This window comes from Delphinapterus leucas, chromosome 11 (assembly GCF_059928025.1).
Source record: "Delphinapterus leucas isolate spDelLeu-1000000601 "Yukka" chromosome 11, BTC_Dleu_Yukka2, whole genome shotgun sequence".
Classification (NCBI taxonomy): domain Eukaryota; kingdom Metazoa; phylum Chordata; class Mammalia; order Artiodactyla; family Monodontidae; genus Delphinapterus; species Delphinapterus leucas.
In genome coordinates, this window is record NC_143139.1 from 5,047,920 (window position 1) to 5,166,628 (window position 118,709).

Here is a 118,709-nt window from a genome sequence, read left to right on the forward strand (position 1 = left end):
AAGATAAAAATCATTTGATCGTCTCAATAGATGCAAAAAAGGCATACATGTCAAGCCCACAGCTAACATTATATTCAATGGTGAAAAGCTGAAAGCTCTTCCTCTAAGACCACGAACAAGACAAGGATGCCTGCTCTTGCCACCTTTATTTAACATAGCACTGGAAGTCCTGGCCAGAGCAATTAGGCAGGAAAAAAAATAAGGTGTCCAAATAAGAAAAAAAAAAGTAAAATTGTCTCTATTTGCAGATGACATAGTATTATATGTTAAAAAACTGTAGAGTCCACCAAAAAAGTTAGAACCAAGAGACAAATTTGGTAAAGGTGCAGGATACAAAATGAATATAAAAATCATTTGTATTTCTACACACTAACAACAAACTATCAGGAAGAGAAATTAAGCAAAGAATCCCATTTACAATTACATCAAAAAGAATAAAATATCTAGGAATAAATTTAACCAAGAAGGTGAAGGATCTCTACACTGAAAACTCTAAGACACTGATGCAAGAAACTGAAGAAGATACAAATAAATAAACAGATATTCTGTGCTCAAGGATTGGAAGAATTAATATTATTAAAATTCCATACTACCCAAAGCAGTCTACAGATTCAATGTAGTCTTCTGTCAAGATTCCAACAGCATTTTTCTCAGAAATAGAAAAAATAATTTTAAAATTTGTATTGAACCACAAAAGTCTCTGAATAGCAAAAGCAATCTTGAGAAAGAATAAGACTGGAGGCATCACAGTTCTTGATCAAACTACATTACAAAGCCATAGTACTCAGAAGAGTATAGTATTGGCATAAAATAGTGAAACAGAATAGAGAGCCCAGAAATAGATCCACACACAAATGGTCAATTAATTTATGACAAATGAGCCAAGGATATATAATGGGGAAAGGACAGGCTCTTCAATAAATGGTGTTGGAAAAACTGGACAGTCATAAGCAAAAGAATAAAACTGAACCTTCATCTTAAACCACTCACAAAATTCAACTCAAAATGTATTAAAGACTTGAATGTTAAGGCCTGAAACCATAAAACTCCTAGAAGAAAACGTATGGCATAAGCTCCTTGACATTGGCCTTGGCAATGATTTTTTGGATTTGACACTAAAAGAAAGGCAACAAAAGCAAAAATAAACAAGTGGGACTATTCCAAACTAAAGAGCTTCTGCATAGCAAAGGAAACCATCAACAAAATGAAAATGCAACCTATGTATGGAATGGGAGAAAATATTTGCAAATCATGTATCTGATAAGGGGTTAATATCCAAAATATATAAGGAACTCATACAACTCAATAACAAAAACAAACAAACAAAGAAACAACTCAATTAAAAAATTGGCAGAGGAACTGAATAGGCATTTTTCCAAAGACATACCAATAGGTACATGAAAAGATGCTCAATATCACTAATAATCAGGGAAATGCAAATCAAAAGTGCAATGAGATATCACTTCACACCTGTTAGAATGGCTACTATCAAAAAGACAAGAGACAACAAGTGTTGACAAAGATGTGTAGAAAAGGGAAGCCTTGTGCACGGTTGGTGAGAATGTAAACAGGTGCAGTCACTGTGGAAAACAGTCTGGAGGTTCCTCAAAAATTATTCAAACAGTTCATGACCAGGGAAATCAAAATGGCCAACAAACATGCTATGCTACACAACATCACCAGTGACAACAGAAATGCAAAACCAAATGGCACTATTTCTTACTGGAATGGCAAAAATTAAAATTGCTGGAAGTTCTTGCCTGGTTTCTACAAGGATATGGAGGAAAAAAGGAGTGTTCATATGCTCTCAGTGGGAGGGTTATTTGGGACAAACACTTTGGAGTTAAATTTGGAACTAACAAATTCGAAGTTGTTAATACTCTAGAATCCACCAATTCCACTCACAGAGACACACCCTGGAGAAGCTAATGTGCATGCACAATGCAAAGCGTCTCACTGTCCATCAAGAGGAGAATAAACAAATAAACAAACTGGGCCGTAAGCATATAATTCAGAGTACTCAAAAGTAGTATATAGCAGCTAAAATGAATGAAGTGGCCCTATCTGTATCAGTATGGTTAAATCTCAAAAGCATGATATGGGGTTTAACAAAAGCAAGTTGTTGAGTGACATGCAGGAGATAATGCTTTCAGTATGACACCGTCGGCACATCTCAATACGACATGTTTTATGGCTACACTATATAGACATGGATGTACACTATACAGATATGCACTGAAACTATAAATAAACCCAGGAGAATGAAGAACATCAAAGTTAAGACGGCAATCACTACTGAGGAAAGACTGATACATTGGTAGCAGAAATATTCCCACATTTCCTCCCCACCCTGTGTCCATGCTTTTTGCTATGGGACTTTAGTAGCACTTCTCATCAAAACAGGGAGCCTATTACCTCACTCCTAGAATATGCGATGGCTTTGGGGCTTGCTTTAACCAACGGAATGTGGTATACAAGTGATGTGTGTCAGTTCTGAGTCTAGGCCTCAGAGGCATCGCACGATCCCTCTGTCTTTTCCGAACTACTGACGCACGTGAGCAAGTTGGGGCCAGCCTCCTGCAGGAGGAGACCCAGTGAAGGACAGTCCAGGTGTCCCAGCTGAGGTCAGCCTATTCCAGCCTACAGCCAGCTGACCTCCAACCACCTGAGAGAGACAAGCCAAGATCATCAGAGCCACCCACCTGACCTACTGAAGCGGATCTGAAGACTGAGCCCAGGTAAGACCAGAGCAGCCGAGGTGACCAAGGAGTCATGAGGAGTAACAGGGCTTATTGTTTCGGCCACTAAGTTTCCAGGTGGTTTGTTACTGAGAAATAGCTGACCTAGGAGGAGCACAGAATGCAGGAGGGGCAAAAGGGACAAGGGTTCAACTGTGTCTTTGATGTTTTACGTCTTAAGAGAGACCCGAAGCCAACACAGCAAAATGTTAAGATTGCATATAGGTAGTAGAGAAATGAGGATTTGTTATCTAATTCTCCTAGCTTCTCTGTATGTGTGAAGTATTTCACAATAAAAGAAAATTTACACAGAAGAGTAAATGTCCAATGTGCTACACCAGACAAGGTGGCCTAGAGGGTTTTAGAAAAGAACAAAGAGATGAACTTGCCCTCTTGCCCCCTCCCTACTTCACCGTCACCACACGCAGAGCCGAGGGAGTGGACCAGGGATTTCTGAGTTCACATTCTCTTCTCTCATCCCCGGGACGTCTTCCCTAACCGTCCTGGAACTGAATCCTTTGCCAGTATTTAATCCTCTGGCCTCAGTGAGTCATCTGCACAAGAGCACACAGCTGATCAGCTCACGGACAGGAGATCCTCAGGGACGAACCAGGGAAGAAAGCATCACAGGGGCAAATTCTATGCTCCTGCTCCGGTGGCAGCGGACTTTAAACCTCCGAACTACTTCCTACTATCGTTACGTCCAAAATCCAGATTCACCCGATAAAAATGTGAGCGTCCTTCCTGCTCCATCAAATACAGGGTCAGTCGCCTACCCTGTGACTTCCTCCTGACACTCTCACCTGCCCCCCCCCCGCCCTTTGAATTTGTTGCCACTCCTGGCACAGGTGGCGTTGTGTGTCTGCCAGGAGATCTGCGCTTGCCCATCGAGAGGGACGAAAGCTCCAGGGGATACGCACTCCATGCCAGAGAGAGAAAGGGCCAGGCCGTCTGCTCCCAAGGGGCTCAACAGCCCTCTCGGCCCAACGCATTGCTCGTGTTTCTGTTTTGACGTCCACAGCCAACTATGTGCATCGCACTCTGCACTGACTGTGTACCTTCCTGTGTGCGGACTGGTCCTGCGAGTTACCCTGAGTTCTCGTCCTAACTCAACTGGGCTGCACGCTGCCTCAGGACACAGTGAGGTAAGTGACTTCGTGTCCCTACAATCCAGTGAAAGGAAAGAAGGAAAAGAGGAGAAAGGTCAGACAGGAAGGAAGAAAGGAAGGAAGGATAATAGCAGCACATATTTATAGAATGATTATACGCCAGGTCGTGTGCGCTTTCTTCTTTAATCCTCCCACCTACTAAGTGAGGTAGATACTATTATTAATGCTTCCTAGCTTACAGCTGAGGAAACACGCTTCCGAGGGTAGCTAATACGCCTGGGGACAAGCCATAGCAAGTAAATCAGGGAGGCAGTCTTTGAGGCAGACTTGTTTAACTGGGTTCCCATCTCTGATGTCGGACTGTCACGCTGAGAGTTTTGAGCACAGAGGAGCAGATAACAAGGAACCAGGACCTCACCATAAAGAAAGAAAAGGAAAGAAGGAGAGAAAGCAGAAGAGAGCACAGAGGGAGGGAGAGACCCACTAACACAGGTGTCACACCGAAACTGCACGGTTTCTGCTGCATCCCTCGACATCTCCAGAAAGGATCTGCGTGCTTCTTGGGTACTGTGTTCTGGGTTTCATTCTCTATGTGCCAAAGGCATCCACAGAGAGCTCGTCATGCTCTCCTGCCTGCGAGAGAACACAGGCAGACAGTCGACTCTGGTGCTGTGGACCCTGAGTTAGCAAATCCTGCAAGCCTCTCATCACATTTTCATTGCCAGTCAATACATAACCTTTCTTATGTGTGTTCCTTTCTAGAGACTCCTTATTTAATACAGGTTGTTGACTCATTAACATTGAACCCACGACCAGCCGTGCCGCAACTGATGCCTAAGTGGACAGAGCTCACGTAACACCTGTATTTCTCCATAAGGCACAGCACACCTCCCTTGCACTTACGAACCCCAGATAGCCTTTCAGCACTACACTTGGGGGGCATTTTAAACAGCAAAATCACCAAGAAAAAGCACAAAAATGTAAAAAATGTGGCAGGAAATAGACCTTGAAAAGGACACTTGTTTATGTTAGTGGAGCTGAGACCGGAAGGTGGAGGGTCACCCTTCTTCTCTCAGCTGGGAGTGTGTGTGTGTCCGGCAACTCAGTTTTCCGCTGCTCTGTGCATGTGCACAAATGATGCCCAAGACGGTGCCAAAGGGCCCCCCTTTCATCCTGAGGGTCGGTTACAATATCCACGCAACTTGGAGGTGATGAGACTATTGCTTTTGTAAATGCTTTATTATTTTGGAGCTACAAATACATTTTAGCAAGCAGGAGAATTTGCAAACGTAGAGGCCACGATGAGTGAGGATTCACTGCATGTAGCATGAAGTTGAGCCAGTTCTCAGACTCGGACACGGGAGGAACTCTGCTTCTTCTGGGAAGACAGGAAAAGCAGCAGTAGTAGTAACTGTAGCTGTGCATATGGAACAGGACCTCACGTGTTAGTCCTGCAGGGAACCTCAGGAGGCTACCCATCCATTCCCGGGCTTTAGTTGGGATTTTGTTCTGGTCGTGAGAGACTGTCAGCATCACAGGCCACAGAAAAGTCTAAATCTTCTTACTTTAATCAAATAGCTCCTCAAGTCCATCTCCTTTGTACAGCTTTCTAGAGGCTGCATCTTGCTCAGCTCTGTGCCTTCGTGTACAGAAGAAACTCGGCAAACACTTGCTGTGTATTGAACGGGACTCAGGTCAATCTGCCGCTACGTGGTCCTTACCCCACCCTCCCTTTGTAACATATTCTCATGTAAACATTTCCTTCTAAAGCTGTGTTTCCCACCTTGAGGTTTCTGGAATTTGTGGTCCTTAGAGTTGTCTTAAATATGTCACTGAGCTATTGAAAAAAAATATTTCCAAAAATACATTTCACTAGGACAAGACTTCACAGGTTAACATAAAATGGCAAGGTTTTGTTTTTGATTTTTGTGAACCTGCCTGGAACTATAGAGTGATAATTTTTTTTTTTTTTTGTAATTCATCAGTATTTTATTTATTTATTTTACTTTTGGCTATGTTGGGTCTTCATTGCTGCGCGCGGGCTTTCTCTAGTTGCGGCGAGAGGGGGCTACTCTTCGTTGCGGTGCGTGGGTTTCTCATTACGGTGGCTCCTCTTTTTGCAGCACGGGCTCTAGGAGCACGGGCTTCAGTAGTTGTGGCACGCAGGCTCAGTAGTTGTGGCACACGGGCTCTAGAGCGCAGGCTCAGTAGTTACGGTGCACGGGCTTAGTTGCTCCGCGGCATGTGGGATCTTCCTGGACCAGGGCTCAAATCCGTGTCCCCTGCATTGGCAGGTGGATTCTTAACCTCTGCGCCACCAGGGGAGCCCCTGTACAGTGATAATCCTACGCCATGATACCGTCTGTCTCTCAGCTCCACAGACATGTCTTTGATGAGTGAAAAACAGGTAACTGCTCAAATTGTTTGCTAAGGGAAAGTTTTCAGAACATTTCAGGGAAATATGGGGGGAGATAATGGAAAGGTTCTTTGATGGTTCAAGGATAGAAAACCATCCATCTAAATGGTTCTGAACTCATGGAACTTTTTGTAAATAGGTGTTATAAAATATTGTTTATTATTTCTAAATAATGATAAGGATTTTTACACTGCCCTGACTTCTTTTAGGCAAAGCAGTCCAATTTCACCTAAATGGGAAAACTAAGTAACAGAAGCAAACTCCTTCACCTAGAAGCTGGAGAACAGGCCTGAGGAGCCACTCTTTCAACTTTCTTCGTTCTTTCAACACGGCTCTGCTGATTCTCCCGAAGGCCTCTTGAACAGGAATCTTTCCGTGAATTCACCTTTCCTTTGTGGAACATTTTTTCTTCTTGTGAGAATCAGCCAGGATCCAACTGCAGTGACACAGACAGCATGTACTGTGCCAGTAAGAGATCTGCCAGCACCCAGGCAACCTAAGTTGTGTTTCTCTTGAAATTCCTTTTCATGCATTTCTTCCATTCCCATTGCAATGTCATTCCGAGGAACAGCTGGTGCCACCCTTCCCCATCGAGGCAAGGTTACAGCCTCGCTGGGTTTCGTGCTTTGAGAACAGAAATGGGGGCAGGGGAGGAAAGGGCAGTAGGGACTGGAGACCTCAGGCTCAGTGCCTGCCTCATTTCCAAAGTGTGTTTTTAAAGCCTTGAGGACCTTGTTGTCTGTCGCAGGAATGCTTAACTGTTTGTACAAATAGAGAACCTGACGCTCAGTGAGACAGTCTTCACCAATGTCTGCACGAAGGCCTGGGCCCTGCCTGGTATCCGCAGAAGGCTCTTGCGATCAGCTTCTTCACCATCCGGGCTGTGTATCCCGCCTCCTTTATCTACTCCTGCTCGCATCTGGACCCGACACCGAGGATGCCCCTTCTCTTCTCAGCCGGCCAAGCCATCTTCTTCACATTATTCTTGGAATGTCTGAGACCACTCCCATCCAAGAAGGCTTCTAGAACACTCAGGGAAATAGTCTTAATCTCATCCTTCTCAGTCCAAATACAAAACTACAGACTTCATCTAAAATCTTTACCATTTAGTATTTTAAAGTATGTAAATTATGTATTTGTTATCGGCTTAGTGTTTGGTGTGTCTTCATAAAAATTGTATATAACACCATAGCTTGATTTTTTCCAGTCTTACCACTTCTGTATATTTCACAATACAGCACCATGTGAAAAACAGATACCTAATACATTTATTTTGATTTCATAGGCCAAATGGTACCTTTAAATTGCCCTGCTGTGAAAGCTGCCACTTAATACCTAATAAAACCTAATAAAACAGACTTGAGGTGACAAAGGAAGAGCTGGGTAGCAGCTCTCACCCACCTTTTGTGAATGAAGCTTTATCCCTGCACCTGACTGCACCCTTCAAGCTGTTGGCTTTATACTTAGTTACAGGAATTCTGTGAAAACATTCTCCTCTTTTTGAATGCCTTTTATTCATTTACTAAAAATTTTTTTTTAATTTAATTTTACTGAAGTATCGTTGATTTACAATGTTGTGTTAGTTTCTGGTGTACAGCAAAGTGATTCAGATACATACTTTTTCAGATCCTTTTCCATTATAGTTTATTACAAGATATTGACTATAGTCCCCTGTACTGTGGGTAACCGGACCTTGTTATCTATTTTATATTATATATAGTAGTTTGTATCTGCTAATCCCAAACTCCTAATTTATTGAACAGGCATAAACTGAACATCTTTTGATCATACTACACCCACTTCAACTTGACCTGGCATAGTACAAACCCTGACAGTCTCTGACCCTGGTCTTGCACAGCCCAGTTTTCTGTCTGTCTACCTGGCTTTGCATTAGAAGCAGTTGCAATGGTAGCATTCATGCTCAGAAGACAATTTCTTGCTCCGAGGACAGAGCACCTACCTTGTTCTTGGTGGGATCACCAGGCTCTTTGGAAAAGGATGTGGAAAGTGTTAGTGAGTAATGGACCCAGTCTGGAGTGGTGCTCTCCTTAGGGTTGTTACTGGACAGTTGTTTCCTTGAGTAGAAAATCAAGACACAGTCTATGAGAAAGTTTTTTCTGTGCCAAAGGAGTTTCCGTAAGTTATTACATTTAGGCATACTAATAGAGTGCTTTTTGTTTCTTGGAATCAAGACAGACCATCTTATGATGATGTCAGACGTCCTCCAGTTCAGTCTGCTGGCCAGTTACAATCTGCATACAATTTGGATTGGATGAAACTATTGCTTTTGTGGATGCCTTTATTCGTTGTAGTCACTACTTATAGCAAATATGTTCTAGATGGGATAGGGAGCATCTGAGAATGTAGTTCTACAAGGAAAGACAGTGGAAAAGGTGGCAAAACAGCAGAGACAGAAACGGGGACACAGTTATCGGCCAAGTAACGCAGGAAGCCAAAGGATTAAGGAAGCTGAGAGCGCAGTAAGCAGAAATAAAGATGCTCCCCACTGTCTGATCATCACCATGTTGACTCAGTGTCACTAAAACACTGCCAGTTGCTGCTTTAGACCAACTTCCACCAGGCCTGCACATAGGCACACTACTTACCCAGTCCACGAAACGTTATTAATAGACAAGGGCAAGGTCACAAAGGGAAGATGAGACAGGGGTAAAGAATCCAAAGTCCTTTTTTGACTCTTATAAAATCTTAGAAAGAGTACCTTAAAAGCAAGTTTTTGAAAGGGAGGGATTTAAAACAGTCACATTTGTCTCATACACTTCTATAAAAAGATTATCACAGGAAATCCATACTTGCAATGTATATTTCACTGCTTTGTAATTTTTTAATTTAATTGGAAAATAAGGTAGAGGGAAGGTTTTATTTGTATTGTTAATTAAGCCTTGTACCTGGAATGATTCAAATCTTTTGGAAAAGTCAAATATCTCCATGAAATTGTAGCGAATAGTCTCCTACACCTAGTATCTGTGTGTGACACATAGGAAGTTTTGACTCACGAATATTCACAGATAGGACATAATGGTAGGAAAAAAGGACACTTTTTTTTTCATAAAGAGACTTTAAGAATAACTGTATAGAGGAAAGGAACCAAGATGGCGGAGTAGAAGGACATGCGCTCACTCCCTCTTGAGAGAACACCAGAATCACAACGAACTGCTGAACAATCATCGACAGGAAGACACTGGAACTCACCAAAAAAGATACCCCACATCCAAAGACAAAGGAGAAGCCGCAATGAGACCGTAGGAGGGGCGCAATCACAGTAAAATCAAATCCCATAACTGCTGGGTGGGTGACTCACAGACTGGAGAACACTTATGCCACAGAAGTCCACCCACTAGAGTGAAGGTTCTGAGCCCCATGTCAGGCTTCCCAACCTGGGCGTCCGGCAACGGGAAGAGGAATTCCTAGAGAATCAGACTTTGAAGCATAGCGGGAATTGATTGCAGGACGTTGACAGGACTGGGGGAAACAGAGACTCCACTCTTGGAGGGCACACACAAAGTAGTATGTGCATCGGGACCCAGGGGAAGGAGCAGTGACCCCAGGGGAGACTGAACCAGACCTACCTGCCAGTGTTGGAGGGTCTCCTGCAGAGGCAGGGGGTGGCTGTCTCTCACCTTGAGGACAAGGACACTGGCAGCAGAAGTTCTGGGAAGTACTCCTTGGCATGAGCCCTCCCAGAGTCTGCCATTAGCCCCAACAAAGAGCCCCGGTAGGCTCCAGTGTTGGGTTGCCTCAGGCCAAACAACCAACAGGGAGGGAACCCAGTCCCACCCATCAACAGTCAAGTGGATTAAAGTTTTACTGAGCTCTGCCCACCAGAGCAACACCCAGCTCTACCCACCACCAGTCCCTCCCATCAAGCCTCTTAGATAGCCTCATCCACCAGAGGGCAGAGAGAAGAAAGAAGAACTACAATCCTGCAGCCTGTGGAACAAAAACCACAGTCACAGAAAGATAGACAAGATGAAAAGGCAGAGGGCTATGTACCAGATGAAGGAACAAGATAAAACCCCAGAAAAACAACTAAATGAAGTGGAGATAGGCAACCTTCCAGAAAAAGAATTCAGAATGATGATAGTGAAGATGATCCAGGACCTCGGAAAAACAATGGAGGCAAAGATTGAGAAGATGCAAGAAATGTTTAGCAAAGACCTAGAAGAATTAAAGAACAAACAAACAGAGATGAACAATACAGTAACTGAAATGAAAACTACACTAGAAGGAATCAATAGCAGATTAACTGAGACAGAAGAGCAGATAAGTGACCTGGAAGACAGTATGGTGGAATCCACTGCTGTGGAAAAGAATAAAGAAGAAAGAATGAAGACAAATGAACACAGCAGAGACCTCTGGGACAACAATAAATGCAACAACATTCGCATTATAGGGGTCCCAGAAGGAGAAGAGAAAGAGAAAGGACCTGAGAAAATCTTTGAAGAGATTATAGTCGAAAACTTCCCTAACATGAGAAAGGAAATAGCCACCCAAGTCCAGGAAGCACAGAGAGTCCCAGAGAGGATAAACCCAAGGAGAAACACGCCAAGACACATAGTAATCAAACTGGCAAAAATTAAAGAAAAATTATTGAAAGCAGCAAGGGAAAAATGACAAATAACACACAAGGGAACTCCCATAAGGTTAACAGCTGATTTCTCAGCAGAAACTCTGCTAGCCTGAAGGGAGTGGCATGATACACTTAAAGAGATGAAAGGGAAGAACCTACAACCAAGATTACTCTACCCGGCAAGGATCTCATTCAGATTTGATGGAGAAATCAAAAGCTTTCCAGACAAGCAAAAGCTAAGAGAATTCAGCACCACCAAACCAGCTCTACAACAAATGCAAAAGGAACTTCTCTAAGTGGGAAACACAAAAGAAGAAAAGGATCTACAAAAACAAACCCAAAACAATTAAGAAAATGGCCATAGGAACATACATATCGATTACCTTAAACATGAATGGATTAAATGCTCCAAGCAAAGACACAGGCTTGCTGAATGGATACAAAAACAAGACCCATCTATATGCTGTCTACAAGAGACCCACTTCAGATCTAGGGACACATACAGACTGAAAGTGAGGGGATGGAAAAAGATATTCCATGCAAATGGAAATCAAAAGAAAGCTGAAGTAGCTATACTCATATCAGATAAAATAGACTTTAAAACAAAGAATGCTACAAGCAACAAGGAAGGACACTACATCATGATCAAGGGATCAATCCAAGAAGAGGATATAACAATTATAAATATATATGCACCCAATATAGGAGCAACTCAATACATAAGGCAACTGCTAACAGCTATAAAAGAGGAAGTCGACAATAACACAATAATAGTGGGGGACTTTAACACCTCACTTACCCCAATGGACAGATCATCCAAAATAAAAATAAATAAGGAAACAGAAGCTTTAAATGACACAATAGACCAGATAGATTTAATTGATATTTATAGGACATTCCATCCAGAAACAGCAGATTACACTTTCTTCTCAAGTGCGCATGGAACTTTCTCCAGGACAGATCACATCTTGGGTCACAAATCAAGGCTCAGTAAATTTAAGAAAATTGAAATCATATCACGCACCTTATCTGACCACAATGCTATGAGATTAGAAATGAATTACAGGGAAAAGAACGTAAAAAAACACAAACACATGGAGGCTAAACAATATGTTACTAAATAACCAAGTGATCACTGAAGAAATCAAAGAGGAAATCAAAAAATACCTAGAGACAAATGACAATGAAAACACGACGATCCAAAACCTATGGGATGCAGCAAAACCAGTTCTAAGAGGGAAGTTTATAGCTATACAAGCCTACCTCAAGAAACAAGAAAAATTTCAAGTAAACAATCAAACCTTACACCTAAAGGAACTAGAGAAAGAACAAACAAAACCCAAAGTCAGCAGGAGGAGAGAAGTCATAAAGATCAGAGCAGAAATAAATGAAATAGAAACAAAGAAAACAATAGCAAAGATCAATAAAACTAAAAGCTGGTTCTTTGAGAAGATAAACAAAACTGATAAACCATTACCAGACTCATCAAGAAAAAGAGGGAGAGGACTCAAATCAGTAAAATTAGAAATGAAAGAGGAGAAGTTACAACAGACAGCGCAGACATACAAAGCATCCTAAGAGACTACTGCAAGCAACTCTATGCCAATAAAATGGACAACCTGGAAGAAATGGACAAGTTCTTAGAAAGGTATCACCTTCCAAGACTGAACCAGGAAGAAAGAGAAAATACGAACAGACCAATCACAAGTAATGAAATTGAAACTGTGATTAAAAATCTTCCAACAAACAAAAGTCCAGGACCAGATGGCTTCACAGGTGAATTCTATCACACATTTAGAGAAGCGCTAACACCCATCCTTCTCAAACTCTTCCAAAAAATTGCAAAGGAACACTCCCAAACTCATTCTATGAGGCCACCATCACGCTGATACCAAAACCAGACAAAGATACTACAAAAAGGAAAATGACAGACCAATATCACTGATGAATATAGACACAAAAATCCTCAAGAAAATACTAGCAAATAGAATCCAACACATTAAAAGGATCATACACCATGATCAAGTGGGATTTATCCCAGGGATGCAAGGATTCTTCAATATACACAAATCAATCAATGTGATACACCATATTAACAAACTGAAGAATAAAAACCATACGATCATCGCAATAGATGCAGAAAAAGCTTTTGACAAAATTCAACACCGATTTATGATAAAAACTCTCCAGGAAGTGGGCATAGAGGGAACCTTCCTCACATAATAAAGGCCATATATGATAAACCCACGGGAAACATCATTCTCAATGGTGAAAAACTGAAAGCATTTCCTCTAACATCAGGAACAAGACAAGGATGCTCACTCTCACCACTATTATTCAACATAGTTTTGGAAGTCCTAGCCACGGCAATCAGAGAAAAAAAAGAAATAAAAGGAATGCAAATTGGAAAAGAAGAAGTAAAACTGTCACTGTTTGCAGATGACATACTATACACAGAGGATCCTAAAAATGCCACCAGAAAACTACTAGAGCTAATCAATGAATTTGGTAAAGCTGCAGGATACAAAATTATTGCACAGAAATCTCTTGCATTCCTATACACTAATGATGAAAAATCTGAAAGAGAAATTATGGAAACACTCCCATTTACCACGGCAATAAAAAGAATAAAATACCTAGGAATAAACCTACCTAGGGAAACAAAAGACCTGTATGCAGAAAACTATAAGACACTGATGAAAGAAATTAAAGATGATACCAACAGATGGAGAGATATACCATGTTCTTGGATTGGAAGAATCAACATTGTGAAAATGACTATACTACCCAAAGCAACCTACAGATTCAATGCAATCCCCATCAAATTACCAATGGCATTTTTTACAGAACTAGAACAAAAAACCTTAAAATTTGTATGGAGACACAAAAGATCCCGAATAGCCAAAGCAGTCTTGAGGGAAAAAAATGGAGCTGGAGGAATCAGACTCCCTGACTTCAGACTATACTACAAAGCTACAGCAATCAAGACAATATGGTACTGGCACAAAAACAGAAACATAGATCAATGGAACAAGACAGAAAGCCCAGAGATAAAACCACACACCTATGGTCAACTAATCTATGACAAAGGAGGCAAAGATACACAATGGAGAAAAGACAGACAGTGTCTTCAATAAGTGGTGCTGGGAAAACTGGACAGCTACATGTAAAAGAATGAAATTAGAACACTCCCTAACACCATACACAAAAATAAACTCAAAATGGATTAGAGACCTAAATGTAAGACCATACAGTATAAAACTCTTAGGGGAAAACATAGAACACTCTTTGACATAAATCACAGCAAGATCTTTTTTGATCCACTTCCTAGAGTAATGGAAATAAAAACAAAAATAAACAAATGGGACCTAATGAAACTTCAAAGCTTTTGCACAGCAAAGGAAACCATAAACAAGATGAAAAGATAACCCTCAGAATGGGAGAAAATACTCGCAAACAAATCAATGGACAAAGGATTAATCTCTAAAAAATATAAACAGCGCATGCAGCTCAATATTAAGGAAACAAACAACCCAATCCCAAAATGGGCAGAAGACCTAAATAGACATTTCTCCAAAGAAGACTTACAGATGGACAAGAATCACATGAACAGCTGCTCAACATCACTCATTATTAGAGAAATGTAAATCAAAACTATAATGAGGTATCATCTCACACTAGTTAGAATGGGCATCATCAAAAATTCTACAAACAACAAATGCTGGAGAGGGTGTGGAGAAAAGGGAACCCTCTTGCACTGTTGGTGGGAATGTAAATTGATACAGCCACTATGGAGAACAGAATGGAGGTTCCTTAAAAAACTAAAAATAGAATTACCATATGATCCAGCAATCCCATTACTGGCCTTACTGGGCATATACCCAGAGAAAACCATAATTCAAAAAGACACATGCACCCCAATGTTCATTGCAGCATTATTTACAATAGCCAGGTCATGGAAGCAACCTAAATGCCCATCGACAGACAAATGGATAAAGAAGTTGTGGTACATATATACAATGGAATATTATGCGGCCATAAAAAAGAACGAAATTGAGTCATTTGTTGAGACGTGGATGGATCTAGAGACTGTCATACAGAGTGAAGTCAGAAAGAGAAAAACAAATATCGTATATTAACGCATGTAAGTGGAACCTAAAAAAATGGTACAGATGAACCGGTTTGCAAGGCAGATTTTGAGACACAGATGTAGAGAACAAACGTATGGACACCAAGGGGGTAAAACCACGGTGGGGTGGGGATGGGGGTGTGCTGAATCAGGCGATTGGGATTGACATGTATACACTGATGTGTATACAACTGATGACTAATAAGAACCTGCAGTATAAAAAGCAAACAAACAAACAAAACAACTAATACTAAACTTTCTTTGGGTTATTTGTATGGAAATATGTTAATATAGATGTTTCAGACATTACATGAAATTTCTAAAAATCTTATATGTTCTGGTATAATGTTGTAAGTCATAATTCTAGTTATTACTTTAAAATGTGTATCTCAAATAACTAAATTTCCTTGTCAAATGCATTATAATGAACTTTCATCAAATCTTTAACCGTGGTCATTTTTAAGTCTTTGGTCATTTACAGACAGTTCTGGGTGCACTCTGATGCTTTTGCAAATACGTTCCTATAAAAGGGTTTCATCTTCAGGGAATTCATGGAAAAGGCTCTGACAAGCACAGGTTTCTGGTAACTGACTATACTGCTGAACTGAATGAATAAGCATGTTCAGAACTCTAATGGAAAACTGATGAATTCATAAAAGTGCTAACAAAAGATCAAGATGAAAAAAAAAATCAATTACATGGGACTAGTGAACTGATGGGGATGATTATAATTTTTGTGACCTTCTGTATGAAGAAAGAAAAAAAAAATCCCACAAGGACTCAGAGGCAAAAAATATACAAATCAATTTTCACTGCAGAGTAAAGGAGCTGTTACAGTGGAGGATTCCTGGACTGAATGTCACTATTATGACATGGTGTGAGTGTGTTTCGTGTTTGGTAATTGCAGTCATTGTTGCTTTTGTTGTGGTCATCCATTTAAAATGCTTGGTGTCAGTTTATCTCTTGTAAAAATAAAATACAGTGTGTGTGTGTGTGTGTGTGTGTGTGTGTGTGTGTGAAAAAAGAAAAGAATAACTGTATAAGTAAGGGGCTGAGTACTAGTCTGTACGGCATGTGGATTTTGGAACGTTTAACAGATGTTTATCATGATTTGATTCGTGGCTTGGGTGGCAAGTCCTCTTTCTGGGCATCTTTTGCTTGACAGAATCCCAGCACATCTCAAGTTCCTGGATAGTTTACGCATCCTCTTCTGCTAGATACCAATCTAGGGGGTTTAGTGCTTGGATGTCAGGGTGAGTGTTGACGATACTCGGAAGATCTGGGGAAGCATGTTACTAAGCTGGTAAAACATTTCTTCAGAAATGCTCTGTTAAGAGGTAAGAAAAAAAACAGTTTGCACTTGTTAAGTCATCACTGATTTAAAAAAATGTTTAAGTATTTTAAAACATGGAAGTAATGGCAATAGTTCTAGACATGGAGTGTAATATGTGAACACTATCTTTCAGAGCTGATTTAACTGCACAGCTGTGGGCAGGGCTATTTCTCTGGATCCAGCCTCTGAGAACCTATGCTATTTCTGTCAAATAATAAGTCTGATTACCAGAAAAACCCCTAGATAACTGTAGTGCATTCAGTGATAAGTTTTGCTAAATTTTACATAGAACACGGAATCATCCTCTGCTCATGTCCTTCTTTATGAATCGATGTAACATAAATGTGGGGCGGGGCAGGAAAGATGAGTTACATTCAGCTTTGGGGTTTAATCAAAGATCCCCTGAGTGGCAGATACTAACATCTTTGACAGTAAACTAAGTGCCTTGATGGCATGCAAACACTTCTCCCCTTAAAACACAGAAAGCTGCTAGCATTTTCTTATGCTATTTTGAGTTTACGGCAGTGTGCCTAGCTATGTCTGCGAGGAATATCACAACAGAGACTGAACTGGGGTGAGAGCTATCCAGATAACACACCTGTGGTACCAGAAATTGCACTGTCCTAGAAATTCCTCCGTCCCATGAAGCCATTTCCATCATGAAACCTAAAATAGAACAACAGACTTTGCTGAATTATTAGTTCTGGTCTTCAAGCCTACCAGTCCTCTATTGAAAATAAACTGAATTTTCATCGTGGAGCTGCACGTCTTGACTTTTTAGGTAGCTACTTGCCTGTAGGAAAGGTTAAGCCTGAAGGCCAGATAAACTTCTGCAATCCTTATTTCTCCAGGCCAGAGAGGTTTCACATAGTTCCGTCAAAATACTTGTAATGATCATTTCTTAAGTCCTATTTTGCCTCCACACAATGAAGCCAAAACAGGTTATTAAAGATTAATTAAACACGTGGTTCTATTTTCTTTTCAAGAAAATAAAAGGTAACAGAGAGTAAGCTCCATCAATGTCCAAATAGTCTCACATTTCAAGAGGTCTGGAGGGAGTTCCCTGGTGGCCTAGTGGTTAGGATTACAGGCTTTCACTCCTGTGACCCGGGTTCAATCCCTGGTCAGGGAACTGAGATCCTGCAGGCCATGTGACACGGCCCAAAAAAAGAGGGCTGGAGATTTTATTTTTCGATTGGAGAAAGGTAGATAAAAAAGCCGCTATGAAATATGTGCTTGTTAAACCATTTAACTGAGGCACCAGATGACAGGGGTAACTGCTACAATTCTTTCTCCTGGTTTGCTCTACTTTCAATATTTTCAAGGAAGAAATATAGGTCGTTGTTGTTAAATATAAGGTTGTGTTTACCTTTGACACACTTAAACACAAGTTCTGCTCTCCTTAAGCACCACGGTATAGTCATTTCCTAAAAACAGAAACAAAACAAATGTTTTTAACTGAACTTTGTAAAAAAGAAAAAAATATATATACGGTCAGATCTTAATTTATCTATAATGTTGACCATCCACTTACAGGCAACCATTAGCTAATTTCAGCTAGATTTCCTCTGGTTTTTAGGCATGTAACCTGTTCCAGCTGTTAGACTATACTTGTGGAATGCAAACTAACTGAATTAGCCTAGTCAGTATAATTTTAAAAATGAACATTCCCTTAAAACTCTCTACATAATTAACTCTAAAGACAAGTATATGTGACATAGGAACTCCACCTACTTCTCTCAATATGTTAGCATGAATAATTCTATTAAATTGTACAATATTTGAATAAGCAATGCATCAAAATGTTTTCCTTGGGGCTTCCCTGGTGGCGCAGTGGTTAAGAATCTGCCTGTCAATGCAGGGGACACGGATTCTATCCCTGGTCTGGGAAGATCCAACATGCCACAGAGCAACTAAGCCCGTGTGCCGCAACTACTGAGACTGTGCTCTTGAGCTCATGAGCCACAACTACTGAGCCCGCGAGTCACAACTACTGAAGCCCACGCGCCTAGAGCCCGTGCTCCGCAACGAGAAGCCACCTCAGTGAGAAGCCCTCGTACCGCAACGAAGACCAGCCTCCGCTCACCGCAACTAGAGAAAGCCCGCACGCAGCAATGAAGACCCAATGCAGCCAAAAATAAATAAATAAATTTAAATTTAAAAAAAATGTTTTCTGTGTATAACATGTTATTACAAAGTACCAGAAACAAACAAGCGCCCTATCCCAGCCACCTAACAAACCAATGAGCTCTTTTTTGGACGCTCCTTCCTAACCCTTGGCCACGTGAACACGTGCGTGCCGCGAACCAACCAACCCACACATTTATACTTTTCTGTGGTCGTGATCAGTGATTGTGCCATTTTAAATTCTACTTCTTTTCACTATTATCGAATTACTTTGCCATGCTGCAAGTCTTTGTAACTGTAACAATAAAATATGTTTATTAATTCATTATGGTGATCCTTCAGGATCTTTTTTACACTCTTGAAAATCACTGAGGACCGCACTGAGCTTTTGTCCATGTGGATTATGTCTCCTGATATTTATTGCATTAAAAATTAAAACTGAGAAAATTTTAATTTCATTTAAAAACGATAAACCCACCATACGTCAATGTAACGTATTTTTAAAAAATGTAAAGTTACTATATTTTCCAAAACAAAAAAAATCTGAGTGAGAAGAAGGGCAATGCCTTACATATCTACAAATCTCATTAATGCCTGGCCTCACGGAAGACATCTGGACTCTCACATCTGCCTCTGCATCAATCTGCTGTGTGATCATACAGCCTCGGGAAGAACTCAGTGACGCTCATGCAAGAATGAGAATGCAAAAGGCACAGAGTGTCTTAGTATTATCATGAAAATATTTTTAGTTTTGCTGACCCCCAGAAGGGGCTAGCATCCTGGGGGTATCTTCAGAACACAATTTAAAAACTGCTGTTTTATTGAGTTAATGCATCATAATTTATTTAAAATGGCCTCTTATAACTCAATTTCCCCTTTTTGTTAATAACACTGCAGTGGACATATTTATGTATATGACGCATGTGTGTATCTACATCTATAGATGTCTTGTTTTTTGAATAATTTCCTGGGATACTTACTCCTATAGATTAGTGAAATAAAATTCAAGTTTTTCCCTAAAAGGTAATATCAATTTACATTAGCCATTAGCAATGTATGCATCATCCAATTTCATCATATTGTCCACCAGCATTTGGACACTTAAATATTATTTAAAAGATTATTTAACATACTTACTAATTTAATAGATCCAAAACAGTATCACCCTGATGGCTTTTTAAAAATAGGATTTATGTTTTGAAACAGTTTTAGGTTGACAGAAAAATTATGAAAATGGTACAGAGAATTGCCATACACTCCCACACTCAGTTTCCCCTGTTAACATCTTATATTAGTAGAGCACTAGAAGTGAGGCTGTCCACGTACCTATCAAGAATAAAGGGAACATACGACACAAATGAACTTATCTACAAAACAAAAACAGACTAACAGACATAGAGAACAGACTTGTGGTTGCCAAGGGGGAGTGGGTCGGGGGAAGGAAGGATTGGGAGTTTGGGATTAGCAGATGCAAACGATTACATATAGGATGGATAAACAACAAGGTCCTACTGTTTAGCACAGGGAACCATATCCAATATCCTGTGATAAGCCATAATGGGAAAGAATATGAAAAAAATGTAAATATATGTATAACAGTCACTTTGCTATATAACAGAAATTAAACACAACACTGTAAATCAACTATACTTCAATAAAATTTTTTAAAAAGGAATAAAGAAACCAGACTACATCAAACAATGGCAGAAAAATCCTTTAGCAATTCTAATCTACTTTGGGTTTTCAGCAATATGTACACCTAAAGCAATAGCAGACTACAACAACTGAATTTTTTTCTACATTGTAAAATCACAATTATGAAGTTATAGGAATTCGGGTGATGACACTTCGGTGAAATAACCAACACACACACAGACACAGAAACAGAAAGTCCTATTTTTAACAATTGACAGGAGAAAATTATTAAGGAGAACCTAGAAGTTCATTTTGGAAATGTTTCCCCACCAAATAAGGGCTTTAGCCCGTATCATTTAAGGAGCCAGATGAATCAGAGGCTGTTAGAAAGCAGCAGCTAGAATCTGATCTTGCAAGTACCCCATGTACTTTTATTGAACTTAATCATAACTGTCAAATTGCCACGATGTCACTAAAGGATTTCTATTTGCAGTCAGTTAAAAATAAAACCCCAAATACATTTTTATTCTTTCTACTGGGTGAACTATTCTCTTTGTAAATGCAGTACTATAAACAAATTACTTAAAAACCAGAAAAAAAACCTGAACTACTATTGACACCTTATTATTAACTCAAATCAGCCATTTCTTCTGCCTAGAATGCCCTCCCCATTCTTCCCATCTGTTGAAACCTGCTCTTCCCTCCCTAACCGTCCTCTCCTTCATGAAGTACTTCCCAGTTCCCCAGCTACAAATGGTGTCTCTGAACTCCCAGAGTACTTTGTTTTTGTTTTATCTCCATGATCACATTTTACTCTGTCTTTTTTTTTCCGGGGGGGGGGGCGCGGTGGTAGAGGAACAGGTAGGGAGATGGGATCTATGTCTTCTTTATTAAGGTGTGTGCTCTCTAAGGGCAGGAATCACTTTTTATTTACCTTTATTACCTTTATGATGATGCCTCCTGCAACACTGAGCATACAGATGCTCGGGCATACAGGTTGAGTGAGTGAACCATTTATTATCCATGGAAATTTAAAAAGAAAGTGACTTCCTCTGTAGCTAGAATTAGGCTTTGAGAGGAAACTACTTTGTTTTCTTTTTCTTTTTGGCTGTGCCTCGCGGCATGCGGGATCTTACTTCCCCGACCAGGGATCAAACCCGGGCCCTCAGCAGGAAAGTGCAGAGTCCTAACCACTGAACTGCAGGGAATTCCCAGGAAACTACTTTTTTGTGTCCAAGATACTTTTAAGATTGATAAATAAAAGGGGTCTAGTTGCCAAAAGGGCTAAAAAGTAAAGAATCCTCTTTTCCAAGACTCTGGACGCTTATAAAAATGACTAGTAGAATTGCCTGATGTTTAAATTAAGTTTATAATACGTCTTAGCTTCAAAGTTCAGGAAGAATATTTCCTTGTAACTGACAAGGCTGTTATAAGAGAGCCACGGTGCCTTACGGGAGTACACATATGCATGGAGTGACAAGTTTTTGTCTTTTGTCTTATTTCTGCCTAGTTTAAAAAAATGTACAGAGGGAGCAAGGTGACTAAGAAATACCTACCTGCGGCTAAGAGGAAATGCTGATAGCTCTGAAAACTACAATAATAATGTCTTACATTTACACAGAACTTTACAATATACATAATTTGTATCTCACAAAAAACAACTTTTATAAACTAAAAAGGACACTGAGAAAGGTAGAGTGAACCACTCAAGGTCATGTGACAGTCTGAGACCTGCATTTTTTCATTTTCTTAACAGTATCTTTTGATGAGAAAGGTTTTAAATTTTAATGAAGTACAATTTATTAAGCTTTTCTTTTATGGTTTATGTTTTTTTGGTGTCTTAACAAATCTCTGCTTAATCTGATACCAGGATTTTCTTTTGTGTTTTCCTCTAGAGGTTTTACACTGTTAGCTTTTTTGGCTTAGGTCTATGATCCATTTTAAGTTAATTTTTATGTATGATTGTGAGGTAAAGCTCAAGGTTTGTTTTGTTGTTGTTGTTGTTGTTTTCCTGTATAAATACCCAATTTTTCCAACACCACTGGTTGGAAACATTACACTTTCTCACACTGAACTGCCTTGGTATCTCTGCTGTAAATCAAATGACCATATATGCACGGATTTATTTCTGGATTCTTTATTCTGTTCCTTTGATCCACAGTCTATTCTTTTGCCAATGTCACACTGCACTGGTTATTGTAGCTTGCTAAGCTTGTAAGCCTAGAAATCAATTGCTGTAAGTTCCCCAACTTTGTTCTTTTTCAAAATTGTTTTGACTGTTTTAGGTCCTGTGTATTTCATATAAATTTTAGAATTAGCTTTATCTCCAAAATCACCTTATAAGGATTTTGACTGGGATTTAAATCTATAGATCAGTTTGAAGATAACAGTACTGAGTCTTCCAACCAATGAACATAGTATATCTATTTATTTAGGTCTTTTAAATTTCTTTCAGTAACTAAAAACTCAATTTTGTAGTTGCTAGGTCGTTTTTCACAGCATCTTTTTACTTGAAGGCATTTTAAGCTTGTCTTCAAGCTCTTTAAACACAGTAATCAACTATTTTATGGTCCGTGTCTCACAATTCCAGTGCCTCAAAAGTCTTTGTGCATCTGTTTTTAGGTTTCGTTGTTTCTGCTGGTTTTCATTAGTGGTGTTTTATTTACTTACCCTTCACTTGCATTAAACATTTTATTGAAGGATCGTATGTGGGAATAAGTGCTAAAGTATAACTGAGTATTTGCATCACTTTAAAGTGCTACTCTAAGACATAACATTTTTTCGAAATACCACGGAAATAATCAGAATCAAGGAATTATTACTATTCATACTATTATAATAAAGCACTTGTTTTTACGTATAAAAAAGCATTATCTGACAGTAGCTTGTCTTATCTGTAATTTATTGTCATCTACGATTAGCCTTTGAAACATCTCGGGCTAAGGCCAAGGCTAAGCACTACTTACATGAGGACAGCCATTGTGCAGTGTGAGCACAGAGCTTCCGAAGGGCCAGCCTTCAACATCAACATACAGAATACATATGATCCCACTGTATTAAAGTCAGGATCATGATGGAAATGATCAAAGACTGAAGCACAAGTTAGAACAGGGATAGTTCTAGTGGTTTGACCAAAAGTAGATGGAGAAAATCAAGTCCCTTCACTGCCCCACTTCTCCAAAGATCATCCCCTTTTATCCCTCAATAGCTTGCTTTCTTGCTTTTGGTATGTGTGGTTAATAGCGTGGTCTAGAGCAAATATCTATGAGCCAAATTAATACGAACTCTTCAGAATGATGTGAATTAACGCAAAGTTTCATCAGTGCTATATAGAGAACACACCAAAATACCAGCTCCGGGCAGGATCCCAGGATACCTTCGAAGCGACAGACAATTTAATTTTCACATGATATGAACACTCTCACATTCTGTTTACCTTCGCTTAGCGCTACTTAGCAGCAGGTGGATCAGAAAGGAAACTAGAAAGCTGCAGGCACCTGCACAAATACACACCCAGGTGGTTTTTAAAACCCCCATTTGCCCACACAGGGGCTCCATCCCAAGCACCCCTGTCATTTGTTCTCTGATCGAAAGCAGTGCCTAAAAAGAACGGCTTTGAGGACTCTAAACCGCAAGCTTTTGAAGTCAACAAGGTCACAAGAAGACACGATTTACTGGGTGTCATCGTGGGATGTGGCCTGTAGTCCTGTAAGGAGCTCTCTTCTGGAAGTAACCCTTAGTATATATTATACAGTAGGCGGCGTCTACAACACAGTGGGTCAGGTAAGCACAGAACGCTTTTGATCATGAGTTCTAACTAACAGCCAAGTGACTAAATCTTAGCGTCACATCTGTGAGAGTACATGTGAAAGAAATCCACTGAAGAAGCTGAACGGATCATGTGAAACACTTCAGACTTTGGAAATGAGGCAGGAAACTGGGCCCGGTGGCTATACTTTAGAGGATAAGTGGGCACGGCACACACAGAGTAAATGCTAAACCTGTGAAACTGAAATGAGGATGCCAGTTCTAATTATGATCGCAGACAATATCTTGTATCTAAAGTTAGTGGCCGCACTTTGACTACCCAACCTGAATCTTCCAACTAGAGTAAGGCTGAACTGCAGAGGTGATTAACTGGTATACGCTTTTAGGTCTTCACGGTGTGTCTTAGACGGTAGATATAAGAATTATTTCCTGGGTTTATGCACCCCTGAGGGAAATTGCAAGACTATCCTTTATCTCAAGCTTGTGCCTCAGAGGTTCCTGAACACTCACGTTAATCGGTTTCATACGCATCATCAGAAGGTGAGCAACAGCAGTCTGGCTTTCTCATTTTTTACATTCAACCATCGCTTTGGGAAACTATTTGACTGGATCTACCAAAGCTAAATGGGTGCCTGGCCTACCGTCTACCAATTCCACCCCTAAGTATGTATCCAACAGAAATGCCAAAACATATGTTCTAGAATGTTCACAGCAACATTCGTCGCAATAATCAAAACCTGGAAACCACCCGAATGTCCACAGATAGTAGAATGACTAAACAACTGTGGTCCAGTCATGCAATGGAACGCTACGTAACGATGAGAATGAGCAATCTACAACCTCAAACAGTACTATGGATAAATTTCACACACACAATGCTGAGTGAAAGAAGCCAGATACGGGAGTACGTACAACAGGATTCCACCCACATAAATTACAAAAACACACCTAACTAACCTATGCTTTTCAAAGTGAAAACAGTGGTTCCCCTTGTGGACGGAGGGAATGTGGGTTAAGCGATGCGACGGGAGCACAGGGCGATGCTGGGGTGCTTGCTGGTGACGTTCTGTTTCATCATCTGGGCGTTGGTGATGTTGGTGTTCAGTTGGCGAAAGTGTGAGCTGTATATTTATGTGTGCTTTTCTTTATGTGTATTATATGCTAATAAAAGGTTAAGAACAACATCTGCATCAACCACAACAATTATAACAACTAAAACCCTTCAGTCCCAAATGATTCAACAAGTTAACAGCACAAACAAAAGGAAAGGTCAGGAACTCAGGATTCGTGACCTGCAGGTTCACTCCCTGTCTATCAGGTTAGACTGAACTCCAGGATGACAGTGTCTTCAGATCACAAAGATCTACAGAGATAAAACTGGTAAGAGCAGGATGTCTTCCTCCTTGCCGATAGATTATTTTTTCCTTTCCTGTTTTTTTAAACTGCAATTCATTTCTACAGCTGTTTTTACCGACGCTGGGACATGGACTGTTTCCGACACTGTCATCATTACCTTGCACACACTGCAATATGGTAACTGAGAGTCTGGCAAGTCTGTTACAGGAAGAAAACAAGAGCCGAAACGCTTTGGGATCCTTGCACGAAAGCTAAGACAAATACTGCCTCTATATCCTGTGCAGTGTTGTCTGAGTTTGTAGGATAAACTTCTTGACCTGAATGGATGTTTAAATACGACCAATGGGAGGATCGTGGCTCAATATACTTTCATGAATTAAAATGGACACTCTGGAAACAGACTTAATGTTCTGCAGCTGGCTGTCCCAATTTAAAACATGTAACCTTTGTGACACTGTGGGAGAGGGCACGCTATAGTATCAGATGTCTGGAAGTAAATCCGAACTTAGTGACTTTTGGAAACACTGTTTTTGAGGTTGTTTCCCACCTACATACAACCATTTTTATAAACTGGTTAACCAGGAGTCCAGCTGCAGGAATGTTCGGATGTTTCCGTGTGGCTGGAATTCATCACAAACTTTCTTTGTCACTCCCCAAAGACTCTTTTATAGATGGACTAGTTAGTGACGCGAACAATGGCTAAAAATTCTTGATGGGACTAAAACTTTATAAAGCTACAGTGGGAAAAATAAAACAAAACAAAACATGTCGGTCAATCTCTCCTAATGCCGTTATTAGGTATGACTGAGGCTGAGAAATTAAAAAGTTTGATGCAGCTTGCATCTGACTGAGCCAGGATTCTTTTAATCAAAACGATAGTGTGTCTGGTAAAAATACAAATGAATTCTAAGTGGGAAACCATTTAAAATCATCCTGTCTTATATGGAATTGATGTGTGTGTTTATGTAGAGTATTGCATTTAAAATGAGGTGTCCTATAACGTGATGAGTCTAACCGGGGACTGACTCACTCTAAAAAGTACAGTATCAGATCTTTTACCCTGCGCTTTACGATACAGTATTTATACACATCTATTATTTTGGTAAACAACTTTTAATAATCGATGATCAAACTTCCTTCCTTTCACAAGCTGTACTCGCCAGTTAGCCATTTTGCTTTTTAAAAAAGTGCCACTCAAAACAAGCAGGCACCATGTTGCTGACATGGGTCCTTCACCACGTTGGCCACTGGCTCTCCCAGAAGGACTTGCCTGCACCCGTTTGTTTTGAGGCTGCTTTGCTCCTCCAGACTATCTGAAGTTGAATTTTTAGTCTCTGTATTATTTCTACAACTTATCCCTTCTAACTGGTTTTTATGTAGGTAAGGGACGAAAGCAGGAGAGAAAGCAAACAGCCGTGGAAAGAGATTTTTAAATTAAAAATGTAAAATAAAGTTCAGTACATCATAAAATGAATGAATGATTATGCCACATTTTGGTCATAGAAGCCAGTACTTGTATTATACCAAGAGCATCCTTGAGACAATGTCAAAATGAGGCTGGCTTCTTCCTATCATCTAGCTTCTCTTTCTATTGCCTATTAATGCGTACTAATTTTAATGTTAGCCGAAGCCAAATACAAATGTGGAGGTGAATCTAAAGCTACTTAAGACAAAAACAGATGAGGAGGGGGAGGATTAGGGGCACATGCCTTATCCAAAGCTAAAAAGAAGTCTGGCTTTCTAGGTTACCTACTATAGGATAATGCTAGAATTCTTTTGAACATATTTGGTTAAGGATTATTCACTGTTTATGTTATATGTCACTCAATTCTATTGATGACATATAGGAGATGCAGATAGGAGATGCAAAGCCTCATTAGTTAAACAGCTTTTAAAATGTAAAGTGGATTATTATTATTATACAATATTTTAACATTTTCAGAAAACGTTGGTATTCTTCTGTCTGCTTACCTCTGACATATCATGCACCAGCAGGAGAGGAATACTTATGGTTGTGATGTCATGGGTGCAGCAAACCTTGAGTATGTTTCGGAGACCCATAATGGCAGGGTCCCGAGCAGTGATGTTTCCCGATTTCACGTTGTCGTCCACACAGAGATGGAAAGCAACATGTATTTCTGAGAGATTAGAATGCCGAGTAATGTAAAATTCTCCTGTGAACAGCAGATACGATCATGACTTTCAAATGCATAAGTCACACTTATCAGTGGGCTTCGTAAACAACTGTAGTGGCAGCCAATGTGCTGAACCAGCAGAGGTGTTATCGGGAACCTGTGTTGGACTCAGGAAGCAAATATAATTAGTGCTCCTTCATTCTTGGAAAGACGGGTGATGAAAAGAGAGGCCAAATTTACCTTAGGTTCCTAAATTGGTATGAAGAGACCACCAAGCTTATTTACTCGTAAGTAGGTCAAACGAGTACTCATCATCGCTATTTTGATGTAAATGCTCAAAACGTCGTACTTAACTCAAACTTAACATGTAAAAACAGGCTACTTGATGACCTGTCTTCCCTGCACCCTGAACCTGCTTCTCTCCATCTCGGTTTATGGGTCCAGTCCCCCTCCCGTTAGCTGCACAGGGCAGAAACCAGGAGTTGCCCTTAATTACTTTCTTTCTCTCACTGCCTCTTCCCCGATCCAATTCACCACCAGCTATTTTCAGTGTATCTGCAACATATACCTCAAATATCTCAAATCTGAGCATTCCATTTTTATTGCCATCACCCTAGTTCATGCTACCATCATTTCACTTAGGTTTCTGTAATAGCCTCTTAATTAACCTCTGTTCCTATTCTTGCCCACCTACAAACCACATCCACATTTGCAGTTAAAACGATTTAAGTATAAATCAGATTATATCACTCTCCCATTTAACATGACTCACACGACACTCAGGAAAAAATCCAAACTCCGTCCTCTTGTCTCACCCTCTGCTCCTGCCTCAGCCACACAGACTCTCCTTAAGATCTTCAGACACACAGGGCTTGTTCCCGATCCAGGGCTGCTCCCCGAGAGAAGCTTTCCCCCCAAGATTCTTGTCGACTGACCGCTTTTCGCCAAGCACACCTCAGAGTGAAGGTCACCTCCTCCCAGAGGTCTTCCTTGACTGACCCATCTGACTGATATAGGATTCCCTCACACCTCACTTATTCTCTTTCACATTGTTCTATGTTCTTCTCAGCACTGAAATTCTTCTGTTATTTGTTTATGAGGTTATTTTAAAGGGACCACTGTTTACACGCCGTGACTGTAGGGATTTTTTTCTCTCTTGTTTAATGTTCTATCTCTGGCACGTGGAACAGCAGGGCCTGGTACATAGAAGGTACTCAGTAAACATCTGTTCACTGAATGGGAAACAAATGTTTTGGACTGAATGCCGGCACAGTGTTTTATCAAACCTTAACATCCAGGCTTTCTACAATCACTCTATTTTCTATGTAGCCATGCTAGCCATTGGCTTTTATATTCTGCAGTTTCTGTCAATATAAATAAATAAAATATATTTAAAAAATGGGTTTTTTTTGCGGTACGTGGGCCTCTCACCGTTGTGGCCTCTCCCGTTGCGGAGCACAGGCTCCGGACGCGCAGGCTCAGCGGCCATGGCTCATGGGCCCAGCCACTCCGCGGCACGTGGGATCTTCCCGGACTGGGGCACAAACCCATTTCCCCTGCATCGGCAGGCGGACTCTCAACCACCACGCCACCAGGTAAGCCCTAAAAAATATGTTTTTATAAACACACCTGACTCACTGGAAAATCTGTTATGTCCTTCTAGGAAAACTCTGCTCTTCTAAGAACTATTCTTCTATCACTAACCGACGTCCTCACAAATTCTGCTCATCCTGGCTTCAAAGTCCTTATCTTAGGATTTTACTTATATTTATTTATAAACATATAGTATTTTTGAAGTATTGAATATACTTTGGCACAATGTTTAACCATTTCCAATTACTAGTGTACATAAGCTGTGCCCATGGATGCCACTGAAAGGCCCCAGGCAAAGGTCTTTTTTTTTTTCTTTAACTTATACAGTAAAAGAACTAGATAAGCAGTAAAAGAGAAAGGCCAGGGACTTCCCTGGTGGTGCAGTGGTTAAGAATCCGCCTGCCAATGCAGGGGACACGGGTTCGAGCCCTGGTCCGGGAAGATCCCACATGCCGCAGAGCAACTAAGCCCGTGTGCCACAACTACTGAGCCTGCGCTCTAGAGCCCGCGAGCCACAACTACTGAGCCCTCTTGCCACAACTACTGAAGCCCACGCGCCTAGAGCCCATGCTCTGCAACAAGAGAAGCCACGGCAATGAGAAGCCCACGCACTGCAACGAAGGGTAGCCCCTGCTCGCCACAACTAGAGAAAGCCCGCGCGCAGCAATGAAGACCCAATGCAGCCAAAAATAAAATAAATATATTAAAAGAAAAAAAGATAAAGGCCAGTGACAGATCTAAACAAACCAGACAAAGGAAAAGTAAAAAAAAAAAATTGTCCGGCGAGGAGTAGTATAGCAATTTCCCTGGCAGGCAATAAAAGACGCAGACTGCTTATCAGAGACCCAGTATATCCAATGAAGCGTGTCACCTCTTGAACTCCTCCTGATGGTTCACACGGTGGTACTCATAGCATTAAACATGGGCTACGGTCCAGGACTGAGGCTGAGGACTGAGTGGACAAGTCAGGTGCTCCTAACCCCCAAACTGGCACTGCTTCGTTTGACCTCAGATAACCTGTCCTGGGCCTCATTTTATCCGTTAGTAAGATGGGGGTCTCGGAGCTGGTAGTAGTAATCAAAATAACATAATATGGTAGAAAAGGGACCAGACTGGGTGTTAAAAAGACCTGGTCTCTAGCATTTATTGGTGGAATGATCTTGGGCAAATCAATACAACTTAACAGATCCTCTGTACTTTGTGAATTAAATGGGGAAAATAATGCCTGACTGCTTTCCTTAGAAAATCGTTTTGAGAATTAGATGATATAAACTACAAATACTTAGATAATGATAAAGCAAACCCACTGGTTAAAAGATACATAAATCAAACTTTTTCTTTGCAACTTCAAAATCTAAAGGCACTTTGTGATTTGGATCTTTCTCACCTCCTGTACACTTCCTGGCCACGCAGCGTCCTTTACCCAAATGGAAATTCAGATGCTATCAGCATAGCTAACTGAATTGTCACTACTTCTTTGCTGAGGAGGACTTCTGACATAGTCTTCTGATTTGCTGGTAATAATGAGATACTAACCTATAGGCTTTTTCCAAAAAGGAGCAAGAAGGAACAGAAATACAGCAGTAAAGAGTTAAGTTTAAAAAAAAGTCAGACGTCGGTACCTCCGGAACAGATAAGATTGGCACATTTTAAGAAAGCCACAAAATATAGATGATTTAAATTATGGATCTACGAAGAGAAATACAATAAATCCTGTCTCAATGGAGGTATTTTTAGATGGAGTGGAGGACAGTTTCCTGTTCCACAAAGTGGAGGAAACAGCATGTGGTGATGTAATCCACCACTAACATTATCCGCGAAGGTGGGCTATCTGAGGTGGGAGCATATTCGGAAGCTGATGGCCACAAGCGAACTGGCCGGGAGACAAAATGAGCACCAGGAATAAACGGAATGTGACGACCTATGTGCAGAAAATCCGGGGAAGGACATGTGAGGAGACAAACTTGGTTGTGTATGAACCTGCAACATTTACTGTTTGGTTTAAAAGACTTTACACTTATAACGTCTACAAATAGGCCTTCCCTGTTATGCCCTGTCATACAAACACTACACTACTAAGGATCATCAGAGTGCATTCAGCCTGGAAGAGGATCAAGAGAGTGAATTTCCAGTTGATAAACAATATAATAATTAATAAAGCAGGAGAATTTACGGGGCAATGGCAATAAGAAAGATGCTAAATCAGATGACCCATGTTCTTTCCACATGTTCAACTGTTCACACCTCTACTTACTATTGTTTATTTCATAGTAGAAATCATTTTTTGGTTCATTTAAGAAACTAAGAAACAACGTATAAAAGAGGACATTTGAAATAGCAAATAACGATTAGACTTATGCAACTGCTTGAGGAATTTTTCTTGTTTGGATCCAGGAAAAGTCAGTGCTACTATAAGAATAAAGATTTAATTGCAGACCATTGTGACAGTGTGTTTATAGATGATAGATACAATGTTCTAAAGTGATACACTGACCAACAAAAATTTTATAAGGTACCCCATAAGCACTTATGTTTCAAATCTATGATTTCAATGTATGTGATTCTAAGAAAATTGCAGTTTAAAGTAAAATAATACTTACCAGGTAGAATGTTTAAATAGTTTCTATCTGCATTCTTAGTCTTATCATCACTTCCTCCATTTCGGTTTCCAGAATCTATTCATAAGGTAGTTATGCAACGGGAAAGAACACAATAACATATGAAAACACATTACTACTATTATTCCCCAAACAACCACAACAACAGCAAAAATTTACTAAGGATCTCTAGGTGCCAGGTGACAGTCAGATACATGCTTTACATGGATGGTCTCATTTAATTCTTACAAAACCCCTCTAACCACAACCCTATGAGGGACTAGTGCTCTCTTCACGTTATACACGAGAAGAGAGGATTAGAGAGGTTAATTCACTTAATGGGGAAGGCACAGGTAAGTGGTGGAACCAGGTCTCGATCCCACATACTCAGATTCCAAAGCCTGTGGTCTGGACCACTTTAGACTTGCCAATCCCCTATTTTTCATCTGGGAGGTTCAGGGCACTAAGCTAACTACACATAAAATGACTTCATTAGACAGTTGTGGGGTGGCCAGCTTTATTTTTAGAATCTGAGTCACTGCTGTTGATATAACTTGTTCAGGACGATCAGCTAATGGTTAGCAGCACCAGGAATCACCTGCTATTCAGCCCATTCCTGAAATTTGTTACTTCTTATCTAACACTGTATACAGTTTCTTTCAAACAGACAGGTGAGATTCTGTTTCAAATGGAATTTTTTTTTTTCAGATATTCAATAGTTCTTCTTCCTTTTTAGAAGGCATGATATTACTTTGAGGGATAAATGTTGGTAAAATAAGATATATCACATTTGATCATTCATTATTATGGTTGAACACAAATTATTTTATACATGTACATATATTTTTAATAGAAGATACATCTGAATTTTATAAGAATTCTATGAGAACTGAAAACTGCAGGATGAATATTAGCATTCAAAGTAGCTATCTTTAAGAGGCTGTATATTTATTCAAATTAAATATAAAACTATATTGAAATGGCCTTCAACATCAGAAAATCACTTGAAAACAGTCAGAACTTCAAATGAGTAAACTGAAAATACCAAGGGAGGCTTATGGTTTCAAACAAGTTCTGAATAAAAGTAACCAAATATTTTTACCCACTGACTACTTTGAGTAACTGATTTACAACATCATACCTTGTAAATGCATATATTTTATAAATAGAGAGAGGGAGAGAGAGGCATAGAGAGAAGGCTCTGTGTTGCCAGAATCCACATGTAATGCAACAGTCTGATTCTCATACAGACCCATGTAATCGATAGGCTTTGAATAAATGTCTGCTCACAGCGCAGAAAACAAAAACGATAAATGAAGACTCTCATTTTGTTCACGTGGAATATGAACAGACAGAATCCCTACTAAGTAAACAAGAAAGAACAGTTTCTAGTCCATCTCCCGTTCCGTGTTTCAATGGTAATACCTTATAATACTAAGAAGATGGCTAAATTTTTTTAATGTATATAAAACATGTACAAAAAATGAAATTGCTTTTGGCTTATCATGAACCACAGAAATATAAAGATGCTGATATAATAGGCACAGTGAGAAAAACAATAGAATGTCTTAGAATAGACAGTACTTGCGTATCAGGATGTAAACGTGTAGAACAAACACGTGGGCATGCTCAGAAAAGGAAAAGATGGAGAAAGTATTTTCGCAAAACTCTTCTATAACAACACGCGGGTTCCTCTAAGAAAGTAGTCTTTTATAAACCTACTTGTTTCACTGACTCACTTAAACCACAAAATAGTTGCTTGAACAAGAACAAAATACTACCATGATGTACACACGTTGCCTTAACCGTATGTGGTTTAAAAACTTCCTCTCATAAACTTTGCGTCCTCCGCCTTCTCCCACACCTGTCATGATCTCAATCTTCATGCTTTTAGTTACTACTAAGAATAATAGTTGAATGTGTCTGATCACATCCTTGCTAGTCTGAATGAGACGGAGGAAGGAGTGGCAGAAGAATAAGAGGACAGACTGTAATTTTCTGAAAGGTCCTTCGTTGGGATACACTGCCACACTGATTTCCTAAGGCTCAGCCTGGCTCTGTTGTACGTGACAGACATTGCCACTACAAAGCCATGGTTACCCGGAGTGGAAATACAAACTGGTGGGGCCGCTGTGGAGGGCAGCTGCTGACACTATCAAAATTACAAATGCACGTGCCCTTTAGCTCAGGAATTTCTCTTCACAAATCTATTCCATAGATATGCTCAGTCACGCATGACAATATATGTGTACGGTTATTCATGCACTATTACTTATAAGAGCAAAACTTGGGAACAGATAAAATGTCTATCAATAGGGAACTGATCACTAGTGGGATATCCTGCAGTGGAACACTATCCAGCAGTGAAAAGCTCCAAGGATGCTCTTTCTGTACAGATACGAAATGATGTCCAAGAAAAACTGTTCAGTGAAAAAAAGCAGAGGACAGAGAAGTGCGCAGAGAAAGTTGCCATTTGTGTGAAAAGGCAAAATACATAAATACACACACACACATAAACACGTCCAGAAGGTACATGTGACACAGCACTGGCTGCCTCTGGAGCAGGAAACTGGATGGCTGGTGGACAGAGATACAAAGACTTTTCACTGTATGCTCTTTTGTACAGTTTGAATTGTGAATCTTCAGATTGTTTTACCTATTTTAGAAATGATTAAAATATAAATAAAACGCTTTTTTTTTTACATCGACTGAATGAACACGAAAACTACCGTGACTGCTAATCACAGCCCTCTAGTTGAGCCTAGAGAGCTGCATTCTAGAATTCTAGCATCAAGAGAATGGGGGGAATTCCTCATGGGATAGAGAACAAAGACATCAAGCAAAGATACAGCAGTCTCTCTCTCTGTTTACTCAAAAATACAAAACATGTGAACCCAAAGTATATAAGGGTTTCTTTGAAACGCTGCAGTTGCAAAACAAACAAATAAGACAGACATCCAAAGTACCAGAAGTAGATTTAAAGGTCTGACCAGCAACCGTTTAAAACCCTGCCGTATTTCATTTCCTGCACAAGACATCAAGTTTCCATAAGAAATAATAAAACACTGAGTATGCACTCAAGCCAGATAGGAGCATGTATTATAATTCTATGCCTGTGACATAATATGAAATGTCAGAAAAATAAGAAAAACACACCCTATGTATATTTTTAAATGAATACTACCCTTATATTTAGGTCCTAACTAAACAGACTTATGGCACCAATATAATTTTTAAAAAGGCTACCTTTTAAACTTTCATTTTTCAATTAAAGATAGCAGAACTACTCCATAATTTGAGTCAGAGTGTTTTCTTTTATGTCTTCCCTAAGGTCTCCTTATGCATAAATAGAAATCTTCTGAAGAAAAATGCCATGAACTTCTTCCATAGCTTTAAAATCACCTTCCAGTAAATTTCCTAAAAGGATGTTCAGATTGTGGATAAATATAGAAAAAGCAGGACATAATTCTAAATGTAGTAATTTTTTAAAAGAACAACCAAAACCAATTCTTGTAACTGACTTCGTGCTACCTAAGTGGATCAAAGATGGAACATATAAAAAGTGTGTATTTTGGGCTATTTACCCTATGATTTCAATGTCCTTTATAGTACTAATTATATCCATTTTAGAGATACAGAACTTGGATCAAAAGATCACCAACTTTCCACTGAGTGCCTACTTCAAGTATAACTATGGAATTGAATTTTAAAAACAGTTTTTCTAAGGATCTTGAACAAAATCACACAAACAAGGAAATTAAGAACAGAATTCAAGCTTCTAAAGACCCTGAATTTTGTTCTTAATTTCTTTCTTGCATCTTCCCACCGATCCAACTTTCTCTACTTCAGATGGCCCATATGCTAGGAGGGTGCTTAGGGACAGAACATCCTGAAAGTGAAATTTTTAAAAATCTGAGTTTCACTGACCGTGTGATTCTTTCAGCTTGCTCCTGCGCTGGGTTCTGGCGTAAAGTACCACCTGCTGGACAACCTCCAGCTGCTCTTCAATTCGGGGAAAATGAAAGTCAGTGCATTCTTGGCAAACTGTGGCGAAATCTAAGGGAGCCAACACAGTTACGAACTTCTAAAGGTGAAGTATCAAGTATTTAGTATTTACTCACAGACAATGAGATCTAGCAGCAAGAGAATACAGCATTCACAAGGACGACTTCTCATACTTGTCCTTTCAATAATTATGTCTTACCAAGTTAGGGGACAACAATTTGGTTTTGATCAGAAACTTAATCTCTCAATCGCCCAGAAGAGTAAACAATTAATAGGCAAGGAAATTTTAATATAAGTCCAAACCTTCTTTAAATAATATATACTTTGATCGTAATCCAGTCCCCAAAAGTGCTAAGAAATATAAGGTTCTTTTATTTATAATAGAAAATAAACTATATTCAAGCTTCTTTTAAAAAGTTATACATTTGAATATACTTTATATATTAAAATTTTTAAAATAATCATAAAAAATTAATTGTACTAAGAGGGAAAGTAGAATTTTACCTAGCATATTTAAGAAATAGGTTATTTAAGAAAAGAAAGAAAAAAAGGATAAATGGATGAACTAAAATTCACTGAGTCAGGATCTGCTCCTTTTTGAAAAATACATTTATATCTTGATTATTCTTTTTGTTATACCTTGAAACAAGGATCCTGTAAGAGTATTATCTACAATGTGATAGAATTTTAAGAAAAATGAAACACCCTGAAGCACCCTAGGCCTGCTAAAGTATGAAACAAACCTCAAATGGCAGTGTCTGGGTATGTGTGCTGTTTGGTCTACTTGAATACCGGGGTGACTCAAGCCTTTTTTAAAGTTTTTCACTAATTCCTTTCTTTTTAGAATGGCATTAAATGGAGAACTTTAATGGCATAAATATGCATAATGTTAACTTACCTCTTTTAATACCACTATATGAATTGATTCGGTTATCCACTAGCAACACCAGGCCACAGAGGGACGTGGAGTAAAGCGACAGTGCTGTCTGGAGTCGGTGGAGCTTCACACCACTTCGGTGGCTCCTCTTGTGCTTACAGAAATCCAGCATATCTGCTCTCAGCAACCTCAGGTTATGCATGGTCTTCAACTGGGCTCCTGGGGGTAGGCAACAAGCCCAGAAAGATACTTAGACAGCTGCAGAAAGCCAGCTGGGCAGGAGGCAAATCTCTGTGGCAAGAATCCAGATACATCTGTGCTATGAATAATTAAAATGGGCCTTTTGCAATTTTCTATTTGAATAACTATTAACATTGCATCTTTCTATTTGCAGAGAAATAATACATGAGCTAAAATAGAAAACTTATAGCCAATAAACTATAGGCTTTCTTGGAGCAGAACACAATTTTTAATAAAAAGAACCTGGGTATATTCTACTCACATGCTAGGGATTTTTCTCTTACAGCATTAAAAAAAGTTTCACAGGTTACAATAAATTGTGACTGCAAAAAATTAATATACTTACCTAAGTGAATGGTAAAACTTTCTTCTAACTTTCTCTGTTCCTCATAAATCCTTCCATTTGCTTCAGCGGATTCTCTGAGCTGACTTGGTTGAACTTTAATTTCCTCACTGAAATTGAAAAAATTATTGATATGCTTTTTTTTCTTTTTTGTATGTTTGTCAAAAACGTTTCCTAAAGGAAAGAAAGCTTTACGGTTAAATGAGATGAAACAGCAGAAAGTAGCACTTAATTTATTCCTAAATTTATCCTTTATCCATGGGGACAAGTGAGATCATTAACACAGGTTGTAAAATTCCTACTTATTCTTTCATTTCTTTGGTTATTTCTTTCAGTAAGTGATGCATATTTTTTTAGTCATTACAATATCAATAATATGTCATCATTTAATATTTCTTAGTAGCCTAAGAGAATGATTAAATGAAGTGACTAACATTAACATGTTTAAAATGACATTTTAATATATCCTGTATCAGCCTTAGGGCTGGCGAAACTAGAAAATAAGTGAAGTGATAGAAACGAAAATTAAAAATTAAAATGTCAAATAATAAAAAAAGATGTAGTTCGTTTTGACGTATTCATATCCTCTCTTTTTTTTGTTGTTTTACCATTTCCTGTTTTTTCACCACCAACAGTCTCCCATTAAAGGACTTCTCTCTTTGCTCTACTCTGCCCTTGCACTGCCGGAAAAGGTTTCCATGGAGGCACCAGAACTGTACAACTGTTCAATTCAAATTTCATGGTGAGCTGAAGATGGTATAAGTCTGAAACAGTCATCCACTCCCCTGACTACATTTTTGGGGTAAATCCAAACAGTCTCATTAGCATCACTGGTTGACTTCATTAGTAAATATGGCAAATTTAAACCCCAAAGTAAATTCATATAAATTTATATTAATAAAATATCCTCATCTTAGGACACAGAAAGCCACAACACAATGATGTTCCCATGCTAATAGCAAGAAAAGCCCAGATAACCTATAAGATCATAACTTTTCTGGAGCTCATCAGAGATTTGAGGTAACAAGGCAACCAAGAAACTAAATTCTAAAGTGTGACATGCTTTAGAAGGAGAGACAGGACACACAGATAGTCTTCAGTTTGGGCAGAGCACAGTAGAAATAGGTTGCTGTAATGTATGTAAGAGGGTAAGAAAAAATCAGCTAAAATTTTAACAAATTCTTGAAGGTCAAGTATGGGCTAGCATGTCCATTTAGAACAGCTATGAACTCCAGGCACCAGGGGACTTTGCATATGCTCTTGCAAACTCTTTCCTGTTGGCCTCCACCAGGCGCTTCCAAGAAAACCTTGGGGGCAGGGCAAGAGAAGAGACAGCCCACTCGGTGGCACGGGCAGATGTGCTAAGAGTGCCCCAAGCCCAAGGCCCAGATCTGCTGGACTTAGGCTAAGACTGAAGCTGGACAAAGACCACAGAGACCCGCCTCCCACCCCCGACCAGGAGCCTGGCATCAAGTAACAACAACGTTAGTCTACTGCTGGCGGGTGGGCAGAGCAACAGCACACACGGGGACCTCCTGCTGTGGCACAGGCCCGCAAAGGCTACTGAAAGCTGAGGGTGGAGCAGGATGACTAGAAGCCAAAGCCCCACTCTCAATACAAAGTGGCAGCAGTGCACTGCTGTAGAAAATGAAGCCCATGGTGGACTGAAGAGCAGAAACCAAACACAGCCCGACTGCTGACTAAATTTCCATAACCTTCACGTTAACGGCCTGCTCATTTCTGGGCATAAGTACTATTGACCCCAGTCTCTTCTTTTCTGATACACACAACAGCCAGCATTCAGTTTAAAAAAGAGAGAGAGAAACAGAGAGGGGGAAAGACCCAAAAAAGCAAGCAAAAATAAATAAATAAATAACCCACTGTCAAGAGAGAAAGCAATCAACAGAAACAGGCTTAGAGATGACCCAGATACTGGGGCTAAAAGAAAGGGACTTTCAAATAACTATGACTAATATGCTGAAAGATTTAGTGTAAAACAACACACAAGGACAGATAAGGAATTTCGGCAAAGAGGGAAGTACTAGAAATAAAACATGTTATCAGATCGATGATCACAGACGTCAATTCCTTTGACAGGCTCATCAGCCGACCCCCCATCATTTTATGATGCCACCATTACCCTGATGTCAAAACCACATGAGGATACTATAAGAAAAACAACGTTACAGACCAACACATATATAGTGGGTGTATTTATTTACTATTTTATAGTGGATATATTTAAATTTACACATAATATATATGAAATAATACATCATGAGTTACACGTATAAGTTGGAACTATAAAATTTCTAGAAGAAAACATAGGAGAAAATCTTTGTGATCTTGAATTAGGCAATAACTGAGATAAGAAACAAACCATTTAAAAATTGATAAATTGCACTTAATTAAAATGAAGAACTTTGCTCTTCAAAAGAAACCATTAAGAAAATGAAACAACAAGCCACAGGGTGAGAGAAAATATTTGTAAAACACATATCTGATGATAGACCTGTATCCAGAATATATAGAGAACTTTCACAACTCAATAATAATGATGGAAAAAAAAAAAAGAAGAGGTATGGATAGAAGATCAGCACGTGAAAAAATGTTCAATGTTAGTAGCCGTCCGGGAAACGCCAAGTAAAACCACAATGAGACACCACTACAGAACCTACTAGAACTGCTAGATATCAACACCAGGTGCTGATGAGGGTGAGGAGCCCCTGGGACCCTCCCACAGTGGTGCTGGGAGTGCAAGATGGTACAGCCACTTTGGAGAAGCAGCTTCTTATAAAATTAAGCACACCATGGATTTTACTTCCCATGATTTCCAGCAATCCCACTCCTAGGTATTTACATAAGAAAATTATAAACATATGTCTATAGAAAGACCAGTATGTGAATGTTTATAGCCGCTTTATTTATAATTGCCGAAATACTTTGAATGTCCACCACTGAGTGAATGGATAAACAAAGAATAACAGAGCAATAAAAAGGGAAGAACCACTCATAAATGCAACGACATGAATGAGTCTCAAAAGCGTTATGTCAAGTGAAGGAAGCAAGACACAAACTGCTACATACAGTTTGATTGCATTTATATGACATTCCGTAAAAATCAAAATTACAGGGACAGAAATCAGAGCAGGTTGCCACAAGCTGGGCAAGGGGAAGGGGGGTTAATATCAAGGTATAGAAAGGAAATGCTATGTCTTGATTGCAGTGATGGTTTCATGACTAATTAAGTTTGTCAAAACTCATCAAAATGTAAACCTAAAACAAGTGACTTTTACTTTATGTAATTTATCCTTCAATAGACCTGACTTTAAACAAAAGGGCAAAAACGGACATATATACACTACCAAATGTAAAACAGATAGCCAGTGGGAAGCAGCTGCATAGCACAGGGAGATCAGCTAGGTGCTCTGTGATCACCTAGAGGGGTGGGGTAGGGAGGGTGGGAGGGAGACACAAGAGGGAGGAGATATGGGGATATATGTGTATGTATAGCTGATTCACTCTGTTATACAGCAGCAACTAACACACCACTGTAAAGCAATTATACTCCAACAAAGATGTTAAAAAAATAAGTAAACAAATAAATAAATTTTTTAAATGGATCAATCTCATACAGGAGTTCTATACATAGTTATGTTGAAAACAGGTTTCTGCTCCCCAAGGAAATCTCTATCAAAAAGGAAAGCAGGCTAACCCAGTCACAGTGAAGTTACTCTTTCCCAGGAATATTTGGTTTTTAAAGCAGCAGCAGCTAGAGGCCAGTATTTACACAAAGGAATTGATCCTATAGAATGAATTTCTGAAACTAGAGTAGCAAAGCAGGAGATAATTTTTGTAGCAAGGGGCTTTCTTAGCGTCCATAGGTTGATGACTTCCTACTTTTCTGACCACAGTATAGAGTACATATTTCACATTGTGGCTCAATGCACACATGAGTAACGTGCTGATATTTTTTTCCCTAGTCTATTCTACTCAGTTCTGTTCCATTCCATTCCATTCCATTTTATTGTCATTTTTAAAAGGCCAATTGGAAAGTAGAGGATCCAGCATGGTCCCTGGCAGACTGCAACCAGCAATTTGAGAAACACCATTGGACCTTATAGTACACAGGTGTTCCCAGCCTGTCTGTCGCCTCACCTGTCCCTTTGTATTGTGTTCAGCACTATTTTCACTTGAAATGAGGGGTATATATATGTTAGTGTCCAGGAGGTTATCCCATTTCTAATTATAAAAAATTGTTTAAATATTTCTAAGGTGTTGGCTTGGGGAAAACAACAACACAAATGACAGATTATAATAAGAGATGATACAGACTGTGTCAGGTAAATAGTTTAATGATAATCCATCCATCTGCCTGGTTTACACCCATCCCATCAATATTTATTTATATGCCTGTGTCAAGACCTAGACACTTGACAAAGACCGGGTATACAGCGGCAGAAGAACAGACATGGTTTTTGTCTTCAAGGCAAGACAGGTGGGGGAGAATGACATTAGACAAATAAAGGGCAATATCTAAATGTTTGTGGCATACACTAGAAGATGCTGGAAATAGGCCTATTATACTGTACTAAATATATTCCCAATCAGATATACTTTAGGATTTGAAAGAAGAAATTCTCAAAGGTGAGTACACAGCCAGGAAAGAACAGGCACTGTCGACCTCTAGGGCAACCCATGAAACACAATGTATTTAGGCCATAAGGCACCACACAAGTTGTGACTTATGGAAAGTCCTCTAGACTGTTTTGGTACCTGGTACATGCTTCTGTTGCTGCACACATCATTCTGTACAGTGCTATCGTATTCACAGGTCAGTGTCTCTAGAATATAAGCTAACATGCGCAGTTATCTTTTTTTTGCTCTTCTGCTTAAAGAGTGCTTGGCATTTAAGGTGCAGTCGACCAGTGTGTATTGCACTGAAAGGAAACCAACTTAAGGAAACAAGAGACAGTGATGGCGGTATTTAGGTATACACACCCACAAGATTTACGGCTAAGTTCTAGCAGGGAAATCACTACTGTAAAACAGCCAGTTACCCGCCCCACCCCACAAATCATCCACATAAAGTCTATAAAATGAAAGGTGTTACAGGAGTATAAATTGTCTTGAATTTTCACCGGCAACTTAAAAATATCTACAACTAAAAAGGTCCAGTTTTACAATAAATACAAACTATTACTGACAATGACCTTCATCTAATAAAAACAACACCCGATTAATACCTGAGAGAGCTGTTTTTGGGGTTTTTTAGGTCTTGATGGAGTTTCATCACCCATTCCTGATACTCTTGCTTTTGAATGGCAGTCGACTGTTTTAATTCATTGGACCATTTATTTTCCAAGTCCTAAAAAGAGACAGTACACTGACTAACTACTTCTTTTACAAAAATAAATAAGTGGAAAATGCAATCCAAAAGTCATTACACTTCACTCACCTGCTGGGATTCGAAATGCTGAGCAGCCAGTGAATTTACATCTTGATCTGTCAGTGATTTTCCCAGTTCCTGCATCACTTTTTCCATTTCAGTGCCTTGTCTGAACCATAAATAAAGCAGATCAGATATATTCATCAAATTTTTAATACAACCACTCTGGATTTATTGAACAACCTCTACAAAGTCAAAAGAAAATTTTTGTTTTCTAGGACTATGTCCAGTTAGGGCAACTATATTACCTGGAAGGCACTTTGAAGCCTTGCCAATGGAGATGTGGAAATAATGATGATAATGTCATATAATATCAACAACGTCATTTGTGCAGCTAAATTGGAATCTAAGTTTAGTGCACAAATGAAAGCATTCAAAATCTAGGTGATCTTTCAACGTCCATGGCTAATATTTAAGAGGCTGCAGATTTACACTAAGAAGATACTCTGCAATTCCAGCTTAAATACATTTTCTTTTTATTTGAACATGAGTTAAAGTGACTTCAACCTTCAAAAGGTACTTTATATTATAACCAGAAGCTGCCAGTTAGGTTCTAAGAATCAAGCTGGTATTAAGTCACAGGGTTCCCTTTTTAGAGGAATATGAAATACATTCTGAAGATACATTTTAGCCTTCTTCATTTATCCAAATAAACATGCAGAAATTAAGAATGGTTTTCTCTACGGGAAAAACTAATCAGTGGTGTTAGAAGTTCAGATAATGGTTATTTACGGGGGAAATGGGTGGTGACTGCCGGATGGGCAGGAGGGAGCCTTCTGTAGGGCTGGAAATCATTTCTTGATCTGGGAGATGAGCACATGGGTGCACTTACTTTGTGAAAATGTACGGAGCTGTATACCTATTGTTTATTGCCTTTTCTGTATGTGTATTATATTTTAGTAAGTTCATTAAAATTATCTTCTAATAAAAATGTATTTTAAAAATTTGTTCTGAAACATATTTCAAACAAACTTGTAAACAACGAAACACAGACATGAACTAAAAGGATTTTACTATCATTCTAGTCAATTTAAGTAAATTGCTCTTAAAAGAGAACTTATACTTATTTATAACAACTGATTAAGATACTTACATGTATATGATAAATGAAACTCATTCATATCTTATACTCCTATACATTTCTATGTATACCTTCTAGTATTAAATATTCAATATCACTTAATTCCTACTTAACTATAAGTGGGCAGGTGACCCCATTAATTTTTTAATAACTACTAGAGGTCAGGTGAAGGATGTGCTTGCAAGTAAGATTGTTATTTAAAACAGAAATAACTACTAAGCATTAATAAATATAAACTTCGATACAAATATATTAATATTTTATATTACACATGTTCCCTCTAGTGGATAAAGAGTATCATTGCCACTTTTAAGTTTCAAAGAAATATCTTGAATCTGATTTGCTAAAAGAAGCAAATTTCCAGTGAGGAAAAAGAAGACCAATAAATAAAAATTCAACAAATAAAATTTCACGAACATCTATTTCACCCTAAATGTTTTAGAAGTGCAAGTAGTTAATGATACAATATATTTTTTCTATGATTAAGAGCAAAGAAAATTTTATTATTTTTCAGATGAAATACTATCTATTGGCTCAGTGTGTCTGGTGGGGTGATTCTGACAACTTGTATATTATCTCGAACAAACTTAGGGAAGAAGATCATTATAACTATTGATGCTATACTGAGAAAAGTTATTTTAAAGATGTAAAATGGAATTAAAACGAAAGGAGAAATGAGAAAAGGTGTCACTTCTGCTCATGAATTAGATAAATGAATTAAGCACCAAAATTGTGGGTGAACTTCCATCAATGAATTCCAACTCACCATTAGTTATACTGTTCACCTTTGCAAAAAATATTACCTACCTTAAAGGGAACATACCTTATTTTTATTTTTTAAGCTACCAGTTTGGACTTGTGAAAAAGAAACTATAAAACTGTTCTTAAAATAAATGTATTCAGATAACGTTTAGACGTTTAGGTGGGAAAAAGCAAAGCCCCATCAAGAAGTCTGGCCAAAGGACATTTCAAAAAATAACGTAAACCAAAACAAACCCCTGATGAAAAACCGTTCCACGACAGAAAATGTATATGAAGTACCAGTAAATGCAGATAATTAGTAAGTTAGTTCAGATTCCCCAAAACTGAAGAGTTTTGGGGAATGAGAATCTTCTTCCATTTTAGAAAAAAAACAATTGTAGAATAATGATGGCCAGAGATGAAATTTTCTGGGAGGTGGAGTGAGCAGGCAGCAAAGTCGACCACAGTTTAGAGCAGCTCACCAGCTGAATGAAAGCAGGAGTGATGGCTACTGACATGAACTACAGAGAGCCAGGCTGGGCATTTTCTAATACACCTAGATGGGCAGAATGAGTGCAGTCCCAGAAAACCTGAGATCCAAGGACAGATTCAGAATGAGATGAAGATTATATTATTTGAAGCCCTGGTAGGAAAAATCAAACAGACGTAGTTCAACAGAAGGTAATTCATTATTGTTAGGTAATTATACCCTTACATATTTAAAAAAATCTAATCTCTATTTCATTCTTAAAGTATGTTCACAATATTATTGTCTACATAATAAAGAACTAGAAGAAAATCAAATTTTTGGCTCAGTAAAATGGGGATGATAACAGTAGGATTGTGCTAAGAGATCAAGTGAGACAGGGCATCGGTTATGGACTGCATGTTTGTATCTCCCCAGAATTCATATGTTGAAACCCTAACCCTCAATGTGATGGTATCCGGAGGTGGGGCCTTTGGGAGGTAAGTAGGTTTAGGTGAGCTCAAGAGGTTGGAGCCATCCTGATGGAATTAGTACCTAGAAGAAGAGGTGATACAGCTGTCTGTCTACGAGCAACACACCAGGAGCCCGCACTGAGGAAACGCCATGTGAGTGACATTAAGAAGGCACGGTCTGCAAGCCAGGCAGCGGGTCCTCAGCAGACACGGAGTCTGCTGGCACCTTGATCTTGGACTACCCAGCCTCCAGACGGTGAGAAATCAATTTCTGTTGTTTAAGCCACCCAGTCTGTGGTATTTTTTTTTCAACAGCAGCCTGAACTAAGACAGCATCCAAAGCACTTTGCACAGTGCCTGGAACAAAGCAGACCTTCAAAAGAGGTGAGCTATTCCTCTTATTAGAACTAAGAATAGATAAGACCACCGTAATTGTTTAGGTAGATCACTGGAGAAGTTCTATAAACCTATGAGGACCTCATCTTCCCAGATGAAATGACAGATTTAAACGCATAAGAAAATTAATTTCTAAGGTTAAAGATTCTTTTTATTCTATTCTTCCATTTTATAACAAAATGAGAACAAGCTGTTCTGCAGCCCATCAACATTTGATGACGTAACATTTAATTATGATAATGCAAGAACTCTGAAATACCTCTCTCGTAATTTTTTCAGCTCCACATCTCTTTCGCCAATCAGTTCTGAGATACTAACAAAGTAATTGTGTTCCAAATTTAGGAGAGTTTCAGAGGCAGGAGAATGGATTAGGTCATGGTACACGTCTGCGAAATCTTCATCCCAGCTGGGCTCCTCGGGTCTTGCATGCTCTAATGTGGTCTACGAGATGAGACAAGAACAGTCTTAAATCCTGATGTAGTATTTTTATTTAACATGCTACTAGAGAAGTGCATATATTATGATTCCATTTCTGTACATCAAAGGACAGAAAGACCCTCCATCTATATATGTGTATATAGGTTACATAGGATTATCTGAATATACAAAAAAAATACAGAAAGATGTCAACTAAGTTGTTAATGTGGGTTACCTGGAGGCAGGGGTAAGGGGAAGGCGTTAATGTGGAGGAAGAGATAGGAAGTGCCCACAATAAAAAAAAAAAAAAATGGTGAGTAGGCTGAGATCCCATTTCTGTGAAACCCAAACACGCTCAAAGGGGCTGTTTTGGCAGAGTGGGACTTCTGAAGACCTTTACTTTGTATTCTAAGGTGCTGCATAACAGAATAACTTGCATATATTAATTATATAATCAGAAGAGGCTTTCCATTATTAAAAATATATTGCTACGAAAGGTTCTGTAGGCTGTATATTTAGAGAATGAGGTTACCTATGCAATAACACTGACCTTGAAAACCCAGTTCATGCACAGGATTTTATATCAAGATGTACATTTGCAATTTTCTTACTCTGAACTTTGCAAGTATTGTTTTCTTTATAAAATATAAGCATGTTTTAAAGTGCATGAAAACAGTAGCTATCAAAATGATAAAGGGGCTGAGTAAACACCAATAAACAAGAAAAAGAGAAACATGCAGAGAGGCAGAATGGAGATACCCCAAGCACACACACAAATCCATCCAGGGGACAGATGCCTGTCCCCAGACGTGCGCCATGCCAGCACATCTGACACACACAGTGCTCTCCAGGGGAGGAAACTGGCATGCTGGGAAGTCCCCTGTCAAAGGTCATACAATTTAAAGGCAAAAGTGGAAATATTTTTTCTATTATTGATCTTTGCAGACAGACATCTATAAAAAAGAATCATCTAAATTCTTCCCTTTTCAAAGTGAAAATGTCAAAAACTGGAATCTATGACAGGACTAAGTAATAATTTACCTTAAATAAAACAAATGGATAAATGACAGAAACAGGTATTTTGAACTGGGTCAACAGGGTAAACTTTTCCCCTTGTTTCCTTTCACTTATACTTCGATTGGCTGCCAGATCAGGAGAGAAGAGTTTCAGAAGACCAGCTGAATCTAGAAGGCGGATTTCATCTACCCCATGCCTCTGAAAACCTGAACCCGCATTCTCATAACTGCTCTACATCTCTAGACCCCGGCACTGCTCTAGAAATTATAACCAGCCCATGTGACTTAAGCCTTGTTCCAAATTCACAGCAGGCTCGGGCTGAAGTTTTGCAGGAAGGAGCCAGGGCCAAATCACAGGGATCTGCCTGGCCCTACGTAACACCAGACATTTGGAAACCCCATGAACCAGGTCTGCTCACTACATAATTTTCAGCATCAATTTAAAACCCAGCCTAGAGTGAGCCTTGTGAATAGGCAGAAGCTACCTACACGAGAAGCACTGAACGGAGTTCTTATTTGACCTAACTCGCGCCATATTCCCTCAGGAGAGGTGACCCTAAAAAGGGGACTGTGACAGCTGAGAGGAATGGGCACTGAGTAAGGGCCTGTGGAGAAACTACTCCACATCCAGGCCCATCTGGACTTCTCTGTCTCCTCCATCACTATACTTTAAAAACAAACAAACAAAATCACAGGAAAAGGGATCAGATTTGCAGTTAACTGAGGCTGGGGATGGGGGAAGGGGAAATTGGACGACTGCAATCAAAAGATGCAAACTTCCAGTTATAATAAGTACTAGGCATGTAATGTACAATGTAATAAATATAATTAACACTGCCTTAGGGTATATATGAAAGTTGTTGAGAGTAAATCCTAAGCGTTCTCCACACAAAAAAAGTATTTCATTTTCTATTTCTTTAATTTTGTATCTATGTGAGAGGACGGATGTTCACTAAGTTCGTGATAATCACTTCGTGATGTGTGTAAATCAAAGCACTATGCCGTATGCCTTAAGCTTACACAATGTCGCACGTCAGCTACATCTCAATAAAGCTGTAAGGAAAGAAATCTTCATCAAAGTTCAGAATATCCTCAAAATTTACAATGTGGTCTATTTTTTTACCTCCGCATAAGCTTTGGCCCATGTACTTGCCAGCTGATGTAAATCTACTTCACCTGACTTCACAGCTTCCAGGGCTGCTTCAGCATCTCTGTCATAATCTTTGAGGGATTCTTCTTCGATAAACTGGCTCAGAGCTTCTTTTAAGTCTGTAACAGGGACAACAAATACCATTGTCAGTACACATAAAGAGGGAACATTTTACCTGGCTAAGCATTCCAATGTCAAACTTTATTTTATCATGCTTAACAGAATGTCTAACTAAAATAGTGTCTTAACAGAATGAGACAATGAGAATACCCTTAACCCTTAAGAGAATGTCTAACTAAAATAAAATCAGCTTAGGGGATCGTTTAACTAATCTCACAATTATTCTTCTTTACAATCACAGGTTATTGAATGGTCAAAATTCTTAACTCTGATACACAACCCTGATACTAATTTAAAATGTTGGGACTTCCCTGGCCGTCCAGTGGTTAAGCCTTCCAATGCAGGGGGTGTGGGTTAATCCCTGGTCGGGGAGCTAAGATCCCACATTACTCACGGCCAAAAAACCAAAACATAAAACAGAAGCAATAATGTAACAAATTCAATAAGACTTTAAAAATGGTCCACATCAAAAAAAAATCTTAAAAAAATTTTTAAATGTTAATTTCTTAAGCCTGGTTCTTTACCTGAAAGTGAGTAGGGAAAAGCACATAAAGACCTCCTACAGATTTAGAGCGGCTAAAGGTTTCTGTATTTAAATGAGTTTCCTATTTAACTTTCAAGGGTATATATTGTTACAGTCTTTGAATCTGAGAGAGAAATTGAGTGATTAGCATATTAAAACTGATTTATTTCAGATGATGTACAATTCCAACTTTAGAGACACTATTCAGAGACTGCTTTGAGGATATGAGAAGACCATAGCTTTCATCTTGGGCACTTGCTCCCTCACTCTCTTAGGTTGCTGGCCCTGGTGGAGGCCAGCTGCAGGTCCTGAGGTGACCCTATGAAGAGGCCCACGTGACAAGGCTTGACAACAACCTCACAAGGGATCTTGGAAACAATCCTCAGTCGGTAGAGCCTTCAGATGAGACTGTAGCCCTGACTGATGGTATGGCTGCAACCCCATGAGAAACCCTGAGTCAGAGGCACCTGGCTAGGTTGCACCTGCATCCCTGAAACGACAGTAACGGTAAGGACAAGATAATACATATTTGTTGCTTTATGTCACTTTAAAAAAAAAAAAAGACTGATTGAAGAGCACTGGCATAGAAACCAGGACACCTGGGTTCTGGTCTTGGCTCTGTCATTATATAACTCTGGACCAGAGGTTCTCAGTCGTTACGATGCATCAGAGTTCCCTGAAGAGCTTACTGGAGCAGACTGCTGCATGCACTCCCAGAGTTCCTGATTCAAAGGGAATTGGGTGGAGCCTGCCCAATAATCCACATTTCTCACAAGTTCTCAAGTGATACTGTAGCTGCTGATCAGGGAACAATTTTTGAGAATCATTGCGTTGGGCAAATAATTTAACCTTTCTAGGTACCAGTTTCCTTATTTGTACAGTGAGATTGTGCTGGAAAGTTTCTACGTTCCCTTGTAACTTCGACCTTCTATGATCCAACATATTCTCAATTAAAACATTTTCCCTCATCTGTAGACAGAACACAGACCTTTTAACATGGTTTAATACACACTTTATTAATGACTTTATGGAATTAATTTAGGTGAGCAAAGATTATTGAAAGACAGGTACCCCTTCTCTCCCATGACATCTCAGGAATTGAGGACCGAATCATTAAAAGGGCAACGCATTTAGCACATAGCTAGTGACAGCTGACACGCCTTATGAATCCATCCAACTACATTAAGAGGTTAAGAGTTCTAATCCAGACTCTGTAATTTTTCATATTTAATTTAAATTTAATTTTTATACTAAAATGCCTAATAAACAATTACAAGGGATACAGAAAAAAACACTCCATAAAACAAAGGTCTGGGGAACCTTTTTATTCTTGAAAGCTTCACATTTTGTGGTTGTTTCCAATGCTTCTTAGGTTTATGTTTTCTAATATGAAACTTCTAATGACAGAGACTATAGGAAAATAACGAAGTGATATTTTAAAAGAAACCAATCCTCACCTTTTTCTATAAAGCACGGTAAACTGTGCAGCAGCATCAGACGGCCATGTAGATGACTGGCATTCTCTTGAACAGGAAATTTGAGAGGCACCCTCAGTTCTAAGCACTGACTTCCCGCTTTGAATTCATACACAAATTCCCTCTCTCTGTTGCAGAACCTTTCTCTGTTTTTCTTCATCTTCTTTGGCAGGATTTCTATAGCACTAACAACAACAAAAAAACCTCAGCGGGTTATAAGTCCATTTAAAAAACCATGATGTGTCATTATTGCTGTTCCGCTTCTAAGATGTTCCCCCACTCAGAGGTTTTATTTGTGTGACTCTGAGCTGATTATTCTATTTCCCTACGTTTATCCCTGCATTTTCATCTTCATGATGAAAACAAAATGCTTCTTTTTTTTAAGGAAAAGGTTCTTCTAAACTTCATTTAAGAAAAAAATTATGCCCACAAAATACTTAGCATTCCTAGGCAGAGTTCTCAGGAACAGGTAAGGATCATGGAGAGAAGAACAGAGAGGATTCTTAGGAACAGACGCATGGTGGGTGGATACAGTTCATGAAACAGCTGGTGAATACAAAGTCAAAGAAACAGATCAGGGACCAACAATTCATCTTGAAGAGCTTAGAGGTGGTGGGTATGAGATCTGATTGGGGGTGGAGAGAAGGGAGATGGTGCTGGAAAGATTTCCATGAAGGAAAAAGATACACAGAAAGTGGAAAGTACAGGACAGCCCACAAGGCAAAGTGGACACTATTCATAAAGAAGAAAATCTAGTCAAAAAGAATACAACTGAAGATTTACTTATTAGCCTCCTAACTGGACTCCTGTCCCCAGGCACTTCCCCATCAAATCAGTTCTCACACTATTCTCTACATTGAAGTCACAGCAATCGTTTTCAAGTGCGTATCTGACCATGTTGCTCATCTGCTTAAAATCTTTCTATGACATTCCTTGTAGGACTCAGGATACAATACAAACTCGTTAGCGGAGCTTACCACGCCCCTGCTTATACCTCCAAACTCTTATTTCAGCACCTGCACCCCGTCCTCTCCAACACACAAATCCAAAAACTTTATTTTCCAGCCATACTAAACTTCTTTCAATACCAAACCTCTCTTTCCACTCCCAACCTTTCTGAATGTTTTTCCTTTGCCTAGCACACGCTTACTGCCCTTCTTTCCTTGGCCACATCTCAGCTGAGCTAGGCCCCAGGAAACCTTTTAACTTGTAGGACTGTCATCAGGCTTAATCATATAATAAATACGGAAGCATCCGACAAACTTAAGATGACCAACAAATGGAAGCTGGTAAAAATAATAAACAATAACAGGAAGCTCTAGAAGAACATATCAATTAAAAAAAAATCAAAGGCTGCTAAATGAGCACACATGATGCAGGCAAAGACAGTAAAAAAACATTTTGCAGGGAATTGAAAATTACGGAAATAGGGGCTCATGGTCTCATCTTGTTTCGAGTCATAATTTTCGGCAAACAAAAACCATCAGCTCTGGTTTCAGTTGGTTCAACCTTTAGCCTTATTGTGTTTCAACAAACTGATACTTTAGCTCTCTCTCCCCGATCTGTTATTAACAGCAGGGCTGAAATCAAGCAAGGTTTCCGTACAATTATGGGATGCGAGGAGGAGAGCTGAACCGAACTCATGCAGCCAGTCGAGTAGAGGTTCTGAGGCTTAAATGAGTCAGGGAAGGGAGGGCAGACAAAGGGCCGAGAAGCCACGGCCGAGTGAGGGGAACAGCCCCCGGTTAGAGGGTTTCGGTCTGAGGGGGTTTCCTCGCTCGGGTCGCGGGCTCACCTCCCCTTGTACCGAGTCTCCTGCTGTCCTCACTCCCGTCGCTGTCAACCAGCCGCGGTGCAGGAACCGTCAGCTGACTGCCGCCTTGTTTTTACAGCCTGAAGATCAGCTCCGGCAGATTCGTCCGCATCTTTTCCTCTTTCCCGGCACCCCGTGTAAAATTCCTCGGTCTAAGTGTCCCCTTGTTCCATAATACCTGAGTTGAATCATTTAAAAAGTGTAAGAAGGTGTATTTCTACTGTTATTGTCCATTTCAGAGACGGCGCAGAAGTGACGAAAGTGCAGCGGCGAAGCACCGGCTCGGCTCTGGCAGACCGGATGCGGAAGGGCGGTGCTTGGAGGGGGCGTGAACTAACGCGCGCTTCTCAGAGCGCATGCGCGCCCGCGGGGATGGCCGGAGAGGATTGGAGGACTGGCGGCGGGGCGGAGAGCTTCGAGTCTGGTTTTGCGCGGGAATTGGAACGGCCGCCGCCGCCGCTGCCGACAGGAGGCTGCGAGCTGCAGGTTTCCAGCCTTGGAGGGGACCATGGTGCGGCCTGCGAGGTGAGTAGTTCATGGCATCCGGCGCGGATGGGGAGGAAGGGCAGGAGGACGCTGTAGGCCGCGTCACCTGCATGGGATGGAGGGAAGGGCCCGAGGACCAGAGTAGCGATGGTGGGACCGACAACTAAACGCTCTAGACTCCAGGGAGAGCTGCCGCTCCTCGGAAAGGTCCTAGCATCCAAGCTGTTTCCTTCTCTTGGCTCCCTTGACAGTTACTGCCGTTTCTTTTACCCACCCCGTTCAAATAAGGCCTGGTTACAGCGTTTTGCATTTCACCAAGCTTCTGCTTACGTGTTATTTCATTTGTTCGTCCCTATACTTCTTTGAGATAGAAAGTTTGGGTCTCCCTATTTTATCAATTTAAACTTCTGGGCACGAAAGCCAGTTTAGCTGAGTCACACAGCTAGTGAGTTACAGGATAACACGCAAACCTAAGCCAGCTGGCGCCAGATCCTCTGTGTTTTCCATTAAATGTACTGTTTGAAACTATTGCTCCAGTTAACCTCAGTTGAGCACCATGGAGGCCTAGGGTCAGCTGTTCATTTAGTAGAGTTTTGAATATATTTACTTTTGTGCTGGAGGTATGTATTTACTAGGTGCTGGAGGTTGCAGTCTAGTCAAGGAATGAAGTTAGGAGATGGAAAATAAACATGGCAATGTGAGAGAGAGTGAGAAGGAGGAAAGCCCTACTTTAATTTTAATTTTTAAAAAAAATTCTATTGAAGTATAATTACTTATAATGTTGTGTATCTGGTGTACAGCAAAGTGATTTAGTTTTATATATACATATATATACTTTTTCATGTTCTTTTCCATTCTGGTTTATTACAGGATGTTGAATATAGCTCCCTGTGCTATACAGTATGTCCTTGTTGTTTATCTATTTTATTTATAGTAGTTTGTACCTGCTGATCCCAAACTCTTAATTTATCCCTCCCCATCCCCTTTCCCCTTTGGTAACCATGTTTGTTTTCTATGTCTCTGAGTCTGTTTCTGTTTTGTAAATAAGTTCATTTGTATCATATTTTAGATTCCACATATAAGTGATATCATATGGTTTTTGTCTTTCTTTTTCTGACTTACTTCACTTACTATCATAATCTCTAGGCCCAGCCATGTTGCTGCAAATGTCATTATTTCATTCTTGTTGATGGCTGAGTAATATTCCATTGTATATGTATACCACACTTCTTCATACATACATCTGTCAGTGGACATTTAGGTTGCTTCCATGCCTTGGCTATTGTAAATAGTGTTGCTATGAACATTGGGGTGCATGTATCTTTTCGAATTAGAGCTTTCTCCAGGTATATGCCCAGGAGTGGGATTGCTGGATCATATGGCAACTCTGTTTTTAACAAGAATATGCTTGGCTTTAATATCCTGTGTGAGGCGATGATGAGAAGGACGCATAAAGCACGCACATCTATGATGGTTGTCTTAAGAAAAACAACTTGCGAGGTTGTTTGAGTTGTGAGCCTCTTTTTCATAGAACACCATTTCCACTTGAAAGAACAACTGACTGACAAACTGGGTTATTCACACTTGGGTAGTTGGCAGAAGATAAAAATGAAAACTAGAGTTTCATTTAGTGCAGGGGAAGGAGGAAGGAAATTATTTTATTCACTTTGAATATCACTTTCTTCTATTGCCCTCTAAAGTAGTGTAAAATTCATTTTCAGGTGTCAAGTACAAAGACACTCACCATGTTTTAAATGTCCATTGCATAATGAACATTATTTAATATTGTGGGAGATAAAAGAAAATGGCTTTCAGTGTCAAGAAGTTTATAATCTAATAGGGAAGACAGAATGCATGTATAAAACAAAAGAATACATACAATAGGAACTTCTAAATGCCCAACAGCAATTAAACACTGTATAAACTTTGAGTGTTAATTATAATGATTATTTTTACTTTATGTGTTATCTAAATTAACTTTCTTCCTTATCAGGTATATCCAGTATAGTTATACCTTTTTGAGATAATGCTAAATCCTTGCTGTAAAATGTAAATCATGTTTTTAATTTATATATTCTTTTTTTTTCTTTTTACTGCTCATTTCCCTACATCATTTTTTTAATTTAATTTTATTTTTTTTTTATACAGCAGGTTCTTATTAGTCATGCATTTTATACACATCAGTGTATACATATCAATCCCAATCTCCCAATTCATCCCACCCCCACCCCCCGCCACTTCCCCCCCTTGGTGTCCATACGTTTGTTCTCTGTGTCTGTGTCTCAATTTCTGCCCTGCAAACTGGTTCATCTGTACCATTTTTCTAGGTCCCACATATATGCATTAATATACGATATTTGTTTTTCTCTTCCTGACTTACTTCACTGTGTATGACAGTCTCTAGATCCATCTACGTCTCAAGAAATGACCCAATTTCATTCCTTTTTATGGCTGAGTAATATTCCATTGTATATATGTACCACAACTTCTTTATCCACTTGTCTGTCGATGGGCATTTAGGTTGCTTCCATGACCTGACTATTGTAAATAGTGCTGCAATGAACACTGGGGTGCATGTGTCTTTTTGAATTATGGTTTTCTCTGGGTATATGCCCAGTATTGGGATTGCCAGATCATATGGTAATTCTATTTTTAGTTTTTTGAGGAACCTACATACTGTTCTCCATAGTGGCTGTATCAATTTACATTCCCACCAACAGAGCAAGAGGGTTCCCTTTTCTCCACACCCTCTCCAGCATTTGTTGTTTGTAGATTTTCTGATGATGCCCATTCTAACTGGTGTGAGGTGATACCTCACTGTAGTTTTGCTTTGTGTTTCTCTAATAATTAGTGATGTTGAGCAGCTTTTCATGTGCCTCCTGGCCATCTGTATGTCTTCTTTGGAGAAATGTCTATTTAGGTCTTCTGCCCATTTTTGGATTGGGTTGTTTGCTTTGTAATATTGAGCTGCATGAGCTGTTTATATATTTTGGAGATTAATCCTTTGTTGATTCGTTTGCACATATTTTCAAAAAAAATTTTTTTTTTTTTTACTATTTTTTTTTTGTGTGTGTGTGTGTGGTACGCAGGCCTCTCACTGCTGTGGCCTCTCCCGTTGTGGAGCACAGGCTCCAGACACGCAGGCTCAGCGGCCATGGCTCACGGGTCCAGCCGCTCTGCGGCATGTGGGATCTTCCCGGACCGGGACACGAACCCGTGTCCCCTGTATCGGCAGGCAGACTCTCAACCACTGCGCCACCAGGGAAGCCCTATTTTCTCCCATTTTGAGGCTTGTCTTTTCATCTTGTTTATGGTTTCCTTTGCTGTGCAAAATCTTTGAAGTTTCATTAGGTCCCATTTGTTGATTTTTGTTTTTATTTCCATTACTCAAGGAGGTGGATCAAAAAAGATCTTGCTGTGATTTATGTCAAAGAGTGTTCTTCCTATGTTTTCCTCTAAGAGTTTTATAGTGTCCAGTCTTACATTTAGGTCTCTAATCCATTTTGAGTTTATTTTTGTGTATGGTGTTAGGGAGTGTTCCAATTTCATTCTTTTACATGTAGCTGTCCAATTTTCCCAGCACCACTTATTGAAGAGACTGTCTTTTCTCCCTTGTATATCCATTGCCATAGATTAGTTTACCATAGGTGCGTGGGTTTATCTCTGGGCTTTCTACCTTGTTCCATTGATATGTGTTTCTATTTTTGTGCCAGTTCCATATTGTCTTGATTACTGTAGCTTTGTAGTATAGTCTGAAGTCAGGGAGTCTGATTCCTCCAGCTCCATTTTTTTCCCTCAAGACTGCTTTGGCTATTCGGAGTCTTTTGTGTCTCCATACAAATTTTAAGATATTTTGTTCTAGTTCTGTAAAAAATGCCATTGGTAATTTGATAGGGATTGCATTGATTCTGTAGATTGCTTTGGGTAGTATAGTCATTTTCACAATATTGATTCTTCCAATCCAAGAACATGGTATATCTCTCCATCTGCTGGTATCATCTTTAATTTCTTTCATCAGTGTCTTATAGTTTTCTGCATACAGGTCTTTTGTCTCCCTAGGTAGGTTTATTCCTAGGTATTTTATTCTTTTTGTTGCAGGGGTAAATGGGAGTGTTTCCTTAATTTCTCTTTCAGATTTTTCATCATTAGTGTATAGGAATGCAAGAGATTTCTGTGCAATAATTTTGTATCCTGCAGCTTTACCAAATTCATTGATTAGCTCTAGTAGTTTTCTGGTGGCATCTTTAGGATTCTCTATGTATAATATCATGTCATCTGCAAATGGTGACGGTTTTACTTGTTTTCCAATATGTATTCCTTTTATTTCTTTTTCTTCTCTGATTGCTGTGGCTAGGACTTCCAAAACTATGTTGAATAATAGTGGTGAGGGTGGACATCCTTGTCTTGTTCCTGATGTTAGAGGAAATGCTTTCAGTTTTTCACCATTGAGAATGATGTTTGCTGTGGGCTTGTCATATACGGCCTTTATTATGTTGAAGTAAGTTCCTTCTATGCCTACTTTCTGGAGGGTTTTTATCATACATGGGTGTTGAATTTTGTCAAAAGCTTTTTCTGCATCTATTGAGATGATCATGTGGTTTTTATTCTTCAATTTGTTAATATGGTGTATCACATTGATTGATTTGTATATATTGAAGAATCCTTGCATCTCTGGTATAAATCCCACTTGATCATGGTGTATGATCCTTCTAATGTGTTGTTGGATTCTGTTTGCTAGTATTTTGTTGAGGATTTTTGCATCTATATTCATCAGTGATATTGGTCTGTCATTTTCCTTTTCTGTAGTATCTTTGTCTGGTTTTGGTATCAGGGTGATGGTGGCCTTATAGAATGAGTTTGGGAGTGTTCATTCCTCCGCAGTTTTTGGAAGAGTTTGAGAAGGATGGGTGTTAGCTCTTCTCTAAATGTTTGATAGAATTCACCTGTGAAGCCATCTGGTCCTGGACTTTTGTTTGTTGGAAGATTTTTAATCACAGTTTCAATTTCATTACTTGTGATTGGTCTGTTCGTATTTTCTATTTCTTCCTGGTTTAGTCTTGGAAGGTTATACCTTTCTAAGAATTTGTCCGTTTCTTCCAGGTTGTCCATTTTATTGGCATAGAGTTGCTTGCAATAGTCTCTTAGGATGCTTTGTATGTCTGCGCTGTCTGTTGTAACTTCTCCTCTTTCATTTCTAATTTTACTGATTTGAGTCCTCTCCCTCTTTTTCTTGATGAGTCTGGTAATGGTTTATCAGTTTTGTTTATCTTCTCAAAGAACCAGCTTTTAGTTTTATTGATCTTTGCTATTGTTTTCTTTGTTTCTATTTCATTTATTTCTGCTCTGATCTTTATGATTTCTTTCCTTCCAGTAACTTTGGGTTTTGTTTGTTCTTCTTTCTCTAGTTCCTTTAGGTGTAAGGTTAGATTGTTTATTTGAGATTTTTCTTGTTTCTTGAAGTAGGCTTGTATAGCTATAAACTTCCCTCCTAGAACTGGTTTTGCCGCATCCCATAGGTTTTGGATCGTCGTGTTTTCATTGTCATTTGTCTCTAGGTATTTTTTGATTTCCTCTTTGATTTCTTCAGTGATCTCTTGGTTATTTAGTAATGTATTGTTTAGCCTCCATATGTTTGTGTTTTTTACGTTTTTTTCACTGTAATTCATTTCTAAACTCATAGCGTTATGGTCAGAAAAGATGCTTGATATGATTTCAGTTTTCTTAAATTTACTGAGGCTTGATTTGTGACCCAAGATGTGATTTATCCTGGAGAATGTTCCGTGCGCACTTGAGAAGAAAGTGTAATCTGCTGTGTTTGGATGGAATGTCCTATAAATATCAATTACATCTATCTGGTCTGTTGTGTCATTTAAAGCTTCTGTTTCCTTATTTATTTTCATTTTGGATGATCTGTCCACTGGTGTAAGTGAGGTGTTAAAGTCTCCCACTATTATTGTGTTACCGTCAATTTCCTCTTTTAGAGCTGTTAGCAGTTGCCTTATGTATTGAGGTGCTCCTGTGTTGGGTGCATATATATTTATAATTGTTAAATCTTCTTGGATTGATCCCTTGATCATGATGTAGTGTCCTTCCTAGTCTCTTGTAACATTCTTTATTTTAAAGTCTATTTTATCTGATATTAGTATTGCTGCTCCAGCTTGTTGTAGAGCTGGTTTGATGGTGCTGAATTCTCTTAGCTTTTGCTTGTCTGGAAAGCTTTTGATTTCTCCATCGAATCTGAATGAGATCCTTGCCGGGTAGAATAATCTTGGTTGTAGGTTCTTCCCTTTCATCATTTTAAGTTTATCATGCCACTCCCTTCTGGCTGGTAGAGTTTCTGCTGAGGAATCAGCTGTTAACCTTGTGGGAGTTCCCTTGTATGTTATTTGTCATTTTTCCCTTGCTGCTTTCAATAATTTTTCTTTTTCTTTAATTATTGCCAATTTGATAACTATGTGTCTCAGCGTGTTTCTCCTTGGGTTTATCCTCTCTGGGACTCTCTGTGCTTCCTGGACTTGGGTGGCTATTTCCTTTCTCATGTTAGGGAAGTTTTCGACTATAATCTCTTCAAAGATTTTCTCAGGTCCTTTCTCTTTCTCTTCTCCTTCTGGGACCCCTATAATGCGAATGTTGTTGCATTTAATGTTGTCCCAGAGGTCTCTTAGGCTGTGTTCATTTGTCTTCATTCTTTTTTCTTTATTCTTTTCCGCAGCAGTGAATTCCACCATTCTGTCTTCCAGGTCACTTATCCGTTCTTCTGTCTCAGTTATTCTGCTATTGATTCCTTCTAGTGTAGTTTTCATTTCAGTTATTGTATTGTTCATCTCTGTTTGTTTGTTCTTTAATTCTTCTAGGTCTTTGTTAAACGTTTCTTGCATCTTCTCAATCTTTGCCTCCATTGTTTTTCCGAGGTCCTGGATCATCTTCACTATCATTATTATGAATTCTTTTTCTGGAAGGTTGCCTATCTCCACTTCATTTAGTTGTTTTTCTGGGGTTTTATCTTGTTCCTTCATCTGGTACATAGCCCTCTGCCTTTTCATCTTGTCTGTCTTTCTGTGACTGTGGTTTTTGTTCCACAGGCTGCAGGATTGTAGTTCTTTCTTCTTCTCTCTGCCCTCTGGTAGATGAGGCTATCTAAGAGGCTTGATGGGAGGGACTGGTGGTGGGTAGAGCTGGTTGTTGCTCTGGTGGGCAGAGCTCAGTAAAACTTTAATCCACTTGCCTGCTGATGGGTGGGGCTGGGTTCCCTCCCTGTTGGTTGTTTGGCCTGAGGCAACCCAGCACTGGAGCCTACCCAGGCTCTTTGTTGGGGCTAATGGCAGACTCTGGGAGGGCTCACGCCAAGGAGTACTCCCCAGAACTTCTGATGCCAGTGTCCTTTTCCAAGAGGTGAGACACAGCCCCCATCCCTGCCTCTGCAGGAGACCCTCCAACACTAGCAAGTAGGTCTGGTTCAGTCTCCCCTGGGGTCACTGCTCCTTCCCCTGGCTCCCGATGCACATACTACTTTCTGTGTGCCTTCCAGGAGTGGAGTCTCTGTTTCCCCCTGTCCTGTCAGAGTCCTGCAATCAAATCCCGCTAGCCTTCAAAGTCTGATTCTCTGGGAATTCCTCCTCCCATTGGCGGACCCCCAGGTTGGGAAGCCTGACGTGGGGCTCAGAACGTTCACTCCAGTGGATGGACTTCTGTGGTGTAAGTGTCCTCCAGTCTGTGAGTCACCCACCCAGCAGTTATGGGATTTGATTTTATTGTGATTGCGCCCCTCCTACCATCTCATTGCGGCGTCTCCTTTGTCTTTGGATGCGGGGTATATTTTTTGGTGAGTTCCAGTGTCTTCCTGTCAATGATTGTTCAGCAGTTAGTTGTGGTTCTGGTGTTCTCTCAAGAGGGAGTGAGCGCACGTCCTTCTACTCCGCCATCTTGGTTCAGGGCCTTAATTTATATATTCTTAAGGGAATCCAAACATATTTTAATTTACTCAAGACTATTAATGACCTTAAAGAATGGAGGTGACATTTGTGTAAATGAAAATTTCTGCTTTGTTCACAGGCACAAGAAGCCAGTGAATTACTCCCAGTTTGAGGACTCTGACAGTGATGGTAAGTAGAGCTTCTTATGTCTTCTTTAAAGATTTGGAAATTTATTTCCTCACAATCTATAGGATATATGTGTGTGTGTGTGTGTGTGTGTGTGCGTGTGTGTGCGTGTGTATGGCTACAATATGGTTAGTACCAATTGCATATGAGGTTGGCCTGGAAAAATAATATTCTAAGCACTTAGGATACCTATGTTGATAATTACACTGACAAGAATTATTGGCATAAATCATAACCAAATAGGGCAGGTAAAATGGCTTTTTAGATCTAAACTCTGTGAGGTCCATGTTTCTCACGTGGGATTTGTACCCTTTTATCCCTTACTCTAAGAAGAACACACTGTCTTTCTGAGATACAAATGTGTTACAGAATATAATGTGAAATCCCCATTAATTGTACAATAAAACAAGACATTGAAAAAAGATCAGGCATAAACTTTACCCTATTGTGTTATATATATATATATATATATATTTGCTTGTCTCTGCTATTAAGAGAACTTTGGTCAAAAAGTTTGAGGAAACCTTGTTAGATTACATTATACTTAAAGGTAAGTTTTGTGTTTCTTTCTTAGGCCACTGGAGTTTTCTGCAGGTCAGACATTTAGTAATTCCTCAGTTTGAAGGAATCTGTTTTTCATCTTGAGCCCAGTCTTACATGTGTCTAATACTTGGGAGAAAAGAGCATAGGGTATAACTTCTAGCTTTTTAATTATTGTCATCAATCTGTCACTAAATTGTTATAAATTGCTGGTTGTATTCTGGAGACTGTGGCGTGGGGGTGGGGGGCAAGTCACAAATTATTATATTCCTACCTGGGGAAGCATAAAAGAGACGACAGGTATTAATAAATGCGAAAGTGCGTGATTCAGACTACACGCACATGAAGGTATGCATACGTGTGTCATGTATGAGTTAGAACGTTAGAGCAGCAGTCTTAGCTTGAGTGTCAATAGAAGAACACCTCACTTCTGAGGACTGGTAGGACAGAAGACTCTGGGAGAACAGAATGGGCTGGAAAAGAGCATCCCTTTGCCAAAAATCATTTTCTTCCACTTGTCAATATGATAAAATTATAAAGGGGATTTTAATAATTTTTCTAATGGTTTTACAGATTTTTAATTAATTGTTCTTTTCTCTGCCACTCGCACATACTAGCTTAGTTGCCTTTGCAGCTTTTTGGGGGATTAGTTTTTGATAGATTGATATTTTAAAAACTCAAGGCCACTAAAACAAAGTTGAGAAGCTTGAGGGAGAATAAAGACAAACAGTATACCAACAGTATTTTTTAAACTGTGGAAAGCAAACAATTTGCTTATCTTTGCTTGTTTTTCTTTTTTTAATAAATTAATTTATTTTTGGCTGTGCTGGATCTTTGTTGCTGTGCACAGGCTTTCTCTAGTTGCAGTGAGCTAGGGCTACTCTTCGTTGCCGTGCACAGGCTTCTTATTGCAGTGGCTTCTCTTGTTGCGGAGCACGGGCTCTAGGCGTGCGGGCTTCAGTAGTTGTGGCACGCGGGCTCTAGCGTGCAGGCTCAGTAGTCGTGGTGCACAGGCTTAGTTGCTCCGCGGCATGTGGGATCTTCCTGGACCAGGGCTCGAACCCGAGTCCCCTGCATTGACAGGTGGATTCTCAACCACTGTGCCACCAGGGAAGCCCCAGTTTGCTTATCTTTAAAACTTGAACACACATGGTAATGAATCTCAGCTACCAAGAAGGTAATTTTATTTATTTCTTCCTAAGGAAAAGCAATTTCACATATTCTTTTATTTTTAATTCACACTTGAATAGATGATTTTGTTCCTGCAACCGCACCGTTAAACAAAAAATCCAGGACTACACAAAAGGAGTTAAAACTAGAAAAACCAGAACCTAAACTGAAGAATCTCCAGGAAAAAGACATCCCACTACAAGAGAAAACCCCTAAAAAAAGGTGAGAGGTAAGACATACAGTACATATGACATTAGGTGTGCTAATTTAAAGGAGAGATAAATTCCAATACTTGGTCTAAATTAGAATTTGAGCAGTATCATGGGTCTTATTTTATTTAGTGCATGTAGGAGAACAGGGATGTACCATTAATCCCCTTCTGACTTTCCGAACTTCTTTAAGTTCACCAATGTATGAGGAAATATCCATTTAAGTATTAAGACAATCATAATTACCAAGTTTAGAAGGTATGACTTGCATTTACAAGACCTAGTGCCTGTCTCTGAAGTCCTCAGGTTTTACAAGACTACTTTGTTAAAAATTACATTTGTAAGGACAGTTTTATAAAATTTAAAACCACGTATCTATAATGTATGAGATGATGGATGTTCCCTAAACTTCTTGTGGACGTCATTTCATGATGCACGTAAGTCAGATCACTGTGAATCACTGTGTTGTACACCTTTAACTTATGCAGTGCTGGGCGTCAATTATATCTCAGTAAAACTGGAAGAAAAAAATTAAACTATGTATTTTTCTAGAGATAAAAAATATTTTCTCTTTATCTTACTGAGTTTTGTCCAGCAGTGGGCAGGACCTGTGGTTTCTAGACCCACCCTGGAGTTCCATTAGTCAGTACCAAGAGAGAGGGTAAAATGAGGGAAGGAAGCCCCAAGAGGCCCCAAACTTGCACTATGGTGAGGAGATGGGCAGAGGAGGGATACTGACAAATGGAACGTGGGACGTGTGATGCTTTACTCCTACAATAAATGTGAGGGAAGTTAATTAACGTAGAGAGACTTAGCCCATGTCCTTCTCCTTACTTTTTTCTTTTTTGTTTTTGAGCTTCTTGTACTACCTTTAAAATATAGTTAACAAAACAACCAATGGATGGGAGAAAATATTTGCAAATCATAGAACCCATTAGGGACTTGTATCTGGAATATATAGGGAACTCTTACAGTCCAACAATAAAAAGAATAATGAACCAAGTTAAAAATGGGCAAAGGATTTGAATAGACACTTCTTTAAAGAATATATGCAAATGGCCGATAGCACATGAAAAGATGCTCAACATCCCTCGCCATCAGGGAAATACAAATCAAAACCACGATAAGATAACATGTCACGCCCAGAGGGCAGAAGGACAGACAACAGCAAGTGTTGAGGAGGATGTGGAGAAACGGAAACCTCACACATTGCTGCTGTGAATACGAAATGGTGCAGCCACATTGGACAACAGAGTAGCAGCTCCTTGAAATAAACAGTTATTATATGACCCAGCCCAGGTATATACCCAAGAGAAATAAAAATCTATGCCCACACAAAAACCTGTACGTGAATATTTATAGGAGCATTATTCATAATAGCCAAAAAATGGAAGTAATCCAAATGTTTATCAACTAATGACTGGATAAGTGAAATGTGATATATCCATACAGTGGAGTAGTATTCAGCAATAAACAGAAATGAAGCACAGGGAGGGGGCAGGGGAAGCTGGGACGAAGTGAGAGAGTGGCATGGACTTATATATACCACCAAGTGGAAAGTGGATAGCTAGTGGGAAGCAGCCGCATAGCACAGGGAGATCAGCTCGGTGCTTTGTGACCACCTAGAGGGGTGGGATAGGGAGGGTGGGAGGGAGACGCAAGAGGGAAGAGATATGGGGAGATATGTATACGTATAGCTGATTCACTTTGTTATAAAGCAACAACGAACACACCATTGTAAAGCAATTATACTCCAATAAACATGTTAAAAAAAAGAAATGAAGTACTGATATATGCTACAACATGGATGAACCTTGAAAACATTGTAGGGAGCCAAAGAAGCTGGCACAAAAGGCCACATATTATATGGTTCCAGTAATACGAAATGTCCGGAATAGACAAGTCCATAGAAACAGAAAGTAGATTAGTGGTTGCCAGATGCTGGGGAGGGGGAAACGGGGACTGACTGCTGGTGGATATGAGGTTTCTTTTTGGGTTGATGAAAGTGTTCTGAAATTACATAGTGGTGATGGTTTCACAGCTCTCTGAATATACTAAAAACTGCTGAATTGTATGCTTCAAAAGGGTGGATTTTATACTGTGCGACTTATATCTCAATAAAATTGTTATTTTAAAAAATAAATCCTTCAAGGTGCATTCAGTATTACCTCCTTTACGTAGCCTTTTCTTACCTTCACACGTTTTCACACCTTTCTTTGCTTTCTCTTCCTCTCAAGCACTATAGCACTCTTGACCGCCTTGAACAGGAGACGTGATAGTCTTTTTATATCGGGTAATTATTATGGGACTTGTTTTCCTACCTCCTCATTAACTGCAGACTTTTTTGAGGGCACTTTTAATATCCTGTCTAGTGCAATGCCTCACGGAGTAAGTACTTGCTGAAATATTTATCAAAGTCCAGATTGGGCGGAACAGATGTTAAAAAAAAAAAAAGTAATTTCAGTTTAATAAAAGAGCTATTAACAGCTGTCTAAAGAGGTGTGGATGAGGTCAAGGAACCTTTCTAAGTGGAAGTGATGTTTGAGCCACGTCCGTTCTCAGTTGGGCAGGTGCTTCCCACCGGGACGGAGCTGGTGGTGAGGAAGAGACATCACAACGAAAGGGACATTGTCACGTGATGCTCCTATTTCAAATCTGTTCTGCTGGGACCAACATGACACTTAACATTTCAGGAGGCTTAACTTGTTAAGGAGCAATTGTGATCATGATTATTGTTGAAGAACATCTTTCTGAGGTTGGAAAGAAACTCTTAGTCACTGAGGAAAATCTCAGATTTTAGTTGAGATTGATAGTTTACAAACTCATTATTATTTGTGTGTCTATTTTAGAATGCCTTTAGATGATAAGCTCTACCAGAGAGACCTAGAAGTCGCACTGGCTTTATCAGTGAAGGAACTTCCAGCCGCCACCATTGATGTGGAGGAGTCTCAAGATAAAAGTAACTTTATTTTCGATAATTGTCTTTAAAACCTTCTTATTGCTTTTGCCATCATTTCGTTGGATGAGCCTTTACAGAGGGAAGAATGTAGTTTTAAAACTTTGGACTAAAAAAGGAGCAATTTGCAGAGGGTGCCGTTGGATTCAGTTGTTTGTTCAGTTGCATAAATCTCATCCACACATAAACGCCTCTCTGCCTAACACTCAGATCCAACTGGAGGACGTGGGCTATGACCCTGCATGTCCAAAGCTCATCTTTATATGCAGTGAGAATTTAATTTCATGATCAAGTAAATTGGCCTAAACATCCGAGCAACCCACCTTCTTTCTCTCCAAATTCAGATTAGTTAAACACAATCTAATGGTGGTCATTTTTATTATTGACAGAGGCTAAAGGTACTAATTTGATTAGCAAGCTCAGTAGACCTGATAGATTTATGACTGCTGGCTTTATCTGTGGATTGTCCTCCGTGGATTTTTCTGGCAATTGGTCAGCAGATGGCAACATTGATATTCTGGAGAAGCAGAAATCATTATTCCCGGAAAAGACATTCAAATTGCTCAGTTCCTTTTTGGATTAAACTGCTTTGGCCTAACTTCTTTTATCTTGGAGGATAGTTTTAGCCCATTTGCTTATTTAGGGGTATAGATGTTTAAGTCAGTAGTGCCTCCTGTTTGAAAATAAGTGAGATAGTGTTGATTAGGGGGCCCTTTTAGTAATCAGGAGTCAAAGAAACTGAAAAAGAGAATTGTCGTGTATCTAAAACTGAGAAAATGAAAACCTCTTTCCTGTAAGAGATCGTGGCATTGTATAGCAAGGTTTCCTTGGAAGTACCACTTCTCCGAGAGTAATAGTACCAATCATCATGACTTAAAGTTCTCTTAAAATACTCTAGATCGTTTTAAAGTTGTGATAATGATTGAAGAGTCTTTACATTAGTAAGAGCACAGATCTGCCTACGCAAAAATGATAGTTAATATTTGTCCACTGTTTCCTTTGTGCTGGGCACCACAATAAGCAATTTCCACATTCAGTCAACATTTAATTCCCCACAGTAGCCTCATTTAATCCCCACACTGTTTTTTTTTGGTTTGGGGTTTTTTTTGGCTGCGTTGGGTCTTCGTTGCTGTGCATGGGCTTTCTAGTTGCGGCGAGCGGGGGCTGCTCTTCCTTGCGGTGCACGGGCTTCTCACTGCGGTGGCTTCTCTCGTTGTGGAGCACGGGCTCTAGGCACACGGGCTCAGTAGTTGTGGCTCTTGGACTCTAGAGCACAGGCTCAGTAGTCGTGGCAGACGGGCTTCGTTGCTCCACGGCATGGGATCTTCCCAGACCAGGGCTCGAACCCGTGTCCCCTGCATTGGCAGGCGGATTCTCAACCACTGCGCCACCAGGGAAGCCCCCCAGACTGTTTTTATCTCCACATTATAGATGAGGAAATTAGGTTTTGTAGAGGATAAGCAGCTTTCCCCTGGTATATTGCCGATTTAAGAGCCTGAATTTGAACTTAAGTCTGATTAAAGTTTGTGTGATTTCAGAGCCAAAACTTCTAACTATATGTTAGCCTCGCCAAGTGAAGTCACTGTGCTGGTTTGAGCCTGGATCAGCGGTCCCCAACCTTTTTGGTGCCAGGGACCGGTTTTGTGGAAAGCAGTTTTTCCACGGGGGGGAGGGGGGAGAATGGTTCAGGCCGTAATGCGAGCGATGGGCAGGGATAGGGAGCGGCTGTAAATACAGATGCAGCTTCGCTCACTCGCCGCTCCCCTCCTGCTGTGCGGCCCAGTTCCTAACAGGCTGCGGGCCGGCACCAGTCCACGGCCCAGGGGTTGGGAACCCCTGGTCTGGATCACTTATCTGTATCTAAATGGTATTAGATTTTAGCGCTTATTTTCCTATTTCTAGACATTGGTTGATTAGGGTGCTTTCTTCTTCCTTATATTTAGACATTGACAAACATGGCAATAGTGAAACAGAAGCAATGAGTAAGTCTCCTCATATCTCCAATTGCAGTGTAGCCAGTGATTATTTAGGTAAGTTTTTGATATTAATAATATTTTTTCCATTGACATTTTCTAACTCTTATTTAAATTCCTGAAACTGTAACTAGAACCAAGGTCTTCACATTTGTGAAGGTTCTCTTCACCCCTTCTCCTTTGTTTCTTTCTGTTTTAGTTTTCCTCTCTTTTAACTGCAGACCCAGTTTCTTCCCTGGTGGAGGGTCACGACTACCCATGGCTTCTAGTTGACATCAGTTGAACACTGAAGAAAGGGGCTCTATCTTCCCAGCTCCAGTTTGAAAATTCTTGGGGAAAGACTCTTTCAGTGTGGGCCTTGGACTTTTGCTTAACTCAGACTGTTGCCAGGAGACTGATGTTTTATGATTGACCCAGATTGGGCTGTGTGGTCTGTTACTAGAAGCACAGGAAGGACAAAGCTGGGCAAATAACAAGAGCAGGTGTAATAGACGTCTACTCCACAGTCCTTTAAATGTTACCTGGCACAAAAAGTTTCGTTGATTTTTTTTATCCTGAAGATCTGGATAAGATCACTGAGGAGGATGATTCCCAGGGTTCTCAGCGGAGAAGAAAAGCGGCATCCCAAGCCGTGGTCCAGCAGAGGAAGATTCTTTTGGAAAACAGCGACGGCGACGGTGCCGATGACTCCGAACCAGACTTTGCAACTGGTAGGTTATGTCCTAACTCAAAATTAACCCTGTGGAGAGTCAGTAGAAAGTTCTTGGAGACCATGCACGTATGCAAAGCACTGCTAAACGTTTGGTGTGTGCAAACTTGAGTAATGCACAGGACAGTTCAATTCAGCTATGGCATTTGGGGGGAAAGCTTTATCTAGAGGTGACCTTTAAGCTGTGCCTTGAAAAATGAGTAGCATTTAGGGGTGAAATAGCACTTCTGACTGATAGAAGGACATAAACAAGAGAACAGGCAAGTGCACATACAAGAGGTCAGTGGCGCTGGAGGTTCCTCAAAAAACTAAAACTAGGACCACCTCAGGATCCAGGAGTTCCACTCCTGAGTATTTATCCAAAGAAAACAAAAGCACTAATTAGAAAAGATATCTGCACCCGCATGTGCACTGCAGCATTATTCACAATAGCCAAGATGAGACAGCAACCTAAGTGCCCGTCAGTAGATGAAGGGATAAAGAGGATGTGGTATATGCGTGTGTCCACACACACACACACAGTGACTATTACTCAGCCATAGAAAACATGCCATTTGCAGCAACATGGGTGGACCTAGAGGGCATTGTGCTAAGTGAAATAAACCAGACAGAGAAAGACAAAAACTGTATGATTTCACTTATATGTGGAATCTAAAAAACAAAACAAATGATCAGACAAGAAAACAGAAACAGTTACAGATACAGAGAACAAACAGGTGGTTGCCTGAGGGGAGGAGGGTGAGGAGAGGAAAGAAATAGTTGAGGGAGATTAAGAGGGACAGACTTCCAGTTGCAAATTAAATGAGTCATGGAATGTACAGTGTGGGGAATATACTCAATAATTATGTAATATCTTTGTGTAGTGACAGATGGTAACTAGCTTATCGAGGTGATCATTTTGAAATTTATAGAAATATCGAATCACTGTGTTGTGTACCAGGAGCTAGCACAGTGTTTTAGGTCAATTATACTTCACAAACAAACAAATTCATGGAAAAAGAGATCAGGTTTGTGGTTACAGAGGCAGGTGTTGGGGGAGGGGGAATGGGATGGAGGCAGTCAGTAAGTACACACGTGCAGCTATTAGATAAATAGGCACTAGGGATGTAGCGTACAATAGGACGAAGATGATGCACACAGCTGTGTGTTACGTATGAAAGTTACGAGAGTAAATCCGAAGAGTTCTCATCACGAGAAAAACAGTTTTTTCGATTTCTTTAATCTTCTGTCTGTGAGATGATGGAGGTTCACCAAACTTCTTGTGATAGTCACTTCACGATGTACGTAAGTCAAATCGTTATGTTATACACCTTAAACTTACACAGTGCTGCATGTCAGTTATATCTCAGTAAAGCTGGAAGAAACAAGAGAAAAAGACATAGAAACACACACACACACACACACACACACACACACACACGGAGTTAAGTGAGGTTTGCAGGGAAGGGAGAATGTGGTGGAGGCTGGAGAGGCCGCCTGGCGCCAGATCGTGAAGGGTCTCCAGCCTGCTTTACCTTAAATGGAAGGACAGACATGTTCCCCGATACACTCAGTGTACTTCAGGGAGCAATACTACCAGTTTATTTCCATCTGCCCTGAGCCAGGAATGACTCACTCTGCCATCCCCTCAGAGCTGGTTGTTTATCATACTTGAATGTGCTGCTGGATTCATTTCAGACAACCTGAGTTATCTGGGACAGGGTCCCTTCTTTAAGTGACATTTCAGAGTTTTCCTCCTGCACTGGCTCACCCTAGATGAGAAGAGAAAGGAACTTCTGTGACCTTCAGTGGGGAAAGAAAAGTGAAAGTGGAGAGAATCAAGGCTTTTCTTAAGGACATCTAAAGATACCCCAAATCTATAACCTGAGTGTCTGGGCCTTCCAGATTTCCCAGTATGAGATGCTAATGACTTGGGATTCTGGGAGCTCCATTTCCCCACCTCCAATTTATTTAAATAGCATGATAGCCCTCTCCTACAGTTACCCTCTCAAGCCAAGAAAGAACACATGAGATACCGTGACTGTTGGGGTTATAGGAAACTGTATCCTCCTAGATTCTATAGTCTGAAATTTTGGAGAAACTTCTCCACTGCTTGCCCTCCCTGAACCTAGATCCTCTTGGGAATCCAGAAATAATTATTTGATTTTGCAAGGTACTATATATAGCGGCCTTCATGTGATCTGCTGGCCTTATATGGTGAATTCTGTATAACACGGTAACTATTATGTGAATACATGGGTTGATTATCTGTTTTTAAAATTTTATTTGTGTGGGAAGAATGATAGAATAAGGACATCACAATTTGAAGATTGTAATGACATTGTCGATTTAGACAAAGATCATCAATAGAAGGCTGACGAGGATCTTTACAATGGAGAATTCAGGCCGGCGTCAGCTGAACCAACCAGGAGTGGGGCAGCCATACATTCTGTGCTTTCTGATATGACTGACATAATATGGAGAACAGAGCATCACCTATGATGTGTATTCTTGCCCCAAAAAGTAATAATAATAATAATGTGAGCTTGATTCTCATTGAGCCTTGAGAAAATCCCAGCTCACAGGAAACGCAGGAGTAAGTGAAATGACACCATGAGGAAGAAAACAGACCAATCCAGAATGTAGGACATTCCACAGGACAACTGACCTGGTTGCTTCAACATGTCAAAGGCATGGGGGAAAAAGGGATGGGATGTTGCTCTATATTAAAAGTGATTAATACAGGCTGGATAGAAGATGATTCCAAGAAGCTATTGTTGATATCATTAGATATGATAATGACGTGTTTTTTATAAGTCCGTGTTTTTTAGAGATGCATTCTGAAGTATATAGAAATGTAATAATGCAGTACCTTGGGTTTATTTTTATATACTCTGAGAAGGAAAGGGAAGAGAAGATAGATAGATGAAACAAATGTTGCAAAATATTGATGATTATCTACTGTAGAGTATGTTTGAAATTTTTCATATATATTTTTTTTTACATAAAATATATTATTCCATATAGATAGTCAGGTAGATATTATATATGGTGGGTATGACAGTGGTTATCTCTGAGTGAGGAGATTTGGGCGTGGGCTTTCTTCTTCCTTAATACTTTTTTGGTATGGTTGGCATTTTCTACAGTAAGCATGTACTGCATTTCTAATGTATAAAAAAGTGTAAAAAGGTTTTTTATGAATATAGGGCTAATCCTTATTTACACTTAATTTTCAGAGTTTAGTATTTATAGGACATGATTTTCTGATCCTCTCTTCACCCCAAAAATAGAAGAATCATTGCTTAACTCTCGAGTATTCTCTATGCTTTTTTCCAGAAGCTGTAGCTACTTAACACATTCCATCACTGGCTTGTATCATCCCATGCAGAATAGAAAGGAGTTTGTGGGAAATCAGAGGTGTGTCCCAGGTGAAATCGTACACAGGATTGTCAGTTAAGATGGTTATGGTGCGGTCAGTCTCTTCTCAATTCCCAGTGGGTTTCTGTTCATGTTGAAGTTGGTGTGATTAAGGAGAGGCATACGGTTATTATTACCATCAAGGCTATCGTTGTGGAAGAGCAGCTAATGTTATACCCAACCATTCTTCTCAAAAGTTGCTGAGTTAAACTGGTAAAATCAGAAGTAAGGATTACTGATGGGAGATTAATGATAATAGCAATAGCAAGCAATGCTCTTCTGTTCGCTATATGCCAGGTGTTATTCTCTACCTATATTAACTCAATCTGCGCAACAGCCCTGTGGTGCAGGTTTTAGGGTTCTCCCTATTTTATACATAGGAAACTGAGGCACGGTGAGGTTAGGGACCTGTCTCAGGTCACACGACGCGTCAGTGGAGGGGCCAGGATGCGGACGCAGGCACCGTGCATTGTTTTGCCCCTGGACACAGCACAGCACAAAGGGGCCCAAGAATCTGGTGCAGAAGATCAAGTTGAGGCACTAGAAGCCTCACCATTTTTTTTTTTTTTTGCCACACCGAGCGCCATACGGGATCTTAGATCTTAGTTCCCCAGCCTGCAGCGGAAGCGTGGAGTCCTAACCACGGGACCGCCAGGGAGGTCGTAGAAGCCTCACTTTTAGAACTTTGTAGAGGTGAGGTGTGTGATCTTCCGTTCCAGGCGACGGTTCTGAGGACGACTCCGATTTTAGCGACAGTGAAGATGAAAGTTTCCCTGTGAGAAAGAGTAAAATTAAAGAAATTAAAAAGAAAGAAGTGAAAGGGAAATCTCCAGCTGAGAAGAAAGAGAAGAAAGCCAAATCCAAACGGCATGATGTGGGTAAGAGCAGTCCCCCATATGTCACTTCACATATGCTTGCTTACTTGCCGTGCTTCTCTCACCTTTGCCTTTAGTCTCCTTAACCTTTCGCCAGCGTTCGTTTCTTGTTAAGATTGGTGGAGGAGAGCAGGCTGGGGTGGGGAAGGCAGAAGGGCAGATAGGGGCACTGACCCCCCCCCAACCCTTCCAACACGGACTGTTTGCCCCCTTCATGCTGGGCCTCCCTCTGAGTGGCTCCCGTCACCTGCATTTCACAGCGACAAAACTGAGGCTCCGAGAGGTTAGACTGTTTGTTGAATTCTTATAGCTGATAAGCGAGGGGCTAGAATTTGCACCCAGGCTTGTCCATTCAGAGCGTAAATCTGTCCGTTAGACCACATTTTCTCCACACGATTAAACGGGGAAGTTGGCGTGATTCTCATTTTCTGCTGTTGCACGTGACTCAGTCTTTGAGTTGAGAGCGCTTTTGTCATGTGTTTAGGGCCCTGTGGTTTCTTCAGAATGAATTCAGTTAGGAGAAACCAGTTTTACAATAAAACTTGTGGAATTTGTGAAGACTTGAATGTGGAATATTTGTTTCTTGTGTAAAAGAAGTTAGGATATTTTTGAGTTCATAATATACATTAGATTATTGTAAAATATAACTTCCTTTAACCTGCTTTGTTTTACTTATTGATAGATATTTTTATGTCTTGGTTGTTTAATATATGTACTGTTTGAAACCAAACTTTCCATTATTCAGACCCATTCATTAAGGGTGGGCGTTGCTCTCACCTTAAATAGCATGGTGCTGAGTACTGGTGCTGAGTACTTAACTAAGAAATGAGAACTAAGTACTGATTGAGTCGTATTCCTCCCACCACTGTATTCTCAATTAGCCAGGTTTTAATTGGTGTTTTTTTGCAATTAGCAAATTCATCTGGTTTCCAGAAATTAGATTTTAAATGTAGGGGTTTTTAGAGATAAAGCTGTGTATTAGTTTCCAATTGCTGCTGTAAAAATTTATCACAAATTTAGTGTTTTAAATCAACACAAATTTATTACTTTACCGTTCTTCAGGTCATAGGTTCAAAATTTTCCTCACTCGGCTAAAATCAAGCTGCTGGCAGAGCTCTGTTCCTCTGTGGAAGTTCAAGGGGAGAAGAACCCCCTTTCCTGCCTTTTCTAGCTTCTAGAGGCCGCCTGCTCTCTGACGGGTGGTCCACTTCTCCCTTCAGAGCCATCACATAACTCTCTCGTTCTCCTACTTCTCACTTGCACTTATAAGCACCCTTGTGAGTACACTGGGGCCATCGGATAATTCAGGATAATCTCCCCATCTCCAGATCCTTAATTTAGTCACACCTGCTAAGTCCCTTTGCTGTGTAAGGTAACATGTGCACACATTCTGGGAATTAGGAGACAGGTCTCTTTAAGGGACCGCCTACCACAAACTGATATGAAAAAGTCATTGACAATAGGGAAAAAACCTAACGTGAATATATTTCATATTTTCTTCAGATGTTTGTTTATGCTTGCTCACCAAAACATTCTAAAAACTAACGATAAAATTTCAGTTTCCAGGTTGGAGTTTGCCGCTTAAAGCCTTCCATATACCCTGGAGCAAGTTGCTTCCCGAGAAAATTTCCTGTGTAATATTAGAAGTAAAGTGTAACAGCTAAATAAGGAGATTAAGAATTTGGAAAGGTGGATTATATTTCTAGTCCCACTAATAATGTACTGATAACCTCTAAGCGTCTCTGACCTGGCAGGTGTTATAATTTGTCCCTGAATAGAGAAAATTGCAAGAGCTATGGTGTCCAATATGGTAGCCACTAGCCAAAGTAGCTCTATCATATTTAAATTAATTAAAATTAGATAAAATTTAAAAGTCAGTTCCTTGGTTTTGCTAACCACATTTCAAGTGCTCACTCACTGTATGTGGCTTGTGGCTACCGTATCGGACAGCACGAAATACAGGACGTTCCCATCACGGCAGAAAAGTCTGTGGGATGGGGCTGACCTAGAGAATGTAGATGTTAACGTTAAGAAGAGTGTATAGTGAAAATGTTCATATGCACATGCACGTAGATGCCACTTAGGTATCTCGAAGCAAACATTATCTGAAAGTGAATTTGTATTCTGCTTCTCCTCCCTCCATCAAAAACAAACCAACAAAAGATCCAAACCCACTCCCATTCTGTGTTCATTCTCTGGGTAAATGGTGCCATCAGATGGTGTGTTCCTGACAGGAACTTGCCAATCATGATTATTCCCTCATCTCCAGCACGCCTCCCCCTTCTGATTACTAAAAGCCATCCGCTCTGCTGTTTTCCCTCCTTTCTCCCCCTTAGTTCAGGCCCTGATCCCCTCTCACCTGGGTTACCATAGAGCCGTCTAGGTGGTCTGCTTTTACACTGACCTCGGCAAGATGCTTCTAGATGTAGGTTCCCTGCCCCGTGACCACCTCTAGAGTCTGTCGTCTCTCTCACCACGTTGCACTGTACGCACCTCTGTGCTTTTCCGCCCTTTCTACTAGAGTCTAGTGATTGGACCGTGAATTCCTAGAGCCTGATAAAATGTCTCACTGACATATTCCGATGAGACACTATTGTGTGATGATTATAAGTGTGGACTCTGGACTCAGACACTTACTAGCTCTCAAACTACAGGCAGATTGTTTAACCTCTCTGTTTCCTTAACTGACAGTATGGATAGTCAGTTCTGTATCGGAGTTGCTCTAAGGGTTAGAGGTAATGTATATGATATGCTTACCATACTTCCTAGCATGTAATGCTCATAAAAGATGGCTATTCTTAGACTCTCAATAAATGTTGATTAATGAGTTTTTCAAATTTATGATTCCGCTTCTTTAATTCTTATAAGCTTATGTAACTTGACAATTTTCACACATACATGCTAGACTTTATCTTCCTCTGTGACCCCTCTTCTATGTATATTTTTCAAATAAGTGACTTCAGTAGATTCTGCTCCTGCTGCTGTCAAGTCAGAATCTTGGCCCTCACCGAAAAAGGTTTCTCCTTCTTCAGAGGCTACTAGGAAGCTGTTACAAATACGAAGTCCTCCAGCTGAAAGCAAGAGACCTAAGTGGGTCCCACCAGGTACGGTATATTTATTTACTGCTCAAGGGCAAGGGCTTGGAAAATTACCACGAGTAGATTTGTTTTTTCTTAGTTGTAAATGTTACGTATGAGCACTTGCTCATATTATTTTTTAAAATTTATTTTTATTTTATTTAAAAAAAATTTTTTGGCCGTGTTGGGTCTTTGTTGCTGCGCACGGGCTTTCTCTAGTTGCGGCGAGCGGGGGCTACTCTTCGTTGCGGTGCGCAGGCTTCTCATCGTGGTGGCTTCTCTTGTTGCAGAGTGTGGGCTCTAGGCACGTGGGCTTCAGTAGTTGCAGCATGTGGGCTCAGTAGTTGTGGCTCACAGGTTCTAGAGCGCAGGCTCAGTAGTTGTGGCACACGGGCTTAGCCGCTCCGCGGCATGTGGGATCTTCCCACACCAGGGCTCGAACCCGTGTCTCCTGCATTGGCAGGCGGATTCTAAACCACTGTGCCACCAGGAAAGTCCCGGAAGATTAGTTATTGAAATAATGAAGCTCTGTCAGTTCAAGGATAATCCTTAGTGTAATCCTTATGAGAATAATTAGGGATTCCGCAACAAAAGAACTTTAAAAGTATTGATATAATGACTGTAGAAATTTGAAGGTAGCATAAGCAAAAAGATAAAAAAGAAATAATGGATTGATGGGTAAAGAGTCATGTCATAAAACACGAAGTGCTTATTAATTCATTGTGGGGAAGGGCCGGCAGGTGACAGAGGTGAGGGAATTGGGCCTGGGGAGGAAGCGTGAGTGAGTGGGCGTTGCTGCCCTCGAGAGCGCGAGCCCTCTGGAAGGAAGCCGCCGTTCCTTTGCTCCACCTGGTTGTTAACATGCAGGATTATGGGCCTCGGATTTCCACGTCTGAGTTTTTCAAGAGAAGCCAGAAGTACAGGTTTTAGTGTGAAATCTCCTAGTTCTTAAAAGTAGACTTTTTAAAACACCATGTGGACCAAACAGTATATCTGAGAGCAGGATTTGACCCTCAGGTTGCCAGCTAGCCTCCTGTCTAATACGAATGTGAGAAGACCAGCAAGATTCCAATGGGAAAATGAGCCAAGGACATAACACACCACTGCCCCCAAGAAGTACAACTAGAAACCAATGTGCAAAGAATTGCAGCCTCGCTGGTAATCACGGAAATGTAAATTAAAATAATAAAATACTGTTTTATACCTCTCAAACTAGAAAATAATAAAGCTGTAGCAACCAGTGCACTCTGGGTTGTGGGGTAGCAGTTATAATTATTTATTATAAATTTATAATCCCTTTACAAGACAGCGTGACAGGAGCCATAAAAATAAATCGATCTTTTGACTTAGGAACTAATCTTGGGAATTTATCCTTAAAAAGAATTCAAAAGAAGGAAAAGTAGTAAGTGGTCAGTAGTAAGTGATTTCTTTATAGCCATTTATAGAAAAGTGAAAAACTAGAAACAACCCAGAAGTTTGTTGTAGGAATTTGATTAATATGTGGCACGTATGTGCAACGAAGAATGATAAATCAGATGGCTGGAAACATGGAAATGTTCATAAAACCTTTGTATGAAAAAAGTACACACACACTTGTACTTTTTACAGTTAAAATCATGACCAGCTACGAACATACATGTGGATAAATTCTGAAATTTAATACTCGTTGGAAATGATTGCTGTATTAGAGTGGTAGCATAAATGAAACTAGTATAAATAAAGAAAAATGGTGTTTGTCATATTAAAAGTTATGTGATATTTGAAAAAATAGATTCTGTAAGGAGTACTTGTAAAAGTTGCAGAATTTTGTAAAAATGCGTTAGATTTTGCTACTACTTTAGACATTACAATTCCATTCATTTTTTTATGTCTTTACAATCAGTGTTCTTTGCTCCCAACTTTCCTATTTAACTTTCACATTTAAAGTTTTGGTGTCATTACCTTGGCCTCTGAGGATGTTTGAAAATATGCAATGCTATATATTTTCTGCTCTTTAGTACTTCCCATTCTTTTGATCTCATATGTAACTTGATGGAACCTGCATAGCAGAATAACGCTTAACTCCTTTTTTTGGCCTCTTCTGTTTTATAAACTGACCTTTGTTACGAGATTTCTGACGTTCTCAGCATCAGGTGATCTGTCTTTTTGCAGCGGTGTCTGGAAGCAGCAGCCGTAGCCCACTGGCAAGAGTGTCTGTGAAGTCTCCAACTCAGAGTCTCCGCCTTGGCTTGTCCCGATTAGCACGAGTTAAACCTTTGCATCCAAATGCTGCTAGTAGCTGAGTGTAGTGGCAAGAAAACGTTTGATCAAGAAGATCTCACTTTTATAAGCATGTTTATATTTGTGTTTATATTTGAGGAGGGTATTGTAACATAAATGAATCCTTTAAAGTTGTATAAATGATCTCTACCTGTTTTGTGATTGTTCTCTGGAAAGCTATCTGAGACTTCAGTAAGAGGTTTGTTTATAAGAATTACCTTGGAATGTCATCCCCTTCTGAAGAGCATATTCTCTTTCCCTTATATGTATATGATAAGTCACTGTCATTACGTGGCTGTCAGTTTGACATGGAGGATGTCCCCGTTACATGTTGTTCTTTCCTAGTAACATGCCCGATGCTTCTTTCTGGCTTTGTCTAGTTTATGGCACCTGAAATTTAACTGTGCAGAGTTTATCTGGCAAAAGGAAAATTCCCATTTCTCCCAGGAGACATTTCTGAAATCTTATAACTTAACCTGCATTGTCAGTTTTGTTGCAATGATGTTTCATATTTTAGCCAAATGTTTTTATATTGAGAATTCAGAATAATTTTCCATATTAAAACAGTTGCTGGGCTTCCCTGGTGGCGCAGTGGTTGAGAGTCCGCCTGCCGATGCAGGGGACACAGGTTCGTGCCCCGGTCCGCGAAGATCCCACATGCTGCGGAGCAGCTGGGCCCGTGAGCCATGGCCGCTGAGCCTGCGTGTCCGGAGCCTGTGCTCCGCAACAGGAGAGGCCCCAACAGTGAGAGGCCCGCATACCACAAAAGAAAAAAAAAAACAAAAAAACCCAAAACAGTTGCTATACTATAGCGTATGTCTCCTACTTCGAAGTAGATGGTTAGATAGCAAATAGAATTTTGTGACATTTTATGGAGCCCTCATTGTCAAAACCTTTAATAAAAGTGAAAAAGTTGTGATATGCACTTTTCCTTGATGCTAATGCATCCACCTGTCTCTGTCTACATTTCATGATAAAATGAGTGCTTTGCAAAAAAATGTTAGCCCTTTTGTTGTAAATATAAAGGGGAAGAGCTGTTTCTTAAAGTCGTCACTTTACATTAAGCCCGTGCTTTAGAGGGTGGCTGTCAAGTACTTGTCACCCCTATTGTATTAGATAGTACAGCCCTTTAGGAAGCTTAGATCCTAATTCACTGTGAGTAAAAATAGTGATACTTATTTATGGTGAGAGCTTCAACCCAAACCAAATTTCAATTTTTAATAAAAATATTTTGAATCATGTTAACCATTAAAAAATACATAATACTTAGCTCAGTTCTTCTTGGTTAATGAAATATCTATGTTAATGTGAAGATAAGTATTTAGAATTATGATTAAAGTGATGATTTTATGTAGGAATTATGATCCTACTGCTATTAATATATATTTTTTCTTATCGAGTGTGTATTTTCTACTGTCTTACACCCCCTAACCTACCCCGCCCCACCCCCTCTTGGAAACCTGTTTCCCAGGGACACGGTATTGAGGTACTCTGTATGCGGCTGTTTAACAATAAACATTTATTAAGAGCCTACCCTGTGTTAGTACTAATATCATTAATTAGTCATCTGGACCAGCTTGATGAACCTGTTTTCTCTATGCTATTGATATTAGTACTTTCCACTGAAAATTACCTTAATGTGTGTCAAAACTGGCCTTGCAGAAAGCACTCATGACCTTTCTGTTGCCAAACCCAGGGTACACTTTCTCACCTTATCTTGTAGACCCTATTCATTATACCCTGCTTAGTACATTTTATTTCTGGGCCCGTATGACACCATTCTTTTGTACTTTTCTCCCTGCCTTCCTGCCTATCTTCATTGTTTGTGGCTTGCTAATCTTTTGTGTCACCTACACCCACAGCTCTCACTACCATACCATATTCTGTGAGATTCCATTCTTTTCCCCCCTGGTCCTTTTTTCTTTCAAAGTTTGGGCAACTTCAAGTTCCAGTGGTCACCAGTGTGACGGTGACTGCCAAGTCAGGATCTTTAAGCCCAGACCTTGCTCTTGACACAGACCACTTGATCATTTGACGTAAGTCATCACTGAATCAATACGTCTCCCCCTCCCCAGGCGTTTTCCCTCCTATATTTTCTGTTAGTAAATAGCATCACCGTCAGGCAGCTGAGGTGCCTCAGGCACTTGCACCCTTCACATCCGTTCAGCAAGCTCTAGTCCATTTCCTGCGTTTCTCAAAACTGCTCTCTCCTTCCACTTGCTGCCTTTACTCTGACTACTAACTGGCGTCCTTGCCTTGACTGGTAACCTACTCGGGCCTACCCATCAAGCCACTCTAGCCAGAGGGAGTTTCCTAAAATAAAATCTGAGCCCGAACACCCCTCTGCTTAAAATCCACACACATACCCCTTAGCCTGTTTAGTTCACAAGCTATTTCGAATCAGGCTGGCCCCTGTCCGCTTCTTCAACCTTGTCCCATGCTGCCCACGTTCACCTTTGACCCCCTGCCACACCACACTGGGTGCTAGTACCCGTGGCTCCAGGCCTTCAGATGGTTCTTATTTGCCTTCTTTCCATTGCTAATTCCTACTTGTCCTTGAAGACTGAAAATCAACTTGGCTCCTTAAAAAAATTTTATTTGAATGTCTGTCCTCCATGGACCAGACTGTATATTCTTCCAGGTGATGCTGCTGTCATTCAACTATTTAGTTTTCCTGCTTTTACCATGTTAACAAATTGAAGGATAAAAACCATATGACAATCTCAATAGATGCAGAAAAAGCTTTCAACAAAATTCAACACCCATTTATGCTAAACTCTCCAGAAAGGCATAGAGGGAACTTACCTCAATATAATAAAGGCCATATATGACAAACCCACAGCCAACATCGTTCTCAATGGTGGAAAACTGAAACCATTTCCACTAAGATCAGGAACAAGACAAGGCTGCCCACTCTCACCACTATTATTCAACATAGTTTTGGAAGTTTTAGCCAGAGCAATCAGAGATGAAAAAGAAATAAATCCAAATCGGAAAAGAAGGAGTAAAACTGTCACTGTTTGCAGATGACATGATACTATACATAGAGAATCCTAAAGATGCTACCAGAAAACTACTAGAGCTAAACAATAAATTTGGTAAAATAACAGGATGCAAAATTAATGCACAGAAATCTCTTGCATTCCTATACATGAATGATGAAAAATCTGAAAGAGAAATTAAGGAAACACTCCCATTTACCATTGCAACAAAAAGAATAAAATACCTAGGAATAAACCTACCTGAGGAGACAAAAGGCCTGTATGCAGAAAACTATAAGACACTGATGAAAGAAATTAAAGATGATACAAACAGATGGAGAGATATACCATTACTTGGATTGGAAGAATCAACATTGTGAAAATGACTATACTACCCAAAGCAACCTACAGATTCAATGCAATCTCTACCAAACTATCAATGGCATTTTTCACAGAACTAGAACAAAAAATTTCACAATTTGTGTGGAAACACAACGGACCCCGAATAGCCAAAGCAATCTTGAGAAAGAAAAATGGAGCTGGAAGATTCAGGCTCCCGGACTTCAGACCATACTACAAAGCTACAGTAATCAAGACAGTATGGTACTGGCACAAAAACAGAATTATAGATCAATGGAACAGGATAAAAAGCCCAGAGATAAACTCACACACACATGGTCACCTTATTTTTGATAAAGGAGGCAAGAATATACAATGGAGAAAAGACAGCCTCTTCAATAAGTGGTGCTGGGAAAACTGGACAGCTACATGTAAAAGAAGGAAATTAGAACACTCCCTAACACCATACACAAAAATAAACTCAAAATGGATTAAAGACCTAAATGTAAAGGCCAAACACTATAAAACTCCTACAGGCAAACATAGGCAGAACACTCTTGACATAAACCACAGCAAGATCCTTTTTGACCCGCCTTCTAGAGAAATGGAAATAAAAACAAAAATAAACAAATGGGACGTAATGAAACTTAGAAGTTTTTGCACAGCAAAGGAAACCATAAAAAAGACAAAAATACAACCCTCAGAATGGGAGAAAATATTTGCAAATGAAACAACTGCCAAATGATTAATCTCCAAAATATACAAGCAGCTCATGCAGCTCAATATCAATCAAACAAACAACCCAATCCAAACATGGGCAGAAGGCCTAAACAGACATTTCTCTTTCCTTTTGTTTGTTCACTTGTTTTTTGGATTCCACATGTAAGTGAAATCATATTGTATTTGTCTTCCTCTGTCATTAAATTCATTTAAAAAATCTTCCCTGTATATTTGTGCTTTGATTGCAAAGTGCCTCAAGTCCATTTTGGAAACAGACAGGGTACAAAGTCATTTTTATTAAATCTTTATTTTGTTTTAAATCACTAAAAATTATTACATCCTTACTGTACCCAAGTCAAACAACAGAGAAGTGACTACAAAATCCCTTGCCCTGCCCCCATCTAGGTAACCAGTTAACAGCATTTGCAAATAACTGTAATGTCCCATGTCTCCAACCTCAGTTTCCTCCTCTGTAAAATCTAGGCTGCCTGCAGTACTAAATATCCTCTGTACATCCTCGTCTGCTGAGATTTTGTTGAACTTTTCTTTCTATACTTTATATAACACAAGGCACACAATGTATGGAATATACATTTTTACATTATGCATTTTGCATGCTGCTTTTTCAACTTTCATACACGTCTTCCCTTGCCAAATCGCAGTACTTCAGAGGGCGTCTACCCCAGATTAATCAGACAATTTGAAAACTTAGCTTTATATTCATCTTATGTTTTTTGAAAACTTGCCTGACAAATTTACTTCTCTAGAACAATGCCTACTTTAGAGTTCTTTATCAGTAATGTGAGGCTAACAACCCCTCGTGATAATCAGGTTGCTCTGAGGATGTGATGAGATTAGATGTGGGATGGGACCATCTGTACTTCCTTCTCCGTGCAAAGCCCGGAGAGTGAAAAGAAGTCGGGGGTAGGGGGGGTTCTTAATTAATTATCGTCCACCCTCGCCTGAGCAGGTATGTGGAGCCGCGTGCTCTGGAGAGGAGATTTCCACGTGAGGTTTCTCTTTCCCCTGCAGTCTACACCTACATCCGAAGCCGGTTCTACCGATCCCCCAGAGGTGATCCTGGGCCATCCCTACAACATGGCCATTGATATGTGGAGCCTGGGCTGCATCATGGCCGAGCTGTACACGGGCTACCCCCCTGTTCCCTGGGGAGAACGAGGTGGAGCAGCTAGCCTGCATCATGGAGGTGAGGGGGACCAGGCTGCCTTCCAGCCGATGCCCTCGGGAGGGGTAACTTCCGCTCTCAGACTCCAGGCTGCATCGGACTCGCTCTAGGGCAATGGCCTGCATCTGTTTACGGGACAGGGTTGGATGTTTTGAAATTATGTACACTTCTGAGTTGACATCTAACCTTTTTATCATAAATTTAAGTAACTGCAAAGGATGTAACTTCCAGCATATTGTGAATAGTGACATTTAAAATAAAACTGTTATACCGGTCTTTCAAATATATTCCAGAGAATCTAAAAACCAGGCTGACGTGACACCCATTGAAATCTGTGCACTGTTGAGTTGTTAGTTACCATCTTAACTTTCTGGGAAGAATATCACCCAATGAAAAGGCTTTACCGAGACTCTCACATGATTATTCATTATACCTGCTCTTCTTTTACCTAAAGGCATCTTGTTAAGCCAAATTAGAGGACATGGGAGAAAATAATCCTAAAGATTGGAAATTTCACATTTTAGGATTTCCCCAGGGAACAAAGATATTTTGACTCTGAACAAAGACGTATCTAATTCCTCTCTCTCTCAACTTATCTATCCATTCATCCCAAATCTCCATTTTCTAGATTGTCTTAAAGTTAAAGGTTGGTTGGGGAGACACATACATCCTTGGGAATTAATGTAGAGATTCATCTTACGGTTGAAAATGATAATAAAGTATTCCACTAATTTAGTTAGCAGTAGCTATAAATGATAGCTATGGTGGGATGAACACTGCCCTGGAAATCAGTAAACCCGGAGGCTAGTCCTCCTCTTTGGCAAGTCACTTCCCTGGTCTGGATCTCTGTAAAATGAGGGGACCAGAGTCCATGGCTTCTAAGGTTGATGATGGATGATTCCGTGAAGCATCCCTGAGCCAATCCTCCTCCCATTTCCAAGGAGAACGGAGGGCGTGGGATCTGGGTGGAGGTTCCTACTGCCCCCGAACTGCAGCTTCCTCCTGACCTCAGTCAGCACGGCTCAGGAACAGGAGGGCAGGGTCATGAAGGGACAACCTGGGAACCTGGCTGCAAGGACAGGGGCCCAGAGCTGAGGGGGACACCCGTCGTTTCTCTCTTCTGTGTGCACCCCTATAGGTTGCAGTGGGGAAAGGTGACCAAGCAGGTGTTACCCTTGTCTTTTCAGAAGATACTTTGTCATATCGTGGTCTGATGCCCATCTGGTGATTTCCATCTCCTTTTCCTTTCCTCCCTTCCCATGCTCTGAGCTGGGATGTGTCACTCCTTAATTCAGGGGTGGTCCGCAGCTGCACTGGTTTACTTGCTTGGACAGTGGGATCTGCCTGCTATCACGAGTGGCCTATCTAGTAGGTGCTGATGTCTGTTTAGAATAATGTGGGTGGTGTCAGTGCTCGGGATACTGAAACGGCCCTGGATCAGGAGTCAAGTCTCAGGCTCTGGACCTGCTCTGCCACTGGCTTGAGGTTATCGCTTAATATCCTGGGTCCTTATCTGTAGAAGACAGAGCTTAGCTGAAGTCCCACCCAGTTCTAACAGTCTTGGAATGTGTGACTCCAGAGGAGTGAATCCACTGCTTTGTCCTTGTTGAAGGTGCTGGGCTTGCCACCAACCCACTTCATCCAGACGGCCTCCAGGAGACAGACGTTCTTTGGTGAGTCCCAGGTCTGACTCTCTTTTTCCTGTTGTAGCCGATGAGGTTTCCCAGCCCCGGAAGACACCTTTGATGCCCTACACCCCATATGATGCTCTTCCTCTGGCCCCACCCCAAAAGGCAGGCTGTGCTTAGAGGTTTCTTTCAGAAAAGTAAAAAGATGCTGAGCCATGGTACCAGGGGCATGATGGAGATGGGTGGGACAGTCACTGGGAGCGAGGTCTCGGCAGTGAAGATGCACAGGTGCTGAGAATGACCAGGTTCCTGCTCAGAAGGCCTACCAGCAGATCTTGAAACCCCAAAAGATTAGAACTCTACCCTCTCCTAACAGTTCTCCCCACCTCCCCTAGCAGCTTGCCTGCCCGCTCGCACTACGCACCGTGAAGGAAATCAGAGAGCAGAAGCGTCTTTGCAAGAACAGTGGAAAATTCCATTGCTACAGTTTATCATTAATGGAGCCTTATTCTTTCCTGCTGAAATTCTCTTAATCCCCCAGTCCCTCACTATTCCAGATTCATTGCAACTTTGGTATAAAATGGGTAAGCAAGGGCTGTCAGCTATGGCTTGTCAATTTTGTATAGGACATCTGCCTAATTGCTGGAATTTAGCTTCATCCACAGTCTCCATGCTGCACCTCCCCCATCCCAGTTCCCAGACTCTGGATTTTATGATCCTCTCTCTTTCAAGCCAAGCTGTGCTGTACAGGACGGACCGGTGGATCAATGAAGTCCAACTCGGGCAGGGCTTCTGGGCCACTGTGAACCAGAAGATGAAGCCAGTCCCAGATCTAAAATCCCTTTGCTGAGGGATTCCCGTGTACAAAAAGCCATAGTGGCCCTAATGTCAGCCAAGTGGAGTAAAGCCAGATGTGAGGGATGAGGGCTCCACAGACGGGCTCCCTGCCATCCGGAACGACATTGTCGTCAGCTTAGTTCACAGGCTCACACTGTCGTTCCCAGCCCTCCTGCCTCTTATTTTCACCCAACGGTGGCCTCAAAATGGGTAGACAAATCACATAATTTCTCTCCACATCTTGTCCCATCAATAGGAAAGTCAAAAAACACCACCCTGGGGGACCCTCCTGGACAAAAGTGTTTCACTCATGTTGATGGGCAGCCGGTATATATTGGTTCAGCCACCTGGGGGTTAAAATGTAGTCTATTTCTGTACCAGCTGGTTAAAAAGCCACAGCCCTGAGCCCACGATCCAGAAACTAAAATTTTAAGGTCTGGCAAGGAAAGGTCCTCCAGGATCCCCCTCCAATGCCAAGACTGTCGTCCACTCGGATTGGTCAGTCCCATACCAGAGCAGAGCATCTGGCCGACTCGCCGGTATAACTTATGCATGGGGCAATGGAACTGGTCTCTTGACCCCAGATGTCCTTTTCCCATCCACCACTTTTAATTCAGCCTTTTGGATTTCAAAGGACTTAGGGAAAGACAAGTAGGAGCATTGGTGTTCCCTCCTGCTAGACAAAGACAATGTGGGAAGAGTCACATCTCAAGCCTATAACCCTGAACTCAAGAGACTGTACTTGAGGGAATCAAAAGGAAGGGAACATAGGCATTTTGGTAAGAGGGTACCAAAGACAGACACATGTCCATTTCATAGAGTACCCGATTTTTACCGTCAGCACCAAGCTTCCGAATGTGATTTTGGTAGCAAAAGCACACATCTTCCCTTCCTGCGTAAGAAAGGACGTTATTGGGAGCTGCTTCCTCATCCGTGTTTCCCAAATTTTATTTGATTATAAGAGTCATTTGGGTTCTTGGGAAAAATGCTAATGCCCGGGATCCTCCTATGGTATAGTGCGTTTGAGGCGGGACTCAGAGTCTGTATGTTTTTTACAACAGCTTATGATGCGGCGAGTTTGGAAACACTATATCCACTTAAGTTCTTGGCTCTCCCTTCCCCAGGTTTGGGCTGCCAACAGGTCCTCAGCCCCCAGCCACTCCTAGTTAATACCCTTAATTAAGAGGAAAGTTGTTTCTTCAAAGGTAGCAAGATATGTAGGTGCTCCAGGCAGCAAGAGGAGGTGGGGAGAATAATGAGATACTGGGGAAGGTCAGAGAGGTAGGAAAAACTTGTACAAGAAAAGCAATTACATAAAGATGACTGTAGGAGCTATGTTATTTGTAAGCCCGTGAATCTAATTCTTCTTTGGCCATTTATGAAAAGACAATATAGGATAAGGTGGGAGCCGTGGTGCCACAGTCAAAAAGGAGTTCACAGGACCTATGCCCTATGCAGTACCCCCAGCCCATTTTTTCCTATATAAACACACAGATACCCATGTGTGTATATACACACATACACACACTCACGGGCTCTTCTAGGAATTCAGTAAGAGCAGGTGTTCTGTCGGACGCCCTGCAAATTGTATTGATTGCAAAAGTAATTAGAAGCATTTCATTATGTACCTTCCAGGATGTCCATTGTATGAACCCCGAGTTTTTGTGAGAATTTCATGGAATGTGTCAATTTTGCATGTATGTATATACATATCCGCCCTTTTACTTGTATATTTACAAGGTGTGAGCATACATGGTCACCTCTCTGAACATGCTCACCACGACCTAGATGTCCAAACGAATGGTCTTGCCTTCAAGGCATTGCACTGTGTTCTCAGGCCACCTTTGGACCTGTCTTCAGGGGTTTCTTTTCAGCAATGACAGAAGATACATTTGGTGAGGGCTTTAATCAGTGGAAATGGCTGAAGAAAATCATTCCAAGCAGTGTCTTAAGCCACCAACCAAGTTTGATCACTCCAGTTATGGACAAAATTTTGACACGACTGAAAATAAGAAATGAGGTTAACTTGCTTGTGTGGCTTGTACATGAGCTCTGAAAGTCAATCCTTCTCCTAAAATGACTTTCCTGTTATTCCCCACGGGTGTCCCAAATTCTCACGTTTTGGGGTGAGGAAGGATCAAGGGCATAGATAAGCCAAGAATGGACAACATGCTTTTTGTTCAGAGTGGACCGTTTCTGTCACTTCAGATTTACCTTACTATTATTATTATCATCGTCATCGTCATCATTATTATTTTACGTTGGTTAATGTTAAACCATTAAAATCATTTGATTCCAGGAGGAGGAGGTGGTGGCTCAGAACATGCCGAGTAGTAGGAAGTTATTTGTAAAGGTAAATTGTATTCATTGGATAATGTACATGTGGTTGTTTTAAACTAGGACTGCGGGTGTGTGTGTGTGTGTGTGTGTGTGTGTGTGTGTGTGTGTGTGTGAGGGGGCGGGAGAGTTGCAGAGGCCACTCCCAGAAGCAGCAAGGTTGAGTGAGCAGCTGTGATGTGACCAATGCATATTCACACCTGGAACTAAACACATAATGTCGTATCTCTAAAGATCCCAAAGGTTTTCCTAAAAATATAACCAACAACAGGGGGAGAAAAAGACACCCGGATTCCAAGGATCTCACCATGGTGCTGAAAACCTACGACACCCGTTTCCTGGACTTTCTGAGAAAGTGTTTGGTGTGAGTTTTGTCAGGGTGTCTTTGCTTCTGGGTTTCCTCTTAAACACTGTACTTTCCCACATGTTTGCTGGTGAAAGTCTGGGGCTGGGAGGCAGTCATGGGACATAATAAACACGGACCATAGATCTTTAGAGTCTACGAGATGCTTTCCTATCTGTTGCCTCGTCAGACTGCTCTCTCCACTGTCCATCCTGTGTGGTCAGTGGGACGGACGACTTGATGTTTTGAGACGTGGGGCCTGAGGCTCGAGAGATTCAGTGACTTGCCCTGGATTACACAGCGTGTGGGTCAGGCTTGCTTCCGTCTTGCCCTGACTGCCTGGAAGCAAGGTTGTAGGCAAGTCCTCAGTGTTTTCTGCTTCATGGACTGAAGCCCAGGTCTTCAGAGAGTCTGTTGTATCAATAACTATTTGCATACATGCCCAGTACAAGCTGGTTTCAGGCCCCTTCCCACCCATTCTCCTAGGACTTAGAGTCTAAATCCTCTCGTATTAGGGAACTAGGGAAAGGGTGATCTATAAACCATTTATTGTGTACAGCTTTTTAGAATCTATAGGCATATTCTGAATCTTAGAAAGTAGGCTCTGTACTTCACCCGTCATAGTATTGATAAAAAAAAACCCCAGTAGTCCATAAAACACCTCAGAACAGTACCTAGTTTAGAAGGTATTTAGAAAATGCTAGCTGTTGTCACCAATTTTAAAGAGGTTATGCAAGTCTGTCTCCACTGAGTGGCAAATAAATGAGCCACGTGATATTGGACAAGTCATTGTCTCTCTGGGCTTCAGTTTCCTTTTCTGTAGAGTGGGGTATTCCTAAGGTCTCTCCCAGCTGTATTAGTCCTATAATTGTTTAGTAGTTTTAGAAGACCATATCTTTATGTTCTCTCATTCCTTCAGTGGGATGAAGTAGTTTTAGCAAAATACTACTCTTCTGGCATTTGTGCATGTGGAGTTTAGGTACTAGCTCAGAAAATAAACCACCAGGGCCTGCCGAAAGTTTTCCCATCTGCGGGGTCATGCTACCCATCTGAAAAATGGAGACAGAGAAGGATCCTGTACACCATCATGACCCCCACTCCACCCCAGCCTCTTGCTGAGGCGATAGAATGAATGGCCATTAACTCGTAACAGAAACTCAGTACTGAGACAGAGGTGGGTAATCCAGAAACTCAGAGCCAGGAATGAAATTATTCTCCTTTTTAGTGCAAAGGGCTGGTTGCTCACACCTTGTAAGAGGCAGTCATGCTGTCAGGGCCTGTTGTTTTATTACTTCGTATTTGGCTAATTAGCAAGTCTTTGAGAGACTAAAAGTTTTGGGTCAGATTTAATAGGGATGTAAAGTTCTGTGTCTAGATTTTATAGGCTAACTCTAGGAGTTCAGGAGAGGCGAGGTGTAGCTTAACAGCAGTTCATTGGACAAAGAACTGGGAACTTGAGTTGTTTAGACCTCGATGAGTCTGAAATATTAATGCCATCTCCTCGCAATTAGTAGCTGTTCCCAGCATGATGGACACCAGTTAGATAACAGCTGAGATTTCCTATCTAGGAAGGAACTGATCATGTCATATGATCAATAATTAGTAGTCATGTAAATGTTTTCAGATAGTTGAAGGGTTGTGACATAAAAGATGGATTAGTTGTCTCATTCTGTATGATGCTACTGGGTAGAATTTAAGACCGGGTCAAAGTTACTAGGCTAAAAGTTCCTGAGAAGTGAATCTTGGCTCAATCAAAATGAATAACTTTTAAAGAACTGGAGTTTTTTAAAACTGGAATAGCTAGTTCTGTGAGTTAGTGCCATGTTACTAAAATTACTCAAGAAAGGCAAGATGATTCCATGGTGGGTCAAGTGTATTTTGTCAAGTGTATTTTGTTACTGCATTAGCAGTTTGGATTATCTCCAAGTCCCCTCATGATCTTAATATTCTAGTGTTCTATAATGTTCTTTGTGATATACTTGGAGGTCCAAATTCCATAGTTTGGGAATCACAATTAAGCATCTCTTCATTTTGATGTTCTTAGTTTACTAAACCCTAAATCCCACTGGTTTCGATTTTCTATAATATTTCTTGTAACGGAATTTGGGCTGTGAGATATTCCTTGGCTTGTCATACACATTTTCTAAAAAGATCATTTCCAATAGTTGCTTCCAGGTACTTTAAAATTATATGTCATAAGCTCTGTTCTATGGTATCTTTGAGTTTTAACATAGCTTAAATGGGTTCTTTAAAAATGAACCATTTTTATATCTTATTTAGGTTCTTTATTGGGGTCTTTGAAAATATTTCATTATTAAAAAGGGAAATAAAACGCTAACCAATGCTGGGCTTTGTTGGTGTGTAGCTGGGAGCCTTCTCTTCGCGTGACCCCTGACCAGGCCCTCAAGCATGCTTGGATTCATGAGCCGTGGAACCTCAAAGCACAGCCCAGGCTTCAGACCTTGAGGAAAGCCAGTCTCTGTTTCCCTTCTGAGGCCAGGAAGGGCAAGGTTCAAGGGCAACATCACTTGGGCAAACAAGGTACAGTCCCTCAAATAGCCAGTCCTATTTCCATAATCCAGGGGGTCAGACGTCTCTGGAGGATTGCATGCCAATTTCTCTGAGCTCAACCTTGGTTAATTATTCTGGCTTCATCACTACTGGCCTGACACTTCTTAATTTGGGGATTTTCCTCTTTCAGGAAACTTGGTTGTGGCTGGGTTCTCCTCTTTTTTTGCCCTCTCATCATTAGGAATTTCCGTGTTTCTCCTATCTCCAATTCCTATTCCCCTCCTTTCCTTTTCTTTCAATGCGTCCTCCTCTGCAAGCCCTATAATTACCTTTTGAATTTTTATCAGACAGATTATGGAATTATGCAAATATCTTTTATATGCAATATAGCTTCACGGTTATGTCCTTGGTCACTGGAGTCAGGCTGCCTGGGATAAAGTCTGGCCCTACCACTTACCAGCTGTGGGCCCTTGGGCAATTTATTTAACCTCTCTGTGCCGCAGTTTCTCCATTTATGAGAATGAGAATAATGCCTATTCTCTCTGGTTGCAGGAAGGATCAAAGGAACCAGTAAGTGTAAAGGGCTTAAAATGATGCCTGGCACACAGAATGTGCTTTACAAATGACTTGTTTTTGTATCATTACAACCAGATTTCCCCCAAATGACTTACAGCCTAATGGACAGTTAGAATGTAATTCATATTTGAACACTTACTTGTTCCTGCTCTCTCCTCTTTGGCAGAGGTGATCCTTCAAATTGAGACTAAAGACAAAATCAATGAAGGCGCCACTAAACAGGATCAGAACTCAGGTAGTCAGCAGGGCTCTGTCCAGCACACAGCTGAAGTCCAGCTGCCTCATCTAGCAGAAGCTTCCAGAAAGCCCGAGGCAGTTGTTGGGCCAGCGGAGTCCAAGGCCTCCACAGGACAACAAAACAAAAATTGCTCCCCCAAGAACACAAACATTTTACCACCTATTGTGTGACCTGAGAGGAGGGTGTGTCCTGTTCCTTTCCACCAGTGATTTGTATTAGAGACAGCACTTATATTGTACAATACTTAAGACTGTTGTTTTTTAATGCATAAAGGTTTTTTAAAAACCCGTCTATTCACATGGCCTATTGGCATGATTCCTATGATGAGGGATTGGAAAGGATGTCCTTGCACCCATGCTCCTTCCTTATGCCCTCAATCAAATACAACAATGGGTGCATGTGTGGGGAGATGGGGTGGGGAGAGAGTTAAGTACTCAGTGTTACAGCATCACTGAGAGGACTCTAAATAATAAAAAAAACTACTTTTTTCCTCTTGCCCAAGACAGTTAGTCAGGATTCTGGTTTGAAAATGACAGAAGCTGAGTTCCAACTAGTTTAAACAACAAAGGACATTTATTGGTTTCTGTGACTGGGGAATCAGGAGGGCTAAGTGCAGACACAGCAAGATCTAGGAGTTCAGACAAGATCATGGAGCTCAGACTCCCTCTCCCCCATTAGTCTTGCTTCTTTTTATGGTTAACTTCACTCTGAAGACAAGCTCTGCCCAGAAGTTAAGATGACCACTCTCAGCCAGTCAGAAGATGCAGTCTCAGAGGTGATTGATCGGACTTGAACTCATCACTGTGTCTGAGATATTGGGGTCCTCTGATTGGCCAGCCTGGGTCACAAGCCCACAGTGTGGTGTGGTGTGGTGTGGTGGCAGCGCCATGACTGATGCTTCTCCAGGACCCCGTGGAGTAGGGCACAACAGGTTTCCCAAAGGACGGAAGGCGAGCAAACTACAGGATGTATCCACTCATCCACCACCTGCCCTTCTCGTCTTTACCTACACGAACTCAGTCTGTATATGGTTGTAATTATGGTACAGATAAATGTGTACAAGACACTCAAGATCATAACATCATAAACATCATACATGGCTTCATAGTTTTCATTTTAATCAGTGTGTAACTGTCCATGAAGGGAGACACCAGGTAATTGAAGCTATGCGTTTGGATGAGATCACCTAGGGAAGATGGTAGAGAGTAGCAGAGGGTCAAGAGAAAGTCCTGGGAAAGACAAACATGTAAGGGCTTGACAAAGTGGAGTAGAGCCCCTGAGAGACGTAGAAAAATAGGGAAACTAGAAACCAGAGGAGGAGGAAGTTTCTAAAAGGAAGGATGGAGAATAAAAAATAGCTGGAGAATGTAAACTTCAGAAAATGCTTCTAAAGCGGGGTGACATGGACATTAACTCAGAGCAGTGTCAGAAGAGGTGACTCGTCCCAGGTCCTACAGCCAGAAAGGTACAGAACTGGCAACAGAACTCAGGTATTCTGGACGTTTTTTGACACCGACTGTCTGCAACCACGGATAGAGCTGAGGTGGACAGCTGTGCTGCGGAGACAGGACGAGGAGCCAAGTCCTGGTAGCCTATTTAAGAGGATTTAGATTGGATACTGAAAAATATTTACAAGGTTACAAAGGGCTGAAATGACGCTTGATAAATTGTGGCTTATTTTTAGGGACCACTTGAAAGCAGGGGAGCCGCAAGGCACAGACGGGGGGAATCCAAAGACAGGAGGCCGAACGGCGTCTGGTGGGGTCTCTCGGGCCGGCAGTAGTTCTCTTCTGCTAAAGCCATCGGGTTCTTTTTTCCTCGCTGAGATTGCTTCACCTTACCGTCCCATTGGATGCCAAGGAAACAAAATACCCGAAGCCATTTATTTGTATTTTTTTTAATTTTATTTTATGTCCTTGCTCACATGGACAGGAAAATGCAAAATCCAGGGACTAGCACAAGATGACGTGTCTTGGATGTGAGTGGTATGAAGGTGACGCTGGGGCTCTGTGATGATACGGAGGCCGGGGCTGCGGAGGTGAGAAGGCAGGGAGGGGATGAGGGCCGGGCCCAGCGCGGGAAGAGGGGAGAGCAGCGGCCCCATCACAGGTTCACCATCAGCCAGTCCAGCAGCTGCAGCCGTGTGACGTTGCCCACCGCCTCGTGCAGCTGTCGTTCCTTCTCATAGCGCAGCACCGACTGCAGAACCTCACCTACGCTGCGCCCTTTTTCCATGGCGGCTGCCGACAGCTGAAGTAGCTGAGGGAGGGAAGGAAAGCAGTGGTGGGGGGCAGAGCATCCCACCAAAGGTGGTGAAGGGCTGCCAAGGCGAGGGCAAAAGAGCCCCTGCAGCGGGAGGGCCTCGAGGGAGACACTGAGGAGATGTCCATAACCGGGCCGCTCGCTGGCCTGTCTGACGGAAGAAAGGTGGTTACATCGCCCTTAATTTAAGTAACATCCCCCTGTCCGTGATATGGAAAATGTGATTTTCCACTAAGACTAAAAACTTCCGGCTTCCAGTGGGTGTTTGGTCAGTGGTGTTCTTGCCTTCTCAGGATTCTAAAGCTCGTAAGTTCACTGTGACATCATAAAACGGGCTCCATCATTGTCCCAAAACTGACAAGGGCAGGAGAGAAAGAGACAAAGGACAAATGTGGGTGCTGCTTTCCCTGCCCCATAGACAGACAACACTGGGATGTTAGAGCAGGAAGGTGACTCAAAGATGCATTCAACCCCCACGAAAATGCTGCCCGGAGAGGTGAAGGCTGTCAGTAATACAATGCTAGAAATTAGCGGAGGTAATACTCATACCCAGGTCTCTTCCCAAGCTTAAAATGAGAAACAATGAGCCAAAGCAAGTATTCTAATATGAGCACAGTCCATTGCTATTCCACCCGGAATCCTCACGGCAACAAACTAATCAAAGTTTATATTTTGTGCATTCTGCACCTGACTGTGTGAGAAAGTCAAAGGGCAAATGAACAGGCCAAATATCAGGAACTTTTTCAGGGGAAATTCCGTGCAGACTGAAGTATTGCATTGGCCAAAAAGTTCGTTCGGGTTTTCCCATAACATCTTCGGCTATACCCAAATGAACTTTTTGGCCAACCCAATAATGAGGATACTCCTGAAACAAATGGAAAGACAAAGTCTCCGCAAAGAGGAGATATAAAGAAGACCCAAATGGAAATTTTGGAACTAAACAATAATACAAAATCCCAAATGAAAACTAAATGGACGGAGATGAGAGAGGAAACCCAGTAAATTTGAAGAAAGAGCAATAGAAATGCGTCGCACTGAACAGGATAAGAGACTGATTCAACCTCTTTCAAAAAGACTGAGAAAATAAACAATTCCAAAAGGTTTTACATCTATGTCATTAGAATCCCAGAAGGAGAGGAGAAAAAGGGGAGTACAGAAAACATACTTAGTGAAAGCTTCCCCTATTTGCCAACAGACATAACTGACAAATTCAAGAAGCGTAGTGAAGCTGAAACAACATGAACCCAAAGAAATTCACTTCAAGACCTGCTGTAATCAAATTGCTGAAAACTGAAGAAAAAGAAAAAAAAATCTAAAAGCAGTCAGAGAAAAATGGCACATTTTGTAAAAGGGAACAACAATTCGAACGACAGCCGACTTCTCGTCAGAAACCATAGAGGACAGAGGAGGTGAAACAGCATTTTGTAAGCACTAAAAGAAAAGAACTATCAAACCAGAATTCTATGTCCAGCAAACATATACTTCAGGAACGAAGGTCCAATAAGGAAAAATTCGTATTAAATTAAGAGAATTCATTGCCAGAAAATGCACTCTTGTTCTTCGGGCAAAAGGAAAATGGTATCAGAAGGAAACTGGGAACATGAGGAGTGAACAAAGAACAAAAGAGACAGTCAAAATCTTGGGATAAACGATAAACGATTTGCCTCCATTCTTTAAAATGTGCTTTACAGTTGAAAGCAAAAATAACGTTGCCTAAGGATTTTTGCAACTAAATACGCAAAATAACTGCAACCTAAGGCAGAAGAGTAAAGGGACCTATATGGTAGGAAGATTTCTACATTCCAATTTAAGTGGTAACTATTGACTCTAGTTAGACTCTGAAAAGTTAGGTATGTTATTGTGATCCCCAGAGAAACCACTAAAAAACTACACAAAGAGATGCAGACAAAAACACGATAGATTAAAATGGACAACTAAAAAATGTTTAAATAATCCAAAAGAAGGCAACAACAGGAAAAGCAGAGAGAATAAACATAACTAACATTAAAATAATAGGCCTAAATCCAAGCATATCAATAATTAGTTTAACTGTAAATGGTCTAAACACACCAACTGCTGTCAGAATAGATTAAAAAAACATGACCCTACTTACGTTGCCTATGGAAAATGGTAACGTGAACCACCTTATGGTAAGTATACTTTCTTAAGGAACTGTTGAACTCTTTTCCAAAGTGGCTGTACCATTTTGTGATATAGGTAAGTTAAAAGTAAAATTATGGAAAAAGACGTACCATGAAAACACCAATCGAAAGAGAGCTTGAACCTCAACATTTGTGGTGATTCTGTTGGTATAAAGGGGGAAGAATTCAAAAGGGCCAGATGTCCATTTGTCTTTTCGACAAAGGTGCTGAAGACAACTGCATACGCACACGCAGAAGTATGAATCTAGAATCTAGACACCTACCTCATATTATACATGAAAATGAGCTCAAAATGGGTCACAGACCTAAATATCAGAGCTGAAATTATTGTTTAGAAGAAAAGAAACAAAAGAATCTTCATGACCCTGGTTATTAGGTCAGGGTTTCGCAATCTGGCTCTACTGACCTTATGGCCAGGTAATTCTTTGCTGAGGGGCTGTTCTGTGCACTGTAGGATGTTTATAGCACCCCTGGCCTCTCCCCACTAGACTCCCCCTTCCCAGTTGTGACAAGAAAACACGTCTCCAGGCATTGCCAAATGTCCCTTGGGGGCAAAACTGCCTCCAGTTGAGAACCACTGAGTTAAGCAAAAATTTATCAGATATGACATCAAAAGCACAAGCAATGAAAGCAAAAAGTGATAAATTAGATGTCATCATTAAAAACGTTTGCTTTTTGAAGCACTCCATTAAGTAAAAAGATACAGACTGAGAGAAAATATTTGCAAATCATACATATCTGATAAAGGACTTGTATCCAGAATACATAAAGAATTCTTGTAACTTTATACTCTTGTAACCCAGTCAAAATATAGGCAAAAGATTTACACAGACAACTCACCAAAGAGTATATATGAATGGCTAATGAACACATAAAAAAGATGTTCAACATCTTTAGTCATTTTAATGTATGTATGTCAAATTAAATCCACAGTCAGAAACCACTATAACAGCTATAATTTAAAAAAAAAGAATAATGAGAAACGGAAATCAACAAAAATTGCTGGGAGGAACGTAAAATGGTACAGCCACTTTGGAAAACAGTTCGACAGCTTCTTAAGAAGGTACACTCCTTGTCACCCAAGAGAAATGAAAACGTTATGTCCACGCAGAGATGTGCATGTGAATGTGCACAGAAGCGTTATTCATAATAGCCAACAACCCAAATGTCCGTTAACTGGTGAGTGGATAGAGAAAACATATAAAATATTCAGCAATAAAAGAAATGAACTACTGACGTATACTGCAGTATGGATACACCTCAAAAACGTTATGCTAGGTGTACAGAGGCAGATGTAAAAGGCTGCACAGTTTATGACTCCATTATGTAAAATGTCAGAGAGGCAAATCTGTAATGCTAGAAAGCAGGTTGATGGTTGCCTACGGCTGGGGGTGAAACTGAGAAATAGCGCCTAGAAAATTTCTGAGACAGAGAAATAAGGAGTCTCTAGTCCTTATCAGATATTAAAACATATTATAGAATTACAGTAATTAAATCAATATGCTATGAAAATAGTATTAAACTAGTAAGGATAGACAAATGATTCAATGGAATAGAACAGAAGGCTTTGAAAAAAAACAAAGATAGGTATCTGAGCTAGTGGGAAGCAGCTGCATCGCACGGGGAGGTCAGTTTGGTGCTTTGTGACCACCTAGAGGGGTGGGATAGGGAGGGTGGGAGGGAGACGCAAGAGGGAGGGGATATGGGGATATACGTATATGTATAGCTGATGCACTTTGTTATACAGCAGAAACTAATACAACATTGTAAAGCAATTATACTCCAATAAAGATGTTAAAAAAAAAAGACAGCTATCTGGAAAAAAATAAGAGATTGCATCCCTACATCACACCTTATGTGAAAACAAATTCAACATGGATCAAAGTCTTAAACATTTTTTAAAAAATCATAAAGGTAGTAGAAGAAAAACATGGGGAAGTCTTGTAGAGAATGTTTTCCAAAGTACGACACAAAATCTAGGAAAAATAAAAGATAAACTGTCATATTTGGCTACATAAACATTAAAAAAATTCTGTATGGCAAAAACAACAAAAAACACCAATCAAAAGTCAAATGATAAAAATATCACATTTAATATCACAAAGGCTAATTTCCTTGTATATAAAAAAACTCTCAGAGATAAAGAAAAAAAGACCAACAACCCAACAGAAGAATGGGCAGAGGGCATGAACAAGTAATTCACCCATGAAAAAGGATTGAAAAATGGCTCTTAAACATATGAAATGGTATTCACCCTCGTTCCTAATAAGATATGTGAAAAGTAAGGTGACACTTGGCAAAGGTCAAAAGTCTGGAATGGACTGTTGGTTAAACTGTGGGAAGTAGACACTGTCATATATTGTTGGTGCAAGCTCTATAAAAGGCATTGGGGAATACATATCCAATCTACAAGCACACGTTCAGATACATTTGAATCTGTGCATACAGCATTGCTTATAGCAGCAAAATACTGGTAACTGAAATGTCCATCCATAGAAGAGTGGTTACATACAGCACCTGCATACAGTAAATAGGCAGCCATTAGAAAAGAATGTGGCAACTCTATATGTTGCAGAAGAGAATATATACACATAGATAAAAGACTACCATTTGTGACTTAAAGAAAGATGAGTATATATAAGTATTAACTTGTACATGCATAAGCATTTCTGGAAGGATAAACAAGAAATTGATCAGAATGGTTTTCTCCAGGGAGGGCAATGGGAGGGGAGATAAAGATGAGAAAAAGCCCTTAATTTTAAGTGTACATCTTTTTTTGTGCCTTTGGATTTTGAACTATGCATACATTACTTGTTCAAAAATGGATGCAAGTTTGTTTAAAGGAATTGGGCTCATGGGCATCCCAGTGTTACCAGGTTCATCACCTGGTATCAGCATGAAAATACCTGCATATGTTAATTAAGTCTATTTCCAGAAACAAACTGCGACTCATTTTTAGGTAGTTTCTTTGATGTATACTTCATCCAGCTGTTCTTAAACATATACTGATGCTCAGGGCAAATCCACTCAGTTGAAGTTTGGATGTGCTGCTGAAAAGAGATGACAGTCTTTACTTTGGGCAAAGATGTGCGTGTGTGTAGAACAAGGAGGCCTGCAAGTCTACTGTCCTCATTCTAGAGGATTCTATCATAGACATTCTAATTCAAAATAATCTGAAATCAGAATGTGTTATGTATGTTATGTATGATGAGGGTCACTTAAAAGACGGTGTCAGAACAAAGCCCGCTTCACACTGTACACATGAAAGCTAGGCTTTTTAGATTTTTTGCATCAGTCTACAGCTTCTGTGAATACAGGCCCATCCGCTAATTACTACGTGCCAAAACACTTGTCTGTTGTACAGACTGGAAAAACTGTAAAGAGACAGAACTTGCCAAGGACTCTTAGGGATAAACCTAAGATTGGATCTCCACGTTCTGTCCTTTAGCCCAAGTGGAACATATGCACACAAATCACCTGGGGATTTTGCTAAAGCGAAGATTCTGATTCAGTAGGTCAGGAGTGGAGCCTGAGATTCTGCACTTGTACTGAGCTCCCAGGCGATGCCAATGCTGTCGGTCCACAGACCACACGTGTAGCAAGTCTACAGATGACACAGTTTCTCGTTTAAGCTGAGAGTGGCCTATTCGGTATGCTATACAGTTCTGTGTCTTCCCGGTCATCAGATAAACCAAGTAACCCAGTTACAAGTGTTACTCATACCACATATTAAACAGAGAAAGCCTCTTCCTCCACGTCCTCTGGTTTCTAAGAAGATGAATGCTTTTTATAAATAATCCCAGCCTCTTGTGCCACCTCCTACTACTTAAAATGCCATTTTTCTACTTTTCTCAATTGAGGGAAAATAATAAAAAATCCTGAGTGTGTGTGTGTGTGTGTGCGTGCGTGCGTGCTGTGGAGATGGCCTCTCTTAATTCTTCCACACTAGCATGAAACAGCAACTACATAAACAAAAGCTTTCTGGACCCCAAATTTCCCTTCAGTGAGCAGTTCCAAGGCCTAACCTGGGAGAAGAAAGGAGTTAGAAGGCACACTTACCTTTACCAGTAAGAACAGTAATGAGCTGATTTTCCATCTGCCTTATTCTTTGGTCTTACTTCTCAACTGATTCAGAACTCAGGGTGAGGGGAAGAGGGATGTTATTTATTGAATCCCTTCAAATCCCCAACACTTCCTAGACCACCAGCTAAGAGAGGAATGACAGGCTTGAAAAGGCCATCAGTCCGCCCTTCACCCCCCCCCCCCCCCCCGCCTCGCCAGCCCGGCAGCACATCCCCAGGATGGGATGCTTCCCAGCAGCTCCTTCTCATTCTTTGGGCAAAGCCGTCATGCAGAATTCAGCCTGAGCCCAGACCTTAATCTGATTCTTTCACCAAGTCTCTTGGAGGTTCCTTATTTGTGCACTTCCATCAATATACGCAGGAAAAAAAAGAGGAAAAAAAAAAGATTTATCTTTTTTTTACCCTTTGGTACGCCTCCTAGTGGGCAAAATTGAATTTTAATTTACCCATTATCTCTACCATGAGGCATGAGCTTCAAATTTTCACTGTCCCCATTCTACCCTTCTCGTGGCTCTCTTTCCATTCAGAAAGAAAAAAAGAACTTAAAACCCTAATTAACCCCTAATAAATCTTCCCAAATTCCCGATTCTACTTCCTTACCTTCTCATGGATTCCTTCATCGTAACCAGCAAAGTACAACACGGGGACATTGAGCTCAGAGGCGGCCACCCATTGAAGAACGGCTTGGAGTTGCTTGTTCTGAACCGTATCGGTTAGGTTGTGACCGCTGACAATCACTTTGGGTGCTGCACACCCTTCGGGGAGCGGTGCTGATACACCTCTCAATTCGTTATAGATAGCTTCATAAGCATTCTTCAGGAGGATCTCTGCTGCCCCTGTGCCCTCGGTTGGCAAACACTCATGTAAACTATCTGGGGAGGCTGAAGTTGGCCAGTTGGTACCCCCAGACTTATCACCTTCTAGTTCTGCCAATGGAGAGTCACAGGACTTGGCAATAATGAGACACAACTTCATCACTGAGTCCATCAGATGTTCTACCATTTGCCTGTTCATGTGGTCATCTAGCTGGTTAGCAACCTTCTTGGTCAGCCCAGCAAAAGTACCTCCAGCCTCATCGCCTTCATTTAGTTTGATGGGAGAAGGACTTACAGGTCTTTCACACTGGGGACTGTCTTCTTCCTTAGTTGGCTTGGGTTCAGAACTACGGTCACTCTTGAAAATGGTCTCACCGAGTAAGTTCCGGATGAAGTTGAAGAAAACGCTCATTAGATCCTTCTTTTCTGCTTCTTCTTGGTCAACCCCCGTGTGAGGAGACCTAAGGCCGGACCCATCAGAAACTGCAGGGGACTTGTTGTTGGCCTGCAAGTTGGTGCCTCCAGCAGCTTTAAGGAGACTCTGTGCGTCCATGCTTCCCCCCTGGGCCAGGTGGTACTGAATCAGAAGTAAGGCAGATACGATCAGGTCCCTGGCCCAGGAGTCAGAGTCAAACATAAAATTCTCCTGTTTCTCTGGGTGATGCATAGAGGGACTGAGGTTGCAAGGATCGAAAGGAACTCCCAAGGGAGAGTCTGGTGCAGGTTTATACTGTTTGTTGGAAGCTACAAACGGTGCACACTGGAAACCTGGAGGTTTTCCTTCTTTCTGCTGGTTTTTATGCCACAGGGACAGTCCCTCTTGGATGATGTGCTCACCCAGAGTTTCAACACAAGTCTTCTCCTTCTCGGGTTTGGGTGCAGGAGAGCATATTTTTTCCCTCAATTTACCTTCAGATTTCATGGATGCAAAGCTGACGTTTCGGTTTTTAGGGTCACTCGTTCCTTTCGTGGACATGAGGGAATAACTCTCAGACTTGTCCTTGGTTTCCCTGACAGTCTCAGGAGGTTTCTTGGCAAATATCACTGAGTAGAGTTTACTCAGCATGGCATCCATGATATCTGTGGCCTTCTGGCTTCCATGAGAGAAGAGACTTCTTTTCACGGCCGAGACAAAGTCCGTATCAGTCATGAGGGCCCCTGTGACGTCGTGGAGGTTCTTCATGAAGGAGTCAATGAGATCTGAGACCACTTCTTCTGCGTGCTTGATCAGGACCTTCTTTAGCAGGATGGTGGCAATGGTCGTGTCCTTCACTTGGATCCTCAGTGTCTTCATGATGGAGACCATCATATCAGACACCACACTGTTAGCATAGGTGATGATCCCTTGACTGACAGAAGCTGTGAAGTCATTGGGCTTTTCCTGCTCTCTGAACATCTCTCCCTCTGCGGGTAAGGACCTTCCGCCCTCTGTGGCATCACTTGCGTTACAAGATTCAAACACTTCCTTATAGAAGAAAGACTTCTTAGAAGAAGGCTTGTCGTCTGGACTCCTGCTTTCCTTGGTGCTGTCCTTGATCTTCAAAGCACTTTTGTATTTTAAATTCAGGGGACTCTGTAATGTTCCTGAGGCTCTGTCATAGGAGCCAGGAGCCTTATCCGAGGTGGAGTTTCTGGAACAGGCAGAGACAGTCTCGTTCACCAGCTCTGATGCCACCTTGCTCAGGCTTTTGTTGGGTGCGGGCTTATCCCCCATGTACACTGACTGATGGACGCATTTGCTCTCAGAGCCGTCAATCCTCTCGTTGATCTCCTTGCGGGCCATGGCTATGACGAGATTTGTGAGGCGACTGGCGTAGAAGGAAACTTCGTCTACTGAGCTCCTGTTACCAACGTGGGCACTGGGGCCCTGACAAGGGTTCTCTCTGTGACTCATCTCAAAATGCAATCTCCCTGGACTGCCCTTGGTGGTGGTGTTATAATAGTCCACACAGAAACTTTTGCGTGGGTCTCCTGAGTTGACCATTTCCCCACCAAATGATGCTTCTCCAGGCTTGACTCTAACATCTTGGAACCCTGCTGTGCTTTTTTCCAGGTCTCTGCGGAGCCAGCTGAGCACCCTGATGGGATCATGTGAGGCTTCCTGAAAAACAGACAAGGATTCATCCAACTACAGCAAAGCAAACATATGGGATATTCAGGACAACCTCAAAGAGCAGTTACAAAAATGGTCGCCTCTCTCAAGTCTTAACTGCTCCATCAGCCCCATAGATGTAACTGACATTTATTGAGTGCTTATGTATCAGGCACTGCTGCAAGTATTTCAGGCCTGTTATCTCATTTAATATTATTCTGGCAGTAAACTTAAATGCTAGCTCTCTTATTACCCACATTTTACAGAAGAGGAAATTGAAGAACTGAGAGATTTAAGTCAGTTTCTTACCTGAGGCTATACAGCCATAATCATTGACGGAGGAGGAATTCCAACCCAGGCAGTGACTCCAGGGCCCATGCTCTTGGCCACTGCACTATACTGACTCCAAAAACAACTGTCCTTAAGATATGACTGTCAGGGCTCCCCCAGTGGCCCAGTGGTTAAGGATCCACCTGCCAAAGCAGGGGACATGGATTTGATCCCTGGTCCAGGAAGATCCCACATGCCGAGAAGCAACTAAGCCCGTGCGCCACAACTCCTGAGCCTGCGCTCTCGAGCCCGTGAGCCACAACGACTGAGCCCGTGTGCCACAACTACTGAGGCCCACGCACTTAGAGCCCATGCTCCGCAACAAGATAAGCCACTGCAGGCTTCCCTGGTGGTGCAGTGGTTAAGAATCCGCCTGCCAATGCAGGGGACATGGGTTCGAGCCCTGGTCTGGGAAGATCCCACATGCCGTGGAGCAACTAAGCCCGTGTGCCACAGCTACTGAGCCTGAGCTCTAGAGTCCAAGAGCCACAACTACTGAGCCCGCGTGCCACAACTACTGAAGCCCGTGCACCTAGAGCCCGTGCTCCGCAACAAGAGAAGCCACTGCAATGAGAAGCCCGGGCACCGCAACGAAAAGTGGCCCCACTTGCTGCAACTAGAGAAATCCCGCGCACAGCAATGAAGACGCAACGCATCCAAAAATAAATAAATAAAATTTTAAAATACTTAAAAAAAAAAGAGAGCAGCCACCGCAATGAGAAGCCCGTGCTCCGCAACCAAGAGTGGCCCCACTTGCTGCAACTAGAGAAAGCCCGCGCGCAGCAACGAAGACCCAATGCAGCCAAAAAAATAAATTAAATAAATAGATTTATATATATATAAAAAAGATCTGACTGTCAGCAGCTACAGAGGTAGCATTTGAGCTGAATCAGAGATTTCATGTATTGCTACTAATTGTTATTTTTTTATGGTTGATCTGTTTTGTTTAGGTCTCTATATTCCAGCATAGTTTTCAAAAAATTAGAAAATTCAAGGACAGTTGTGCCTAATTCATCGCTTTACTGGGCTACACAAGCACAATCTGATATGTTCAATGGCTTCCAGTGGACTCTTTGACGTGACTTAAGTTAAAAATCTGATTTGTAATTGAGGACTTAGTATCTGTGGACAATTTATTAGTTTTGAGTGAATGCAGATTCTTTGGTGGACATTAGCTGTGATAAGCACATGGACGTATTTATATGTTCACCTACTGTAATCCACAATCTTCACTTGAACATAGGCTAAAATAAGAATGTATGTAAAAGTATCCTACTTACCATCAAATGTAAGGGATCGTTGTAATAACGAGTTATATCTATCTGGGGATGACCACAGGTACTGCCCATCTTTAAAGCATAATTTGCTATTTTAACTACCAAGTATCATAGAATTGCTGGCTACTATTTGTTCAATACTTAGGTCTACTACCAGGCACTGTGCTTAGTGCTCTATGCAGGTTATTTTATTTAATTCTCATACATACCCTGTAAGGTGGGTATCCCTCTTCCAGTTTCACAGGTGGAAAAGAGGCTTAGAGAAGTTAAATACTGACTAACATCTCACAGCTACTACACGATGGGGGCTAGGATTCAAATCTAGTTTGGACTCTAAAATTGGCACTCGCCACCTCTACAGTATTCTGTTATGTTTGGATGACTTGGGAAGAAGAGAAAAGCAGCTGGACCTCTACAGGCTGGTTTAAGTTGCTTGTGGGCTACCGAGCTTGGTTCAAAGTCCTCCTAAATGGTTCTGCTAATTTGAATAATAGCTACTATAAGGAAATTTGTGCTCTAGTAGAAAACTATGCATAATCTATAGCATACCTTTCCGCATTTTCTGATTCTGATTCTCTCAGAGCTATTTGATAACTCTGTAAACTGTAGATAACTGAGAGCAATGCAATATAATTCTTGTCTACACACATGTTAATTCTGACCAGGGAAGAATTACTTACTGTCTCGCCCACTGTGGAAAAGGTCAGTTTTGCTTCCGTTTGCACATTCACTTCAATATTCCTGATCTATATATGTCTTTTTCCTTTGATTCTCCTTTGAACTGCACCAGCTCCTCATTAATGAGTTAAATAAAATCTTTCACGATTTATTTTTATATTCATAGGAGAGTCATTATTTCACCTTTCTCTGAAAATGATCTTTTAACAGTTTTGGAAGTCTCTGCCAAGATGTCCAGCAGATTTGCCTAACGGAGGTAAATGTCATCATGAGGATGGTGTACCAGGTGCGTCTTTTCTTAGGCCCCCAGAGGTGAATCCAAAGGGCAACAGAACTTTGCAGACGTTCTGTTTTTCTAGTTTTAATTTTCCTCTCTACGAATTTTGGTTTTGGTTTTCATTTTGGTTTTTCCATGGCCAATAATCACCGGTGGCAGCAATGCTTGAGAATGTGGTTTTATTGTATCACCATTTGGTGATTTCTTTAATGGATTAATGGTTTATAGAGATCTATTCTCTGTTGGTGACAGACAACAGAAAATCTATTTTGCTTAAGTATTTTTTGCCTACCTTAAGCTCAGATCAGTTTGGAATTTTGTGCCTAGTTGGAAGGAGAAGGGTTCTTTAACCTCCGGACAGGTGAGTTTGGGGTTTCTATGTTTACCTTTGACACATGACTAAAAGTTTTTTTTTCCATTGACATATAGTTGACATATAACATTACATTAGTTTCAGGTGTACAACACCTGTAATTATTCGATATCTGTATACGTATTGTGGGATGATCATCTCACAACAAGTCAAACGTCCACCATCACCACACATAGTTCAAAAATTTTTTTCTTGTGCTGAGCCCTTTTAAGATCTACTCTTTTAGCAACTTTCAAATATACAAAATACATACTACAGTATTATTAACTATAGTCACCATGCTGTACATTATATCCCCAGGATTTATTTATTTTATAACTGGAAATTTGTACGTTTTGACCTCCTTCACCCATTTTGCCCACCCACCTCTGGCAATCACCAATCAGTTCTCTGCACCTATGAGTTTATGTGTTCTTTTTTTTTTTAGAGCCCACATATAAGTGAGATCATATGGTATTTGTCTTTCTCTGACTTACTTATTTCACTTAGCAGCTATTGTCACAAATGGCAAGATTTCCTTCTTCTCATATTCCACTGTATGTATGAACCACATTTTCTTTATTCATTGTCCATCAATGGACACTTGGGTTGTTTTCCATGTCTTGGCTGTTGTTAATAATGCTGCAATGAACACAGAGGTGCAGATATCTCTTCGAGATGGTGACTTTGTTTCCTTTAGATATATACCAGGAAGTGGAATTGCTGGATATGGTAGTTACTATTATTTTTAAATAATTTCCTCATATGATTGTGAGTAAGATTAAATGAGATAATATGCACAAAATAATCTGTACACTTGAAATGGAATGTATCAGACAGGTAGTACTCCTTAAACATGTCAAGTGAAGATTAGACTTCAGAAGAGGTAAGAGAAGAGGAGGAGAAGTCAAGACGCTTGATCGTAGGGTAATGTGGTGAAACACGGTTAACCAACTGTGGAGTACTAACGAATAAAACTTGACTTCCTACATGTATGGGAAGTAGTGCTCTGGGTGAAAACAGAAGTGCTGGAAGAGAGCATGGCTAGGGGTGTGACCTGCAATTCATTCCCATCAGCCTGGGTGGGAGGTGTGAAGAGACTACTGAGTTTCCATATGAATCTTTTAAAAAATTATTTTTCTGAACCAAAGGTCAGTAACAAGGGTGAACTTCTAAAAGGACAAAATTTAGTTTTAAGAAGAAGCTGTAGGAAAGAGAGCTGCCTGTATGCATGTCTGAGAAAGGAGCAGAGAAAAGGTGGTGGAGTCAGAGCAAAGACTTCCAAGAAATGGAAAATTCAGTGGGTTCCAGTGTACGAACTATTCACCAGGGGGACCAACCTGATAGCCCACTTTGCGGAGGTGATTTAGGAGAGATGAATGATGTGTATCATAAACTATAATAAAACAATTCAATATGTATATAGTGTCTGTGTGTAACATCATTTAGAGAGGGCATTTGATGAGCAGCCTTCTTTGCAGTGACTCAGGGACTCAGGCTCTGCTTTTGCATGGTTTCACCCTCCCTTAGGGACTCAGAATCTTTCCTTTGAGCCAGTGTATGGGAAACACCAGAGACTGTGGAGGATTGAATGAGAAACTTTTGTTGTCCAGGCCTGGAAGTGACAAACATCACTTCTACCCATATTCCATTTGTCTTTGCCTTTTTTTGTGTGTGGTACGCGGGCCTCTCACTGTTGTGGCCTCTTCCACTGCAGAGCACAGGCTCTGGACGCGCAGGCTCAGCGGCCACGGCTCACGGCATGTGGGATCTTCCCGGACCCGGGCACGAACCCGTGTCCCCTGCATCGGCAGGTGGACTCTCAACCACTGCGCCACCAGGGAAGCCCTGTCTTTGCCTTTTGAAATTGTGATTATGATGTACCCCAGTGTGGGTCTTTTGATTTCATCCTATTGGGAGGTCACTGAACTTCTGGATGTTTATATTCACATCTTTCATTAGATTTGGGAAGTTTCCAGCCATTATTTCTCCAAATATTCTCTCTGTCCCTTTTTCTGTCTTCTCCTACTGGCACTGCCATGCTGCATGTTTGTTCTCTTGATGGGGTCCCACAGAGCCCTTTGGCTCTGTTTCTTTTCTTCAATCCTTTTTTTCTTTCTGTTCCTTAGACTTGATCATTTCCATTGTCCTATCTTCAATTTTGCTAATTCTTTCTTCTGCCTGCTCAAATCTGCCTTTGAATCCCTCTAGTGATTTTTTCATTTCAGTTATTGTACTTTTCAGCTCCAGAATTTCTTTTAGTTTATCTTTAGGTTTTCTATCTCTTTATGGATATTTCCACTTTGTTCATACGTCATTTTCTTGATTTTCTCCACATCTTTCCCTTGGTTCTTTGAGCATCTTTAGGACAGTCGTTTTAAAGTCTTTGTCTAGTAGATCTGCCACTGGGTCTTTTTCAGAGACAGATTCTGTTGATTTATTTCTTTCCTTTGAATGGGCCATACTTTCCTGTTTCTCTGTATGACTTGTGAATTTTTTTTGGTTAAAAACTGGACATTTGGGCTTCCCTGGTGGCACAGTGGTTGAGCGTCCGCCTGCCGATGCGGGGGATGCGGGTTCATGCCCCGGTCTGGGAGGATCCCACGTGCTGTGGAGCGGCTGGGCCCGTGAGCCATGGCCACTGAGCCTGCGCGTCCGGAGCCTGTGCTCCGCAACAGGAGGGGCCGTGACGGTGAGAGGCCTGCGTACCGCAAAAAAAAAAAAACTGGACATTTGAATTTACTGGATGAAAGTTTAGAATTGAGGCTCTAAGCTGTTTATCAGTGTTTGAATCATTATGTGTCTGCCATTCAGAAAAGCATTAAGTGTAAGTAGTAATGTCTTCCTACCTCCACATGGTATTAACAAGTTAATATTATAACGTTTCTTGAGCAAAAGAATCTCTATTCTGACTGGAAAAAATATTCTTATAGAGCCTAACTCAGAAATATTTTAGGAGTCTAAGTTCACATAGTTGGGTAAATATTTGGTAAATAAGATTAGTTTAATAACTTCGGTTTAATAAAAACAGCTACATCTTTTCTGATTTACCAGAGTTAGGTATAACATTAAGTGTGCGTTTTTATTTTATGTTGATGTGCTCTTCATAAACTTATACAGGTTATGCAGATCCAGTCAGCTAGTATTACTTGTACTTAATGTTTAAGATCATGAAAAATATAAATGTGTTTAATCAAATTGAATATTTATCCTGACCAACTTTGTTTCAACAGTTACTATGTTTTATAGTATGTCAGCTTGATGATAAAGTTCCAACATCTTTATGTAACTTAAAACACTGGACTGGTATTAAATTGAGCTAATTAATGGATATTCACTGGATACTTAGATCATTTCTAAGTAAGATAGAATAGTGAAACACTAATAGCTAAGCATAATTTATATGCTTTTGCTTTCTATTTTTATTACTATAGAGAGGTTAAATCTTTGGGTCTGTTAATGAATGTGTTTGTTTTTGCCACTTAGATTGTATAAGGGATGTGTATGTCTGTAGAGAGTCGTCCTGTCTGGTCCATAAGCTCTGTTAGTCTGCACTTCAGCTGCTATGTGACAGTTCACCATTGTAAACCTCCTCCCTCCCAGGTTTCTTTGTGAAATAGATTGGAAAGTACTTAGGTTAAAAATTATGATTAATATAAGTGGCTGAGACTCTATTTAGGAACAATAGTTTCACAGGAATCCAACAGAATGCATGCCTATTTTTCTAGGGACTGCAGGTGAAACCTGGTGGAGAGAGTTTCTTAGTTTTGACTCCCTGCTCTCAGGACAGCAAACAATGGAGGCCTTTAAAAGCCAATTTGGAACTTCCCTGGTGGTCCAGTTGTTAGGAATCCGACTTCCAATGCAGGGGACGTGGGTTGGATCCCTGGTTGGGGAACTAAGATCCCACATGCCACGGGGCAACTAAGCCCTCGCACCACAACTACTGAGCCCACCTGCTGTAAACTATAGAGCCCATGGCTCTGGAGCCGCATGCTGCAACTAGAGAGAAGCCTGTGCACCGCAGTGAAGATCCTGCGTGCTGCAACTAAGACCCGGCGCAGGCGAAACTAAAATAAAATGAAAGATCCTGTTAAAGGCCAATCTGTGACTCCTTATAAAAAGTTCCAGTAAAGCAAACTTAAGGCTTATCTGGTTGCTACAAGTATATAAATAATCAGACCAAATCTGATGAGACTAGCCTTATTTTGTGATCAAAATTTATCTTATTTTGAGATTTTTTCAATAAAAATGGAGGTAAGTGTAGGAAAAACATTTGTGCTTCAATAGAAAACTATGCACCATCTATATAGTCCATAGCCTGTAGACTGAGCATTGCATATAGCCGTCCACATAACCTGCTTCTGGTTCTGTGTGAGCTGCTTTACAACTCTGTAAGCTGCAGACAATTGATAGCAATGCAAGATAATTCAACGTGTCTACAAACATGTAACTTGTGTCCAGTGGAGGTTTAGCTGTGGAAGAGGCCAGTTTTGCCTTGATTTGCACATTCATTTCAACATTCCTGATCTGTAAGTATACCTTTTAAAAAAATTCTCCTTTGCACTGGCTGTAATACGTCTCACCGATTTCCTCATTAATTAGTTGAAAAAATCTTCAACATGCATTCATTTTTGTATCTAATTAAGAGTCTCGATTTTGCCTTTTGAAAATTATTCCTTAATGTTACCTACTTTTACAGATGGGCACACTATTTGCAAATAGGCATGTTTCCAAAATTAGGCTGTAACGTGTACAGTCTTATTATAATGCAGATGTAGATTTTACTTTTTATCCTTTTCAATCCTTTTCACAGAACATTAAGGAAAAACAACCCTATAGCACAGCATCGAGCTTCATGATGGAGTCTAAAGAGTTGTGTTAGCTTGGTGTGTGTTAGCCTTTCAGTTGTCTATTTATGTTTTTTAAACTAAAATGTGTGCACCCTATGTGCATTACTCCACTCAATCCAGAAGAATTTTGCAGAAGTAGCTGATGAAGTCAGAGTGGCTGGCGGAAAGACTAACCCTGTTTCTTTTTCTATTGATGGAGTTGACAATCAAACACCCATCTCCTCCAAACCTTTTGCCCTCTTGCATCCCTTAACTTTCTTATAGACTAGTATCTTGAACAGTTGGGGAAGGTGGATGCCCAATTATTTCTGAGTCTTTCTTAATTAAGAACAGGGGAAATTTTCATGGCCCTGAAGGAGAATATGAAAAGGGTTAAGGGGTTTAATTTTCTCTCCTCAGCCGTCTTCTGCTTCAGTAGCTTAGTGTTAAGTCAACACATACACCTCCCGTCCTATTCTTCACCTCTAACTCAATTAAACATACTTTATAAAATGTTCCCTATCTCCCACTTCTAAATGATCTGTTCTGTAAACACCCAGAGCAATTACTGTCCAGAAAATCCGTTTGGCAAGTTACCATGAACTTCTTATGATTGGTGCCTACTAGTTATTTAGAGCACATGCGTATTTTTTATTTTCCCAAATGAATGATACGGTCTACGAGGACAGAAACTTTTTAATTCTTTACTACATCCGCTAGAGTGCTTCTCACTTATTGAAAAATTGAGAAATTTTTGTTAATTTAATATTGAAACTCATTTTTTTGTTGTTTTTCTAAAGAAAAGGGCAGAAGTAAATAAAAGATCTAGTGGAAGCAGTTTTGGTTAGCACTTATTCTACATTAATTGGATATCTAGTATCTGTATGTCCTAATGTCTTAATGTAGAGTTGTTGATGTTTTCTTTCTTAGGCTATATAAGGCACACCAAATAGACTGTGGACAAACAGAATATGGATCGTGTAACTTACATGCAAGTAGGTGTTTGATAAATGTTAGTACTAAGGATGAGGATTACAATGGGGATTCCATTAGATTGTGAGATCCTTAAAGGGAGAGAATTCTAATTTATTTTTCTATCTCTGACCCTAAGACTCAGCCCAGTGTCTGTGCCAGTTATTCATTGTTGTCTCTCAACTCCAAGTCCACCCTTTTTTGTCTTGCTTTGTGACTCTGGAACTGGACTCTTTAAACACTTCTCCTTTGGCAGCTGGCTTTGTTGACAGAGGGCCCTGGAGGGGCACTACGTGGTCATCACGGGTGGGAGGCCTTTCCCTTCTGTCCCCCCTGTACCCTCTGGCAAGTGTCTTCAGCACCACTGGGATGCAGGTGGCTGTCCTGTTGCAGCTCACTCTCTCCAGGGAGATCTGAAGCAGCCTTGGTTGAGGGCGAGGGAGCTTTCGTGAGCCTTAGTTTCTTCCTTGTTTACTCTTTCAGCCTAGGGGTAGTAGCTGCCTTCTGCGTTTGCTGCTTCTGGAACTCTTTGAGTCTTCTTTCACAGCTTTTAGTAGTTAACTTAGTTAAATACTTTCCACTGAACAGGTTTTTAATATTCAGTTACTGGTGCGGTTTCCATCTTCCGACAGGACTCTGACTTATGGTGCCTGATACTAAGTTGAATGATGTAGGCAGAATGACAATATCACTTGTTCTAAAGGTGTTCATTTTCCCCCCCAATAACTTCATCTTCAAGAATAAGAGGTGGTGGTGGAGAGAATAAAGCTACTCTTAACGGCACATATTCCTAACTCAGTATTTATAAGGCGGCTGACACTTACCATTTTCCAGTCCTGGGGTTGGCCATCTCCGGGGGAATAGACATCAACTTTGCAAACTCCAGTTTGGCTTTGTAACCAGTCAACCCTATCCGACATCTGCAAGAAGAAAAAAAAATGAGAATGGGTCATCAAAAGGGCTAGTTATACGAAGGAGAAATAAGGTAAAAGGCTGAGATGTGGAAAACAGGTCTCCGCAGAGACCTGTCCCAAGAGCTACGCCACACCCACTTAACTCTGGACCTCTTCAACCTCAGCTCCCAACCGCAGGAAGATTTCTTAAGCACATGTATCTCTAGCGCAGAGGCCGGAGGCTGGTGTATTCTAGAGGTGCTTGATATAGATTTGCTCATGAATGAACCTAAGCAGACGTGTCCTGCTCTCTGTGTCCTGGCTTGACAGACCTTCCAGATCTTGGATTTTCAGTACAGGCTCCAAGCTCAACGTGATCCGAGTAGAATTAATTTACTTGTCCCTCTCTGTTCTTGCCTCCACCAACTTTTTACAGTAATGTAGGCTTCAGTGTAATTAATTCCTAGAGCACTAACTTACTTATATTAGCAGTAAGTCTAGTATCTCTTCCGTAAGATTAAGGGCTTCCTTAATCCCTCTTCCAATTAGCCAGGGGTCCTGGAGGAATTCTCATTCTCCAAGGTTCCACCAAGTATCTGAATGCCAGGAGAAGGGAGACGTCATATGCACCATCCAAAGGACCCTGGGGGCAGTGATGTCCTTTTGCTGATGTTGATTTTTTCATAAGCTTCCCAACTCTTTGCTCTGTTCCCTAACCTCTGTAATGGCACCACCATCTACCTGGTCTTCCAGAAAGCTGAAATTTATTTTACATGTATTCTTCCCTCCCAAGCCTCCTCTAGCTACTATTTCTCTCTTCTCTCATTTGTAGTCATTTTTCTTGGAAGAATTGCTTATACTTGCTGCTCTCACTGCCTCATCTCACAAGTGAGCATCACGGTCCCTAATCCATTTACTCCTTGGCCTTTGGCCTTAGTCTCATCCACTTTCTGCGGCACCGCATCTTTGCTAGTTCTTGGAAACAGGACTAATTGTCATATTTGCCCGCTGATCATCTACAAGTATGGGCAGCTTCTCTCTGCCCTCTTTTTCCATGACAGAATGCCATTACCAGGCTTCCACACTGAAGTTTCCCTTCTTGTGTTATAAATGTTGCTTAGATCTATACTTCTTAATAAGCAACGTGGGATAAGATGGCCAATTTTTCCTCCCCAATGCCCCACAAACATCTTTGTGAAACAGGCATATATATTTATATTTTAATTCCAACAAATATACTGGTTTAAAATTCTGTTATAATAAAGTCCAAAAGCTTATCCTAATTTTTTTAACAATGAAATTGTGTTATAAAAATAATTGCTTGAAATAAATGGAGCATTATTAGGGGTTGAATATCTGGTTAATTGGAAATATTTGCTTTAAAGGACTTTAGGTCGTGGTGGGGTATACATCTCCCCCACAAATAAAACCAACACAACTCAAACACAGATTACACATGATTTAAACTTAACTGTAAGTGGATTTATTATTTTTGTTATACGTAACATTATGGGTAATTACTAAAAAGAAAATATAAGATCTTTCAAGAGCTACCTGTTCTTTGCTCCCAAAAGAATGCGTTCCTGTTTTCACCCCCCACTAACTTAGATTACTGAGCTGGGGAAACAGCTTTCTTTTCTCTTCCTAACACTGTAATACAGTAGATTCCTTGAATAAGCAATGGGTTTTCCACCCTGATTAGACCTTAGAATCGCCCTGTTTAAAAATACTGAAACTTGGGCTTCCCTGGTGGCGCAGTGGTTGAGAGTCCGCCTGCCAATGCAGGGGACGTGGGTTCGTGCCCGGTCCGGGAGGATCCCGCATGCCGCGGATCGGCTGGGCTCGTGAGCCGTGGCCGCTGAGCCTGCGCGTCCGGAGCCTGTGCTCCGCAACGGGAGAGGCCACAGTGGTGAGGGGCCCGCGTACCGCAAAAAAACAAAACAAAAACAAAACAAAACAAAACTACTGAAACTTAGGATCCACTGTTTAAAAATACTGTATCTGAGAGACCAATCCCCATAGAATCTTATTTCAGTGGTTTTAGGCTGTGGAAATGTAGGCATTGAATTTCTTAAAAGCTCTCTGGGTGATTCTAATGTACATCTAGAATTGAGAACCCCTGGGCCTGGGCTTATATGGAGAGATCCTCTCCGCAACAGACTTGCAAGCTCCGGAAAGAGAATTATTCTTTTCTTTAAAAATTTTCTCTGAGATTTCCTAACCTTCTTGGTACCTTATTTTAATTTTTTTAAAACCCTAACAAGGAAGCTTTTAGTGTCAATGAAGTTAAACCCTGTATTGTTTCTCAGCAGCTCACTATTTTGTGTATATATTTGAACCCTTGAACCATTACCATGCATAAGGAAGGGATGGCACTGTTCTTTGGCCAAAGAATCAGAAGACTTGGAAACAGGCTGTCCTGGACTGTTGACAGTACAGGTCTTTTAATCTCCAGTTTACATTTCATCTTAATGAGTTACTTCTAATAGAAAATGACAAAATCAATAGGGTCTACTGACTTTAGATTATATAGCACAATTAAAAAGCAAGGATGAAAATGAAGTACAGAAAGGAAGGAAGTTGTGTGATCACTTACTCTTACTGAGGACAGGTTCTGAGCGATGAGGAAAGCTCTGGATTAATTTCTTGTTGTCTTCACTATTCCTAAGTTTATCCACCCCTCCTGCCATGAAATATAAGGAATCTGCAATGGAAAGACACAAATAAAAATGGCTGATTTTACACATGAACTTTATTGCCCTTATTACCAAATAATGATTTTGACCTATTATTTTTCACATGGGATACACAAGTGATGAGCACAAAATGACATTCACATTCAAATTCCAGGTCTCATTCTTGGTGCGTTCCTACATGACAACAGAGGTTTCATCATCTGGCCAATAATTTCTGAAATGACGACTGTTATTCTCCACCTTCAAATCATTGGTAGACAGACTAATTTAACAACGAGGACGCTGAAAGTTTTTAGCCTAATCTCAAACCTGGCTTAAATAGGAAGTCAGAAGATAAGTAGCTAGAATGGAGAATAAGTGCCCTGAGTTCATGAATCTCAAAACACTTTTGGACTTCCCTGGCACTTCAGTGGTTAAGACTCCGCGCTTCCAGCATTTCCACTGCAGGGGGCGCAGGTTAGAGCCCTGGTTGGGAAACTAAGGATCCCACATGCTGCATGGCAGCGGCCAAAAAGATAAAACAAAAAATCAAAACACTTTGTAGGCACTCCTTTGAGGACTCGGGAGAAATATACATCTTCATGTTACAAAGGGAATTCATAAGTAACTTCAAAACTAGCTTCCAGATGAATTATTTTCCTTCTAATTGCCTGCTGAAAGAATGAATATACGAATACAGCCTATTTCTAATTCTAGATGGCTCAATTTTTCTTTCTTAAGGTGGAGAATCTGAGAAAAAAGAAATGACTTGCTCAAGTGTGCTAGGCTGGTTAAGACCTGCATGAAGCTTGACTCTTTTTGGGGATATGTTCACCCCAGGGACTTATCGAAGGTGTAAATATTTATCCAATGATTTACTAATAGACCTCCTATCCCAATAAAACAAATAAATCAATACGCCAAAAGCACTCTTGTACTTCTTTCACACCTGCTAGTTATATAGAGTCAGAGGACACTTCCACTTACATATGTCCTGAGGTTCTTATTCTATTTTCTATACCTTCTGTATGTTGGTTTGCATCCATGAAGTTTTAGACTTTAAATTCCCTAAATTGTCCTGGATAATAGTGTATATAAAGAGGTACTTAAATACCTTTGGATGACAGTGATATTCAGACTCCTAAATCTGTATACCTGCCTCATAACGAAATGGAAAAGAGAGGAGAATCTAGAGATTAATGGAGCCAATGAGTGGATTCATCCATTTCTTAACCTCAAAGTTGGTGAATAATATCCTGGAGTTAGGGTGGAAAATAAAAGACGCAAAGGATGCTTTGTGTTATCTATTAAATTTGATGAGGAAAGAAGGCTAACTATATACAATGTGAAGATAAATGGACCTTAGGAACCATTTATTGTAACATACTCATTTTAAAGATTAGGAAATTGAGGCCCATAAAGGGAATATTAAAACCAATGGATAAGGCTTCCCTGGTGGCGCAGTGGTTAAGAATCCGCCTGCCAATGCAGGGTACACGGGTTCGATTCCTGATCTGGGAAGATCCCACATGCGGCGGAGCAACTAAGCCCGTGCGCCACAACTACTGAGCCTGTGCTCTAGAGCCCGCAAGCCGCAACTACTGAGCCCGCGTGCCACAACTACTGAAGAGCCTGTGCTCTGCAACAAGAGAAGCCACCCCAATGAGAAGCCTGTGCACTGCAACAAAGAGTAGCCCCCGCTCGCTGCAACTAGAGAAAGCCCGTGCGCAGCAGCGAGGACCCAACACAGCCAAAAATACATAAATAAATAAATTTTTAAAAAACCACAATGGATATATTCATTGAAATATTTACAGCTCTGCAGGTTAACATTCCGGAAGCTAAGAATTTTTTCTATGGCCAATAGAGGGACCCTGTGGACAATGGAAGGACTGACCTAAAATGTTCCTTAAAAATGTCAATGTGATTATTACCTCAGAGACAACTGAGGAGTGCAAATCATGAATCAGGAGTGCACAACAATACAGGGGCTTGGTTATGGTGCTGTATCCCAGACCACAGCTCCGTCTCGAGACATGTTTCCTGTATTCATCATAAGGATGAGCTCTTGTTTACTCAAGGTTCCTAAGCTCACAGAAAAACTCAAATTTACAGGCAGCATAAATGAAGCTTTTGCAGGGTTGATACGTATCTGATCAAGTTTTGAAATTTATTCGACTAGTTTTTATTACTAGTTTAAAAAAGGAAGAAGATATTCTATCACATCCATTCTCTTTTTCTCTCTCACTCCCTTTCTCTAAGTGCCTGGCGTATAGTAGACACTCAATAAATTTGGTTGTTGATGAAATCAGTTTCATGCGATTTTGTTTAAATAAGGATTAGAAAAGTGTGTGTGTGTGTGTGTGTGTGTATCTTTTTCTCAGTGGTACCTCTCACAGTTCAGCTTTCCTGTGGATCTCCTATAGTTTCACTTTCCCTTAGTAATAACCTCTTCCTCCATTGCCCTGTTAGTACGGACGTTTTCTCCACAGAGCTACATATATCCTGCCTTCCCCCAGTTCTCTGTTGTCTAGCCACCGCGTCAGAACTAACAGTGAGAGGATGGAAGTGGATGAGAATTGAGGCTCCGAGCTATACCAGTCTGACTTTGCTATTAGAGCACTGGGAACAACAATAACAACAACAAAAACAAAAACAACAACTCTTGGAACAGCCACACATGAATAGGAAAAGTCAGCACACAGTCAAGCTTCCAGTCACATCATGAAATTGGAAAGCAGACAGTAAGACCCCCTCATGTACCCAAAAGTATGGCCAAGGAGATCTGATCAATCTGCAACAAAATTAAAACTTCAACAGCAAAGATGGTACGTTCAGCTATCATGGTACTGAGGGAGAGGCTCATTTATTTCCAGAAGATTCTGATGTGAAACTAAAATTGACCGGGCAAAGAGGGAGGCGAGGTTGAACATTAAAAGTTAGCCCAGCACTTATCACTGAATTCTCCCTTTTAACCACAGAGGATCAGAAAATGGGCTGTTTTCTCAGTCCAGTGGGATTTCCTACCTCTGTAGCGCTGGAATAGTGAACCACAGAAGACTCCAGAATATACTTTTAAAGTCAATGAAGTTGCTGGGATGTTCGTGCTCAGCTCAAGATCTTGTTTCCTCCCCTCTGCCTTCCATGTACCTCCCCCTTGTTGGGACGGAGAGTGACATCAGAATCACAACTGGTGATATCACTGTCTCCATGGCAACAGTGCTGAGGCTGCCAGAAACTGAGTGATCAAAGGCCAAGGGGAGGGGTGAAGATACATTCCAAGGCTCCGATGCTTAGTTTGGAAGGACTGGCCTTGCTTTCTCCAGATTAATTTTCTCATTTAAGTGTCTAATTTTGGTAGGGGATATGGGAGGGGGAAGTTATGCCAATGGATTCCATTTAAAAGAACAAAGTAAGTATTACACATGAACAAATCCAGATGGGTGCAGAGAATAA

The 118,709-nt window shown here is 40.6% G+C and overlaps 4 protein-coding genes across 16 annotated transcripts; 2 read left to right on the top strand and 2 right to left on the bottom strand.

Moving 5' to 3' along the window:
- Window positions 1-5,070: 5,070 nt before the first annotated feature.
- Window positions 5,071-52,389, bottom strand: FERRY3 (FERRY endosomal RAB5 effector complex subunit 3). 8 transcript variants are annotated; one of them, XR_016394849.1, is made up of 14 exons: window positions 50,279-52,085; window positions 48,152-48,297; window positions 45,855-46,036; window positions 42,448-42,547; window positions 42,236-42,357; window positions 36,993-37,099; window positions 36,428-36,625; window positions 35,452-35,580; window positions 31,528-31,602; window positions 27,171-27,373; window positions 17,683-17,740; window positions 16,912-16,979; window positions 8,224-8,338; window positions 5,071-5,519 (listed from the first exon to the last, which is right to left on the bottom strand). XR_016394849.1 is itself a non-coding variant. In XM_022577341.3 (14 exons), exons 2-14 carry the CDS (start codon window positions 50,454-50,456, stop codon window positions 16,215-16,217), a joined length of 1,659 nt encoding a protein of 552 aa, XP_022433049.3. In that variant the 5' UTR covers window positions 50,457-50,481; window positions 52,092-52,389; the 3' UTR covers window positions 5,802-16,214. The 8 variants fall into 8 exon arrangements, 7 of the variants coding, with proteins under 7 accessions (XP_022433049.3, XP_089776284.1, XP_022433050.3 ...); XM_022577341.3 differs by lacking the exon at window positions 5,071-5,519 and adding an exon at window positions 52,092-52,389 and having other exon boundaries at window positions 5,802-16,307; window positions 50,279-50,481; XM_089920158.1 differs by lacking the exon at window positions 5,071-5,519 and having other exon boundaries at window positions 5,802-16,307; window positions 27,171-27,337.
- On the top strand, window positions 51,899-82,862 carry RAD51AP1 (RAD51 associated protein 1). 6 transcript variants are annotated; one of them, XR_016394851.1, is made up of 10 exons: window positions 51,899-52,634; window positions 60,648-60,697; window positions 62,485-62,626; window positions 65,463-65,572; window positions 67,513-67,599; window positions 68,103-68,252; window positions 72,367-72,525; window positions 75,555-75,626; window positions 76,617-76,771; window positions 77,751-77,837. XR_016394851.1 is itself a non-coding variant. In XM_089920161.1 (9 exons), exons 1-9 carry the CDS (start codon window positions 52,618-52,620, stop codon window positions 77,879-77,881), a joined length of 918 nt encoding a protein of 305 aa, XP_089776287.1. In that variant the 5' UTR covers window positions 52,309-52,617; the 3' UTR covers window positions 77,882-82,862. The 6 variants fall into 6 exon arrangements, 4 of the variants coding, with proteins under 4 accessions (XP_022433058.2, XP_089776287.1, XP_022433057.2 ...); XR_016394850.1 differs by having other exon boundaries at window positions 52,337-52,634; window positions 75,477-75,626; XM_089920161.1 differs by lacking the exon at window positions 76,617-76,771 and having other exon boundaries at window positions 52,309-52,634; window positions 77,751-82,862.
- A 131-nt stretch (window positions 82,863-82,993) lies between these two features.
- Window positions 82,994-91,983, top strand: DYRK4 (dual specificity tyrosine phosphorylation regulated kinase 4). The gene is given in 6 exon segments (XM_022577066.2): window positions 82,994-83,053; window positions 83,055-83,105; window positions 84,697-84,757; window positions 88,121-88,250; window positions 90,595-90,770; window positions 91,483-91,983. Coding segments are annotated over 6 exon segments (717 nt in total). The 5' UTR covers window positions 82,994-82,996; the 3' UTR covers window positions 91,725-91,983.
- Window positions 91,984-93,131: 1,148 nt separating this feature from the next.
- On the bottom strand, window positions 93,132-117,012 carry AKAP3 (A-kinase anchoring protein 3). The gene is made up of 4 exons (XM_022577351.3): window positions 115,175-117,012; window positions 112,510-112,605; window positions 100,661-102,976; window positions 93,132-93,813 (listed from the first exon to the last, which is right to left on the bottom strand). Exons 2-4 carry the CDS (start codon window positions 112,603-112,605, stop codon window positions 93,658-93,660), a joined length of 2,568 nt encoding a protein of 855 aa, XP_022433059.2. The 5' UTR covers window positions 115,175-117,012; the 3' UTR covers window positions 93,132-93,657.
- Between the last annotated feature and the right edge of the window lie 1,697 nt (window positions 117,013-118,709).

Coding starts and splice junctions, on each gene's coding strand:
- FERRY3 (XM_022577341.3), bottom strand. CDS start 50,456: ATGAAGAAAAACAGAGAAAGGTTCTGCAACAGAGAGAGGGAATTTGTG. Junction 42,548..45,854: donor CTGAAAAAATTACGAGAGAG/GTATTTCAGAGT, acceptor TTTATGGTTCAG/ACAAGGCACTGAAATGGAAA. Junction 16,980..17,682: donor TGTGTTTAAGTGTGTCAAAG/GTAAACACAACC, acceptor GTTCTATTTTAG/GTTTCATGATGGAAATGGCT.
- RAD51AP1 (XM_022577349.3), top strand. Junction 60,698..62,484: donor TGAGGACTCTGACAGTGATG/GTAAGTAGAGCT, acceptor ACACTTGAATAG/ATGATTTTGTTCCTGCAACC. Junction 67,600..68,102: donor TGTAGCCAGTGATTATTTAG/GTAAGTTTTTGA, acceptor TTTATCCTGAAG/ATCTGGATAAGATCACTGAG.
- AKAP3 (XM_022577351.3), bottom strand. CDS start 112,605: ATGTCGGATAGGGTTGACTGGTTACAAAGCCAAACTGGAGTTTGCAAA. Junction 102,977..112,509: donor AACCCCAGGACTGGAAAATG/GTAAGTGTCAGC, acceptor TCTGTTTTTCAG/GAAGCCTCACATGATCCCAT. Junction 93,814..100,660: donor ATGAAGGAATCCATGAGAAG/GTAAGGAAGTAG, acceptor TCCCTCCCTCAG/CTACTTCAGCTGTCGGCAGC.